This window comes from Anopheles nili, chromosome 3 (genome assembly GCF_943737925.1).
Source record: "Anopheles nili chromosome 3, idAnoNiliSN_F5_01, whole genome shotgun sequence".
NCBI lineage: Eukaryota > Metazoa > Arthropoda > Insecta > Diptera > Culicidae > Anopheles > Anopheles nili.
In genome coordinates, this window is record NC_071292.1 from 68,783,375 (window position 1) to 68,901,940 (window position 118,566).

The 118,566-nt window shown below is 45.3% G+C and overlaps 10 protein-coding genes across 10 annotated transcripts; 5 read left to right on the forward strand and 5 right to left on the reverse strand.

The window, feature by feature from the left end:
- The first annotated feature begins 18,656 nt into the window (after positions 1 to 18,656).
- On the forward strand, positions 18,657 to 77,832 carry LOC128727253 (translation initiation factor IF-2-like). The gene is made up of 5 exons (XM_053821147.1): positions 18,657 to 18,723; positions 19,548 to 19,636; positions 55,645 to 56,010; positions 72,206 to 72,364; positions 76,689 to 77,832. Exons 3-5 carry the CDS (start codon positions 55,926 to 55,928, stop codon positions 77,510 to 77,512), a joined length of 1,068 nt encoding a protein of 355 aa, XP_053677122.1. The 5' UTR covers positions 18,657 to 18,723; positions 19,548 to 19,636; positions 55,645 to 55,925; the 3' UTR covers positions 77,513 to 77,832.
- Positions 77,833 to 83,712: 5,880 nt separating this feature from the next.
- Positions 83,713 to 87,701, reverse strand: LOC128722863 (4-aminobutyrate aminotransferase, mitochondrial). Its single transcript, XM_053816545.1, has 5 exons — positions 87,558 to 87,701; positions 87,342 to 87,454; positions 86,302 to 86,473; positions 84,440 to 85,453; positions 83,713 to 84,368 (listed from the first exon to the last, which is right to left on the reverse strand). The coding sequence occupies exons 1-5, from the start codon at positions 87,628 to 87,630 to the stop codon at positions 84,247 to 84,249; spliced, it is 1,494 nt and encodes a 497-aa protein (XP_053672520.1). The 5' UTR covers positions 87,631 to 87,701; the 3' UTR covers positions 83,713 to 84,246.
- A 524-nt stretch (positions 87,702 to 88,225) lies between these two features.
- LOC128725324 (trafficking protein particle complex subunit 8) lies at positions 88,226 to 92,910 on the reverse strand. Its single transcript, XM_053819057.1, has 9 exons — positions 92,745 to 92,910; positions 92,217 to 92,673; positions 91,549 to 92,131; positions 90,504 to 91,466; positions 89,423 to 90,435; positions 89,147 to 89,364; positions 88,668 to 89,079; positions 88,454 to 88,594; positions 88,226 to 88,384 (listed from the first exon to the last, which is right to left on the reverse strand). Exons 1-9 carry the CDS (start codon positions 92,908 to 92,910, stop codon positions 88,324 to 88,326), a joined length of 4,014 nt encoding a protein of 1,337 aa, XP_053675032.1. The 3' UTR covers positions 88,226 to 88,323.
- Positions 92,911 to 95,650: 2,740 nt separating this feature from the next.
- On the forward strand, positions 95,651 to 96,459 carry LOC128724921 (pyroglutamyl-peptidase 1). Its single transcript, XM_053818642.1, is given in 3 exon segments — positions 95,651 to 95,854; positions 95,960 to 96,210; positions 96,279 to 96,459. Coding segments are annotated over 3 exon segments (636 nt in total).
- A 702-nt stretch (positions 96,460 to 97,161) lies between these two features.
- LOC128724922 (mitochondrial carrier homolog 2) lies at positions 97,162 to 98,905 on the forward strand. The gene is made up of 5 exons (XM_053818643.1): positions 97,162 to 97,275; positions 97,347 to 97,431; positions 97,525 to 98,104; positions 98,182 to 98,292; positions 98,444 to 98,905. Exons 1-5 carry the CDS (start codon positions 97,162 to 97,164, stop codon positions 98,505 to 98,507), a joined length of 954 nt encoding a protein of 317 aa, XP_053674618.1. The 3' UTR covers positions 98,508 to 98,905.
- Positions 98,906 to 99,002: 97 nt separating this feature from the next.
- Positions 99,003 to 100,800, reverse strand: LOC128723581 (multiple inositol polyphosphate phosphatase 1). The gene is given in 5 exon segments (XM_053817337.1): positions 99,003 to 99,328; positions 99,390 to 100,069; positions 100,133 to 100,369; positions 100,431 to 100,525; positions 100,605 to 100,800. Coding segments are annotated over 5 exon segments (1,464 nt in total). The 3' UTR covers positions 99,003 to 99,072.
- Positions 100,801 to 105,386: 4,586 nt separating this feature from the next.
- On the reverse strand, positions 105,387 to 108,114 carry LOC128724923 (putative inactive tyrosine-protein kinase Wsck). Its single transcript, XM_053818645.1, has 4 exons — positions 107,921 to 108,114; positions 106,884 to 107,785; positions 106,093 to 106,769; positions 105,387 to 106,026 (listed from the first exon to the last, which is right to left on the reverse strand). Exons 1-4 carry the CDS (start codon positions 108,112 to 108,114, stop codon positions 105,538 to 105,540), a joined length of 2,262 nt encoding a protein of 753 aa, XP_053674620.1. The 3' UTR covers positions 105,387 to 105,537.
- Positions 108,115 to 108,821: 707 nt separating this feature from the next.
- LOC128723033 (heat shock protein 83) lies at positions 108,822 to 112,018 on the reverse strand. Its single transcript, XM_053816737.1, has 2 exons — positions 111,874 to 112,018; positions 108,822 to 111,485 (listed from the first exon to the last, which is right to left on the reverse strand). Exon 2 carries the CDS (start codon positions 111,483 to 111,485, stop codon positions 109,332 to 109,334), a length of 2,154 nt encoding a protein of 717 aa, XP_053672712.1. The 5' UTR covers positions 111,874 to 112,018; the 3' UTR covers positions 108,822 to 109,331.
- A 922-nt stretch (positions 112,019 to 112,940) lies between these two features.
- Positions 112,941 to 115,584, forward strand: LOC128723246 (heat shock protein 83-like). The gene is made up of 2 exons (XM_053816964.1): positions 112,941 to 113,081; positions 113,283 to 115,584. The coding sequence occupies exon 2, from the start codon at positions 113,283 to 113,285 to the stop codon at positions 115,434 to 115,436; it is 2,154 nt and encodes a 717-aa protein (XP_053672939.1). The 5' UTR covers positions 112,941 to 113,081; the 3' UTR covers positions 115,437 to 115,584.
- A 509-nt stretch (positions 115,585 to 116,093) lies between these two features.
- On the forward strand, positions 116,094 to 117,557 carry LOC128726673 (uncharacterized). The gene is made up of 3 exons (XM_053820494.1): positions 116,094 to 116,848; positions 116,915 to 117,011; positions 117,096 to 117,557. Exons 1-3 carry the CDS (start codon positions 116,094 to 116,096, stop codon positions 117,555 to 117,557), a joined length of 1,314 nt encoding a protein of 437 aa, XP_053676469.1.
- The last annotated feature ends 1,009 nt before the right edge of the window (positions 117,558 to 118,566 follow it).

Consider the following 118,566-nt stretch of genomic DNA (forward strand, 5'->3'; position numbering starts at 1 on the left):
AAGAAGATAAATACGTTACAGATATCTTTCTCAATATGCAAACCTTTACGTTACGAACTGTAGTAAGCATACCAGAAGATTGAAATAATGTCCTTCCCCTCAAGATGGCTGGATTACGTTTTGTCGATTCCTAACTGGTTTTTCATGAATGGCGTTTGTTGCAATGGAAAATTTGAATTTCACACCGCAAACCATTTGGGTGCCCCTCCAATAAACATATTGCAATCGTTCCCAAGTGTGCATAGAGTTTTGCACAAACAAGAGAAATACCTATCGGCAACTGCAATGATCCACGGAACTCGCTGGCAGCGTCAAGCCGTATACACGCTGGAACGACACGACCGGTTTTTTTTCCCCAATTCCGTTTTGCATGAAGCAACTGCCACTAGCCACGTGGCGACGTTTTGGCGCTACGATATGCAAAGCCGGTTCAAACAGGTAACCAAACAAACCATTTATTATTCATAATATTTACACGGAATATTACACCCCCTCCGGGCAGCAGCTTTATGCCGTATCGTGTTGCTTGGGGCATTTTTAGATGGGTTTTTCTTGTCCTCTCTTCTTTCTCACCTTCTACGGCGTCCGACCATGGTATCTGATTGACATTGCATCTTTCCAATATCCCCAAACCAGTCGTCACCACAAGATTCTGTGCTAAGTCGTCGAAGGCAGGAAGCAGACACGATGCTTTGGTCCAAAACCCGTTTATTTTTAAACCCGCCTTTATTTTTGTGTGTTATCCCATTATCAAAGATACTACTTTTCGAGGTGTAAAACGTGTTTCTCAAACATACTATATTTTAAAGCAATTTTTGATGCCCTTTACAGTCACCAGTACCGAGACATTCCTTGGCATGTGTGTCGTTTTTGAAGGCACATTACCATTCTGAATAATCCGCTCACATACATCAGTGAATTTGGTAGAGCTCAATTCGTATGAAACTTGGAAATTTCGTTGAACATCGATAGCGGTTTTCGATTTTCCATGTGATGTAGATCAAGATAATCGTTTTTCTCGTGTACTCGAAGCGGGAAGGTTTTGAGGAATAACTAGCGTAAAAACGTGATGTTTCAATCCATCCATCTCTTCCCTTTTGGGAAGCACCAGTTGAGAATGAGTGTGATAAATGGCAATTAGTACGTGCTGAAACAATTGGTTGTTTTTTAAGGCTCCTCTTGTGGTTGCAAGGAAGGCGGGAGAGAGAATCCAGAACTCGCCCATCCAACCGGATGGCAACTGAAACGCATGGGATACCAAAACGGCACCCTTGGGATGGAGCGAAAACCGTACAAAAAAAAACTGCAAAATGGCTGAACAAAAGCTCCATCCGGGTTTGAGCAGCAAGGGTGGCACAAATCCCGGCTCAGTCACACCCGGTGCTCGTTGAGATAGAAAAATCCTCCCCATGCCGCACGTGCACAAAGCAGAGGGTGGTAAAAAGAGAGATCCCAAATCTGGCAACACTACCACGTACGGCTTTGCTTGCCACGATGATGTTGTTTGTCTGTCCTTCTTTATTTTCGTATTTGATTTCGTTTTTATTTTTGCGCTAGGAATCCTTTCATATTCCCAGGGCCTTCCTTCATCTGCTGAAGCCACGCTTTTATGCACTTTCGGTGCTTTGCGGTGCAGATCCGACCGGTTTTGATTGCACTGTGGGGTGTATTTTTTTTTCGAGCTTCCTTTTGAGCGCTTCACATGTTGCCTACTTCCGGGGGCTGAACCACAGGACGAGAAGAGGCAATCCCATTCGGACCCGAATCGTACTGACGAGATTTTCATTCGAGGATAGCATCGAAGAGCTTTAGAAGTGCTTGTTTCTAACCCATTCCAAACAATCCGTTTTCAAGTTCCCTCGTGGCCGATGCCGTTTGCAAGTGGCTTGATAATGGGCCGCACAACAGCGCCCTCGTCGACTGGAAGTTGATGGTGCTTACGACCTCTTCCGTGGCTCGCGAGGTTTCCACTTTAATTTAAGAATTACTTTTAAACCATTCCCGACCCGGATTTACGAAGACATTCCGCGTTGCTGACTGATGGAAGGAATGATTTTACTTCCGGCTGCATTCCTACAAGGACATCTTCCACGGGGGTGTTCTGATTCTCGTGCTACTTACAACTCCCCTTCGTAGCTGCTCCACGAGCCGGTCTGGTTAACTTTAACCCATGTGCCACACTGCTCACGTAATAACACTTTCAGTTAATAATTTATCACTTCATCCGGAAGTGATACTTCGCGCGCGGGCGTACTGCTGCATCATCGCGCTACGAGGTGGAGGAGGGTATTTCCGTTGGAGTGTTTTATTTCTGGATCGCACTAGCAGGCACGTGCCCGTGGAACGTTTCGAACGCTCAATGATTCATGGGCGAGTGAACACGGTACGAAATACCGATGCTGGCCCTGGAGCGGAACGAGACGAACCTGATAAGTTGCACATTTTGTGAGCACTTTATTGAACCAGCGCTAGTAGACACGTGTACCATACATGGAGAACCAGATTTATAGAACCTGTATAACGAAAAGCATTTAGACAGTATGTCGACCTTCGTACTCAATGTTTTAGAATGATCAGTTCTGACATCGATGACATGGGTTGAAATCTCTGTTGAATTGAATCTGAATTTCACTTGCTTCAAATCGTAAGGATTACGTATCCTTTTCATACCCATTTCCGAAAAAAAATCAAAATCTTATCTAACAACATCGGTAGAAAAACCATTTCGAGAGCTACACGTTTTGGGAGTAAATTTGTGGCATAAATCCTACTTGTAGTCTATAGTAGTAGAACAAGCAGACAAACATTAAACCAACCAGTTTCATACTCCTGTCTCTACATAGCTCGCCATAGGAAAACAGTGCATTTGGAGGTGATAAACAAGTCTCCTCAAAAACCCCTTCAATCCGTTTCGTTGGTTTTTAATTGAACAAATGAAGCAGAACGCAAGGATCTCGTTATATCATTTTCTCTTTTTCATTTTGCTCTCACCCTGCCATGCCTAACAAACGAAGCACATCTAAAGAAACGAAGCAAAAAAATGCTAGTGGGCAGTATAAATTACTTGCGAACGCAAAACGAGGGTTTTCCATTAAATCCTTTCATTTGGAAGGAAAGAGCAGACAAAAAAGTCCTACGCACCTCCAAACGCGAGCCGAGCACCGTTGCCTACTGTTGTCTATTTTCGTACGCTCCCGAGGCAACGGATCCGGTTGAAAATTTGGCAAAATAGGATCTTGCAATAGGCCGGATTTTTGCTCGTTTCTTTACTTTGTGTTCCGAAAATTTACCACCGGTGCTGAAGATAGGTGGGGAGGTGTTTTTTTTACCATTTTTTTCAGAAGGAAATGAAAACACTCAAGAGTAGGAAAAAAATACACCCAGAACGAAGAACGCTTGTAAAACGGTTCAACCCTGAAGTGTCGGAGTGATAAAAGTGAGCCAGTAATGGAGGCAAGTATCAAGATTAAAATCAGTTCATTTGACCGTCGCCGCTGGTGTTGGGGAACGAAGAAAAATTGGCATACACGGGTAAAGAGAAGGAAATAGATCTCAAATCGGCTCCCAGCAGCACTCAGCAGGCTATGACGAGCGGTTGCCGTGGAGACGAGGTAGATGGCAAGTATGAATAAAAAATAGTTGATTTTTTTCGACAAAAAAGTGGATGGAAAATACACAAAATGGCGCACCAGTAGCCCTACCCTGGTTGTGAGTGAGCTTTTTCTTTTTTCTGTTATGGTTCACCGTTGGCATCGATTGGTCCTTCCCGATGTTTGAATTCTGCAGGAAAAAGGGAGTGAAAAAGCACACGCCATCAAACATCGAAAGGATATGGATGATGTTGCTGCTTTCGTCCCAGTGCAATGAAGATCTGAGAAGGTCTCGGTTCTCTTTCACCCCACTCTGCGGCGAATGGAAGGGAGTGGGGTTAAGATTTAGTTCCTCATCATCGCACGGGGCACGAAAAATGCACTGGAAACTGAAAATTCCCTAGCGAAAGCGGTGGCAGCTAGACCGAAAGAAACAAACATGAGACCGATGAGTCCGATGAGAAAGCGCTCCAGCAAAATAAAGTACAGTGCAATACAAAAAAAAGCAGACACGAAAGCTGGAACGTCCGGACAGAAGAAAAGCCCGATAACGGTTGATCGAGGGAAAATCGATCCCGTCGGTTTTCGGTGGGGCATAATTTACCGTATCAGATTAGTGGACGACGCGCAGGCAAAGAAAATGGCACGGTATTTCCCGGCCATGGTTTGCACGCTCTCTCGTGGACGTGCCCCGGGGAGTTCCAGAGACCATCGTAGGCAGCCCGCGTCTTTGTTGCCCACCCGAAGGATAGTTCCTCTTCAACCGGTACCGATGCATCCCGCCTCGTCCGGGGGGTTAAAGCCCCGGACCGATAATTCCTGCTCCCATTCGGGTTTCGGGGGCTTCAGTAAAAATGGGATTTTCCTGGCGTGTAATGACGATGCCCTCCACCCGAGCAGAGGTCCTTTTTCGGAGGGCCCCTTTCGGTTTACGATTTCCATTTCGACGATAATCTAGCCTGCATCGGCTTTCGGGCATGAGGAATGTGCTGGCCATGAGCCATGGCGTGAAGAACGGTCAGATGCGAACAACAAAAAAGCCAACGACCAACGAAGAATGAACGCCACACGAGTGTGCTTGAAACTGAGGGCGAGAGAGAAAGAGAGATTGTGTGTAAGGAGCAGAGACAACAGGAAATGGAAAATCTTTCGAGCCTACCTCGAGTCGGGACGGCATGGAGCTCGCAATACCAGAGCCGGAATTTGGCGAGGATATTTGCTGCTTGTTAACAAACAGTTCGACATATGTAAAGCTAAATACCAGTTGATTTAAAGTCATCTCCCTCGGGTTGTTTGGGGTTGACCCTAGGGCGTGCGAGCTGATCCGTATTAAAGCACGATTGAATGCGTCAAATGCGGCACAATGTACGGAAGTGGCGACGGAGTAATTAGAGTGCACCGGACTATTGCAAATAAATCTTGCTAATGGATGAATTTCGCTTATAAATACGAATTCCGGTAAGCTAATTAAGGATGATTTTTTGTGTATTTTGATTTCATTCCTTCGTATGAGCTTTGTGAGGGTTAAAATTTATGCATTCAATTTGTCTGTATAATTCAGTTACATCATTTCTCATTCACCATGCTTACATTAATTTATGAGGGGATTTTAAAGGCACTTGAATATTGTCCACAATTCTTGATTGAACGCATATCACAACACTTAAATAACCATACTCCATTCCTACAATAGTTTCGCTTGGCATTCCTTTGACCTAATGAACATTCCACCGGATGCATCCCATGGACTCAACTAAAGTGCTGTTCCTCCCTAGAATAATTCGATTTGCACTACAAAGCCGTCCGCAATCATTAAACATCTTCCTTTCAACCAGGACTCGGCGCAGTGCATTAATTTGCTCATTTCACTCATCAGCCATTCCCGGGTGATGAATTATTCCCGAACCCCTGCCAGCTCCGGCGCTTCATTAGGCCTGGCAAGCCTCTAGTGCCACTGCGGCTATCCAACGGTTCCTCACTGAGGCGAAGCCTTCTTTCTTTCGAACGGAACACTCTGGGAGATCGTACTTCCTATGTTTGTGTAACGAAACGCATCCTCTAATGAATGTTTGTTTGAGTTTCACTTCCATACCACCGAAACCTCACCATCGCAGGGCATAACAAATCACCGGGCGTTGCTTTTTCTCTCACCAGAACAAACGAAACGCCGGTTCCACGGTGCTTGATCCTTCGGGGAAGCTGTGTACAGATTGGTCGATTGTTCGGGTCTGTATATTATGTTGGCTATAATCCGGTGGCGGTGGAGCTGCTGACACTCGAGGCTGCTAAATTGTTTCATCACCGACACGAAAGCCCCCGGATACGCTCGGCTAATCCTTCGAGGACACTTCCGCTGACCAACGACTTGATAAATGCCCAACAACCAGAGAGGAACAATAGAGACGGCTCCTCGGGCTTCTCAGGGTGTTGGGAAACGCGCCGCGAGATAATTGTGTTTGTCCTCGAAGGTGAGCGAGCGCGTCCTTCTAGCCAAGCGCTCGTTCCTCAATTACGCCTGATGACTGACCCGCCATGATGAAAAATGGTTCCCCGTTTTGGGTGCGATCCGTGCGTTACGATTGCCCAACCGGACACCCGGCGAGAAAGGTCAGACCGTTAAGTCACGATAATGATAAGCCATTTGGTGTTTCGCTGTCGCTTGGTTGGGGATGAAAACGCTTTTCACCAGTGGGAAAATCACTTGATAATAAACAACGACCAAATCTCGGGGTTCCATCCCGTCGCTTTTTGGGGGTTTCTTTTTCTCCACACACACACCCAAGGGAGACGAAATGTTTGTATCAGAACACGAGCCAATGTACGATTGGCGACTGAACGAGGTGAGGAGTCGCTGAAAGCAACCATAAAAATTTCGCCCCATCTTAGCTCGCCTTTCCCTGTCGGGAGAGAAAAACGACCTTCCGAATGAAAAGGAAAGTGAAAAGTTATGAGCCGCATCCCGCACGTCTCACTGGACCACTTTCGCATCCCTTCGGTCGAACGGTGTGATAAATGCCTCGGAGTGACGTGAAATTTTCCTTCACATCCCTTTGTCCCGCGATTATCATTCCCGCAGAACGAGCTGCGAAGAGGTGGTTTTTTTTGTTTTTTTTTTGTTTATAACACATCTCCTGTCTCCTTGAGCAGGACAGGTTTCGTGACTTACCGTGACACTCGTGCGGGAAGTTAGCCGGCTTTTGTCGTCGAGCAGTTCGCCCGCAAAACGTCAAGCACAGGACATCAGGGGAAAAAGAGCTTTCTCCAAAAACGGGACAGTTTGTCTTTCGGGATCGGTTTCTTTTTTTTCTGTCTCTCTCTCTCCCGTTCACCGGCAACCGACACTTCCTATACCGATGGACGCGTACGAGGGATTGGATTTGGCTGGAAGGATTTTCCGCCGTCCATCTGACAAAGGCCGGTCCCATTTTCTTGTGTCAAGTGCAGGTGGGCGTCGGAATCTGGATCGGTTCCAAGCAACGCGGACGAAGCGCGAGGTGCGACACGAAAGACAGAACCCTTCAAGCCATATCCTTGGTGAGGTATTTTCTTATTTCCGTCCACCACCAGGTGCTGTGAGAAGATTTGCTTGCGGTTCGGCACCGTGAATGCGCATTCCGGCGTCAAGCGGTAGAGCAGGGCAATGGACCGTAAATTGGATTGGATTTTATACGTTTCGTTTTGTTTCGCTTCCGTTTTTATGGAAGGATATCAGAGCTTCACTCAAGCGATCGTCGGGGAATGATCGGGCACAGGAGATAAGCGCTTCGCAACGCCAAGGCCCAGGTTTGCCATTGTTCGAATCAAATCGATTGAAAGTAATGAAGCAATGACCATGCGGAAGATGCGCACGATGAATTACGGAAGGAAGGAATTTATTTTCTGTTCCTCCGTAAGCCTCTATTCTTACGGGTTTCAGCCGAAACTAGCCGTAAATGTAATCATACGGTGTGAAAGAAATCTTTATGCTCCAAAAAGGACCGAAACGTAAAACGCCTCAAACGTGATCAAGCACAGGAGGGATTTGTGTAGGGAGTGTAGCAAAAGACGGGCAAGAGATGAATTGAATTTTGAATAATTTATGATGACGTATTGTTCGTATAAATCACAAGGCACACCATCAAACGTTTCAAAATGTACAATTTCATTTTATCGTGCAAGAGAGTTAAGTCTAAATTTGAACACAATACGGTAGCGAGACACAAACAACCATTTTGTAGCTTGTTAAAATGAGATTAGATTAACAGTGACACAGCGTTTAATTAAATTTGCTAGTCACTTTAATCGTTTAACAAAGTTGCAGTGTTCATAAAACTGTCACCAAATTGATCTAATTACAAGTAGCAGATTTTTTTTCTCTCTTTTATAATCAATCTCATTTCTCACCGGTTCACCTGGACCTACGCTACCTGTAGCAAATGGACGCTGGCATTTACAAAAAAAAGGCTCCGTTAACCTCATCAACCGTCAGCCATCGCTCTGTTCCGGCAGGCCGTGAGTCGACTCCGAATCTTGGCGTTAAATGATTTACGACGTGCGACACGACACGGTTCGCAAGCCGTTCCACCAGAGCGTACCCATTCTCGTGCCATGAATCAGCGAGGGGCCGGAAGTTTTTTGATTAATTCAATAATACCTAAGCCCACCGGATGTGCGAGCATTACGCTTTTTTGAGCGAGAGAAAATTAAAATTACTCCCACCTTGAGCTTCCACCTCCTGGTGTGGGTGGTCTCGCTGTTCGCGCTTACTTTCGCGCCGCGTCTTATCCTTCTTCTCGTGGTAAGAACCGACACCGAATCCTTTGTCTTGGGCAGGCGCCCCAAAGGGCTTTCGCCCTCCCGGTGCGTTTGCGTTCGCGTTGGCGCTAAGCCAGGGGCAAATTAAAACAAAATTAAAGCAACCGTAAACTTGCGCCCGGCGCCCGATGGGGGCATCCGGTTTGAGCTCGCAGGAGACGTTGCGAAAGCTCATCGCCGCCAGCTTGGAAAACTTGCCCAATATTTCAACGCCGTGGGGTGCTTTTCCTGCTGAGCTGGGGGTTTTTCGAGTGAGCGAGTTCGACTCGGTTGGGGTGGACCGGCCGGATTTGCCCCGTTCGGATTACGGACGATTATCTCGGGCGATACGCGATGGCTCATCTGTATGATAATTTAATCATCGTAAGAAAAGATTTTCAGTGGGGCAAAAAGGGAAGCTTTGGAAAGGAAGGACCTGCGGTACACGACTAGGTACGATGTGCAACAAAAACCACACGCTTTTCGACGCGTGAGTACGATCAGCAAAAATGCTAAGTGAAGTTGTGATTTAATGGCGCTCTGTTAAATTACGTGCAAGCCACACTATTCTGTTGCGTTGGTGAAATTACATTTTGTTGCGTTGCCTCGTGTTGGCGAACACTGTTGGAATGGGTTTATGTTCCTTCGAAAATAAAAAAAATTTTGTTCTTTTTAAGCCGCGAATCGTAAATACTTTCAACCCTAATGCGATGCAAAACATTTTTGATCAAACACAACGGAAGCAAACACATTCCACTTCGGTGTATCCTGTCAGACAGCTCTGACACGTTCTGGTTCATTTAGTTTCACCGGTCGAACGGAATAAACCCAACCCAATAAAAGCTCGGCATGCCGACAAATCCTTCCTACATGTATGTGCTTATTGGAAACCCGCCGGATCATGCCAGACAGGATCGTGGCATCTCGCACACTTGCAACACGAACCAGAAGGAAGCCAGAATGTCGCCGAAAATAGTGCACCGTAATGCCACCGTGCTCTGCGATGCCATCGTCACTCGTGCAGTGGCCTCCGGGAAGGAAGCTTTCCATCGTTCGCCCATTTCGCTGTAGAATGAAAGTCAGCTCCTCGCGTGGTGGGTTGATTTTTTTACCGACGATACGGACGGGAGAGATCCTGCTGCTAGAGAAGTGATGCGTCAGAAGTAGCTGTGATCGACCCGTTGCACCCGACCGCACTGTTGAAGTGCTGTGGTAGAGGTTAGTATCGCGATGCCGACATGGAGATACCGCAAGTATGCTTGCTCACCACAAAAAAAGGTGCAATTTGTAATGGCGGTCGGATGGCAAGTCAGATCATGGGTTTGATTCAATTTCGTTTTACGGTTGGTGTTGTGAAGATCACACCGGTATAACATACCGGGACAACATTGTCAGCATCAAAAGCATAGCTTTTATATCATTTGTCTCATCATATTGAAAAATCAGCAAATATACTAATGGATTCTTCGTGAGCTTTTGGTAACGCGAACTATTGCCAGTGATTTGTATTAGCAATAGAAATGCTATAGAAGACAGAAACTATACAAAACATTTGCACAATTTTCCGTTGCTTTCAACCTTCGTTCAAAGTTGTCTTCATTCAAGTTGACGTCGTCAGAGCTCCTTGCTTATCGCTAAATGTTTTGTCTTAACAGTGCTAAAAAATACGATTCACGTACAAAGCCGTTCCAGCTCCGATCCAAAAAAATGATAATATCCACCCCAAGGGCATGTAACGGAGCAATAATTATGCTACAACGAGAGACAACCGCCCTCTTGCGTTCGCATCTCAGCTTAAAGCTGCTCCCCCTACGCTGGTTGTTTGTTTTTATTGAATGCAATTTCATTAACACAACGGCGCTTCCTCGCAGAGTTAATAGCGATGCGAAAATAAGATGCTTCGCCCATCCTGTGCCGAGCGAGGGGACGAATTCAAGCGAACCGCTCGGCATAAAACCTGATTACCCGTTACGTTACGTTTGCAATACTTTATCCTGTTTATGGGCGAGCGATGGGCGACCCCGAAACGAAAACGCAGGCAAATGCTGGTGTCGCAAAAAAAAAAGAGAATCGCCCAACCAACCTGCCCAAGCAGCCCAAGGGTGCAGGTTCGCGTTGAGAAAGAAGTTGTAATGACGATAATACACGTGTTTATTTGAGTACGTAAGGACGCCGTAAGGTTGTTCTAAGCGCTCCGAGCCACGTTTTCCCGTCGACGAAGCGAACAGCGAAGCAACAAACGGTATCCTTGACGCGAAGGACGCTTTTCGGGACCCGAACACGGTTCTAGTAAATCTGATAAAACAATCACGTACGGATTTACGTATCCTCTCGCGGACGGGCGTTACCTCAAAACGGTGAGCGATGCGTGCTGCCAAGCGGTTTTCACAGCCCATTGTGTACCTTTCCGTTGTGTGTTTCCGGCCGTGATCCTGAAGCGGGAATAAAATATGTACACACATTCGAAAGATGTTGCACGTGAGCAAACGCTGATAAATATCGTGCGCCGGAAAATCACACGGAGGAACTCTCAGGAAACCGACAGCGGTTTTTCCACGTCGATGAAGGCGAAAAACAGGCCATCCACATCAATTATGCGATAATTATGAATTTGTCAGGGGGTGCTAAATGGGTAGCATTTCTCATTCACGGCTCAGACCGGCAGGGGTTTCATTTTGCTCTGCTCACCCTTAGCTCCCTTTGGGAACGGTTTTAATAACCGAAATACCGTGGTCCGGGATACGACGAAAATGTCCTTAATGCCGTACCCTCGGCTAGACTGAAGCAGAGTGGCACCGTTTAAGTGGTTAATGTCGATACCGGGAGGCACTTTCTTGCCGGGTTGCCGAGTGGTTGCTAATGAAAATGGAGCCTCGAGCTACGTGAGGGCTTTTAGAAATTGTTGAGTCAGCGAGAATCGATGTTTTGCTCCTTGGAGCATATTCCTAGGGCTTCGTATCGCTTGAGTAATCTGAAAATAGTATTCTGTTTGTTTGTTGTTCAGCTTATTGATTTAATGACACCACCGATGACCGATTTTGTTAATCAATGAAATTCACTTCCGAATTCACCTGAATTGAAATTAATTAAAACAAAATTGGCTTCCCATAAAATGCAGCAAATTAATTTAAATGCCGTTTGTTAACCGCACTTCAAAAAACCGAACCTTGATGGCCGGGATGAGAGAGAGAGTGGAAAAATATACAATAATCAATTAATACATTAAATTATTTATCACCTTCAGCGTCCCATTTCCGCTGCGGGCTGTTCGCTAACTCAATTAGGCGTATCCTTCTCCCCACAGCAACCCACAAGCGGCACAGTGACAAGCGTAAAAATTGTCTGCCGCATATCACCGTTCCACCGTTACCATGTATCGTTAGATCCTTTTTGTGCTAACTAACTCGAAACATTGCACCATTCGCCGTACCAACCGCCGGAACAACAATAACGCCTGGCTTTTATGTGGCTACGCGGTCACTTTTTGCGCTCCAGTAAATTCCCACCCCATCGGCGAGGGAAATGCCGCGACCCCTAGGCCGATTGAGCTTTTGTGGCTCCAAAATTTGCTCCTCCTAGCCGTTCGGCACACAACGGGCCAACGTGTCGATCCCGTGCTGAAAATTGGTATCGATTCCATAATTCAAACCCCATTCCACCCCCAGGAAGGACCTTCAAAATCTAATCCCAAAACGAACAGGGTTTGGGAAGCTTTTAAAAGCTCACCACAACGAGACGTCGCGAAACCCGTTCCATCGTATTCGCTCTTGTTTTAATGCGCTTTCAATAAATAATTGAGTCAATAATTCAGTGGCCCGTGAAATGAGTGCATTTTCGTGTTGCGCTGGATCATCAGTATTTTATCTGTCAGGTGGAACCAGGACCGTTCCAGGAAAAAAAGGAGTATCTAGTAGGCGATGACGTTACCGGGTTGCCATCGCACAGCTGGCGGAATGAATGTTTCAACATGCAATGAAAATGTTGCAAAGTGCATTCGTGAAGTCTATTTTTGGCCGAGAGCATTCGAAATTCTCGAGAATCGATCAGGCTGATCTGTGCGGTTGCAGACTGTTCATGTTTGTTGCCATTCCTCGATAAAATTCCTCGTGCTTCATACAACGATTCAAACCGCAAACGGTGTGAGATCCTTGTTATCAGTATTCAAATTCGATTCCTCCATCCCTTTCAATTGATAGGACTTCAAAATTAGATCATGATACATTTCAGAATACCTAGCAGAGTATCGATAATATTATTTGAGGGAATGTTCATGTTTAAGCAAACCACACCGCCGTATAACATCTGTGAGTGCAATAGTAGTGTTTTTTGTTTTATTTTTAGAGATTGATGTGGTTTGATAGCTATAAAATAGCTACATATATGCAAACAGAATGCTTCTCTCGGAGCAGCCGTGTATGTTCAAATCGGGAAAATTTGAGAAAAAAAAGTAAAAACTCCTTGAACAACCTACAGCCGCTGTATCGAAAACACAAACCATTCCAGAGAGCAGAACCACAACCATTGATGTTCATTGATGGTGGTTTTCACTGCAGAAGAATATTTGCCGTAGACATGAAAGATGAGAAGGAAATTTTCAATCATTACGAGACAAAAAAAAGTACAAATGGTGATGCGGAAGATTGAACGGTGGTGGAAGGCAGATGTGCTAGATAAATGTTCCCGTTACGGAAGTTTTCGTTTGATGCTAATCGAACTAGATGAATGGTAGCGGAGCCGGTGGTGTTGAATAAATGAATGGAATCTGTTAGTATACGATGTGATTTACGAACGAGGGAGGAAACAAAGAAGAAAAAATAACCTGCGTAGAAATGTTGAAAACGGATTGAAACTGGATCAATTTGCAACACGGCTCCATCATGCACAAGTAATAATTGAAGATTTAAGCATTAATTTGATACATTTTGTTGATTTATTCAATTCTTCTACTTTTTTCAATTCTAAAAATATTTGTTGTAAGACATTGGTTTTCCATATTAAACATTGTTCAAACATCAAAGTATTTTTAAGTCGCACATTTCCGTCCCGACAGATTAGCTAAGACCACCGTACTAGTGTCTTTAATTTTCTCTTTAACTTTCGTCCAGCAAGTGGATGAACTTGACATCGTTACCTGCCTTTTGTCTCGCTAGCTCTGGTGCTACACTTTTATGAAGATTAAACTTTCATCAAATTTTAATACACTCGTAAAAATACATCGCCATCCCCGGGTGGCCTCCACTGCATAACGCATCCAAATTTCTCATTTCCCCTGTGACAGTCATCGTTCCTAGCAGGGTGTACTCGCCAGGAACGCGCAGGAAACGATGGTCAACCAAATCGAATGGAAAGGTCAACCGGGACCCCTCGGACCCCATAGTGCGACTAGATATCCAATCTGTCAATCGGCGTTGCCCGTCCGCTGGCGACATAAGTTAATTATGCTCTCGATTTTAATGTTTAATTTGGCAGTTTAATTAAAATCGGTCCCACAACCGGAAGCGGTGATGATGACCGCTGCCCATGGGCCGGAATTTCTCAATTCGCGACGGTCGTTTCCGACCCCGCATCATGCTTCGCCACTGATCAGGGCGAACCTTTCGGTGGCTGCATTTTTGGGTCACGTCCAATTTTTCCCACCCTGTCATATCGTTCACCAATCGAACGGTAACGCGACTCACTTGTCACAGACAGGAAGAAATGGGGGAGAATAGAGCGAGACGGGTCGTTTGTATTTAGCCTTCTTCCTTGGTCGTTCGATGGAGGCGCCTAGTGGCGCGTGGAATTTGTCGCTTGTCGCATTTGTCGGATTTGATATCGATTTTGGGCTGGTTTCTCACTCCGGTACACAGTACGATCGTGCAGACATTTGCGAGGTGGTGCATTTGCGTATGAATGCGTAACGCTGGTAAATCGAGTTTGTCAACAGCGTAAAGCCGCGATACGGGTTTGGTGCAGCGCAACGGTCCAACCCGCCATCCCACCCAACTAACGAATGTTAATGGAATGGAACGTCATTTGAATATGAAACAATTTGAAAATTGCCTAACCGCAGGCCAGGCCACGGGTTCACCGTTTCGACGAGTACTCATTTGCAACGGCAAGTGTGCGTTCGGTATTTGCATTGACTGCATCCAATTTTGGGGTCGTATTGAAAATAGCAACCTTCACCGGTGGTTTGATGTACGCTGCAACGAAGGCGCGCGCATAATTTGTGGGAAAAGTGATATGAATCATTCAAACATCAGGAGCTTACAATGTAGAGAGAATTTTATTATCCTTTATTCTTTTTTGAGTATGAATGTTTAATTTTGAATAAATGTGTTTTCTTTTTTTTTTTGGTTTTAAAATGATGAAGCAAACCACTCACTACAGTAAAACGACTTTTGTACAACAATTTTTAAAAATCTATGTAAATTTCATCGTATCACATTTCCCAATATTTCCATTGTTATATACCAAATAATCATTATATTGAAAAAATCTGTAGCTGCAATCGTTTCCCATCACGCTTGGATTTCGCTTTCATGGCAATGCTCAGTTAAGCGGCGTTTTACAAACCAACCCCCACGTAACACAAAACGAACCCTCCATAACCGTTTTGTGATAGTTTCCGCGTACCGGCAGATCAACGCAGATTCGCCCGACCGTCCCAAAAACCACCACTGATGCTGCAGGGTGCGCAGAAAAAAATTCGTCCTTTTCCGACACCTTGCGCCAGGATGGGGTGGGCTTTATCCTCAGCTGACCGGAAAATCCCTTCCCGTTCCTAAATTGTTCGGTGCACCGCTTCCGCTTGTGGGTGAAACGTTTCCCACCCCACCCACGGGAGGAATAACCACCACCATGTGAAGGTGGCCGGCTTCAACCGGAAAAAGGTGACAACACGAGCGCCCAGCTTGGCATTCGCGTGGTGACGATGAGGGCAAAATTTGTGCTAGGAAAACTGAATCCTCGCCCTAACCGCAATCCTCCTCCCAACCACCTCTAACACCGCCAACGCTTTTGCCGTTTTAGGACCCGATGAGAGCGAAGTATCGAGATCGGCGCATTTTTTCAATCCGGATTTCCCTTGTTGAAAGAGGATATAGCGCCAATTTTGGAGATCCGCTCTTCGGAACAAGCCTTCATTTATGCAGAGGGTTTGTTTCGGAGGCGTTTTCTGGGAACCACCCGGCATGAGCCAATTGTCGCGTCGCAGTGATTTCGTGGACAGCTGCGAAACATCCTCATTGAACCACCGATCCGTTCTAGAGGGAGGTTTTTTTCTGCCTGATCCTTCTTCAGCTGGTTAGCTAGAGGGTCTTCTGCAGCAATAATCGATGGTTGGAGCCTCAGATCGGTGAGTGTCCTTTGTTTGGCAGCATGCTCGCATGGTCCGCAAGAGGAAATAAGGGTTGTTCTACAGCATGGTACACTGGTGTACGTCTGGTGTCGCGACAAGAACACCTGTGCAATAAAGCGAATGTCGACAAAGGCATTGCAGCGGTAGGATCAATCGGGAATGATTGTTTTATATCAATATCATTATTATTCCGTTGGAAAGTTGTAATATTTAGAAATTCGGATCACTCTAGTGTAAACAACTTTATTTTATTTCTACAAATCTAACAATATTAATAGGAATAAAAAAATCTCAATAATTATCGTGAAAGTTCTATCAACATTATAACATAAGAAAGTCAATTTCCAGCAAAGGAAGCACACTCAATCACACCAGCTACTAAGTTCACGTCCTTAACGCTGGATACCATTCTGTAAAAGCGCGTTCAAAAGGCTTATTCTTCGCCATGGCATCAACCCAGCTTCCTTCCGATACGAACTCAATTTTCTCGCACCCTCGCTTCGCAAAGTTCAGCCCCAAGTCAGCCGGGAGCAGGGAGGAAGCGTGCGTGGCAAAGGTTTTCGGTGTGCTGCTTCAGCGCTGGCATTAGCATAATGATCTGAGAAAATTAAAATAATTAGGCAGGAAATTTCCAACAAATCGACTCCACACCAGTATGCGGGAAAGCCGCTACGGTTGCGTAGGCAAAAAAAAACATCGAGAAGGAGCTCCCGGGACGTTCGGGGCGGATTGAAAAAGACATTGTTGCGGAACGGTGAACGCTCGAAGAACTGCGACCCTTGCCATTTGTCCTACCATCCTGTCCTGGTCCAGAGAAGTACGCGCCATGTGTCCTTTTGTGCGTAAGTTTCCACTCTGTTGGCGTTTGCGAACACCTCGGTTCATTCCGTAGGTTCTATGCGCTCGGGTAATGAGAATGCTCCAGCTTCAATTGCCATTAACGTCCCTCGGGGAGGGTGGAAAAGCGAACGATCCCTTTTAATACCCATGGGAAGCTTTTGTTGTGGCTGCTTGTGTTTGTGCGCGTGTGTGTTCCGGGGGATGATATGTTTATGTTTGTCTTTGATTTCATTTAACCCGGCAACGTGACGGAATAATTTTGCAGCTCAAAATCACTTAGAACAGGACACGGATATGGCAAGCCATTTTTAGATGTATTTCACGCTGAAACATTTCATACAAAGCACTAGAATGTATTTGTGAGCCAGATCAGTTGAAAATGTTATTCTGTTTTGAAGCAGACTCAGTGCTAGAAAAACATTAGCTTGAGCCATTTAGGGTAGTAAACAAATTACGGTTAGCTCGTGATAAATTACTCCTTGACGATAACGAAGTGCTTCACCCTCTTACGGACACATCAAATCCAAAGAGTATTCTCATTTTTCGTCACTTACCAATTTATCGTCTGTACCATGAACGTCCGATCGAAAGGATAGCCTCGGGCATACATTCGCGAAACTTCTAATGGCCAAAAGTTCGCACGGAAATGCAAAAGTAAAGACCAACGTCCATCGACCATCGAAACCACACTCCCAGGCTGGCTAATCCTCGGCCTGGTGGGAGTCAAGAGGGAGAGCGAAATGCGTCCCACAAACGACGAGCATAATGTGGAGAGCAAACTTTATTAATGATAAATCCCCATTCGGCATTAATGGGCTCGAATTGAATAAATATCATTCCGAGAAACTATCCGCGCGAGCACGCCAAAAGTTTCCGCTTCATCCGGTCCCACGCGTACCGAGGCAGTATCGAAAACCGATCGCCCGAAACACATTTGCTTTGGCCCCGTGGGTGGAAAACTTTCACCCTGATCCGCCTTCCGAGACGGATAAATAACATAAAAAGCATCCCTTACGCGCGATGGCAGATTCCATCAAGCGGACGAAGAAAAGAAAAGAAAACACATCTCCTCTAGAACTGTTTTGGCTTTCATCGTGAAGCGATTTGCATCCTTTTGGAACTTTTTTGTTCGATTTCCTCCGTCCAAACGAGGCTTACGTCGAAACTTTGATACTTCATTTACATCATTAGAGTGAATTTCTCGACTCGCGGCTCCAGCGAACTGGATCGGTTCATCCATTTACGTAGGACCCGCACGTTACAGGGATACCGATCGTGGTTACAACAACGACCCGATGCAACCCTCTATCACCGCCCGGCGAGGGACAACGTGGGGGATGAAAAATCGACTCTGTCTGCTTCACCAATCAATCATCTCAAGATGCGTTGCGAGGGCTTCCGAACGATATGAAGCTACTTAAAGTGGCATCGTTAGCGTGCCAGTCTCCGGTGTCGAGTCCGGTTCGCGCCGTTCCGTTGCCGGTGGGGAAAACTCCGATGGGGAAATCACCAAACATCTCCGGCATCGAAAGCTCTGTGGATGAAAACCGGTTTAGTGGAATGGTCGAACGCCGGAGAAATAAACAGAGAGCGAGAAAAGAGCGAGTCAACGAGAAAGAGCATAAGAGAGCATCATTAAACTCGCTCACGAAACATGAACGAAACATGAACAAAGTATGCTGTGAAGAGCGATCGGCTGGTTACGCACTAAGGGAACGTTTCATAGAAATTACCATATTTTATCGTTTCGGCGGCTTATGATATTTAGATGGTTCATCTAACTATTGAACCAACGCTTTTTTCATATTGTGTTTACTTTTCCAAAATTAATAACACCATTCAATCTAGTTTTAGATCAAATGAATAAACATTTATGATTTTTGTTATTGGATTGTCAAATACGATTTAGTCACTTTGCAGCCGACCATATATTTTCCACATCTCTTTTCTAACTTAAGTTCATTCTATAAATGAAAACACGAAACGTCCAAAATTCGTCACCATGCCATGATTCAAGTGTATAGGCAGCTAACGAACCGACCGAACACGAACACCGCCTCCGTGCTCGGTGCCGCTAGTAGCCCTTTAGTGTAGTTAGTACTCTGTGACTACTCGTTGGCGACACAGTGTTTAAGAGTGAGTGTTTCCCTACGATCCGCGTTGCCGTGAGGCCGTTCGGTACGATCTCGAATAACCCATTAACGACCATGGGTGCGTCATTGTGCCGCCAATTAGCGTGCTTCCTAAAAGGCCACAAAACGGTCCCTTTTACGGCGGTGTAGCAAACAGCAAAGCGAGTGTCGGATACTATGGCCTACTTCTCGGTTCGCGGATGAAAGTCGATAGAGGGTGACATTTTGTTCCACGCGCTTCAAAACGATACGAAAGTAACAGTGTTTGGCTGTTGTTGGTGTGGTGTATACAAGACGAAGCCATCCGACGAGGACCGTCCTTGAACGCCTTCTTCCCACGATCCAAGGAGACCACGTGCACCGGAACAAGCACCGGTATGCTTCCGGCATCTCTGCGTGGTGGCGTTTCAGAGTGTAACTTTCCGAAATAGCGTCTATGCTCCACCGGTTACGGGCATTTTTGATTTATTTGACGTGCGTTTTCGCATGGGCTGTTGTGCATCTGTCCGTGATTGAGTGGAATGAAGTGCGTACGGTCGCCTTGATTTGAAGAAATCTCACTTGTTTGTGTTGCATTTTGTCTCATGGGCAGTGTGTTCGTGCGTTCGGTTCGCAACGAAAGCGCAAATAAATTACAACAAGCGGCAGATGCCGTCATGCGAATCGGAGGCCATTTGTTGATGCGGTTTGTGTTGGCTCAGTGTTTCGTATACGAGCAGAGGAATATAATCGAGAGGAATTTACAAACAAGGAATATGTAGATTGAATGAAGACACAAAAACAGCTTCACTCTCGTGATATTCGCGGAAGCTTAAGGAGCCACAGTTGTTATTGCTCATTTTGTTTCGTTCCACTTCGTTTCTGTTGCAGTTATCGGCAGCCAGCGTTGGTATAGTGTTACTCCGAAATAAAAATCGGCAGTTGTTTTTCAGAGTTTGGAATAGCCGCAAATATATCAGGTAAGCAAAAGGATATTTTATGCTTCATCATTGGAAGTTTTTCTTTGTGCCACGAGGGCATTTTGTTTTATCTTTTCTTTGATGAATAGACACTTTTTGGTTATCAACACACTATTTCAATTCTTTTTCACACCATATAATTTAAAAGAAAAGCTCTTATTGCCTAAAGTATTATACCCTTAATGTTTGTTTTTAGGCTAATATGTTATATCATAAAAGCAAAAGCCTATTTTTACCAGTATAAGTAACGGTAAAAGGCGAACATATACTCCTAGCGATGTTCCTGTTCGCTTACCTATCGTTTCCGTTTAGCTCGCTCCATATCGAGCCTAATGTAACATTGATTCACTTTCTAGCGAGAAAAAAGCACACACTCGCATCCTGTCACTTTTCCGGCGTTCCTATCCGCTTATCGCGCGAACGGAGCACTTTACGCAGCATCTTGCGTGCGTTTGTATGAAAGGTTGTGAGAGTGCGAGGACAAAAAAAACGAAATAATAAATCGCATTCCCTTGTATCGCGACACCGTCGGTAAATCGCGAACCTCGTCGAAGGTACGACGATGCCATAATTGTCCCTGGTTGCCCGCTGGCGAGGAACGAAAAGCACTCGAGGTTATCAACGTGGAGAACGCACACCACCGTATGACGATCCAGAAAGCTCCACGAAGCGAACGCATTGCTAGCGTTGGCGCTACGCACATTATTGAATGTCGATCGGTCTGTTGATCGCGCGTAGCATAATCATGCTGCGATGTTGAAAGCCCGTGGGCAGTTAACCCCTGAGTGTGTCGAATGAGGTTTAAACTGATTTTTAAGGGCAACCAGTACGAGACTTAATAATTTCTTTTGTATTCTGACATTTTATTTAATTGCAACAATCCTTGGGATTATCGATACATTGCAAGGATAAGTGATTCATTTAGGAAACAATTTGATCAAATATTTAGCTAAAACTGCTTATAATACGTGTGAATACTGAAGGGTTGGCTAGCATTCGCGAGATTTGCAGCATTACTGTCCCCTTTTTGCCGCGAGCTTCACCGACTAAACCTTCCACGCGAATGATTCGTTCGCTCTTCCACCACACTGTGCCTGCGTGTGTAAGTGTTGAGTGCCAAAGATGGAGATGGAGTTTTATTATTGTTTTTTTTTTATGTGGCAACTCGCTTCCTCCATTCCTGCGGCTCCATTTACGGCTCTCAAAGTTGCCCTGCCTCGGCCGTGAGCCCCAGCCCGGATGCTCCACTGTTTGCCCGTACGCCATTAAATCCGCATCGGCGATCGACGCAAAAAAGCCTCGCTCATCCCTTGCGGGAGTGCGCGAAAATGGGTTTGCGGTGTTTGTTTGGGTGTTGTTTGTATCCGTCATCGGTGCCGGAACGGGTCGGTACGGGTCGTTCTCTACGTGCCGACAAAACGCAGTACTCTACCATCATCGGACCGATAGCGGTGCCACAAGCGTTCTGCCGGATTACGGCCACAGGCTCCCCCAGGCAGATTGAGCGAACGCGTAAGCTAGACAAACTGTCAAAAAGCGATTATCCGGGAGGGGCCTGGAAAAGCGGGCAACCTGAACTTACGAGAATTATTGCAAACACGATAAGCAGAAGCGTTGAAGTGGTGAATCATTCCAAAAATGGTGCATTGGGGCACGCTGATTTTTATGCATTTTTGGGGATATACGGCTGGTCCTTGAACTGTGTTTTTTAGCACAAGGTTCAAGTTTCATTATACGCTTCACGTTTGAAGATTGCTGGAATGGTGGTTAATTTATTTGTTCATAAAATCATATTCCTATTAGCTACATAAGGAAACAGAGACCAGTGGTCTTATTGTTTATTTATGAAAACGTTTCAAATATTAATCAACTCATATTTCAAAGGCTGCATCTTAATTTTATATCTCAACGTGTTCTAACTTTAATATTCTAACTTTGAATGGATTGTTCTAACGGTTTTATTCGACATCAGCTCCGTTTAATCCGCAGTTTTTTATCCGCATTTATGCTACCTATCATCGAATTAAGAGCTTATATACGAGCAATCTTCGAACGAAACGAATACCTGCGGTAAGCATCGTGGGTAACCGCAAAATTAACACTCCCCAACATGGGATATGTTTTACCCTTGTTTACCGTTGACCCACTCACGGGACCCGGTCCAATTCCTCCCACCTATCATAATTTCATAACGATCAACCGAAATGGGGGATGAAACCGTTTCTCCGTGCTGCTTAACCGGTCCGTAGCATGCTCCACGTGTTTCTAATTCGATTGGGTCTTATGAGCAAGCGTGGAAGCGGAGGCAGAGCTGGAAAAACTGTTGACCACTCACGAACGGAAGCGCAGATGCGCCGATGACGGTGATGACGGTGACGATGATGCAGAAAGGGGGATATAAAATTAGATCAACTGGGCCGGTGCTGGTTGGGATCGGAGTGGAACGTTGTTTATTCCATTGCGACAGTAAATGAACGGAATGCCGACAGTATTGCGCAATTTTCCTCCCAATCGAACTCAAACGAATCAACGGGCACATGAATGTGGATGTCATAGTTGCAACTGAATGGGCAATTTCGCGGCTTCAAAGTAAACAGATCAATACTCAATTATTCGCAAATGATTAGCGCATGATTCAGCGCTCAAAATTTGCATGTTGCAAATATACATTCGTCAGGTATCTGTTTGCCATGGCGCAAAAGCGAACCGTTGGTGTTTTTTTATGAAATTAAAGTAAAAGAAAACAGCCGTTTACCGATGATGGCAATTTTGTTCGGCCAATTCCGGAACCATCATACCAAGCACTCGGACAAATAGCATCCTTTTTAGATGACAGATACGAGTGTCTAACTTCTTTACTCCCATCCAGCATTTATTTCTCGGTTCACGCTAGCTCATGCCGACATTAAGAGCGTTTTCATCTGGCCACTAGCCTGCGCTGCCTTTCATGTGGCTGGTTGCGTTTTTGTCTTTCTTCTTCACCTGCCCAAAACCAAACGACCCGCAGAATGCCACAGGCTCACGGACATGCTAACTCTGCCCCGTGGTATACCAGCCAACACCTGCTGAAGAAACCCGGTCGCAAGGACCATATCCTGCCGGCTCCCCGGTCGTAGGCATGCATATTTGATGCACCTTTTTATGAGCAGCACGAGACCGAAGCAAATGGCGAGCTGGTCCCTTTTACCCGAGAAGCACCTATTTCGGCTACCGTCCTTTTGGCTGCGCCGTACGTGTGAGTGTCCTGTTTGCGTTGTATGTGTGCGAGCTGATGGTTGGTTGCTTAAGTGCATTATGCAGGTGTTTAAATGTTTATATTTGCCGTGTGGCGCGATCAAAGCGAGCATCTCGGCAACGCTGTCGGAGGAAGCTGCTAGCCTCCAAACATATCACTCCGTACTCCAGCCAACGGGCGGTTAACCACTCACCATAGCGGGCGTGCCTAATGTTTGCAGTTAATTAAATAACGTGGCGCGAAGTTCCATGTTTTAGCTTCGCTTCAAATCTAACCCAGTACACATGCTGAAAATAACACCCCAACGCAGCCGGCAGCAGTAACTGACGTCGTGAATCACTATCAGGATGATCGCTTGTAGGAAGATCGCGATTTTTTTTTGCTCTCTTGAGATCATTCGCTTGAATTTGCAAACAATACCTCACGTGAACGGCGACATTCCAGAGCCGTTCGATCACCTTCAAACAGTCTGTTGCTCGCTCGTGGCAGCTCCGGGCCCAACTATGCATGCCTTGGGGACGTGCTTTAGTACAGCTTACATGCGATTGAAATTAATTATACGCGAAGTCAGAGCTTGCTCACGTGGCCTCGTGTGTAGGCCATTACGCGATGACGCCTTCGCTAATAATTCAGCTCACTGGCGAGGCCGGCAGAGTCACTCAACCGCATCTGGACGCGTTAATTGGAAGCTAAATGTTGACTTATGGTGGTTTCCCAGTGGTGCTAGGTTGTACATGAGCTGGATTTAATTTGCTACATTGTCTGTTGATGGTTTAACGACACTTTAAAAATCTTTATCTACCAGGTAATCTGTCTAGTTCTGCAGTTGTGATTGTTTTGAACTTTCAATTCCAACACAACTCACCAAATGCTGGTTACAATTGAACGATCTGTGTTTGGGACGTTCAGTTTACCGACACATGATTTTCTAAAAATAATAACACGTCCGCTCTTCTGTTTCGTTCCTCGCCTTCAAAGATTTGAGATTTACTTCAAGATGGCAACGAATTCGTACCATAGCTGCGCCAAATGTGCTAATAATTAATACACGTACTGCGTCAAGGTTGTTGTGTTCTTGTTCTAGCACCGAAATGAACACATGTTTGAACTTGAAATTTATTTCTCGCTATCTCATCTTGCACGGTTTCTTTTTTACGGTTTTTGACACGAGCAAACATTGACCATTGCCAACAGACTCGACACCGTTGAAGAGAAAAAAAAAGATCGAGACGAGAGCGAAACTGCGCCTCGAGAGACTTATTGATTTTCCTTTACGGTAGGTGTAATTTTACCGGCTCCCAGCCGACCGGTTTTGCTTTCGTCCTCAGGGTCGTCCATTGAGCTATGGAGTACGAGAGCCAGTGTGTGGATTTTTTTTTCGAGGGACTGTCCCGACTAAAAGGCTTGGCAAATTTTACACATGTTGAAAATGCAAGCAGACAAATCAGAAACGAGGGTTCCCTCACGAGACGTGCGATCGATCGCTGGGGAAACGCAGCTATTTTTGGACCTCGACGACATCTGTAGCATGAACAGATGCCCGTACGAAATGCGTCATACCGCGCCATGTAACGCATGTACATCTCCCGTCGATGCTGACAGCTGTCATTACAAACGGGCCAGCAAATCGCCTGCTCTCGGTCTTAATCTCTGTGTCTAATCGCGACGCTCTGGTTCTTCTCGGTTAGAATTTACACAAGCTGCGGATTCTGTTTGTCGAACGCGATTAGCCTTCGGGTGTGTTTAATCCGAGTCCTTCTATCTCGTTGGCGTTTGTTTGCGTTTGGCATCGTGTTTTCTCAGTCCCGGGCTCTGTCGAGCGGGCGTGCGGGCCTTAGCTTATCAGCTGCTTACCAGTGCCCTTTGCGATCCTTTCATCATTGGGTAAGCTTGCCGGATTAAGTCTGATTACGAATTGATTGAAAAGTACACCAGTGGGGAGTGTTTTGTGCGTTCTGCTCGAAGTACAGCATCCCCAAAGCTGTAACATTGCAATTTATTCCACTATGAGCCGCGTGTCCTTTTGCTCTGCGTACTGCTTGCAGCATCTTTTATAGGACCCTGCGGTCCAGTTCAAGTCCGATACCGGTAAAAGCGCTGGCAAATGTGTATCTTTGGCTCAAGTTTCTTGAGTGCCATTAAGTTGCCCTACCACTCGGCCGACAGGTCGCAGCTGAGCCGCACGTGTCACATGTATCATATTTATTATACTAAAACATCCCAAAATAACCGATGCCAAAGATTGTTCGCGCCACTGGGAAGAGATTTCCAGTGAGTGGTCTTTTTGCGTTGCTCGAATGGCGAAAGAAAAAGTATGACGAAATCTGTCAAATAAAGCGTAACACCGCGGCTCAGCGTTATGAAACCGTACCGAAAACATAAGTGAATTATGGTGTAGCTTGATGTTCTCTTCTTCTTTTTCTTACACTTCTACTTCTGCTAATATCGCGCATGATGAAAGGCCACGGCTTGGGAATTAAATGAAATGCGTTTTCGAGGCAATGTTTTCAACTTCGACTTCCGTTTCGTATTTCAACGCTGCCAAGCGAACCGTCATTAGAGACAGACATACATTTTTCTCTCCCGTGAAATGACGCATCCATCATCGGTTTAATTTACGAGCGCGTTCCCTAGCGGCCCAGCATGCTGTAACGACAGTTTCTGAACAGCCGCCTCCACCAGCGACACCTGAGCGGATGGCATGGAGCGTGAAAAACTCGTCATTGTTTCAGGTTTTTCATTCCACATCGGTTCGCTTGCCGGTTCGAACCCAACCGAGGGTGACACAATTGAGCCTCGAACAGGAAGGTAGCTCAATTACAAGGCCAATCAGCTATCGCCGTGAATGGAGGAAGGTGATAAGTGCGGAAACAGATCGAGAGGCTAGCGGCGAGGTACGGCATCACGAGCGCGCGATGGTCGTTAGTGTTTATTGCTTTAATTTTATTTCCCTGTCCTTCAGCTGACTTTCTGATAAGTACGGACGGGATGTGTTTTGTAAGGTCGTTTAAATTTTTTTAACACATCTCAGCTGGACGTGGTGTAAATGTCGCTCACTTCACACGCTGTAATTTGCTACAATCATTTTTGTGTTGAGTTGTTGAATAAATAATGGAAACAGTTTCGTTCGAATGAAAAACAAAATACGCCCATCTAAGTATAGTTTTTTCAACTTCTGGCTCTGGCTTGGTAAAAAAGAAAGCCTCAATTTATGTTTGACAAGCGTATCGTTTATTTCATCAGCAAACATTCCCCCGTCGAGAATCACCCACGAGGCGTGCTGTAAGTCTCATCAAAACAGACCAAAAAAACTGGATGGATGGAGCATAAAGCCAAAAAGTTGTCCCCCATCCTACGGCTGCAAATAATTCATGTCATGCCCGGTGAAAGGTGACCACAGGCACACCAGCCATCAATTCGGAGAATGAGCGAGGAAAACTTTTCTCACAATTCCACCCCTCGGATTCAGCTTGTACTAATTTTCCGGAGGCAGCACAACGGACCAAAAAAAAAATGCTCTCCGCAAGTCAAACAAACGCAAACGCATGCTCTTGTTCATTTTGAGGTTTGGCTAAGGTTAAGCTAACAAATCGCCTCGTGCCGCCGTTCCTTTCGTCAGCGTGCCCTATCCCTGCACGCATTCTGTTTACAACAAGCGCATCTCCGGGGTGGCCACCCGCTCCCCGTTGAGGCGGAAGTGAAAAGAAAACAGAGTGATGCGGAAAATTCGGCTCACTTGAGCGATGAGGAGCGTTGGAGCGAAAAAAAATAACGGAAAAAAAACCTCACGTGCCTTAGACCGCGCTCCCTGGGAAAGTGTACATAATTTTCCGCTTTGGATAAGCACACGCACGCGTACACCCGCACACATCCGGACCACAACCGGACGCTTCGTCTCGGACCGAAAAAAGGGCCCTGTCTCTGTGGCAGGCAAAGAAAAACGCTCGATCCCAAGCTGTCTGGGTCGCAGGCAGCTGCGTGAGCGCCACCACAAACAATCAAACAGAACTAATGATGTAAACATTCCATCACTGCGGGAACGAAACGTCCCTGCGGGTGCCCCGGTATGTTGGCCCCTGGTTAAGCAAACAGTGGTCGTTCTCCTGCCGAAGGGTCTCTGGAATGGCAAGCACAAGTACCGTACACGTGGAAGACGAACAGATAAAAAAAACAGCCGCCCTTCAAACGCCACAGAATGGCGGGCGCTCGCGCGCTCGCGCCAAATGAAGAAGATCAACGTTAATTAATGGCAATTGTCGGTTGACATGCGTCACGCGCAAACGTCAGCGGGCGTGCCGGGCGTGTTTTACTGTTTGCCTCTTCCTCCTAACCAAACCGGTCTAGAGCAGCAGGAGTTCACCCCAGCTGGCCAGTGGCAACAGTTTGTCACATGATAAGCAGCGTGGACGTTGGACTTTTTTCTCGTTTGGATCATTCCAATTTTCTCGTACTTTTTTGTTGTTAAGGCTGTTGGTTTTGTAAAAAAACGCTACACAAAAAATTCACGCACATAATACAGCGTCACCGTGTAACAGGAATCTGAATTAGGTCTTTTTTTCTGTCCCCACCAGCTGTATCTGCTGGTAAAGGCACTCGTACCGGAGTGGCCCGAGACACCGGCACGCCAGTTCATGTTTTATTCAGTGTGACCGATGATAGGACGGTGGTGGGTTGCTGCCTACCCCTGATGCTTTTCTTTTTTCGCTTTATTTTCTTTTTTTTTTTTGCTTCATATTTACGGCATCCCCGTTACGGCTCGTCCACTCGCGCTAAACACATCCCGTGGAATAATGTTGATGTTAGTTGTTAAATTTAGCCTTGATTTACTCTCGGTTCGTGTGGGGAAGCCGGCGTTGGATTGGCGTTTCGTTTTTCTCTCGCTTCTCTCGCTCCATGCTGCTTGTCTCATTCCGCAGCTCACATTCCGGTAGCACAGGATGAATATCCTGACGCAACGCATCCATCGCACGGTGGGCATGATTTGAAGCGTTGCGCCATTTTCCGGTCACTCCGGGGCCCCTGGAGGTGTCCTGAGTGCCGGAACGTGTATGCATTATTTAGTGGCCGAACCATGGGGCTGGACGGGCATAATTTTGCCCTGCGAAAACAAACATCCTCCCGGAGGGAGCCCGCTTCGTCTGCTGATTCCTTTACCGGATGAAAACCCCACGGTAAAGCTCCGTTCCGTGCTGGGTCTGTTTCCGGTTCCCCGTGGCGGGTGACCGGGTGGAAGTTTATGGAATCATTTTCATCCCCAAAAACCAGGGCGATGGCGCAAAGTGATTCATTAATCTTTTCGCACCACTATCAAGAGGCGCCCTCATAATCGTACGATTCATTTTTTGACACCTGCAGGGTGAAAAGGTTGGAGATTTTTTGCTCTTTTGGAGGCCCTTGCCATTCAAACCTGGTGGAGGAAATCGCTACGATGATTCATTTCAATGCTGTCTTGATTGGAGCACAGCACGAGAAAAACACGTCCAATTTTTTCTTCTTCCATTTCCCGATCATATCAGCCTTGACCACGGCATTGATGTATTTGATTAATGACGCGCGATTTTAAGCGGCGATGAAAGGAAATGCCCTTTTCATTGCCAATAGAAAAAAAACCCTCTCTTAGCTGGCATTCAATCGAAGAAAACCATTACCATTCGTAGGAAAACGCAGTTTTCCAGGAAATCGTGAACCATTTTGTGATCGGCTATGATTGAAATCTTCTGTCGGTGATATGTGTTGTTTACGGCGATGGAGCCAGTTTCAATAAACACACGTGTTTGCATCAGTACTGGTGGAAAACAAGGTGGAGTACAAGTGTAAATATTTGATGACAAACAGAGACCACGGGAAAAGCAACTCTGAGGAACCGTACGAGAATGCATCAGAAATGTGTACAAATATTAATAACTCGTAGCAAGATAAGGGTACAATACTTCAGCTAACTCATTTTATTAGGAAGCATATTAATAAAGTATAAAATATTTACAGCTAGCAGATAAAGATCATTTTATTCACAAATCCTCGCTGGCTAGTTTTCTGATCAAAGTGAAAGGATGAAGCTGCCCGATTGAACGCAAAGGGCGATGTTGAATGTCTATTATCCAAACATTTTGCTAAGGGATAATATTTACATCCCACAACCAACACGCCGGGTGTTCTTGTACTTGAAGCTAATGGTGGTCCATCGCTTTAGCAATTCGTTTCACATTTTTCCCTAGGACTTGGCCTCTCATCCGCCTCTCAATTCGGTTTAAACGCGCTCCGCGTCCTCTCGGCCGCTAAACAAAGTGCGAAAAGCGCGAAAACAGTGTGCAACGCGCTACTCTAAGAATGAAATCCGTTGCGTTTCGCTTTTTCTGATTGCACGTTTTTTTTTCTCAAACATCTAAGTGCAGAGGGCCCCAATTTTATGGCACCACATTTACGCCACCGCGCCTCAGAACGACGTGCGAGATACATTTCTCATGGTGGCCACAAATAAATGATCGTCTCGAGCCAGCCATACAGGAAGGGCCTTAGCGCAAGGGTGGCTTGGTGGGGGAACGAGGTTAAATAAAAAATGCGGCAGAATCTTCGAACTCGATGATGACGATCGTTACGCTTGAATATCAGCAGCAAGACGTCAGTCGGTTACTGTTGGCGGCAAAACCGGAAACGAACGAAGGTTAAAAAGCAACCCCAATCCGGCGAGTGGATCCTGCAATGTAGGCTCTCACTCAAACTCATACCATCGCTTCCCCACCCGTCTCTGTTGGAGCCAGTGGAGTGTGTAAAACAAAAAGCGACAAATACTCGGCGCCCAGAAATCAGCATCGTAATAATGCATATTTGGTTTTGTTATTACGCATTCCACGCGTTGCTACCGTACGCAACAAACTGTTTTCCATACCCAAGCCTCGGCTGCCAGGCGGCTAAGGATACGGAGCGAGCAACGCCACCGAACCGTATGGTTTGAAATTTTTATCTCGATCCACATCCACCCGCGTGCAAGCCCGCGCGAAGACCCGGCCGGCGTTCGGCGAGGAAATTATGTGCCGCTCCTAAATTTACAGCGCAAACATGCAAATAAAGATGGATCGCACCCGACGTTACGTGCATGGCACACCGACTCCAACGACGACGACGACGACGACGGATGCGTAGGAAATTATTCCACGGATCACGTGGCCTGGCGACGGCTGGAGCGATGCCACTTTATTGTGGTGAATTGCCGAGGTTACGGTGCCGGTTTTGTTGCGTACCGAGAACCGGGTAGGTGCCGGCACAATAATCGTAAATACTGTGAAATTGGTTGAATGTTTCAAAATCCGTCTCCCGGCGCGCTTGGGGCGTAATTGTCAATTTTATGCTGTGGTGCCGCAGCCGATGTTTGCGATTTTTGCACCGCCTGTGGCAACGCTGCGGCCATGTGGGTGAGTCGAGGCTGGAAGATTGATTTAAGACCACATTACACTGCTCCATGTAGGAGTATCGCTAGCATTTGCAGTAATGTATAAACACACGCGGTGAAATTCGCCTTCGTTGGTTTGATTTGGCCCTTTTGGTAAACGATGGTTGTTTGAGCTTGTTCTTGTTTTATTTTTAAACGAAAACAAATGAGGATAAAATTTTCAGTTAAATTAGATTATATTGAAAAATACCATGAAGCCCAGTTTTTATTTCAATAAATCACAAATTTCTCAAGAATATAATTGAGCATCGTGGAGTGTGCATAAATTAACCAACTTTTCTCTGTTCATTGTCTTCTTTGTCTCCAGGTAACTTAGTCGTTCAATTGTAGTGATGACAGCACTGAAGCCATATACAGCCACTCTCCAGGGATATTTCAGTCCAACTTGAGCGTAAGAATTATTTCCTCTCTGTCACTAACGCTGTCAGTAGCAGCATCTGTACCGCGAAACAAACCGCCTTGAAGCTGTCACTCAACCGCTAGGAAGCGCCGTGATTGAGATTGAAATTTGTGACTTCATCACATCTGAGTTGGCTTCTCATTGGGTGTAATAAGTTTTTACCCCGTCGACAGAACGCCACCAGGCGCCTCCATCGGCAGAATTCAACCGAACGCCACCAGGCGCCTCCATCAGGAGAATTTACCCGAACGCCACCAGGCGCCTCCATTTATCCGACAAGGATCACTTCACGGCGTGGGTTTCATTTCACGATCGGAATGTTCGTTTCTCGGTTCGTCTAACATCACCGCAGTCAATTTCTGCTTCAATCGTGCCCGAAACACGCCTCCGCAATGCGTGACCATGGGAGCCAGGGCCCAGAACCTAGAGCCGCACGTCGTTATTTTCTCATAATTTCATTTATTCAAATTTGCTTCTAAATCTCGCCGCTGGCGGACGGATTTGTTCAACAGATTTTTACCGCCACGTACGATGGTAGCGGCGGGCTTGTTATTACGCTCCATGCTAGGCGTTCGGGGGCGTTCGTTTCGCGCACGGCTTTAAATTTAAACGAATCGTCCGCAATCATTGAGCTACACGTGTTCGACGGTTCAGCTTCGCGACTTGGGTCCCACAGGGCATAAATTGATAAATATGAAAATCAGCTTAAAACCATCCGACCTCCGTTGATGTGTGGTCGTGGCGAAGGCTTAAGCCGATATGTGGTGAACGCATGCAGCGACCCGAACAGTTGTGTTCGTCGGCAAGGCTTACGCCAGTGCACGGATGCGCAGTTTCTGCCTACTCGTCCACAATCATCAGCATAATCTTCTCAATTGAGGCTACTCGGTTGCGCTTTGTCGTCCAATGAACGAAAGTGTTCTGATTTTGTTCACGCCGACGTTTAACCCGGAATTTTTATACGTGTGTTGTAAAATACGTTTAATGGCAAATTTTTATTTTACATTTTATTACAGTTAGGCAACCTTTGAATAATACAATAAATTTAAACGAGTGTTAATTGCATTTAATAATTTATTTTACTCTCAACAATTAGATCAATCTGTTTTCTACTACTGTTTATACTACTGCTGTTAAAAATTATTTAATCGGTGTTCAATATACAGGCCAACCGAATATTATTAAAGTGTGGCCTTTTTCATGACGCAAGAGATTGCTTTCGGAAACACACCCTTAGCATTGGAGGTCCCATCGGAGAAAAAAAGGTCGATCACCAACCGGTTTCCCGACCTCCAAAGGCATCCCAAAACATTAAGCCCACTGCCATCAATTCCACTCGTTCCATAAACACCCTCGTTCCCTTCAAACACACACGTCACCCGTCTCAATTCCCACGCCAGGGACCAAACGGGAGCCTTAGGACGTCCCTACCCGGGGTCGGTTGTGCCCAGATTCATTAGCAAAATGGACGGGCACCCATAAAATTAGCAATAGGAATTTCGCACGCACGCTAGCAAATCCACTTTATATTTGTCTCCGGTGGTTCACGCGCCTCCACCGCGTGTCTAGGTTGGCGTTCTCGTGCTTGCCCGGGTCTCGTTAGTTTTAAAATGAACCATAAAACATAGACCGGCTCGTGTCGAGCGCTCGGCTAATAAATGTGCGCGACTCGAGCATGGAGGATCGTAAATGTTTTGACTGGATTTATTCTTTATTTTTTACTATCACATTATTCTTCGCCACCATACATCCGGTGCAAGGCTTTATTATTTTTTTCACTGACTTATGTCTCGTCCTTATGAAGCAGTGAAAAGTGTATTTATGACCCTCGTAAAGCGGACTCAAGTGTGCTTGAAATGTGAGAAATGTGAGATGGTGTTTTGAAGTATTGTCAAACTATTGACTCTTTTCAGAGCTAACGAACCAAATTACATCATTTTCACTGACCTCTAACGTTTTATTTTTAAAGGAACATACCATCAAATTCTCCTGTTAGCTAATTAAATTATCTAACGAAAACTATTCATCATCGGTGGGGACTCATTCAGACAAGTTGTCCAATTCTCTTGACCTCGGATCCCATTAGACCGTTAATTGATGCAATTATGACTCTCGTGGGACATAGTTTCGGTTCAACGAAGAAACTTTTCCTCACCCAATCAGCCAACCAGCCAGAGAAGAGTAGAAAAGTGGGCAGCTGCAACTTTTTAACCAATATGCTCGGGAACAGCATCTGCCTTCTGCCACCGTGTGGCTTATTTACGTTTTATCTTTCTTTTCTATGGCATTAGCTGGAAAGTAAGCGATTATGCTTCCTCGGTTCAACTAGCACAGGAGCTTGTGGTTCCATTGTAATTTTGTAACAACTACCGCCTGGCATGCGGTTTGATGGGTTAATTTAGTTCCCAAAGAAAGTACCTCGGTCCCAGTGCAAGCTAACCGGAGGCGACTTTCAACTTTTCAACCTTCAACCTCTCTTCAAAAACGCCACCCAGAGAGGTGCTACATTTGGTTAGCGTCGGCTTAGTCCGCTCTACACTACGCCTGTTCTGGCTGCGTGCAACACCACGGTACGACGCCTTCGGATCAATTTATGACAGCGGCGGTAACCGGCCGCGACTTCCCGCTTCCGATATTGCGGTCACTTTGACCGGCTGGCGAAAGGTGAAACTTTGGTTCGATGGAACAAACAGGCAAACTGGGTGGGAAACTTTGCGCAACATCTTACTCAACTCTGATGGAATAAAGGAAGCAAAAAGACTCCCATCTTTCATGAGCCCATCTTTCAAAAGCTGATCGATTTCTCGTGGGGCTAAGGACGAAAACATGCCTTTTGGGAACAATTGCGCGCGGAAATTGTACAAAAGTTAGACGAAGTAAGTAACGAGTTGAGAAAAGTTCAGCTTGATCGGACGCGAGAAAAACTTTCTCATAATACCTACACCAGCAGACCAATTATAATTTACTTTCAAACTTTTACATTCAAACGCCTGTAGCATTAATTTCGTAACAATTTCGTTATGTTTCAAAGGTTTACCTTTGAAAATGTCAACCAAACGAAACAAAGATATTTCAAAATCAAGCATCTCTGATCTCTTTCAATCGCTTCAGAGAATCAATTTATTTATCGATAAACATGAAATGGGTATTTAAAATCGTTTATAATGCATGTTTTTGCTTGGTATATCGAAACATACAAACAATCTGTCAATATCGCTTCACAACAGAGCTGTGATTTACACGTCCATTTTGCTTACTCGCAGGGATCGCACACTTCTCAAGTTGATCACCGTTTGTTTTAATGACGGAAAGCGTCCCACTTCGCCTTTACGATCAAGATTCATGTGATCCGAACGGGGTGGCGAAATTTATGACCCATATGGAGCTTCATTTCTGACGATATCCAAAAGGTACTCGAGATCGCACATAAATAATCCATCGAAGGTGCTGTTACTGACACCGTGTGGTGTTCCTTTTGACGTTCCGCTACGGTAAAAGGCACCCTGGTATCGCAGAGAGTACCTGAATAATTGATCGTTTCGAAAGTTTCTTCTGCCTGCTGCCAGGTGCTATGCTGTATGGTTTATGATGTGAACTTTTTGAAATATTTAGCGACTTTTCAAACGCAAGCAACCTCCTCAAATTCCTTACGGTTCTAGAAGAGGTTCGTATTGTTGTTCCAACTAATCCTTACTGCTCAAGTGATCACCCACGGGAGACACACACAACATTTCAAGTCATTCCGCCATACGAAGCGGTAGCAATCAACGGGCTTAATTCCGTACGCTTATCAGATAATGGAAAAGCGAGGCTAGGGGAAGGATATTTGAAATAACGGCACGGACCAACAAAGCCGCGTCACGACGCACACGCACTCCTTTCGTCCGGGCGCGAATAACGGCAGCACTTGGATGGTTTTAATTCGCTGCCATAAAAATGTTCCGCTGTTATTACATCCCCACCGTCCCGACCATCCGCTCTGTAGTACCCTAGCATCCCTTTAAAGCACACGCTGCATGGTGGATGTTGTAGAGAAAAAAAAAACAATGACGGCTCCTGAAAACGGCACGTTTCAACTAATAGAAACGGGAGCCAAGCTTCTTCCAGCGCCATCAAAGAACACCGGAATGAAATTAAACTTGACTGGCTCACCGTTTCGTGCAGCTTGGTGGAAGATCCTTTGACCTTCGGCCGCCCAACTCTACCACCTCGTGGGACGCCACAATCATTATTGCGGCTCCCTCTGGCGTGATTGGAGCGAACCAGAAGCGCATCTATGTTGGGGCAGTTTGGCGAACTTTGTGAAGCGTCGTTTCCAGCACGCTGGCACCTCGAGTGCTCATAATCGTCTTATCTGCTCCGAGGCGATGGCATTCGAATGAGTGGAAGCAGCTCGAGCGGGTTGGGTTCAAATCGGACCATCATCACTGGCGAGTCTCAGAAGGCCGTGGCACGTGTGTGGTGTTATTTAGCACGAACTGAAATAACACAAAATAATTAATGCAACATTCTTGCCCTTTGCCGGCCTCAACATGCATCACGAGCCTGAGAATGCACCCTAAAAGGGCGGCGCAGATTTTACACGGAAACAATAACAAAGTCGCTCTAATAACCAACCGTGCTGCCGTGAAGGAAGCGACGGAGCAGTAAATCACATTTCGGCCAACTTTGCGCAACTGGCTCGCTAGGGAAACTATTCGTGCCAGCAGGAAAGTTTCGTGGGCCTTTCGTTTATTTTGTTTCTAAAGCCCCAACTTACGCCCGGAACGGTGGTCGGTTCCAATAATTTTATTACGCCAATCGTACGGAACGAAAACCGTTTGAATTCCTCATCCTCTTTTAGGGAAGCTAGGGAAGAAAAAACTCATGTTCTTTAGGCCGAGGGCTTGACATGACCGGACACCGCAACCCCAATCGAACGACGCACAATAAAAGTTGACATTTATGGGTTCATCTTTGTATCGATACTCGATTTTTTTCCTTTCTTGACCCGAACCTTTTCCGGTCAGTTCAAATTTGGGAAAAGGACCATCCGACGCTCGCAGGAATCAGTAAGCTGACCATAGTAAATTCGGTATACGTACGTGTTCTTCCTCCTACGAGCATGTAAAGTGGCGAATAAAAGGACTCTAATTCTCTCAGCTGTAGTTATGCCGTGCTTTCAATAGATAGGACTGAAATTCTAATTTTAAGCCGCGTGGAAAACTTTTCGTGAATTTGAAAGAATATATACCCAAAGCCGTACAAGCTGGAGGACACAATGCTCTATTCACTGTCGAAGTTGTTCCCGAACAGACGCACTCAATCTGAACACTCGAAAGCGCACCGAAACGATCCGGAACCGAAGCATGTGCGTCCTTCCTGTCCCTTTGGCACGGAGTAGCCGGCTAGGATGGGGACAAAAAACTCCCTCCTACACATCCACCGGTTCGCACATTGCCACAGCCTCACTCGCCCGGGACTCGGACCGTTTCGGCATAAAATTTTATCGCTCTCGAGAATGTTTCTTGAAAGATATGTGTTTTACGACGGTCTGGGGCGTCTTCCACCGTCCGGGAAAGCCGAAAACCGTTCCCATGTTCGAGGGATGGTGGTTTCTCTTGGTCTGGCAAACAAAGCCTCCTTCTCCCATGCAGGATATATTCGGGATGGAATTTTGAAGACGGACCTACACGTCACTCTTCTGCTCCATCCGCCCAACCACCCCGTTGGAAAAGAAAACGTCGGGCGGTTGTTTATTATTTCTGTTCTCCCATGTGTTTAAAATGGGGAATAATAGCATGCGCCCTCGGGAAACAAGGGGGATGCTGCAGAGGGGAAAAATATTCAGCGCGACAACGGCCACGAGGCTGTCAGGACCACAAAAATAACCCACCCTCGGTGCCTCAAGATACTAATTTCGATAAAGAATGGGGTCCCATCGTCAGATCGTTTGTAAAGTTAAAACGCAAACTTTGACAAAACCTCAGCACTGGCAACCCTTCACCAGCGGGCCGGCTTTCTTACGAGGGTCGCACGGTTTTACGTGTCCTATTCTGCTGTCTAGTCAGGTGTGGCCTGCGGGTGCTGACAGTTGGCGACAGAACACGGCCCAGCTATTGCTCGTTTTCGGGCCTGCTTCAGAGGCATCTTATCGTAAATCAACTCTTTTTTTTCCTTCTGACTCCTTCGCATATCCGTTTTCGTTTGCCATTTTTTTGTGTCCACGCCTCGCTCTAATCAACCTGTCCCATCGGGCTCTGAAATTCACGAGCCCACGACAGGTCGCATGCTGAAGAGAATTTATTACATTCCACCCGTGCGCCGAGTGCAGGGTCAGAGACACCGGAATTGAGGCGGTCGTTGGCCTTTATGGGTCCCGGAACTGTAAAACAAGTTTCGGATAAACTTCTGTTTATGCGTGTAAACACGCCGGTAGCTGCTGGTGGATATTGCACCGGGCAGGTCCAGGATGAAGCTGACATCAAAAGTAGTAGTGGGACGGTTCTGTCAGTATGCGGAAGGTAGATTGCGAAATCGAGGCTTCGAGGTCTAATGTTTAAGTTACGTTTGTCTTCCTTCGTCAGCTGTTTACTATAAAATGAAGATGGATTTTCTTCCAAAACCAAGCAAATATGTACATCTTATGCTAGATATTTCAAAAGTTTACAATTCTCTAACTGAAATAACTCCGAATTGAAACACTGAGACCGGGACATGCTCTGGAGATGTACATGACGCTCCTCGCAAATTTACAATTCATACAGTACTTCAATACAAGATATAAAACATGTAAAAAAATCAGATAAGAAGTAATCTAAGAAAAAAATTATTTTGATTTATATGATGTGTCTTACAAAAACTGATTTGAAAAAGATCTTCAAATTTTGGTTCGGAGAGTAATCACCGCTTGCTGCAGAGTACTTTTCGATCTACTTAGTATTCGTCCTTCGAAGCACAAAGGACGCTAAGCCTTCCATCCGGCAGGTCCCGGACGTGCTGCTGTCACCCGAACAGTACCCCCAGCTGACGGATACCTTCCGGAAGCACGGACTGACAGGTCACTATAAATAAAATTCTAGCTAGTGCCACCGCTACTCGGTGCTGATTGCAATTAGCGCTAAAAGCAATCGATTATTCGGTTCAGACCTTTTCTCGTCGCCTTTCGGGTGGCTTCCTTTCGAGGGAGGTGAGAGCTTTCGTCCTGTTTCCGAAAAACTCCAGCGCCATTTTGGATTGCGTTTTTTTTTTCGCACGAGGTCGTCGATCGCAGCCATAGGTCCGCGAAGGGTTAATTTGCTGTCGTTTTGAGATACGGGGGGAAAAACTCGCGCAAAAAAGACAAGATGGAGGCATACCCGAGGGAAGCAAACGGTTTTCGGTGACCGTGACCGTCGGTGGGCAATTTCTTCATAAGAGAAATTCCTACCCCTCCAACGGGCGCTTGGAGTCGGTGCTTGGACGTCAAATGGAAAGTTTTGGGTTCGCTTTTTTCCCCAAATGTCATCGCCATTGTTCCAAAGGGTCTGCACGTGTGACGGGGGTGTCATGTGGAGCGAGGAAGGTAACAAATTTCCTGCCTTTCTTTCGGACAAAGACGGTGCTTCTTTTTGCTGCTTCCTGCCACGCGACTGAGGTTGGAAGCTCGCTTCATTACGCGCGCCAGGACCGGAAAATATGTATCCATTTTCGACCTTCAACCAACCACCCTTTGTTGCACAGTTAGATTTGGAAATTTTCAACTTTTGCACAGCATGTCCTTTTTATCGTAGTCACCATCCTTTTTGTCCGTTACCATCTTGGCATGGGTGAATTCTTTTTTGGCAAAAAATAGGCAAAAAAAAGACCACGGCTCCACATGTGAGCGAGCCACGCAGGCTTGCGTCGCACCCGGTACAGAAAGCGAAAGGAAAACCCTCGCCTTCGTTATCCAAATTTGTAGCGAGCCGGCTTGATGGATGTCGCCCGGTTCGATCGGAAACCGGTTGACAAACACATCAAGCGAATGGGTTCATTCTACCACGGCCCAGCAGGCCGCTTCAAAGGGGGGTCCTTTTTTCGTTTTTTTTTTCCTCCCCAGCACGGATCGATGCTCGTTACTTTGGCAATCATTGTCGCCCCTAACTTTTTCTTCTTCGTTGCGTGCGTTCTAGCTTTTCCTCGTTTATTCGCCGCGCACTAGTGTCATCATTCTTTTCCGGTTCCGCTTCCTTCTGCTGAGCCTTTTTCGCTCACTTTCGTTCTTCCTCGATCGTCCATTGCTACCCCATCACGTACTGAAGTATTTTATGGCATCGAAAACGACCGAACTCCGGGAATCTTCGTCTCGTGACATTTTTTGTTTGTTTGTGCATGCTTCCCCATTCGGAAGCCCTTTCGTGTTTTTCCCGCTTTGCGTTGGTTAGTTTTTTGGTTTGCCTTTCGGCCCTTCTCCGAGTCGGACGGGTTGAAGGTTGAGATTTTTCTTGTATCTGCGGGACTTGACTTCGATTCTCGCTCACCCGCCCCAAAGACCCCATTGTTGACGATCACCCTTCCAGGCAAGGGCCGACATCGAATGAGGCCATCAGGGATTCGTGCTGCGTCCGCATGCCCCCGGTGGATGGTTGGTTTGCGGTTTTTTCGAGATTTTCAAACCCGCATACGCAGCTGGTGCGCCGTGTGCATGACAGCCGTGACAACGGCCCCAATGCCCTCCACAAAGTACAATTTTATTGCCCCAGCATGGCACTGCTCCCGCTGTGCCGGAGACTCCCATTTTCGTTCGCAATTTTCCACCCCACTGCCGCGGCTTCGGAAAACAATGTATCGGTTGGCGAAACGCGTTCGGCCAACGGCGAATCGCCTAATTATGACACACTTGGTGCGAGCAGCAAAACGGACAGGGCCGCACTTTCCGCGCAATGGCCGCACCACCACCACGTGCTTCCGGTTCACACGCCACCGCAATTCATTGACCCAGTTGAGCGTTCCACCGGGTGGTTGGAAAAGCGCACCCCGGAAGGCCTTGCCCGTGACAGTTCTTTCAGTTGCCGTGCTCGTCCTCATAATCGGCGCGAAGTTTCTGATTTCGGGTTTGCTGCATCACGGGCGCTTCAAGGTGGACACGGGGCCTTCCACCCGAATTGGTGTGCTATATTTTGCACAAACACCACCCAGCCGCTCACACACCGACGTGTGCCGGGCATTTGTGTGGCCTTCCGACGATTTCCGACCGCACGAAGCCCGAGGCCTCGAGACCGCCCGGTGCAAGTAACCGCAGGGCCGGGGTGGAAAGGGCGCGCGCGTGTGTGTGTGTGTATTTCCGGAAATCGAAAATCCATCATCCACCGGGCATGACCCTCACCTAACCTTCCCCTTCACTTTGGGCCTGGTTTCCGTCGTTCAAACCTCGTCCCTGCGAATGGTTCGGAGATATACGTAAAATGAAACCACAACTAATAGCACACATCATTATTTTATCGCAACCGTCTCTACGTCATGCTCCTGTCGGGTGTTCTATACAGACGTCGAGCTCTCTCCGTTCTACCCCAGCTCGACGTTATTCTGATGAGCCGTTTCGATGATGTCATTCTGGGCCCCTATCGGGTGAAGCCTGTTTCGGAAGCGGCCCTGCGCGGGAGTCCTTTTACGGGCGGATGTCGTTGAGTTTAAGATTCCCAAACCACACGCAGGACGCGCACGATCTGAAAGCAACCCTTCGTGATTGTTTCTGTAATGTTTGCATTGTACACAAAATTGGCTCGAAGTGTGCTCCAGCTGCGAGCTGAACATATATATGCGTTCCTTGATTCGACTCGTCATCACTCGCTCCTGGGAAAAGACTCCTCTCCCACGCATCGGTTGACGTTCATTAAGTCAAGAACGTTCATCTACAAATGCGGCATCATTGCCGGTGGACGGAGCAGACCTTTTACGCTAACGTTGAACCTGAACGTCAATTTGGCGCGAGGGAAGATTTGACACATCGAAACGCGCTTTATGATCGATCTGTCGGCCGTCTCCCTCTGGCTTTACCGAACGCAAACGTGTGCGATGTAGGAAATCCAGCCCCTACACCGCCATGATGGCTAATCAGCTTACCATCGTTCTGCAACGTGCCCGAATTTCTGGGCGATCATAGCACCATGATAAAGTGGCCCCAAACCGATGTCGGTGGCAATAGGTCGGACGACCGATGCCCTCGGCCGTTGGCTCAGCACACGAGAAAGCGACCAATTCCCGATAAGAATGTTGCTCCCCTGACGGGGTTTGCGCGTTAGAGTCCTGAATGTGTGCTCCCGATTCCACCCCACGCTGTCCAATAAACATACATATGTTATCATCATCGCTAAGTGCGAGCGGACGGAAAATGGACATTTGCCACCACCGGATTCGCCCGTCCGGACCGATTCACCCGATAACGGCGCGTGCACCGTTCGGGATTCGGCTGTTCGGAGCTGAAATTGAATATCCACCCGGCCGGAACTCGCCAGACGATGATCGGATTGCGAAATTGATTAAACCATAGCGCTCCCGGGGAGGGGGGGGGGGGCATGATGGTGAGGCCGGGGCCACGGGTGGTTCGCAACCGTAGCGAATCCGAGCGGCAAAATCAACAAAGGACGAAACCGAGCGTGCACCAACCGGCCTGTCAAGCTGGCATCAGTCAAAGACACTGCCAACGCGCCACCGGGTGGTACAACGCCACCGCAGCACTACAACTATCGAGCTGGTAATGAGGCCGGTGATGTGGTTTTGCGGTTCCGGTGCACCACGGCACCGATCTGGGACCAGTTCCGGTTCGTGTAATTGGAGCTGACCACCGATGGCGAATGCGTTCCGAAACCGTTGCGCCTAAAGTTATGCGATACGCATCACATTTGGGTCACGCTAGGGCCAAGTGAGCGTGTTATCTTGATAAACGCCATTTAATTTTTCCTCATCCATCCTACATCCAGGTCGTTTGTCTCTTGATTTTTCGCGCTATCCTCCCTTCCATTTGACGGTGTCTGTCGCTCGGAGAATTTTAATTAAAGCCAGCAATCTCTGCATCACCTTCACCCTTCATAACTTGCGACTTGATTTGAGTGAGCATCCCTCGGCGTTTACCTCCCACTGAAACGTTCCCCTCTCGAAGCGACCGACGAAGCCCTCCTGGTGAAAAGGGCGTCCCGACAGAACCAGGTCATCTGGGCGGTATTGCGCTTCGGTTAGAATTCAATTTACTTAGCGCGCACTAGTAAAACTTCATGCGCCAACTCGCTTCGATTGGATTAGTTTCGCCGCGGGTTTCGAGCCGTAGCCGTTTCCTTACCTGTGTGCTTCACCTGTGTGTAGTTTCGTCGGTGTGTGCAGTTTCCATTAAGCTAAATGTATTCACCATCCACCGTTCAGGTTGAATCACGTGCCCAGGATACGGCGAAACGCTGGAATGCAGGAGGCGAACCCCTTAGTGGGTTGCATTTAGCGTGGCAGGAATTCATCGCACCTCGTGGAATCACGGCCAGCAGGTTTGTCTGCAGACAGGGCCAGCATAATGAAGAATAAGGACTCGCGCGCGAATAGAGTTCGTGCGCCCGAGCCAGCCGGTTGTCGCGTTCCCATTTCGTTGCGATCGCATGTTTACACCGGCATTAATTCGCACGGCCAACAGCACACGATGCACGCCGGAAAGGTGGCCAAGAATTTTCGGGCAATAACTCTAATTTGCCAGCACGCCACCACGACCCAACCGGTTCGATAATTTGATTGTACGGAAGGTTCGTGATTGGAAAAACGCACCAGTGTCAATGTGCCGCTCTGCTGCTGCTGATAGCAATCGAATCGAGGAAGGACAAAAATCGATTCCCTCTCGACGCGACCTGTCGTCGGCGTGTAGAGTGAACGAAGCTTTCCGGGGTCGAAAACACGAACACCCAAAAGCTATTGCCACCGCACGGTACGGTGGTGGAAAATTCATTCACAATTCCAACCGGGAAAACGATAAGAAAAGAACGGTTTGAAATGGCGCGGATCCCCATCGGAACTTCGCGTGGTTTGTTCACCTTGCTGCTGTGCATCGAGTGTTGTCCCCGTTTCCGGTGGAATGCATGCACATTGAGAAAACATGCATGATGTGACATCGCCAATTCTGAACACAAGAAAAATCTAGTCGTGCTCATGAAATCATGGAACGTTATGCACAAATATTCTGAAAACAAAAAATTTGGGATAACTGTTCTTTTGTATTTTAGTTGGCGTAGGAAAATGTGCTTCAAATATCAAAAGTTTATTCTCAATCGTTCAAATAGCAATAAAAAATTCCTTTTTTATATAAAACTATTCTCGTACAAATGTTACGCTTATTTTATAATGTAGTTAAACAGTTTCCAAACAGTTTAGTCAAAGAGTGTTACAAATTTTAATCAATCCCGCCTCAACGTCAAACCTGCTCACTGCCCTCTTCGAAAGTAATAAAGAAACGATAATACCTCAAGTATCATTGTGGAACGAACCGGCTATACTTCAGGCATTCATAACCCAAATGATACGCCTCTTTACCGTCACAAACCGCTTGCTCGTTAGCCACCATTGCTGACATTCTCATGTCACGAGTGGTTTATATTTGCCGCCACTATCTTTGCCCACTCATCAGCACACAGCTTTCCCACGCCACCCTTCTGTCTGTGTGTATGTGTGTGTGTCACCGTACTTTTTTGTCTCCTAACACCATCCCTTCATAGCCGCACACAATTTCCAGCATAAGTGGTATGCTTTTCTTTTCAACCCGCACCCGATTAACGTCTAGCGGGGAGTTTGCACCGCTTCATAAGCTGCACTTTCGTGCATTCTCTCCCTCCTTTTCAAACGGAGAGTAGGATGCAAGAGCAAAAAAATGTCCTGCCTTGGCAAAAAGAAGGTGAAAGATGTATCCTTGCGCACGCGAACCCCCAACGTCCATTCCACCGCAAACGGAGCCTTTTCTCGCTATGATTCCGATGGTTTTGCGTTGCTATAGCTGATCCGGTGGCAACAATCAGAAAGCTGCACCCACGGGAATGGGACGAAACGAACCGAAACGGAAAAAGAGCAGCCGTGGAACGCAGAAGCGAGAAGCACGAAGAAAGAGTTGCAAAATATATTTCAATATCACGAGCGTGAGCCTGAATACCCGGCCAAGTGGTGCTATCTGCTGCCACTTCAAGTCACTGCACACTTTTGCGACACAATTCATGCGACACACCGGGTGGGAGTGGGAAATGGTGGCATGCAGAAGTGCAACGTCTAAGAAAAAGCGAGAATAAGAACAAAAAAAAGCTGCATCCAACTTTGGCGGTAAAAGTGAGATAAAAGTCACGCTCACATGAGAACTACTTCATTCGAGATAAGGTTACGGTGAAACGAAGAAGAGAAAAAAAAACAGTTGAATATGCACTGCACCGTGGAAAGCAAAGGCCCAAGCTCTTGTGGAGAACGAAGGACGATGAAAGGACACCACACTGATTGTGGCCATTTTTTTTTCGTCCGAGATTAGATCCTTCACCAAGCGACACACGAAGATCGGAGTAGGGGTGATAAAAAAAATCAAACTACACACATTCACTCACACATTAAACGTTACTTCGTTACATTTACGGTGCCCTGTTTTTCACAGCAACTGCACCCAGAATTTATCGCACTCGGTATAGTTTCGCTTTTCGACCTAATTGTGGATAGAGCGAATAATTTATTCCACACGTGTACCGACCGAAGGAACCTGTGCTTTCACTACCGTAGAGAAAAAAGAAAATGCACCTTGCAGCTACGGGAGCGCATAAACAGACATCCAAAAACGGGCCACCGCAATTGACCCTGACCTTTCGCGGGCTGATTATGATGCAACCGAAGCAGGAGTAAAACGAGCCACTTATACTCAACGGAGGGACCTATTTCGCCAACCTCTCCCTGTTGTTCTCGAAAATCCTAACCAAGACACACAGCACTCGCTCCTTCATGTGGATTTGGGTGGTCGCTCCCCAAAAAGGACACCCGGAAGCAACATCAATATGCAGAACGAGCGCTCGGCTTGAGCCACAACCAAATGGAGGGCAAAATAAATCCTCATCAAGGCAGCAGGACCTTCCGGTCGTTAGCATATTGGGGTTGGAGAGAAGGTGGAGTTCGTTTCAGCACCTGCCTGACACGGGCCCTGGGTTGGCTTGGCACGATGACGAGCCTCTTCAAAAATGGTGTTTTCAACAAACGGCCCCGAGGCACAAAGGAACGAAACAGCATGAAGAGCGGACGGGTGAAATTTAAAGCCAGCGTATCCTTTCGCCTTTGGGGCTTATCGTTTCACATGGGAGGTCAAGTGTCCGTCAGGTCGGTTTCGGTTTGATAAGAGTGTAGCGTGCAGCTGAACGTATGGGGCCGAACAATGTGCTGTTGTTGCGAGAGAGGTTTTGTTTTTGTTACATGTGTTACGTTTTGTAAATGTTTCAAAATGTTTTTTTTTTCTAAATGTATAGTATGTATTTCAACACCTTTATTGAAAGGATACCAACATGATGAACTATCAAATATCGCTTAAAATATTTTTGAAAGTAAACGCTATTCTATGTTCTACTTTATTTTTGCTTTACGTTTCCAAATAGTGTGCAAAAACCATCCTTCTGAATGGAAATGCTTTAGCTTACGTTTCCCCACCGGAACGACCTTTTTTCCCGCTCCGTTTCCACCGACCAACGGTTCGGGTTTCTGCATTCGTAATACCAGCATTAACTGCATCGAGCCGCTGAAATGGAAGCGAATCGGTCCGGAACTATAAATAAGATTCCCCCCGCCAGTCACGTGGCCCCACGACCCCGTGACTGCGCAATGTAATGTCCGCTGCACCACAACCGGACCCTGTTCGGAGTGAAAGGGCGGGTGAAGGAAAATTTATGCCACCGCTACTTATCTTTCGACATGCAGAGGAACAGAGTGTGGCCACCATTTTTGCATACATTCAGGCGGTAGCGGGCGTTTCGTAACGCGGAACCCGATGTCCTTCGGACTCCGTGCCGCATTTCCCGGTCCCGTGGCGATCCGCGAGGACAAATGGTCAGGTTTTGGTTGGAAGAAATAAAAAATAAACTCCCCTTACACCCGCACACGTGCTGGACAGTGGCGAGTTACCTGAAGCGTGGCGAATGTGCCTTGGGGCTGCAGTTTTCCGGACCCGTTTGTCATCGTGAAGGTCGCTACGGTATGGGATCGCCAGGTGGAAGGTGGAAAGTGAGTGAAAGACGGTAAAGGGCATCTGGTGATATGGAGCGAAAAAGAGCCGCATCGGCAGGATAAGACAGAAGCGCATGTTCATGGTGTGGAATATTGCCACTTTTTGATTCAACAAACAAAACTCAACTTCAACAAACATAAAAACAAAAAAAGCGAACAAATAAATGAACGAATATGAAATGACTTAAAATAAAATGTAATGCAAGCACTATTTTATACTATGAAACCTAATAAAGTCTCAGGCATTGGCATTATTAATGGTATCTCATTTTGAAAAGCAAAAGTGCTTCAGAATAATTCGAATGGAATATTAGTTGCTTCTCGACTGAACGGAATCTCGCTTTTCAAGCACATTCGAGCTAATAACCGTCGTGGACAACGTTTTTGATTGAGAGCGCATTACATTTTCTCACAATTGCAGTAGAAGCACATTAAAGAAGATTAGAAATGCTTTCCCATTCTGGGTGTTTTGTTTCGCTCTTTTCGCCCGATACTTACATTGCAAGCCGTTATCCACCAGCAACCCTCACAATTTCCATGACTTTTTCCCCGTCTATGCAACCCATCAGAGCGTAACTTCGGTACGCCATTGTGCTGGGTAAAATTTGCATTTCCCCGAGCTTCGCTCCGTTAGCTGAGAAAAGGCGAAAAAAGCCCGAAACCAAACAGCAGACCGCCGTTGGGTGTTTAATTGAAACCAGACGCCGCTCACAGTACAGCTGGGACTGCTTTTTCGGTGTGATTCGCCTCAGATGAAAAGCGAGCAGCTCGGACAATCCTGTCACCATCTCAGCGTGCGCTTAAGACGCATTATGCAGATTTTCCCACGATCGTTTTTGGCAACGAAAAGAGCGAAGGGAAAATGGTCGGGTAAAGTGTTGCGAATAAAATATTCATTTCGAGCTTAATCCGACGATCACAAACGATATGATACCACGAAAACTGTGACTATGATGCCGTTTGCATGCGAACACTACGCCTCGGTGATTGTATTATTTTCATCCTCCGTAATTCGTCATGCTGCGGTTCGATTTTAATCAGTCTAGAAAGAATTTATATAGGAACCACAAAAAAAGCTCTTATCAGAAAGCGTTTGCAACGATGTGGTGATGTTTTGGAACATTCCTCGATACTATTTCGAGGACAACGGAAAATAACAAAAAATAATCACGAAAACCAAACACATTTTCCTTTTCAACTAGCCTTTACAAAATCTCCCAATGCCAGTAAAATAGTAGAATTCATTTCCCAATCGAATCGCATCGTAAATTTTATCGACCTCCCGTCGGGAGGAAACTCGGGCTTAATAGAATCCCAGACCTGCTGGCCAGACCATCTCTTCGTTCAAACGTGGATAGTAAGGCACAAACTAAAAAAACGCGATAACCCACAGCATCGGCGAAGAAACGCTGCCCAAACAAAGAACCCGAGCCGTGTAGCGTATCGATTTTGTTCTGACCCAATTATCCCATATTTTCTGCAACGCTTCTTCGGCATTTCGTTTCGCTACCAGATCCGCTAGAGACCGCCGATCGTGAGAGGCAAGATGAAATTCGTCACCCCACCGGTGACCGAGCAGACGAGTCTCCCATTTCAGTACAGTATGAAAAGCGCTTCAAGTTTTGGGAGCTCCACAGTCTTCGGGCGCAAGATGAGATGCATGGCGATGATTGATTTTCTCGTGGCTTTCCAATCGTCCTGGCCAGCCCACCGACAGCTAATGACGGCATGTTGGTGCCGTTGTAGCGATGTTCGACCCTCCCAGCTTCCACTCGGGCCGGTTTTCATTACTCATCGCTGAAGGGCGGAGAAATCGTGCCACTTTTCGTCGGGCTGCCTCGGAAGGGTGACTCGGCCAGGGTGCCACAAAAGGAGCCGGATCGAATGTCATTCAACCGACGCTCGGGAGAATGCCAACCTCGCTTCTAAGCTACGAAACGCTTTCACTTTGCCGAGGGGAACGATTTATCCGTTTCGTAAGCAGCACCGTACGCCTGTCCCGAGCGGCCAGATAACCGCCGGCAGAAATCCTGTTTCGTTTTCCCCAACCCATGGGGGGTCCGATTGTGCTTTTCTGCCTTTGTGCAGCTGATCTACCGCATTGTCGTTACCTGCGGCGTTGGCATCCGTCCGTTTGATGCTTTCTTAGCGAGCTTGAAAGCACAAAGTCGCTTCTGAACGAGTACGCCCAATCGCTGGCGCTTGACTCTTGGCCGAAGCTTCTCGTACAAGGAGTCCGACCCCACTCTCGATGGGCCGAAGATGACAAAAGGACATCTCGACGCTCACACGATATGAATTTATCGTCGTCGAAATCTTTCCCCCCAGCAACGTAGCAAACAGCACCGCCCGTCGGGAAAGCGACGGAACAAACATCAGGCGGATCAGTTACGAGAGTCCTGCCCGTGCGCCATTTCGCTGCCGGTGTCTTGGGCTACTTTCACTCACTCACAGCTCGCCTTCAACCAACACCGATTTCTTCGGCAGAATTGCTGGAAACTTTCACTCCCCGGCTCGCCGTAACAATACTGCGCATGATTGTGGTGGTGGTGTGTATGTGCACCCAAAGGAAGCGACAAAAAACCGCTCTCACTCACACACGCACATACACTCGCGAAGATGGGCACGACACGTGGAGGAAAATCGGGCGCCGGCCAACCCGGGATGGGACAAAGGAAAAGGCCGCCGGTGTCGTCTTTGCGTGCGAAGAAAAATTGGTCCACTTCCAGCGTGGGAAAGTTTTCGCGCCCGTCTTCCGGGGTTTTCCACGCCCTGATGAACCGCTCGGCCACCCGGGCCCATCGTGGGACACTATTTGTTTAGGATTTTACGCTCCGTTTGGGGTTCATTGTCGGAAGCGCCGGCGTTGCTACCCTGATCCGCCAGGGGGCGCTAACCGTCGTTGCCCGGTCTTTCGGGTAAGTTCCCCGTCCGATAAGCGGTCGCTAAGCTCGTTAGCTTCTTGGGTACACTTTGAGTTCAAACTTCTGCCACCAACTATGGAGGGTGGGAGTTTTGGGTGCCGGCGTTTTCACAAAGTTTGCCATACCGGCGAAAAATGATAGCATTTTCCCGCAGCGCACTATCGCATCACACTTCCGCGCTGTGGGCAGAGGAGCACTCGGAAGGTGGCTGCAAAGGCGGTAGTTTATTTCCCTAATTTATTTTTCGTTTCTAATTAAACGAGTCTAGCTTTTTGATTGGCACTTGATGGTTTAAACGAAAATTGCTATCCATTTTTTTTTTGTTACTAAATGCACAATCGTCCAGGGGATATAAAATTAGTCAGTTTTAAAACTTACGAGCTCGTAAAAACCAATTGAAGGCGAAAACTAGCGCGAACAAAGGACCTCTGTTAGGAATGAGTCACAATAAAACACAATCCTTCTCGTCGCCATTTTTTGCCTCCCCACAATGACTGTGACCGGCCCGGAAAAACACTCTCCATCTCTGGCCATTGTTTTGGGGCTTCCATAACGGAGCCTCTACGGACGGAAATAATGACATTAATTTTTGGAAAATGATAAAGCAAACTCCCTCTCCGTGGTGGAGTCGGCACCGAGCATTGAGCGGTAGAAAACGCAAACTAAACACGCTTTAGAGTGGGGCGCTCTTTTATACATGCATTTGTCTTTTATTGCCATCCGACCGCTTTTCCAACCAACGGCCCACGCGGAAAGTATGAATGAGAAACTGACACCGGCATCGTGACACTGCTACGAGCGAAAGCGTGCGCTTTTTCAAAATTGTCTTTGCTGGAAAATGTGTTCTTTCGATATTCCTGAATTCCACTGGCCCTAGCACGGCAAGATTCGTTTGGATTAAGGATGAGAGCGAGCACCGCTTGTGATTCGCGTCAAAACGAGCGGTTTTCCATTGACGCGTCAGTTTGGGGAAAGCAGCACACAGAGAAAAAAAATACACGCACCAAAAACCAAATCGCGTGCACGAGAAACAATGGACGGCAAGGCACCCGTGATCCCGATGATGATAATAAGCATTGAAAAAAAAGAGGCCACAACTCACCCATCGCCAGGCCCCGGCTCGATGACGAGAAGCTCCGCAAAAAAGGCCACCGACCGGAAGCAGTGTCACTTGACGTTTGACAGTTGGGAAATAAATAAACTGCATGGCAGTGTTTTTTTTTTTTTCTCCTGTTAGTTCCTTTTTGTTTCAACTTGTTTTACCCACCCTACTCGTTGGCACTGCTTTCTACCGCAATGCTTTTTGCTTTTGTTTCCTCATGGATAGATAGTTTCATTTTGTGCCGTTCTGTTGTGTTTGTGTTTGTTTTTTGTTTCTTCCAGCTCACCACCGATACGGGGTTTCCGTTTGTTGCCGGGCGTTTGATTAATTAATCAGATTCAATGAGCGCCACCGAGCATGGTGTTGGGTGAAGAAAAAGCTGAGCTTAATAAAAAAACCCATACACACAAGCAGGCCACTGCAAAATGGAATGCGAGATGCATATAACGGGGAATGAAAAATTGCTGCAGAAAATAAACGGACAGTGAGTGCCGATGTTCATTGTTTCGATCTGGCGTAAAGTTATGGGCCAGAGATGCAGCTTGGTTGCGAAAAAAGATTTTTCAAAAGAAGCAGGAGCAGAAGAAAGAGAGTAAACATTTGTTTTCAATATATTTTGATGCATGGAGAGATTTCGATTATTTCATGAAGTAATTGTTGTAAAATATGCCATTGGGATAGTTTCTTGTATTTTATTTCAAAACATTCTTATTTACGCACGAAATGTACTCATCCCTCTTGAACAGCAGCACGCAATTTGCCCCTCACATGGCATTATAACACGTTCAATTTGATTGTAAATATTCAATATAATCAAATTTTACATAACTCTGCCGATCTCACTGCGCGAAAAACGAATACCTCACTCCACCAACCGACTTCCAAAAACGTGACAAGCTACGCTACCAACTTGCGGGGATCGTTCCCGCGTTCGTCATCATTATACAAAAAAAAGTAAACCTCAAGCGGAAGCATAATTTTGCAATTTATCAACTTCATCCACCGGTCCCCGATCTAACCGATGTTACGGTCTTTATTCCGCTTCGGTCTCATTTGTCACCGACACACGGCCGCCGTGGCAGGAGTGCTCCGATTTTGGGGCTTTCTGGCTGGAGGCTGTGTGGTGTGATTTTATTTTTGCATCATTCACCTTTTTTTTGGGTGAGAATATTTCCCACTATCTCTCTCTGTCTTTCACACACGCACACACACCAACCCTGAAATTCGGGTCATCCGATCGATCATCACTTTTTGCCGCGAGTGCTGATCAATTTACAATTTTACAGTTCAATTGAAGCGGGGCAAATTGTTACTCGTCCTTGTCGCCGAAGTCACCTTACTTTTGGCTAGTTTGGCGTGGTGGCTATCTGCGGGTGCGGATGTTTCACTTGGTGAAAAAAATAGCAATGAGAGAGAGAAAAAAAAATCCACACCAAACAAGAGAACGAAGCGTAACAAATGGCGACGATGAACGAAAACAATTTTCGCCCGGGCGCAGTTAATGCTGTTTGCTCGAATTCGGACAGTTTGATTGTGGGTCGCATAAAATATGCGTGGCACGTGCTGAACGTGAGAAGTCGGAGGCTTGAGCTTGCACAAAAACATGAAATCGAAATATGTGGAAACTGACAAAAGATGCCAAAAAGATTTATTGAGCCAAATGGTGGCTGTAAAATTGCCCTTCCAAAGCCAGTGTGCAAATTAAATACATCCATGCTCTTTCATGTGAGTTAATGTGCTATTTCAAGATTCGAAAAAAAAATATCATCCTTTTAGGTTCTGCTGTTTCGGTAGCATCGAATGAAGATACCGTCACGCTTCTTCAACTACGTCAAGTGACGCTCGAGGACGCTTACCTTGAAAAACTTTTAATAAAACACAACCTCAACCAGGCACCCCGGAGCACTAGTGTTCAAGCTGCGTTAACTTCGGCACTCTGCGCTTTTCAACGCCAACCCAACATCAAACGCGCCGCTTTGTAATATTGCTTTTCATCAAATCACGAGGAGGTCTTGCGTTGGGTTTTTCTTTTTTTCGCCATCGCTGGAACAAGCAAGAATCAAGTATTTCAAAATATTCTTCCTGTTCTGGTAAAATTTCGCGATTGCAAAAAAGGTATAACGAAGGAATGCTGCTGTGCTTTTGAGCAAATTTCATGTTCTTTCCTCCTTGCTATCCTTGCTATCTACCATCGTAGCGGTTCTGGCTTTTACAGCGTATGCTGGAGGCGCTGGAACAAAGAAACCTCAACACTTTCAACTCTGTTGCACTGCAACTGAGTGCACTTCCGGTGTGGGTAAAGTGTTCCTTTTGTCGCTGCTGCTCCTTTTCGTTTCATTTTCTGGATGCTTCTTTTGGGCTATTTTGTTTCAAGGCATCCTCCGTTAAGTAATAGTTTTTGTTTTGTGATTCTTTATTTTCCGGGTTATGCTACTGTTTTGACAGTTTTTTTTTCAACTATCATTATGCTGCTTTTCTTTGATGCGCTTTGTGGTGGTCTTTCATGGTAGATGTACAAAGAATCGGTGTTTTTCCATCTCGTTTTATGTAGCCAGAATTCGTGATACAATGTCTTGCAAAAAGAACGCTTTTTATCTCGGCGTAAAATATACCATACAGATAAATCTTACGCTTGCCAGTAATCGATAAGCAACTTTGGCTTGCCGTTACATGATTAAATACGTTCACATTCCATACAGACCATTCTGCCTAACAACGAATAAAGGCCGATCCACCGTATTGATGGTGCAGATTAATTACCTCTACGAAAACTTCCCTAACGGGTAACCCTCATTTGTTGCTGTAGCTAATCGCGCCCCAAAGCCGTTCGTTGTACCCATTAAACGCTAACAAATAGACCTGCAGTCGACTTCCGGTGCGCTTAATAAAATTCCTTATCAATTTATTGCACCCATAAAACAGCTTATCAATAGACGCTACAGCTGACGGCACGCAAAATTCGTATGGGTAACATGCGAAAACGATTTCCCCGGCGTGCTCGTTGGCATCTATCATCGTAGCATGCCCCTTCTGCCTTCGAACCGAAGCTACTTGTGCTGGGTCGGTTCGAACGTGCGTTGTTCGTTCGGTGTGGCCCGAAAATATTACCACCAATTTCCGGTCGCCGTAGCACAAATCACGACCAATCGGTACCGCAAACCTACCGATCGACCGTTCGCGAGCGGAACTTGCAATTCCGGTCATTAGGCGTCGAAGGTATTGGGTGAAAAAAGAGGAAGAAATCAATTCCACCATGCGGATGGGTCAGAAAACTCGGTACATGCTCTGGAAGGGAACAAAAGGGAAATCGGTGCTCCTTAGTGAGAAAAGGACAACAAATGTGTCTCATAACGCACGCACCCCTTCACCGTAGGGAAGATATGGCAAGAGGTGCGGCGCTTGTTATACGACATTTTCTCTTCACGCACGCAGCCACACCAAAGCAGTCAAAGACCAGGCGCCTCCATGGACACGCGTGAACACAGAAAGCCCGGTCTCTGTGACTGATGAGAGACGATGCTCGCGTGGAGTTTGCGCTGCGTTTTCGAAACAACCCACTCAAGTTACTGTCGTTTGCATCGATCGATGCCGAAATCGAACCCAAAGTAATCGCTTTTTATTGCACCATTTGCTTTTCCGCTTCGCACCAACGCGAATTTCATGGTGATGACGGTAAATGCTTCAAAGACGGTAGAAGAAGATCTTCCAAGTATAATATTCCACTGACCGGTTGAGCTGGGCTTCCAGCACAGCAACCACGTAATCGATTAAATTCCTCCGCATTCGTTGATGCGACCGATGAAGCCTTCACTCCACGTCCACGAACGGGCGGTTTCGTCCGCAATTTCCGCCATCGTGGTCAACCGATGAGGCAGACGATCAGAAGACGAGCCGACGGTACAAATTATTTCTTATCAAATATCAATTATGTTCCCTTTCCAGCCACTCCAACGGGAGGTGGTTCCCAACCGCTCATCAATCTCGGTTCGCTAGCGCAACGGAACGTGACAGGCAAATGATAGGGCGTCTCCATCGGGTCGTGGCCATAATTTTATCGATTCCCTTTTGCCGTGCCACTAGGACAGAGCGATGGAAGGCATTTCGTGGGCTAGCCATAAACTTAATTTCCCCGATGCAGGCGTACCGGAACTATCCGTTATTAATGTATCGGTCCGATCTGATTGCTTAACTTGTCGTTTCATCATGCTACGGAAATATGTCAAAATAGCCACCTCCAGGAGCACCATTCTCCCTGCGTGTATCCTAGGTGACGGCACTAATCCACCACCCGTTCAATTAGTGAGCTATGAAAAGCTCGTTACGATAATTTTATACAATTGTGGCATAAAACAAAACATCACTTTCTCTTTTTATTATCCTTCCCAAGGTTCAGAGAGAATACGAAACAACGAAAAATACCACGAGCCTACTGCAAAACCATTTCTCTTGATCATAATTTCGTCACTTCTTTGTTTAGGCAACCTTCGGCTTCCTCTCACTGGCGCACATAAAAGCGCATTTCAATCGTAAACGGTTACGTTATTATGCTCCGACACTTTGGTTATACCGCCGCTCGGGAAGACAAATATTGAACGAAAAAAAAAGACGAACACAATCCGTCACTTTAACGATCCGGGTGAGTGCGAGTGCGACATGAAAAGCTCCATCGCAATCATCATCATCGCAATGATTGCGCTGTTTTGTTAGGCCAACGGCCACTGGCTTTATTATTGCCTGGGGATGGAGGATTCCTTATTGTCTTTTCCTCGATTACCTTCAATTAGCGTGGCATGTTGGACCACCTTACAACCGATGAACCCAGTGTGTTCATCGGAAAAAATGAATGACGAAGTAATTTGGACGCCATTTAATGTGAATTCGATAGAGATAAAAGAATTCATGTTTATTCAATTGCCATTAATCGTTCAACTCTTGGGTGATATTTTGTAGTTGAATTCACCATGATTAAAATGCTTTCTCTAGCAATTATGCCAGAGTGGAGTAAAACAATAACTTCATTCGACTGTTCTTCAGCAAACCATTAAAATTTTGGTTGAATTCAATAGTCCCGAAGATTACTAACAATCTAGCGCTTGAGTAAAAATATAAGATTAAATAAATCACTGTCGAATCCAATATCTATTTCATGCCCCTTGAACCGTATAATGGTACAACATTGCCGCTCCGAACCAAACTTTAAACTTTTCCCCATGCATCATTCATTGTATTGTTAACTGCCTCAGTAAATCATCGTGAATAGCTGTTTCAATTTCTCCTACCAAAGCGACTCAACGTCGCAACAGAATATCATAAAAGTAAAAAAAAAAACTACCCTAAACACTCGCTCGCGTCAGATCGATAAAAGAAATCAAGCCAATTTTTTCCTACTTTTCTCTTCAACACCACGTAAACGCAGTTATACCGACTTGTTGAAAATGTGCTCCCAAGCCACGGGCTTAAGGCGTCAAACTTTGACGCATTGAGCCAACCATTTTCCAACGGCCATGTAAGCGGCCTCCGATGCGCTCGCTGCCATGCTCGGTGCCATAAAAAGGCGAGCGGATTTCCGACGTAATTTAATTAATTATATTTTATTACTATCTCTTCTTCCATCAACCCTCAAGGATATCGTTTCTAATATATGTGTGTCGTCTTTTTCTTATTTATTTTCGGATGTTTCTTCTCGTTCCTTCACATTGTAGCTCGTTCCACTTCCGGGTGCTGATAAGAGTGGCAAAGAGTTTCCGTCACGGATCGTCATAGCGTCGTGGGGCTCGGTTCGTCTTCCGGTCCGGTCACCGATCGTTTCCACCGAGGGGTGTAGCAACATCCGGCATCAGACGGCTGTTAGTCGGAATCGCCGCTATCGTTGACTAGTACGTCAATCTTTCCGGGTCACATAGAGCCGGACAAAGGGCTAAACAAAAAAAACCCAAGCACTACAATCCGGAACAGGTGTCACGTTCCTGTGCCGTCCCGAGCAATGGAGCTGTCTCGGATAAAATCCCTTTATTGTGGGTTAATATTTCAACTTCTATTCACCCTTGCCCTACCGCTTCCGTACACAAGTAAGTATTATTAGTGTATAAAGTCCGAGTGAACCCAAATCCAAAACACAAACACGAAGCACACCCACACACATCGTTGCTTTGCCACAAAACTACTCCCGCTTCTATGCAGACTGATTGAATAGGATATAAAATATATCCGAAAACGTGTATCAAGCATCGAATACGACATGAAAATGTCGCCGTGCCCTCGGGGCACACGGAACCGCCTGAAACGTGGTCGGCTTTCTCCATCCAATTGCTATGCTGCCCCAACAAACGGATGGCAGCATATTTGGGGCGTCGGAAACTTACTTTGTAACACGGTTTACTTCGCGTGGCCTGGGAAGGTTGACAGAAATTTGCCACTTTTATTTATTGCCTTCTAATGATGCATGAAATGAGGTTCCCGTGTTACACGGGACGGCGCTGGAAGGTGGACTACTGAACATAGGGAGGGTGGAAATATTTTGTACGAGTAGGCGGGGGAAAACTTTCCACCTCCTCACGGGTAGGTGGAAAGCCAATCAACCTCACAGTTTGATCCATTTTCCGGTTCGTTGGGAGGCAAATTTTGGCGAGGCGCACGATGAGGGAAGAAGGTCCCGAAGCTCCTGGCTGGAAATCATTTACCATCTCCCAACCTCTGTTCCTCCAGGGGTGCTTCATGACGTTAAGGGAAAGTTTGTGGCATAGTTTAACTTTTTTATTGCTTTCATTGTAATAAACTTTGCAACCCATCCTATTCATTTCCTCGCTGGTGTTTGTTGTTTTTTGTTGTTGTGGAAATGATGATGGACGATTATAATTGCTGTCGGATTACATTTGTGGAAAATAACGCTTGTTATTTTTCTATTGAACAATTAGAACTATCAATTACGTCTTTTTACAACAACTTATATTGGATATTGAAATATAACTTGATAAAATACTCCGAAAATAATGTCGTATTTAAACGGTTTACTTTCTATTTAATCTAAGTGTCTTTGAGTTCAAAAGTTTCTTTCTATTCATGCCTTCCATTGCCAATGATCTTTAACACAGCTCATTCGAAACTCTTGTTCACAAAGCAACTTGTCCAGCAAACAAGAGTCATCTTAAGCCCGTTAATACAGTTGTCTCAGTAATTATGCCATAGTCAATTAGTTCCAGTACTCAAGGCAACATTCCCGAAATAGCTGACAGCTTGCCCAGCTGCTAGCCTCGACGAATGCGTCCCAAGGTCCTTGGCCTACTCGACATGTCATCAATTGACTGAATAACCCGAGCACACCTACACACATACATACACACCGACAAACGTCGGGTCGGAACTCATTTTACTCGAATTTTCCACGAAGGAAAACCCCCAACGCCATTCAGCGCCGGAGTGTCGGGGATGAAAAGCAACCGCAAAAAGGATTCCCTGCACAAAGGGAAAAGCCAACTCGAGCCCATTTGCAATCCGTCGTAACAATCGCTCACCATGCGATGCGGCAATGGTTACAAAAAGCTCCCCGCCTGTAGCTTGAGCCGTCCGAGCCTTGACGGACGGAATCCCGCCTGTGTGTGAGTGTGTATTCGCAACTCGTGTGGACTTTGCAGCATGGCTTATTTTTCTTTGCTTTGCGCCAATCCGAAACCCATAGCCCGATATCGATGCGGGTGAACCGCCGGGTACGGAGCAGACAGCGGATTCGGAATCGGGTCGTAAAAGAGCGCCAGATACGCTAGAAGCGCTTACACCAGCCGCAGTGGGAAGCAATCTCAAAAATATATGTATGTGGCCAAATTTGTATGCACATCCGTTGCATGCAACAGGGCGACATTGTGAAGCGCCACTTCCGAACCCAAATGGGAAGCCCCCGATTGGCCAATCCGATCCGGAAGGACACGCTACCAAACACACCACGAGCAAAAGGACGAATGTGAAGACCCGAGACAAACACTCGCTCACACACACACATACACATGCCCGTAACGGGATCGTTACGAATCGTTTAAGATTGAATGGGAATGCCTCCGGCGTCGGGGTGAAGCTGCACAAATGTATGCAGTGTTGCGTTTGGACGTAATTTTTGTTGAATTTTCGTCGCCACCGCCACAGGCGACACCCAAGGCACCAAACGGGTATGAGGAATGAAATGGGTTTTTATCTATTCTGCAGCCGTACTAGGATCGCTTTCAGCCACCCGGGTAGACCCGATTGCGATGGTGGATTGGTGTAGAGAAGAGAAGAAAATAACCAGAATGTAGAGAAAAGCGAGGCCGAGAAAGCGTGGGGCCACCCGACGGGCTCTGTATAATTAAGTATGGAGATATAATGGCATACATTTTGCTTTCCCTCAACCGTCCTGCGCCGGCTGGTGCTTCCGGTTCCAAAGGGCCTGCCCGGTGTCGTGGACAAGTGATAATTTATGGTTATGGCTTTTGACATGACATCTGTTTGTGCCACCGCCAAGCGGCCGTACTGTGACGATATTGGACGACTTTGTTGGGATGAGCAATTTTTTTTCTCCTTCTCGCCAGACATGGGTGGATTTGGATTCGAAATGGAATGGACTGGAGGATGAAGAAAAAAAACACGTCCAGCCACAACAAGCACTGTCCGAGTGCGGAATGCGAGCAAGAGGATCATGTCTAATCTATGGCAATGACAGTGGAAAATAGCTTTTCTCGAAGCTCCCATCACAGTAAGCTTCGTTTTTCATCACGTCCGTTAATTTGTGGGTTTTCTTATGTCACGCTACCCTGCAAAATGATATGCGAATATTTTTTTCACGTACATTTTGTGCGGAATGCTTGATCGGCCTTCCGCCAGATGACGTGCAGTAGACGATATGGAATTGTTTTAGAAATTCATTGAACTAAAAATGAAAATGAAGTTCTATAACAATTTCAGTCAATTTCAGTAGCAGAAATTTGCCTTGATATAGTTCTGAGTTCATACAATCAAATGTTTTATCAGCTCTAGATATGTGAAGCTATGTTATTACGAAGCTCTAAATACTATTACAACTCTTTACTTTATTTTTAAACCACCTCGGATGAAACGTCTCGCTTGGTCTATATAAACTTCACCCTTCATAAATGCAATTACTATGCTTTTCGACTATATAACCCATAACGATATCCACTCGGGCCTTGATAAACGTTACTGCTCTCTATTTTGCTGAGCTTTGATAAAGTGCGAAATCTGCGTCGGAAACAATCGCCCGTTCCGTTGTTCCCAACGCAACTTACAGAACCAGCACAGACACGCGTTTATCGGCCGTTCCCCTGCTGTGGATGCTACCGGATCCGACCGTCGTTGACAACGGAACACCACTCACCTAAACCACCGCAAAAGGCTCACTTCCCACCACTCGCACGGCAAAGTGCTATCGTAAGCCTTTCCAGCAGAAGGCCGTATCGCTTTAAATTTCGTTCGATGTGTCGATTCGGGTTTTGTAATCTACTCCAGTGCAGGCCAAAGCGCCCGGCCCAGCACATGGAAGGCATGGAAATTATCTATTCCATTAACACTGCTGCAGAAGAAGCGTAGTCCCAGCCGCCAGCTGGTGGAGGACGTGTCTACGAAACGGGTATTAAATCGATGCTGGTGCTGCTGCTGCTGCTAACGAACACGGCCTGCAATGTATGCTGATGACTGCCTCTCTGCTCGGGTCGCTTACACAGTCACTGGTAATTGGTGCAAGATGTTAAATTAAACCAAAAACGTCGGCCTCTCTTTTTAATCCGCCTTAATGACATGCAAACAATCGTACGAGACACGGAGCTTGAAGCAGCTTCAACGCTAGGCTGGGAGATTTGCACTTAGCCACCTTCAATCTGGTAATCTGCCTTCAGCAAATCCATCTTCAGTTCGATTGTGCCCATGAACATTTTATTATTGCACCATTTTCACGATTGAAGGCTCGAGCGGTAAACTGTCACTGCTGCAACTACCCGCATTGAAGATAAAAAAGAAAATGAAATTTTCCTCATTTCCTGGTCACCGAACAGCTCATTAACGAACAACCTGAAATAACGTTCGTCAAATATTTAAACACTGTGCCGTTCACCATTCCCGCGAGCCACATGCCAAAATGGCCTCCAACGCACAAGCGATGAACACCAAAAAAAAGAAAATTTAAATTCCCTCATCCTTGAGGATGAAAAAAATCAACAAACGAACTTCGAAGAAGCGTGAGAAAGCCGTGATGGCCAACCAAAATGTGCATGCATATTATTAATTTCTGTGTATCGCTGGCGTTGGCGAGATGGACACTTATTTTGTTTTCTCTTTTGCTTTCATCAACTCATTTCCTGCCAACAGGACCATGTATGATCCGCCCGAACGAGCGGAGTGCAATTAATACTGGATGAGTGGAAAATGTTTTCCCTCTTTCCGTTCACGCTTCATCTCCGACAAACGGCCGTTGGCAGGGCAAAGCTCAAGGGAAAATACTTGTGAAATGCACGATATTGGTGATGAAAAATATTAAAAATATACAAAAGCAAAGTGCTTTTTTGTGCATATTTCATGTTTAAAAGAAGTAGGTCAGATTTTTAATACATATTTTTTTGTAAACGAATTTCCTTAATTCATTAGAACACTGGTAACTCAATATACCGCAATTAGCTCATGCACGGAGTTCAATTTCGGCTCCATTTTTAATTGCTGTAATCATTGAGAGCGGATTAATTTTTCCTTTCGAAAAACGTGCCCTGCAAACCGAACGCTCCGTTCTCTATCGCATTGTGGCAATAATCTCGAAAAAAAAACAATTCCCGCCTAAACATCCAGCGTTCGATGGTCGAAGACAGTCCAACAGGCACGCTCGTTCGTCCGAAACCGAAAGGTACTCGAAAGCTGGTAGACGAAAAACGTGCCTCGAACCGGCAAAAACGGTGCAAAACCAAGTTCCCTCAGCAGCGCGGGTTGCCATTTTTACACGACGAAACAATGGCCCGATTGCAACAAGAAATTGGAGCACGTTTCGCTTTCTTTCGCCTCAAGCCGACGCAGCATCGCAGTCCCTGCAGTGTTCACTCTGCACCAAATACTACTGCAAAGCCAGGATAATACCAGCGGCACGATGGAGTAGGCATGGGGACAAACTTTTGCAACAGAACGACGAAGATCCGTTCGGGGAAAGCCACCATTCTCGCCCGGCTCCTGGTCGTGCAATCTTAAATCGATTTGACGAACCGGTACACCGTTTGAGTCGAAAACAAACCGTCCCGTTCGCTATCAGACTCGCCGCCTTGCGGTTGCAATTTGTAGCGTCTGGCGATAGCGTTGTGCGATCTGAACCAGCCCCGACCAGAACATTGCGGTGGCTTTTTGCCTACTCTATCTTGGATAATGATGTTCTCATTCGTGGCTTGGATAACCCTTGAAGTATCAGCATCATGCATGGCGTAACTGTCAGATACAATTCTTTTATTTATCTGTCAAAATATATGTGTACATAATTCGATTGTATTTCTATTGAAAACGAATCAAAGCAACCTAAACCCTGGTTGTGTTGCAACAACGCAAGTTTCTGTATCCTGCAAAAGTACCAATCATGCAAGGGTTTTTCACTTAGCGCTATCTTGCTCACCTTAAGAAATGTGTCCCAAATGTGGCACAAAATATCCATGAGTAGCCTAAAAAATAAAAAGAACACACACACGAACGTGTACAAATCCCTTCCCAACGAAGCTAACAGATGGTTTACCCGACCGAAGGGACGGGCGCACTCCCGGGGCGGGTTGCTTCGTTGGATGGAAAATATGTTTAATGTTCGTAAATTTAAATTTCAGCTTATCTTTACGTCGCTACCGGCACCATCCCCGGCATCACCTAGCACGTGCGCAAAGTCCTGGTTATCTTTCTCACGTGCCAGCCTGCCAACCGAGTAGTCCGTACCGGTTGGATGCATTACCTCCCGTTTGCATGTGGCCGCCTAGCATGCTGGCGCTGCTAGCGAGATAGTTTTCCAACCTTCTCGTCACCTCTCGTGCCCACCGAAATGGAGAAGTTTGCTAAAAACGGAAACTTTTCCTCTATAACCCACATCCCACACAGCGAGAGTGGCTGGGCGTGGTTTTTGCGTTGGGACACGCGGTGGCGAGAAGTGTGAAGAAGTTTTTCACGTCATTTCCCATCAGCGCGGTCTGGCTCGAGGGAAACCCCCAGTTGTGGGGCTTTTCCACGCCCGGTGTCAGCGCTTTTTCCGATGCATTCCGCTACGTGCGATACGATTGTTTCGAGCGCGAGAAAGAGCGAGCAAAAGCGTGCACTCGCGCGACTACTATATTGGCACCATTTCCGGCTACCGGTTTGAAAAACAGGCTACGTGTCTTCGCGCCTGGGACACACATTACATGTTCGTAGACGTCGTCATCGCCACCGGCACAACGTGTGCGAGGCGAGTGTTAAACGAATTCAAACGCCACTTAGTGTGCGGGTGTAGTGTGCTGTCAAACTTTCGCCCCGAATTCGGTCAAACCCCCGAGGAGAGATAGTAGCCAGTGCTACGACGGGTGTAACTACTGCTTACTCGTCCCGAAGCCACAAGGCTCCCCTTCGCACACTCTCGCGTGCTTTGGATCCTTACGTGGCTGCCTCGATTCAAATGTACTGCAAATCCAACCGGCATGAGTTGGTCCTTCGAGTCCAAACGCAGGACATGCTCGTTCGTGTGCAGTTTTCGTCATCGCTGTGCTGCTCGTTACATCGCCGTTACAATCCAAAACGCGTGCTGGGTGCAACCGTAAGCCCCATCAAGTCCCCATTTATCTACTCGTCGTTCCTTTGGGTGCATAGAAAATCTGAGTCAACCGCGCGTGTCAGGATGTCCTGTGGTTAACGAGCGACGGACAGTGGTGTTCACGAGCATGTCACTCTACTCACGTATCAGGCTGTGCATTAGAGAACGTTGAAAATAATGCTGCTTTTCTTTTTAAACCTACCACATCTTGACCTCATAATTCGGGTGTACTTCAAGCGTCATGCATAAAATTATGAACACACATAAAAATACGTACTGTAGCGTGTCTTTTGGGTGGTTTCGTGCACGTGTGCTCCTGAGTGAACGTATACATCGATGCCTCGAAGACGCCCGCTCAGAAACCTGCGTCCGGGCCTGGAGATTTATCGTCCTGCCTTATCTGATCGCCTTCTTTCCCGCTCCGAACTACGTTACCGGTACCGAATGAAGTCAACATGCCCCGCCTGGACCCGGTAGAGCCTCGAGTAGCTTCGTTATTCGAGCCCACCGGCTAGATTGATGCGGGCTGCACAGAAGCTTTTCTCGCAGATTATGGTTACGGGGTTGTTTTTTTTTTTTTTTTTGCAGCACCTCCCACCGACCGTTTTGGCGCAATTTGCCCTCTCCCTGTTCTTCAACCACCTTCGGTACCGAGTTTTTCGCCACTGATACACCGGCGTACGCGAGCGAATCATTATTACTTCGGTCGTGCATGTTTTACTTGATGTGCTGCATCACTCTCCGTTTTTCCACCGAGACGAGTTGTTGCAACCGGCGAGTGACGAGGAAGAAGGACGAAAAAGGACTAAACACACGTACACGTCCACCAACGAGCAGGGCCCGAAAATTGGGACCGACGTTTTTACCCAACCACCAACACCAACCATACCAAGCCAAGCCATCTATCTAGGATCTTTTACATAACCTCTAAACTATCGAATTATCCCATGTGCTTCATCTTCGTCTCCATGCGTCCTTCCCGCTTCCATTAGCACGGACCCCATTAGTCTAGCTTTTCCTAGCCGAAGCTTTTTCCGGGGCTTTCCCGGAGTTTTTCCGTCTCTCCCTCTCACGTGCCATATGGCCATCAAAAAGCCACCGCTGGTAGATTTCAATTTAGATAAGACCACGTACCACGACGGCCGCACGACAGCGTGTTGTACAATTATAAAATATTGGTCTTCGTCGCAACCGGGCCGTCGATCCCTTAAACTAACCGCGCTCCGCCTTCATCCTTGGGGCGATAAGGGAGAAAACGTCGACTGACCGAGCGGTGGACCGAGTCCGAGCCCATCACTTTGCACCGCGAAGCTCCATTAAGCGCTAGAGGCAAGAGAAATGGCCACGATAGGGCATATGGGCCACTGTCCTCATCAAGCGAACGCGAGGTTTTTGGGGTTTTGTTTCGAGTCCACCGAAGTTCGTATGTTATTCCTAGATTATATTTGTTTTTCCACTTCTCGTCGCGTTTCAATGATGCCTCACGCCTCACAGACGAACTCACCGCATTCGCTCTGAGGAAGCTCATTATGGCAACGGGGATGTTTAAGTGCGCTTATAGCCTGACCGCGGAAGTCCTTTTCCCCATTAGCCGACCCGAAATATCGCGTGCGGTCGCCGGAACGCCTCCAGACGTGGATTCGGAAATATCCACCAACGGTCTTTCGTCTGCAGCGGCACACTGTTATCGGATGTAGTTTCAGCTTTTTAAAAAGCGTCCCACTCACGGCTTCTACCTGACCTGGCGACTAAATGGGGTTTTGCAGGTGATGAAAAAAAAATCATCCACCACTAATGAAGGTGGTTCCTTACACGGGTCACTACCGGCCATTAGCGAGGCACAGAAAAGCACGCAACTGTTACGGGAAATGAAAAGGATATGGCGAACAGACATAGCGAGCAAACTCTTTTACTTTTGGTGGGATGTTTTTCCAGCTTTCCATCGCCGAAGCGCTTTCCACACGTTTCGGGGACTCTAAGTGAGGGGGGCGTATTTTGTTTCAATTAACTTTTACGATTCTATAACGAAGCACTGACACCCTTTAAAAAAAACGCTTCATTTGCGGAGAAAATTTGCGCGTGCTGGTGACTTGCCTATTTATTTAAGCAATAATTAACTCGAGCATACGGTGTCGACATCACCCACGGACGTGGAACAAAATGGCTCCTTCGCTAGTCGCAAACATCTGCAAAACCAAATGGCAACGGTCTTATGGCACGTACGCAAAGCCAACCACCGTTGTTTCACTCGCGAATTAGCCCTCTGGCCTTGTGTGTCCTCGCGAGGCAAATACGCAGCGGAATCGCACGATTATTCACCACCAGGCGCCAGGCTACGAGCCAGAACAGAATCATATGTTATGGCCCTGCTAGAAAACAAGCCAATGGAAGGGGCACTGCTCGAGGTTAGGTTGCTCGTTCGCAACTGATGCTGGCAACGTGTCTAAGGTGGAGCAGGTTCCTTGTCGAAGGTCCTTCTGGAGTGGAGGATTCGCAAAAAAAAAGCAAGCACACACAGGCGCGCAAATAGGCCACCGGTAGAACAACTTTCTGCTGCGAAATCACCCACCCCCGGAAAGCGTCTGTCGATAGTGGTTCTCCCACGCTGCAAACGACGTGAATTGAACCTTTCTCAAGGTTTCGGGGTATGAAATTCTTTTCCGTTTCCGCTTTTCTTACGCCGGCGCAAGGCAAACATCGTTTGCATCGGCGATGCGCGTGGTGCATTTGCGATTACGACCGGCACCTTTGTTTATACTAATTTCTGCAAGTTTCGCGAAACTCTCGGGGCTCGTTTATTTTTCCCTAGTCGGCAAGGGAGTCAGCCAAATGCATTATGCAACACCAACGGCGAGCATTAATGCCTCGAGCATTAACATACACGTGTGCGGGAGGAGTTGCTGCTGCGGCAAATGGTACCGGCGAGCATAATCATTAGGGTTAATTTGTTTCAAATTTCCGTCCAGCCATTGTGTATGCAGAAACAAACGAGAACAAAAAACCTAGTCATAACCGCACCGCTTGGTGCAAGGGAAAAGTTCTCATTATTGAGGGGAAACCTTCCGTGGTGAGCTAACTTTCTGCACTAAATTCTAATCACCATCGAGATCAAAATTTATTGTAAAACTAGACCCATTCGCCATGCAGGATCGCTAGCTAGAGGAGGCCCCCAAGAATGGAAACAAATTTGGCCCAACCACCCCACCCCCCCCCCCATTTTATTTCCCTCCCATCGTCCACGGACTCCCTGCTGCTGTCGATATTATTACTTTGATGGCCAAGGAAACACTTGTGCAACATATTGTAGCTGCCACGTCAACCGCTTCACCTTGAGCAAACGGAAACGAAAATCGAAGAACGGAGCGCGGGATTTATGGGAGGATTTTATGTTCCTGCCATTCATTGTCTTGCGGCATGCCATAAACCGTACGCAAACGGCATAAATCCACCGACCTTAAAAAGCCAGCAGCCAGCCCAGCCGAGGAATGCCATCCATCTCCGGTCCGGCCGGTTTGGTACTAAACGTTGCTGCCTTCCTAACGAGGACGCGAAGTGTGATTTTGATTGATTCAGCCAATTAACGACAAAACGAAACGCGATTATACATTGTTTTTCTTTGGTTCTCCAGTTTGCCCGACCCAGCACCACACGCCGGAGGAATGTGCTCGGGAAAAGCTGTGTATGCTGTTCGTCTGCGCCTTTGGGTGCGTGGAAACGATTTTCTTTTCGAGTAGCGCGTGTTTCGTTCGCTTTTGCTGCTGCGTTCTTAATGATGGAGCCGCCTGTGGCATGCTTTTTCTGTATTTTTTCTTCCCGAACAGATTTGCTTCCGTCTTTGAAAGGCAGCGGCTCGATTACACGCCGACTAATTCGATCCCCTTGATTGCGTTTGCCGAAGGGATTGTGTAGATTCGTCCGATTGAATTAACGCCAATTTTTCCACCCATGGGCATGGATTGCAAACACCAGCTACGGATGGAGCACGTGTCTGTTGACGAGGTTTAAAACGCGATCATTAACAATTCCATCGCCATGGACTGCTCAGTGCCGGTGAAGGCGATTAACTTGGTGATGAAATTAATTTCTAAACCAATTTCCCGACACCTTTCTCATCATGGGTGCGCTGAACCGATCTCCTCGTTGAAGCACCACCTGCTACACATTAAATCGTATTCCTTCACAAACCTGGGCCTCTTTAAGCTCACGATGCTTACGGTGAAATCTACCGAGTGGGCTGCCAAGAAAGCCGATCCTTCCTACCCACCACCTGGGAGCTGATCCAGTTTCTCGAACTTTGGAGTGTTTTTGTCTTCTTTCTCTCGATTCCTTATCCCTTATCGTCCTGCCGCATCTGCGCTTCATCCTACCACGACCCAAAAGGGCCCACCGAAAAGCCTGCCACACCATTGCCCTAACCGATCATGGCATGCTTTATGTGGTTTCCGGGGGGTGAGAAATCTCGGAAGCTGCTCTCGGAAAGTGGCTCCAGCCAAACAACATTCCCTGGATTCCATTTCTTAATCGGATCTTCAACACACAACGAAGGGCAACAGGGGCGAGAGCGAGCCATTTCCTCACCGAACCCGGTGAGGGAATATTTGGAAAAATTCCATTTATGTTGTCTCGCTGCGGTGGCCCACTTGCTTTTTCCCGGTGAGGCGAGCAAACGTCGATGAATGGAATGGCACGAATAGACGAACGACCTACAAATTGATATGCTAATGCACGCTAATAATAATAGAGGCAATCATAATCTCGAGCACTCGGAGCGTGTGCCCACAGAATGGTTCGCGCGTGGGGACTTTTTGCCTTTTTCCTTAATAAAGGTATAACAGGAAGTCAGGGAAAGCCTGCTAAGTACCTTCCAGCAAATGGACAGCGCAGCCGGCGTGCTGTTCCCAAGCGGCCGTCCCTGGTGTCGTGTGACAATCAGGGAATGAAGCCATCGAGCCGAACTGCCATCACCACGCAAAACCACTTAGGGCTTAACGAATGAAGCAATAACCATTTTCGATAAAAACGTTCTCTGGCCTCAACGTGCCAACTTCTATACCGTTTGGAAGGGCAAGACGTCCTTGTTGGCCCTCCGACCCTCCGACAGGAGCGTTTTCACTTAAAAATTAATAATGTTCGGTTAAATTACTTGCCATTTTTAACCACCACGATCCCAACGACACATGTTTCGCTGTGGAAGGAACACGCCGCACAGACGATGGCGTGGTCGACTATAATCGAATGAAAGCTGGGCTCGATTTATTTTCAATCCTACCAGAACGCCTGCCCTCCCCATTGATCGATCACAGGTGCACGATCCCTTCGAATGAAAGGAATTCCTGCATCGGTATGGGAATGGAAGAACACGGTCTCCGCAAGAAGGCATCCACGCTCGATCAACTTCTTGGCGCAAATGGATGACGCAGCGTGTTCTGCCGCCGAGCTGAGGGCAAGGGAAAATAAATATTCATCACCACTGGTGCAGCCCGCCGGTGCCTGTGCCGTGAACATAATAATTTTCGTTCGAAAGTGGAAAAGAACAAAACCAGCCAACGGCCGGACACGGTCCGGGGGATTGCTTCCCGGTCAGTGGGAACGGTGTATAAAATTCCGCTTCGCAATCGATTTCGGCGTCGGTGGCCGTTCACTTCCTTGGCCGGTGCCTTTGCTGACCTGTGTGAAGCAGGCCGGGAGGGCGAAATAAATTTCCCAACTATCATTTCCGCCGGTCGGAATAACCTTTCGCGATCCGGCAGGGATAAGCTAAATAATTGACAATCGAACTTTATTCAATTTTGTGCAAGTTCTCATTGAACGAGAGGTTTTTAGAAACATGAAAGTTTAGCGAGCTGTTGAATAAAATTAGCTTTAATATGCAAAATTTTGTTCTGTGGTAATCATTACGAAAAAAAGCACTATGCACAAAAAGCTGTCACAAACCATGCATGACAGCAGCCGTCACGTAATAGTAAATTGACAGTAGTAAAGGAAAACAAGCCACCGGCAAAGCGCTGTTCAGCAAAAGCACGATAAATAAGCACAACAACGATTTTCCTTAAACCACAGTCACCACGGTTAATGCAGATGTTGACAGACGCAATCATGCGATAGAGCCATCGAAAATGATAGCCCCGAAATGGAAGCTAAAATTCGGAATTTTCCTCCAACTTTTACAATCTTTCGCACTCATCGACACCCAGAGAGACCCAGAGGACGCATGCAACGTTATTTTGCTCGACTTTATATCCTTCCCAATGGCTCAAGGGAGATAGCGTACGAAGAGGCCGAAGCAACGCTCGGGACCCTCGGCGAACGTCATGCCGGAAAATTTGCTTCCACAGTGTACTTACCGTACGTGCCAGCACGTTGCACTCTCTCAGGCTGGCCGTACCGTGGTGTACATGTGTTCGCCACCGATGGCGGACGTGCAGGCGAGCCATTTCGTCCGATCATCCCAAGCGAATGCGAGCATTCCGGCCCGTGCCGTGGCAGCGCGAACACGAAAATCCGCTTCGGTCCGTAGCCGGCGCCATCTCCGGCCGATTTTCCGCAGTTGATTAGTAACGCAGGGCACGTACCACCGCGAGGGGATCGGGTTATAATTTGAATTCGAAAGCGACCGAAAACAGCGCGCTCTTTTGGGTCGGTCGCGCGAGAAAGGATTGCTCGTGCCACTTCATAATCACGTCACCGTTCTGCTCCGCACCCGGCGGGAGAGATTACGCCCGTCGGCCGATCTGGACGCATGCTGGTCTCTTCTAAACGCTTGCCCCGGGAAATATGCTGACGCAAGGTGGCACACCTTCGATGCGCCATTTTTGAGGTTAGAACCGAAGAGCAGGACTCGCATGTAGGTGATTGGGGGTTTTTTTATGTGTGACCCTGTTTGCTGTTGCACAAGCCGAACCGGGGGAATCGTTCGAACGATGCGTAGCTCTAAAATGTATGTCAATGGAAATTTAATCAGCCGCGTTAGGGTCATGGCTGATCGCAGCTCAAAGGACATGTGGAAAAATACAACTGTCCAGTGACCAGAACTCCTGAAAGCCGCTGCAACAAAGGAACTTCGTTGGATAGCGTCAACGGAAGAGTTTCAATCACAATAAATGCCACATAACCTGTTCAGTTGTTTTAGCAAAAAAAAGGGCTTTGTATGGTATTATTATCGGCATCTATGGAGCATGACGTACAAGCGATTTGCCGAAGCGAACGTCGAAATCTATTGGAAATCAAACGCCTCCGGTCAGCTACTCATTATTCATCACACATAGTACCAGTGCAGTGCATTCGAGCTTCAGCTCTCGATTGAAGCAACTGACCCCTGACCCCAAAACGCTCTGCACGTATGTGAGGGTTTGTTTTCTCACGTTCCAATTTTGGAGGGGCAGTTCGGTTGTTGTTTTATTTCACAAGCAACTACAAAAAAACACACACACACCCACTCCCAAATCCAGGATTCATCGGTTTCGGGTTTTGATTGATCACCGAAAGATGGCTGTTTCATCTCGGTTCTGCCGTCAGGAAATGAAACGGATGACCAAACAAGAGAAAGAGAGAAAAAATAACATGTCCCATGGCCCCCACTCGCATAACCTATAATTTCGGCTCAACTCAAACGAACCTCCGACGAGTGGGGGAGTGTGGATGGGAGGAGAGGGATTTTGTGTATTTTCGTCATCTTTTCCAACCCACCACATCCCTTCTCCTTCCCTCCCCCCCCCCACTCTTCCCCTCCAACAAGCAAATAGCATGTTCGCGTTCGGGAAAACTTTTCGGGAAACCTGTCACCGTTCCGTTATGAATTCCAGTGCTCCAGTTTCCGCCATTTTGGCGTACATTCTCCCCCACTACTCCCTGGGCACCATTCTGCCGCTTCCATCCACCCCTCTCCCAACAGCTTTTTGTCAACGAGATGCACTCGGTGGCGTGATTAAAAGCCGAACCCTTCAAAATGGCCGACAAAATGCAGGATGACATCCGGCGAGCCAGTCCCGGATCCCGGAACGTGTTCTATTTTGAGGTCAGCCGCTCGCAAGCGTGTTCGTGTTCGGTTGTCATACATCTCCTTACTACTGACGAGGCGATGCTGCTCCACATCCCCTCCCCAGTTCTCCTTCCTCCCAAACTCTATCCTTTTGGACGGGTAATTGAATTAAAATTCATCGACATTGGACAGAAACGGCGTCGCACGCAGGGTTTGACAGGTTTCCCGCTCACTCTGGTGAACGATACATTCGTACTAATTAGCTATAATCGATTGAAATCGAATGGAGCCTTGCTGCTTCAAACGAATCGTGGATCAGAAGAAGGAAAAGGAATTACGAGGCAGTGTAGAGACGAAAGCCTCCATTTTTCCTGCAATCTTCCAAAACCATTTTGGAAATGGTCAGCGAAGAAAATGCACAATCCTGCACAACTGCATCATTCTGAGGCAACGAGCGCTATTTCATTGTGCTTTCGTAGCCTGTAACGAATGGTGGTAGCAATTTATGGGGGTAATTACGCTACTCGATCGGTAATGAATAAAAGACAACGATGTCGATGGCACGTGTCTGCAATGTGATCAGGTTTTTGTATAATTTACCGTTCCAGAAAAGCCCCTGGGAGAGAGAGAGAGAGTGGGGTAAGGGAGCGAAAAATTCACATCATTATCATGATTGACAATTAATTATTAACAGTCAGCGTGTGCTTGGTCCGTTCCGCTGGGAACAGATTTAACCGTTGATTGATGTTTACTCCGTGTTTACTCCCTTGTCGTCCTGTATTATGTTGTCCGATACGAGGCTCATTTTATTATGCTCTAACATATGTACAACTCAAGTTCATTTCCAGTGGATAAATGAGCCACACAAATAAAGCATGTCTATCAGTTTCAAATGAGCTGTGATGTGATTACAAAAACATCAATAAAAGTACACAAGGTTTCGTGCAATATCCTGAAGCTGCTAATATCGTTACTCAAACCAACTAGTACAACATTAGAACAACTAATGAGCACAATAATATCTGAAAAATCTACCGATATGACACCAATAACCCTAACTCAGCAGCACCAGAACGTATACCTCAAAAGTTGTAGATTCTTCCACCGTCGTCCAGACAATGGAAGCAAACAAATTCCATTATCATAATAAACCCATTTTGGCTTCGCAAGCTAACTAACTAACCCGCACTGAAACGGCAAATGCACCGGAAGGATATTTATGCCGTTACGCCGCATTTGCCGTGCACGATTCAATTCCGTAACGTACGCTCCGACTGCAACTCAAACCCGTTTCGTCAGCGGGACTACTCTTATCAACCCACGCAACCGACAGTGGAACGTTGGTTTTAACCCCAGGATCGTCTATTTTAAGGCCGCGTTTGGTTCCTGTTACCCACAATGACACTGTAATTTAAACCACTCGACCCGCTCGATCCCAGGCTGGGCTGCTCCCTGCCTTTTGTTGCCATTTTGTTTTTCTTCTTTTCTCGTTCGCTTCTCCCTCTCTTCTTTCCAGAGTATGGACGTACCTGCAGCGACATCGGTTGCCTGTCCAGCCAGGTGTGCGTGATGGCGTACGAGTCGTGTTCCCTGGGGCAGCGCGAGGGTAACGACTGTGGCCGCTATCCGACGTGCAAAAAGAACACGGACCCCAGTGTCAGTGCCGGCCCGAGCGGTAAATGCAATTTCCCTTCATTTTCTAGCCCTTAAGCAGTCTGTCCACCCAACCCCTTTAACTGACTAGTTCGCGTAGCGCCGTCTTCTCTCAGCTCGCAAGGCTCGATACAACTCGGGGGATAGCTTTTTTATTATCTCATCGGAAGCTTTCGCAGCTTTTCCGCGATGATGCCATACAAACAGACAGCAAGTAGATGAACAGGACGGCTCAAATTGGGACTAACTCGTTGGCGACATCGCCATTTTCTTTTCGGGGGGACACGTCAACGCGTTTACATTCTAAGCTTTGGGACTCGGGCATTGTACATACGATTGAGGTGCATTTCCGGGAACGATTAACATGCGGAGGGATACAATAGCGTGCATGGCTCACGGGATCACGGGGTGCATGGACGGGCTTCCTTGTGCGTCACCTTCTCCCATTTCCCTCCCGCTCTGCAGTTGCTCCTTCTTTGCCCCCTTGCTATGGATGTGTTCTCAATCAACTCTCTTCTTCCCATTCAACGCCATCACACCGCTCACTACTGCCGGCTTTTCCAGGCGTCCTGAGTCTGAACCCGGCCCCGGAAAACACCAAGGTCGCCACCGGTAAGGACCCGGTCTACCCAAACATGCCGATCGACCCGAACTACATCTTTGGCAGCGTCCAGACGACTCGGTCACCGTTCTTCAGCAGCTACCCGCAACCGGGCGCTGGCAGCCCGGCAGTGTTCCAGCCACTCTACCCGCCACTCAACCAGCCGCCCGTCATTCCGCAGGCTCCCTTCAACTTTGGCTCGTCACCACACAACCCCTTCTATCCGCATCCGAACCCGAATCCGACCTCGACTGAGCCAAGCCTCTGGAATCAGTTTCTCTACAACAAACAGCCCGAGAAGCGGCCACGCAACAACGGATCGACCCGGGTGGGTGGTACTGCACCCAGCCCCACCACACTGCTCCTTTTGGTTGCCCTGTCCACCTATCCGTTCCTGACCCGCTGGCGGGTGGCAAGCAGCGCCACCCCCGCCACCGGTTCCTTATAATTCCCTCCACGCTCCCCATATCGATTCCCTTCCCTGGTCGATCGGTTGCGATTGTGACTTTATGTAGCCCCGTTAGCTTCCGTTTTCCCGCCATTACTAACTTCATCATTGTGAATAACCGAAGGGATCGTGTAAGAGATGAATGACGCCCAGAAAGCTCACGCAAGAGGAAGAGAGAGAGAGAGAGAGAGGGGCAGGCATAACGTTATTTTACCGTTGCATCGATTTTTGTACATTTTCTAATACGTTGGCAGGGTGGTCCTGGAACGGTGTAATCATTCGAGTGTAGCAGATAGCAGATAAACGCAGCCATTAAAGAAAACAGTCCGGTAAAAACAGAGCTAATTTCCATCGCACTAGGAATGTCAAAGTAGCGATGGAGACGGGGATGGGTAAATTCAGAAAATATCCACCGTCTTGAACGGTGCGGAACACTTAGCCCACGGTGTAATGCGATCTGAACTGCAGGCTCGAAAAAAAAGCGAAAGCGAACGACAAGACGATAACTAACGTGAAGAATGGCCAAACTATGTGGTAGCAATCAATGAACAGCATTGGGCTGGGGCAAGCTTGCAGACGTTTCAAAATTAGGCGAGCAGCCAGGAGTAGGTACCTTTGTAAAAATAAAGCTCCCACACAAACACAGTCACGCTCACCTTTACCTTTATGTCACTGCATTCATAAACCGTCAAATAGAGTTCAATGCAATCGTTATTTTGCGCTAAGCGAACCAAACCAAACCATGGTCCTAATTGGCCAGACGAGTACATCAGTAGTGCAGCACGTTTGCAGAAAACAAATGCTAAATCTAACACCAAACCGTACCACGGACGCATGTTCCAACCCGTGTACCAACAAACTCACAAACAAACAGATACCCCAGGGCTAGTAGGAAGGGATAAATAACTTTATTAACTAACAAGATAAAAAAAAACGGTGAAGGGTAACTGAACAGAAGGGTAGCAGTGTAGATTTAATGCGTAACATTTTACACTAACAACTAACAGAAAACAAAACAAAAAAATAATACGAAGCAAAGAACAAAAGACAATTAACGAATGCAAAATCATGTTGCAAACTAAGCAAAAAATAACAAAAAAAGAAAAGAAACGGCATCGAGTGCGAGATTACTTGCTAACAATCTTCCAGTAGATCATAAAGCGAATGTTCAAACTGCAGAACATATTCGGAACTGTTCGGAATCATTAGCAACAACGAAACAAAAATCTACATGCACACCATGGCCGGCCACCACAAACAAGTGACTAACGATAAAGGAATACAGGAATACTTTAAAACCAATTTACACGTAATGTTATAAGCAAACGAACAAAAATCACAGAACAAAATTGCGCCTAGACTGCAAGAGACGAGCAAAAAAAGCAATGTACTAGGGAAGGAACGAAGCACAGCTGGACGAAAGCAATAGAACAGATAGGAAAAGCGAACGTCTCAAACAAGTTGAACTGTACGTCGCGTGGAACGCACGTCAGTAGCAGCGCAGAGCGACCAGCCTTAAGCCTGATCGGTGCGTTTCGAAACGTTCTTGCGGAGGCGAAGAAAGCCAAACGTATGTGTGTAGCAAGCTGAGAAATCACTAGGTCGCTAACATACAATGTTTGGCGGCGAGTTGCAGCCTAAAGGTAAAAGATTAGTATTACACAATACGTGTCTCGTCCATCTACGAGAGAAATGATGCTAGAAAAAAGCACAGAAATACGAGAGAAAAAAACCTGCAAGTGACAAGAGGTTAGCATCATCCAATGTGTAATTGTGAGTACGGTTACGAAAACAAAATGGCATCTTATCTGCGTGAGACGTAGCAGGCGGTATTAAAGGTAGGGGCAAAGCCCAACAAAGCAGCAGGATATGTCATGAAAAAGAAAAGAGAACGATAGAGAGAGATTGAGAGAAAGAGAGAGAAATAGAAGAACACTTACACGATGCAGACAGTAAGAGAGATAAGTAAGAATGAGTCGGTGAAAACAGAAAAAAAATATGACAGAACTGAACTGATAGAAAACGGTTGGCATCGTGCAGGCGGATTCAGCTCCCTCGTGGCCTGCGGCATCGGAAGCAAAAGGAACCACGTTGCATCGCGCTAGGAGTAGGTCAAGAGCTTGCATCGACCGGGATGATGCTTTATGGCTAGAGGGGATTTTCCGAGGCACCCGAGTGGACGGGATAATCCCGCGCAGCTGTGCTTTCAGAGCCCGAATTCAGACCCCAACTCTCAAGCATGACATAATGCTCTAAGCCTGCCGTGTAAACACGTAGAATTAACTTACTACCGGCTACGGAATGGAAACCAGACCGTCCAAACCTGGCAATCTGGTTTCGTTTGTGAGCACTGATTACTACACGATTACGAGAAGGAATCGGGGACAATTTTTGCTGACTTGTTTGTGATTGGTAGTTGGATAAATCCATCCGCAGTGCTTCGAAGTTTCAGCCAAAATGGCTACCGAATGCTATTCGTGATAGCGGGATCCATTGTGTTGGAGCGGGTCCGATCCAGTTGAAGTATTATTGTTGATTTTAATTCCAGTTTTGTAACAAAGCAAGCTAACCCATTAGGTTGATTGGAACGTCAAATATACTTTACAACTGTACTAAATCGCTCTCAACGTAGCGTTCTAAAAACATTCGTAACTATAGATCCAATTTTTCAGCCAGAAGTCGCTCTTTTAATTCTACACGAAGTGCGATGCAACTGTTTCAGCTTCAGATATCGTGATGCACGCTAGCAGCCACGGTGCGCAATGCCATGATCATGTAAATAAATCCTGTAAGAGAAACACGATGTGAAAATATTAGAGAATCAAATCAAAGATGTTTCTATTTTTTCATTCCATTGTCAAACAAGCGACTGCTCAATTTTTGGTTTCATTTTTATGCAACTGATCGCCATTATTATGCAAGATATAAATGTTTTTAATTTTAATTGTTTTATCATTAAGAGCATTCAAACCAGCTCTAATTTCAACCGTTTGCATGTACTAACTACGGCGTTCTAATATGAAATGAGGCTCCATGGGTTTAAAGTCAGGGTTCTCTTGTTTTTTTAGTTCAGTACACTGCTTTCTCTATTAGTTAGTTCTTTCTGCTTTCTGTTCAATCCTTGCTTCTGTTTCGGTTTTGCGCGCGAATCCCTAGTCCTTAGCGCCTAGTCCCTTTCCCTGTGCTAACTCCCGTCCCTGTAACGCCTAATGTTTACGTTTTATTTACAACACTTCCCCACCTTCCTCGGGTGCCTACGGCCGTCCATCCATTTGTGTCCTTCCATCGCACCCACAGAGGGTGTCAGCAACGTGTTCAACAACGGTCCGCGACCTTCGGCTCCAGCTAGAAATCCCGGAAACGGTGACGATGACGTTCTCGGCACGCTTGGTCTCAACCCCAACAACCCTTACGGTCAGCGGCCCACCTCTGCTCCGGCTCGCCCACCTTCATCCGGTCCCGGTCTCTATCCATCCCTGCCGACGGATAACAACCCCGGCAATCGGTACGGTGGCAATGGAGGTAACAACTACAATGGTGGAGGTGGTGGTGCCGGAGGATACAACGGTGGAGGTGGTGGTGCCGGAGGTTACAACGGTGGAGGTGGTGGCAGCTCATACAACCGCGGTGGATCCTCGGGACATTTCGATGGAGCCGGAGGAAATATCATCGTGCCAACGACGAAACCAGCGGCGCCGTCCAATGGTGGCTTTTTCGGTGGCATCCTAAGCGGCGTCCAGAATGCGGTCTCGACCGCGGTCAAGCAACAGATCGGCACCTATATCAACCAGCGGCTGGGTATTGGACCGGCAGCAGGAGGAACAGCTGGAACCGGAGGGCTTGGTGGACTGTTCGATGCGCGTAACCTCATTGACAACAAGCGGCTCGGTGGATTATTCTCTGAGAACAAACCTGCTGGAGGAGGCACCTCGGGCAGTTCGGTCGGACCCGGTGGATATCCGGTATCGGTAGATCAGCGCACTTCTGCTAGCAGCTATAACCAACAGTATGCTCCGGCCCCTGCTCAATCTGTACCGTACCCACAAAGCTATGGCAGCTACAGCAACGCTGGACGCACTCGCTCAACGGAACGTCCTGCGTACGGCTGGAATCTGAACTAAATGGAAGAATGTCCGTTCTGGTTCTAGAACCAAGCACATCAATACTCCCCCAATGCACCCTGTGTGCAGCTTTAGCACCTTAATAACCGCCTCCTGATATTATGCCCCAACTAAGCACGACACACGGGTTTACGCTCTTCATCCCTTTGCCGATCATCGCGCCCTCTGGCGGACGCCTTCGTACTACCACCGTACCGACATCGCAGTAACATGGTAACGGACAGCATGTATGTGTAAAACGGATGAGGATAAATTTACAAACAGTGCATATTATACAAAAAATATTGTCTTTTATACCTAAACAAATTGTGACTAATAAAAGAAACAACTCAAGAGTACTCGAAAAAGACGTTTTATTTCATTTGTTATTTTTTATTAGAACTACTTTTTGTTGTCGTAGTGACGAAGAGAAATATCATTTTTAACATAAATTTTTATAGCAAAATTTCAAAGTACAAATGGCAAGTGCCAAAGTACAATACAGTAAATAATGAACAAAACATCAGTTATTCAATTTATCATGAATTTATTTAATAATATTTCCTAAGAAAAACAGTGCTACTTTTACATTTAAATACGCACTGTGCTAAACTGCTGATGGAGACGCATGGTGCTTCACTGAAAAACATGATATTTTCATGTAGCACTAACACTAGCGCTCTAGTATGAAAAATGTAGAACGTTTGGCAGATTAACACTAGCTTTTCTGCAACGGCCAAAATGTACCAAATCACAATAGCACAATATGTTTTATATTTTGCATGTAAATGTGCATTCTAGTGAACTGTCGATGGAGGCGCCTGGTGTTTCACAGATAAGTAGGATATTTGTATAACATAAATAAAACTTGCTCAGCAAACTACACTAGCCAAAATGTTCTAAATCAACATACTAACTTCTAAATGTCTTTCCCTTCCACATCCATTCAATTATGTGTTTGAAAGAAATCAATTAAAACCCGGCAATCGATTCTACGCCTGGTAGCACTTGCAAATCGAATACATCATCGTCATCGACCAGGTAATAGTATGAGCTATACGAACAAAAAGGTGGCATATCACTTGGTTGAAACTACTCGAAACTCTAGCTCGAGCAACTGGGACAAACTTTCGGCAAAACCGGACATTCTTCACTGGATGGGATTCTCTTGCATTCTGCAAAGTTCAAGCCGGTTGAACGAACATTCCTTCCCGTTCCGTGCTGGTGCATCCGGGAAAATTTGCTCCACGCTCGAGGACCCTCAGACAACCATGGTTCCGTACTTTACTTTTGAACATTTTTCCACGCTCTTCCACTTTCTCTCTCTATCTATCTCTGCTTCGTTGCATAGTCACCCGGTTGTATTTATTCTTCTGAGCACAATACTGCTTTTTTTTCGTTATTTTCCGCTAACCTAGGGAAAAAGTCAGTCGGAGCCACACCATAGCGGTTACCCTGTTCCATTTTGCTTCGCGATGAATATTTGTAGTTCCCAGTCCATTGAAAAACCTAGCGCAACCTGGCGCTAGCATACGGGTGGAAAATTTTACCCCACTCCTTCATAGTACATTCGGCACCTTCGGCCCATCACCGTAATCGAAAATTGTCTGCTGGAATTAATTAAAAGTTTTTTGATTGCAATACACATCGACCAACGGCTTGTGACTCAAAGACCTTCCCGAATGAAGAAGAGCCCTTAAGGGCTTATCCGAACCAGAACTGCCCTCGCCCACGGTTCCATTGTTTTCCCATTTCACATCTCCATGGGCAGATACGAGAAAAGGGACAGTTTTGAAGTGCTTTATGATGTTGTCCCCTACCGGCCAACAAACGCTGGTCAGCGGGCAACGAGATGGTTGGGTGGCTGTTTCGCAACAAAACTATGCCTTTCATTAAACTTTGTAATCTTAACGGTTGCCCGGAGATAGAAGTTTGTGGCATATTTCTAGCAAAAAATCTACCCACGACATTGGTTGGGCCACCAGCACCTACGTAGGCCGTTGCTTTCGCTGGAACGTAACACTGTTTCGAGTCACCTTTCACCTTCCTTCGCCTCCGAAGGGGTTGATGAAGATGGAAAGTTACATCGTGCCGCAACATCGTACACGCGAGGAAAAATGGTTTCCTGTTTTCGACAATGAAAAATGTACGCCCAAGCTTGGACACGGGCTTACCGGGTGTGGGTTTGCTTCCGTACTTTCCGCATAGAATGAAATAAGGGCATGCCGAACGGAAAACGCACCCTACGATCCACCTTTCGAGCTGTTTAGGGCGAAAGGTGAGAGCAAATGGGTGATAAATGAAGCAAATAAAGTGCTGAAATAGAACGAACTATAGAAAATCAAATCAATTAAGGCAAACATTGTACAAAACCATACAAATATTACTGAAATAAACACGTTTAAAAATCGCTCATTGATACTTGTAAGTTACACAAAATTCAAACAAATATCATCATGAAAATCATATTCCAAATCAATGTAAATGTAATCGTTTTAAATTGTTACCGATCGATTTGATTGCCGAGTTCACTTATCGTAGTTCAAAAATAACAAAACTCATAATTGAAGACTAAAAAGCCCGTCTCCACTGAATGTACAACCTGCCTCAAGGCGGAAGTGCATGCGGTGTAAAAAGTTAAACTCGAACTTTTCCTTCCCGCTACTGAAGAGTCGGCATCATATATTTGCACCGCACAGGATACGGAACTAACCGCAACAGACGAGAAGAAACGAATCGTTTGTCGATAAGTACGGTAAGGAAAAGTTTTGCCAATGGGGAGATGTTGAATGGTTCGAGTTTGTATTTCTGTTGTTTTTTGTTTTGTGTTCCGAGCTAGTCCCGCATTGGAATCCAGTCCCCATTGTTAAGCAACAACTAAAGCGGAAGTCGAGGGTCGGATGGCGAACAAATGAAGTTATATTTCAAGGATTTTTCTCTTACACACTTTTCAAGGTTTGTGTTTAGTACGTGCTGGTGGTACGTTATCAAAAATTCATTAATTCAGCAAAAGCAACTGGAATGTTAGTATCACATGAACAAATCACGTCGCGGGTATGTAAATCTAAATAAAACAATCTTACGACATGCTTTGGAAAATAGAATTACAACATGAATAAAAATGTTTCATTAACAACAGAAATCCCAGCTCTAATTAGCTGATTGAGAGGCACATAAGTATTACTTTGACAGATGCTAAATGGCAATCAATCCAATTAACTCTAACGTCGAAACTCAACCCAATGACCCAGCGGTCTAATAAGCACTTTGTTTTTAGAGGTGCAAACAAAATCTTTCATAAAGTGTAAACAACAATATGTATACCTTTGGTATCAATTTTACCATTACAATAGCCTACACTGCCGTCCCCATGTTACATGCTAATTTTATGGGATTTATTCTTCTAATAACTGCAGCATTTTGCAAGCATGAAACCATTAAACTCACACAACAATGCGGAGATACGAAGCCATAAATAATCCACAACCCCTCCACCGGTTGGATTGTGATGTTGATTTTAAAATCCTCGGCTTCGGGACCCCACACGGACACTGAAAATCTCACCCGAGGCAACATGCGTACTGGCTACGACATTCGTTTTTTTTTTGTTATCCTTCGGACCCTGCCACGTGCCCATAAACAGCGACCGGTAGGCCGGATCCGGTGGTATGGTGGTGAATAATTAGCACACATTTTTCACTCGTTTTCGTCTCCAAACGAGGAACACAATGCCTTTAAACAATGTACCTGCTTATTTTCCACCATGGGTCGGTCAACATCTAAACACCCAAAATGGGTCCTCGTGCTGGCGGCACGGTTGGAATTCGTTTCGCTTTCTTTTTATGCCGTTTTGATTCCTTCTACGGTACGGTCCGCAACGGGTCGTTAGCGCTCCTCCATGTTTGGAGCTGGAAAACCGGCCATCCGCACTTAATCATGCCGAAACAAACAAACATCCAGGATCGTCTTTTCCCACCCGAAAAAGGACAAGAAATGCCACTTAGCACTTAGCAGTTGCCTTCGATGGTGGAAGGAAATTTTAATTCTTCCACTCAGCGCGCGTTTTACTAACCTTTTTTTTTTGTATATCCACAACTCCGTAGTCCATCAACATAGCTTCCCGCGGTTTGACCTACAGTATGCTGCCCGCGACGGTATGTGCTAAAAGATTTCATCGATAGAGTGGAAAATGCGTCCATGTGTGACTCAACAATATGGCCCCTTTGCAGGGTCGAAGAGGCCTGGTAAAACATATTAACATCAACCGAGCGATACGTTCCCTTCTCGAGTCCAAATGAACTAACTCGAAGGACGTCCTGTGAAAGGACGAAACAGTTGGCAAAATTTAACCGCAATGCTGACATGCTTTTCAAATGCAAATTACCGTGTTTAAAAAAGCCAACGAACAAGTAAAAGAAGTACCCACCACCACCGATGGGCGGAAACATAATCCACCTTCTCCTTCTCTCGGCCGGCTGCCTTTTTTTCAACCTTCGGTGCCACTTCCGCTGCCTTTAACGGGTGCAAGCAAAAAGAGGGCGTATTGTAGTCAACAGACGAAGAACCGTGTGACGGAAGTTTTCCAGCATGGGGGTTTTCTAGTTTCCCGCTCAGTTCCCACTCTTTTTTCACCTCTAATGAACGATTCCATGTCTGTGGATGAGAAAGTCTCAACGAAAGGGCATTGCGTGCATTTCATAAATATGCTGATGCTGGGCGACGATAACATGCTTTATTTATGCAGGTCATAGGACCTGTAACACCATACACGCATAAATGTTAAATGCATCACAAAAACGGGGAAAAACTCATCAATACAATTGAGACCAATCAATTTTTAGTTTTCACACTGACTATTAGCATTGCGAGCTTTCGTTGGTTAGGGAATGTATTATATTTTAGTTCATTTATTTAGCTTCCCCTACTTTTTCTTCTTGCTGAAATTTTTATAAAACATTATACCCACCGCACTCCCACGTGTATTGAGACCCCCTGCAGCTGGTCCGACCCGAAACCGTGCGACAATTGCACGCAGCATGTTTCCTTCGCCTTCGAATAATCTCACGGGCACCCGAGACGACCGTTCCGGACTTCTGCGTTGCGGAACGCTTGCCAAAGTTTTCCCTCCGCATACATTAGCATACGGAAATGGCTAACAAGCCGTCCATCGTTCGCTGTTCGTTCCCTTCGGTATTCGGCTTTACTTATTTGCTTTCTAGTCGAACGAGATCTACCTTCTGTTCGGCCCTTGGTAGAGGATTCTCGGTTCCCCTTTCGAGATCCTTCCTGACGAGACCCGCCCGGAAGTTATCGTTCGCTTTCCAGGGGCACCGGGGCTGGACTCCATCGGTTTGGCGTCTCGAGCTTCGTCCCCCAACGGTGGTAGCCTTAAATTTGCATAGATCATCATCGGGCCCGTCGTTAGGGTAAATTCGTTAAGTTTTCCAGCTACGCCTCGGAACCGCCTCTGAATCCGGCCACGGTATGGGTTCGCTTGGATATTCCATTAAAAATACGCTACATGCGGTCGGAGCACGCCGAATCGCCAGAGAAGGCTTGGGCGCAGGTTAGCCGGGACAATGATTGTACAAATGAAGCAGCTGGGAAGCTGAGAAGCAAGACAAAAAATCAGTCTTGTGTAGCGGTTTGTTTGGTATTTATTTTTGTCACACTTTTCGGTGCCAAGGAAATCCACGATCGGACACGGTTCGTTACTTTCCCTCGTTAGCGGACGCGAATCCGTGCAGGATTCTTCAAGAAGCATTAGGCAGATGAATAAATAAAAAACAAAATCAGAGAACTTATCGGTTACAATCGAATACCGCAAGCAATCGATCTAAGGGAATCTTAATACAACAAATAAATATTATCTAGACCTTTTCTCATTAGAACCTTTTCTCATTTCTCTTTGGAATTATACTAGGAACAGTAACATGAAATCGAAGTAGAACAGAACTTCTAAATATGTAAACAGAATCAAATCCATTTGGAATACTCTTCCGTTTGATTTATAAAATCCGAAATAATGAACCATTGAAATTTTGGGAAAATATTTTAAAAACATTATTGAAACTTACCGTGCCTGTGATATGTTTGAGCAAACATACATAAACTTATTGTGCAATCATCAGATATTTTGTATAGAATTTCGGAACAGCCAAATATAAAGAATGGTAACCGATATCAAAAGCAACACAACGCGATACTTTCTTTATGCGACAACATTTATCTAGTTTATTTTGTAACGGATTGCCCTACTCTCGCTAGAGTGGGACTTTCCGTTGGACACCGATTGATTTTGGAATCACCTTTTAGTTCATTGGAAGACAAATGTTCTCTCATTCACGTTCTACTAACGTGTTGGTGTGTTTTTGTTTTTGTTACTTGGTTTGTAGCAATGACATTTTTACTAGCATATATTCCATAAACTTCTCTCATTGTAAACTGCAAGCGCTAAAAGCTTCCGTAACACTTGGATCTTGTGCCTTTCTCTTCAAGTGCCTCGATGCACCATGCAGTCGACGCTTCAACAATGATGCGAACTTATTGTACGTCTATTGCTATCTGGATTCTATTATAGGTAGAGTTTCCTGTAACTAGTGTGCATAATGCTGCTGTACGCTGAGGTTCGAACTACACGACAGGTTCACTTATCAATTCATCCTGCCTCGCGGCTTCATAACAATACGGCTTCGTCGAAGCTTTTGTGCAGTAAGTTAGCTGGCATGAGCGTGAAGTAGAGCATCGGAAACCGTTTACTTAACCTCCTTCAGCACCTGCCGGAATTTGTCCAAAAAGATGTCCACGTGTTTCTCCCCGAATATCAGGGCCGGGCGGAAACGAATGCTCAGCTCGCCGCATCCGCCGGACAAAACTCCTGTAACGAGAGGGAAAACGTTTTTTGTACAAAGCTCGTGCCGTCGTCATACTCTTCATGTACCATATTACCTTTCTGTTTGAGTGCCGTAACGATATCATCGCGCATCTTTGGCGTGGCGCAGTTGATCGCCAAGAATGTACCTCGTCCGCGTGTCGCACTCAGCAGATGTGGGAAGTCCTTCTGTGCCTGCATGAGCCCGTCCTTCAGTTTGTCTCCAGTCCGGCGTACATTTTCCAACAGAGCCTCCTGCTTGATGACACGCAGGATCGATTCCAGCAGCAACAGCTTGCCTGGATCACCCATCCACGTGTTGAACACGCGGTATGCCTGCGACGGCTTCATGTGAGCCCCGTGATAATAGCCTCCCAGCTGCATCTTCTTGCTGAACGTCACTACGTCCGGTGGGCTTGGCAGATTAAAGTGCTCGTGGCACCAAATCTTGCCCGTTGGCCCACCGCCAGTCTGCACTTCGTCGATCAGCAAAGCGCTTCCGCGATCCTTAGCGATCTTCTGCAGCTGTTGGAAAAACTCGGGAGATGCCTCGTTGTCACCACCTTCGCTCTGAATTGGCTCCACAATGATACCGGCCACAGGGATACCGCGCTTGCTAAAGAGCTCGATCAGCCGTTCAACCTCAGCCAGACACCGGGCGTCCTCCTGAGCGTTCTCTCGAACGTTTTCCTCCAACGGATAGCGGTACTGCGGGAATGGTGCGATCGGCCAGTCAAACGACGGCACATCTATCTTGTGAATGTACTTCGAGTGCGTCGTCGAAAGGCAACCGAGTGTGCGACCGTGGAACGCCCCGTGAAAACTCAAAATGCTGAGCTTTGGCGCACCTGGAGATTGGTTAACCATACACGATTGGATTTCCGCGTCGGAAAACGGGGTCGCATCGCCGCGCTGCTTCTTCTGGTACCAGATAAAAATGTTCTTGAACGCGTTCTCGTTCGAGCACGAGCCGCACATCATGGTCGTCACATGGTCGAGTCCGACCGGGGCCACGGACATCAGCACGTTCTGCAAACGGTTGGGCCAATCCTCGCCCGGAAATACGCCCAACGCTGGGCGGTTGATGAGAGCTAAAATTTCATGGAAAAAGGATCATCAATGTGTGAATATTCAATGTTGCTATAATGCAGCTACAATGTTGCTATAATGTTGCTATAATTAGTGCCACGTGTCTTCGTGATTAAAATAAGATTATAGTCTGCATAATTCCGGAACGGAGTTTCACATTAAACGGCAGTTGACCACCATGCTTGCTGCACTTCAATAATAACCATACTACTGGGATAACGAATTAACCAGTTCATAATACAACCGCGTTCAAGTGCATAACGTGTCTGGCCTCTACGCTCTATAGCCAGGCCAATAGGCTGTGGACCCTAACCTTGAGCAATAATTTCCATGTTGTCTCTAACCCAACCACTTATCAATCACCACGATAGCGCAAACGACCATAACGCTCATACGTTTGCCTTTCAAATCGCTAGCAGCAGGTGGTGAAGGGGAAATGCTGATAACGGACCTGCTAACAATGTGCAGTTCGAAGCATTGCTTGCGTGCATAAAATTAAATCAGCAAGATCCGCAGATGTTTCCAGGCATCCTGCCCTAATCATTGTTTTGTTATCATTCCATTCAAAACTGAGCGGTACAATTGAAAGCTAAATTAAAGGTGAAATCTTATCGTGCTGATTAGAGCACGCGCCAGTTATTTATACGCAGTCCACAATGCATGCTTACCTTTATCTATAAGTATTGCATTCCTAATCCTCACGTACCGTTTTACATTCAATGTTTTGCAGAATTTTTGCATGAAAGCATTCATATAATCCCTATTTTATCCTATCAAAACGGTTTTTTTTATTTGCCGGTGGCTTGCAGATTTTTAATTGCGAATCTGTAATTGAAGGTATCGTACTCACTTGAGAGATTGTGGTCATCCCGAAATACATTCAGCAACTCCTTATGATTGTAGCCCAGTGGTACAGAGGAAATTTGGGTGTAAATGTCCAGCAGCACGTTGCCATCGACGTCCTGCAAATAGTTTCCAAACGACTTGTCGTAGTCGACGAACATCTGCACTGAGTTGGCATTCTGTTGGCAAGGCACATTGGGAACCCGAAAATGAGAGAAATAAAATAAAAACCCAGTCATGCGGGCATTAACAGCGTACAGGGCAAACGGATACTAATCAAACTAGGAACAAACGCTGGTTTAAATTAAAGCAACGCATGCGACGGTCAACAAGTTTCAAGTTCAAGACCCCAGCGTCGGTATCAGACGAGTAGAGGCGTTCGGTGAATAATATGTGACGATTTCGTGTGATGTGCGTTCGGCGTCTTTTAAACGGCTGCTTAACCAATTTACCCCAATGTCTAGAGGTCACAGAACCAAACCAACAAAAATCTAACCGTCATTCTGTCGCATTCATGCAACGAGAAGGAAGAATACGCTGCCCAACAACAAGAATGGGCAGTGCTATATTTATACATTTTTTAAACGCCTCCAATCGAGATCGTGAACACACCCTCACGGCAAAATTGCGGCTCGTTTTTACGCTATGGCGATTTTATTTCAGGGGCATTTCATTGACGATCGTGCGACGTCATTCGACCCATCTTTGAATGCGTTATGACCGAATCCGAATCTGTATTGCCTAAGACGGAAGAAACACGTACCGGAACCACGAGCGCCAAAGAAGCTTGTTGTAGCTGTGCTCATAATTTCAAACGGCACCATCGACACATCGCCCAAGTGTCGGAGCAGGAGCAAACAACTGATTGAGGACAATTCGCTTCAATTTATACCAATTGACGGTATATGGCACGTCTAGCACGTACATCCCTACAATCTACTATGGAAACCGATCCGGATTGCTCGGGATACAATCAACGCTAGCTCGAGGTTCTCGAACTTGCCCGGTCTGGCGGATCGTACGGGTAGGAAGAAAATTCCCTCGTACCTGTAGTTGGTTCAGCTGCTGCAACAGCGCCCTTGACTTTGGTCCAGGCACCTCTGTTTTTAGCGATGGTGCAGCCGGCTCGGCCAACGGCACTGCGGCAAAGTGGCGGCTCACTGTGGAGAAAAAAGCAACGTGAAAATTGATGCCCCTGACAAGCCTATGCTTGCATACTTTTCGACGACGTAACAATTTGGACACGGAATTCACGGTACTTACACTGCAAAAGGGCACGTTGACGCCGTTGGCACTCAGAGCGCACCAGAACCGTTCCAATCTGTTTCAGCAGCATTATCTATGCCCAAAATTCAACACAAAACTTCAAATTTTAACACTCTTGACACACTTTGCGATAGTGCGCGTACCGTTCCAGCAAAAATCCCGAAACGGAGTCGTCCTTGCTAGAGAATCCCAAACAAGTTTCTCTCTGATTCTCCGAATAACTTCAAACGACCATGCGCGAACCCCGACCTGGGCTACTACCACGGACACCACACGACACTCGCTTTTATTTGTTTCAAGTAAACGATCCGGACCACCTTCCGCTACCGATGACGGACAAAACTGTTTTATATGCTGGCGGGGTTGAAAATTGTCAATTTATTATCACCGGCGCGCAGCATCAACGCAGCAAACCAGGAGCGAAAAAATAACAGAGAGGAGCAATTTTTTTCTCGCCGCCATTGAGAGAGAGAGCGCATAAGAGATTTTTTGCTAAGAGCAAGGACATCGCATACTGACAATATGACAAAAGAGAACGTCAACCGGCCCAATGTAGGGCGGTATACTTACTGAGCACGTGTTATTTGAATTTTGAGCGTCATAATTTTTAAACTTTCGTTCTGAAATTTTATTAAGTAAAAATGTGCTTGTTCTGTGTAGGATGCATGTAGATTTAAAATGACTTTTTTATTAACCAACGTACATAGTATCTATCCAACTAACAAAAGAATTTGACGAAACTATGTTTTCAAATCATTATAGCCTATGTTCGTAGCTCCACTGAGTGAAAGCTTTCCTCTAGGAAACACCTCTGTGCCACAAAACTGTAAGTAAAACAGACAAATTATTAGATTCCCGCATAGTTGCGTCTTATCGAACACTCTTTGTGATACCTTTGATTAACACCCCACCCACTGTCCACATCATGATCCTCGGGCGGTATAACTTTATCCAGGTCATCAAAAATACCATAAAAACTCGATTGTCCTACAAACGTGATTTGCTGCAATCGTTCCGAGGACGGACAAAAGGCACTAGTACATTTGGAAGATAGGAAAAAAAACACATCATAAAACTGCTCCATCTCGATTCCGAGGTGCAACTTACGAATCGTAAAGGTTTCTCAGCTGCAAAAAATGCTGCCCGTATGCCTTGCGTGATGCACCATTGTCATTGATTGTGGCCGACCAGTTGACGCACAAAGTCATGTGCTTGTCGCTCTGGTTAATGATCTGATTAAACTCTTCGTTACTGCTCGGCTCGTACACGCGGATGTACTTCGTTTCATTCTTCAGTAAAAAACTCCCCACCGCATCCACCGAGGGTAAGGTAGCCAGCGCTTCCGCTTCTGGTGTCCGAATCGAAATCGAAGACAGTTTTTGAGTTACATATCGCTCGAAATTACCATCGTAAGCAATATCCAACGGACGCCGCTGCAGGTTGCATCTCAAACTGAATGTTTCGTTCGTTTTCAATCCCTCGCCTGCCTGCAATTTCGTGTGGCCCGGCGTTTTTATATCTGCAAAGTGAATGTTACGATAAATTCAACGAACATAATGAACGAGGGTTATAATCGAGATACGCACAAACCACTCTCTTCGGTTGTAGTTCGTACACCGAACAAAAAAGAAACAGATCGTTGATCGTAATTTCTGTCATCAGTGGGTGATGTACCTGATTCAGATTTTTCACGTTAACATCAATGCCTAGCTCACGCTTAGTTGGATTGCTTAAATTGCAATTTGCATCGACCAGTAGGGAATCATTCACATTAAACTTCCACGTATGCCGTACAAGCCGATGTCTGAAATAAGAGAAAAAAAACTTAGCTCCAGTTCACATATCATTTAGATTTTGCATACTTCATCTTAGGATAGTCCTGTGGCATTGCGTAGTAGATCATCAATTTGATATCCTTCGGTCCCTTTGAGTATGGTGCTTGCAGCCACAGTGTAGTCGTTTTGGTTTCATTCGGAGCGATAAAATTCCCATCAGCTTCGCGGAACGCTCTGCAGACATACTGCTTGCGAGCTTCACGGTCTCGACCGACATTTTTATTGGCTAGGTTCTGGAAATCGCGCCTTATCGATAGTGGTATATCTGCTTCGCTTGGATTCAGCAACACGTAACGCGGATTATCGATGCAAACGTAGATGTCGTTCAACATGCTAACGCCCGCATTAGTCATGTTTACCCTGATCGGAATTACTTCTCCGGCTAACACTTCGGCAGGAGTCCTGCTAAAGCTAACATGCAATGCCGGTGCCGGTGGAAGTATTTCTATTTCAAGCTTTCGATCAAACATCGAAACCGTCGTAGGCGCTTTGCCACCGTCCTTACCGACGGAACTGGGGATCCGAATCGGTTGCGTTTCAAACATCTGCTTACCCCAAAGAGAAGGAGCCTCTCCCGGACCCGCTGGCGAGGCGGCTGATAGCTTTCCGACAATACCCAATATCCGTAGCTGTCCAGTGCTTCTTGGAGTAAGCTTTAGCACGAGTGTTTTCGTTTCATGCTCGGCGAACGTTACCAGAGCCACAAAGCTAGTGGCGACGACATTCTCAATATCCGACCGTTCCTCCAGACTGACATCGCCCAGGAACAATGGTCGGTTGGAAAATATTTCGCCTGATTCTTTGCGGAATTCCCACAGAAGGTTAATATTTTCGAACAGCACTGCTGGTTTGATAGTGTTTTCCAGGTTAAATGCAACCTCGATTGGTTCGCCATGCACGGATCGTGGATTTTCAGCAGCTGGCGATTCGGTTGAAAAAAGTGACTTTGATGGTCGGAACACCATTACCGGACGATCGGACGCGCTCAGCACCAACATTTCTTCCATCTTATTCCACACATTTTCGTTCAACGAAGCAGCCTAAAAAAACATGAACACATCAAGCAAATGCATCTATACTCGAAGTTCCCGATGATCTCCATTCTTACCGTGATGCTAATATTGGTAGCTGCTACGTGCAACGGATTAGACACGGGTGGCGGTGACGTTACAAGCACTTTCGTCATGGGCTGCACAATTTTCGGCAACGCTATTGAGGGGATGTCGCCCACTTCCTCACCACCTTTCGACTGGAGCGCTTTCTTTGTGCTGAGGTATTCCCGTAGGAAGAGCGTTTGCTGGGCTGCCGTCTGCATGCTTGAGGGACGAAGCAGATGAGCTAGACAGTTGCTTGCTTCATCCAATTTTTTTAAATTCGACGCCTGTCGACCGATCGTGTACTGGATGTGATCTTCGGCCAAACTCCAACCGCGATTCTCGAACACTTGGTACGCTTGCTTATACGTGCGGAACGAATGCTTTCGCTGGCCAACCTTTGAAAACCGATGTCCAGCCAGTACGCAATGCAGAGCGTACTTGCGATACTGAGGTGGATTTGCTAACAGGAAACAATACGATGCCTGTTCTAGCAGCAAGGCTGAACGGAGATCCGAATCTTCGCTCGTCATGCGTATAAGCTGTTTAGCAGCTTCACTGAACAGCTTAGCAGATCGCAGACATTCCATGGAAAGTAAAGTAGCACGGGTAGCAAACTGAGGCAACTTGCAGCTATTCAAATAGGTCAATATAGCTTCCTCCATATAGTCGTACGTTTTTCGACTGGCCGTGCCTTGCATATGCGCAGCCAAAGCCGCCATCTCGAGTGCACCAGCATAATACTGCCACGCCGAATCCGCGTTAAAATCTCGTTTGGCTTGATGGTACGCCTGGAATGCGAGTGAATAATGATTGAACATAAAGTACAGATCACCCAATTTTCGCGTTTGCAGCTCAGTTGATTCGTTCGTGTAAACGACGGCGTTCTGGTTGGTGTTAACACCAGGTTTGTTCGTCACGAACCATCTTTTGGTGGCACTCAACAATGACCGGCTAACCCCTTTTTTGTTGGATATCTGCAAAAAAAATAGATGTAGAATAATAGTAAATGCTAACAGAAATTCTAACTCTGACAGATTTCTATAAAAAAAACCTTACGGCATCATTTAGAACGCCCACTAATCTCTCAACGAACGGGATCAGTGCTCGTACAGCGAAATCCTGGACGAAATGTTTCAAATTGTCCAAATCTCCCGCCGTTAGAAATGATCCGTGGGCTACCTCAATATCGCTTTCTACTGGCCATACGTTAGGATTGATGGTCTGCAACGATAAGCTGTCTATGCTCGACGTAAGGCTAGACGTTTCTTGCAACTCGACCCCAGTCTCCTGCACTGGACTCAGCGGATGGGCAATAACTTCACCAACGACGATTCCGGAAGGTGGGGTGTCTGAAGACACACTACTGCTACCACTACTTGCAACACCAGCGTGCAGTAGCATATTAGAAGACTGAACCACCGTGATCGGCATTCCCGTAACGGATCCCATATCTTGCGGCGTTTTTGGAGCACTGTCAATGTCACTCGTTATAGATTGCTCCGATCGGTGATGCTTTTTCAGATAGCGCAGCCATGGATCGGGACAGTCGGCCGGTGGTCCACCGTGTGAATTTATCTGTAGAAGGAAACATTTATGCTCCCCATATGTAGATTTCAGCCCATCGAATGCTTGTTGTGCTCTAAAATCAACAGAAGCAAAATCAAACTTATAGTATGTCCAAAACTGCTACTTGTCCTAGGTCAGTTACTAGCGTATAAACCTACTTTCCAATATCACCGGAACATCCATCGTGCAGCATCACGTAGCAATTTAGAGCATCGCTAGAGAACCACTTTGGCAGACGGGGTGGTGTTATGTTTTGCATCATCTGAATTTTTTTTGTCAACTGACTTGCAGTTTCGATTGGATTTGGATCTATGCTTGAAACCACTATGAGCGAGCAGAGCAAGTGTCGCGTAAACTCATGATCCGCCGGGAACTGTACTGTTAGGAATGTCTCTCGCCATTGCTCAAACCACGGCTCAGCGGCTGGTATGTCTACGAATGCACCATCATCAAGCTTGATCGCTTTCATCTTGTCACCACCGAGCGCAGAAGTGACGGCTTCATTTAACATTTTCTTTGCCAGTATCGTTTGTGGTGGCCGCCAGTTAACGTCCACCAAGTTGATACGTAGTCCCTTGATCGATACGCTCGTTCCGCCAACATCCCTGAAGTGAGCTGAGCAAAATTACGAAAGCATCGTTTGCTTTTCGGCTTCGTGAAATCAATTTCCTGCGTTCGGTGCTTACCATCGGAAGAGAGCCTTAAAAAGGGTTGCAACATCTCCACAAACGAAAGATTATTCTTTTGGCAAAGTTCCTCCGCTTGTTGAGATACGATTGCGCCTACCATCGGTGAAAATATGTTTTGTATAGTCTCCTTGGAGGAGTAGTTCTGCCCGGTGAGATGAATCATTTTTTCAGGGTTTAGCACTCTCTGTTCAATAACATTGAAGGTAAATTTAACACAATCTACTTCAACGAGTCTCCGAAGGAACAGATTTATCGATTTCTTGTACCACATAAACAAACTTTGACATTACACTATACGACGTCTGCAAAAACCAGCTGATAGTTTTTTAACGACCCAAAAACTTCAACATTTTATTCAACGAAAAAAGTATATATTCAATTACTCCTTCAATTTAAATTTTTTCTTAAAACATTTTTATAATCAAATATATCGAAATTTTAAAAGAATTCAATACTCACACCTAACTGTATCAGCATATATAGAGCTCTTGGCATCGAGTGTATCAACAGGTAGTAATGTCAAAAAATATTCATTTATTATAAGCCAAAACAAATGTTCGCCTCATATTCAGCGTATTTTGGTATTTCACTGAACCATATTGCGATTGTTTGAACATTTTCCCGTAATCATGAACGAAATCTGTCGCCTGTGCTTAAAGAAAAACTTTATTCAAATGTCGTCGTCTATAAATGACCCGAGTTTCCGGCATCTAATCGATAGTGTGTTTTATTTCTCTGTGAGTAGTTGTGTTTTGTAGTACGATTGCATTCATTCCAAAAAAACATGTATGTTTTATTTGCAGCTACTACCATTCGACTTGCCTAGTGATATATCGTTCGATTTACCTCAATTTGTATGTTCGAAGTGCACTGAAACCATCACAGATTTTTACAATTATAGCAAATTGGTGCAAGCTAATCAAGAACAAATATTGCAAAAATGTAATGCTGGTGTTTCGCATAAAGTACTTCCGATAAGGAAGCATAATTGTGTTGAAAACAGAGAAAAGACTGTATTTCTAAACCAACAATGCATTGGAAGCGAGTTCAATAATCTGGTTAAAATCCCCCTGCAAAAGCCCGTTAAGGGTACCGATTATGAATCACAATCTCTGCAAAGCAACTCAACGATAGTCGATATTGAAAGAGAGTATTTAACAGAAGACGTCACAATATCAGAAGACTTCATAAATAGCGAATATCTCAAAGAAATTGAAAATCGAAAAAGCCCAACAGGTCATTCATTTGCAATTCAAGAAAAGTCTACTAACGACTTTTTAGACGTCCAAGTAAACGAAGACACCATCGAAGATACGTATCGTTCAGTAGATCATTCCGATGATCACTTGATAGATGATACTATCATCAAAGAATCGAATATTTTCGATTTAGTCCAAAGCAATGTGTCTTATATGCATGAAAACGATGACGATTGGTTTGATTCAGCTAAAACTGCATATGTTAAAGCAGATAGTTCACAATCAACACAATTTAATTATATCGAAAAAAATCAAAATTGTAATATTCTAATAGAAGAATCGACAGAGAAAAGAAATGAACATATTCAAAATATGTTTGTTAAAGAAAATGCTATGTATGACAAGCCAACAATTATGCCAAAGACTGAAACTTATGGCTGCAAAATTTGCAACAAATTTTTCGCCACTAAAAACGAACTAAGAGTTCATAAAGAAGAACACATAACCATACAACTGAAGGAATTTCCAACCGAGAAATGTTGCCCAATATGTCACAAAACGTTTACGCCATATTCTTGGATAAGACACACTATTCATGCACACGATATAATTGTCGATACTGGTGGTACCATCCAACATTTGAGTGAAATGAAGAAATGTTCATTATGCAACGAAAAAGTAAATTCTGGAGATCTTAAAAGGCATATTGTTGAAGTCCATCAAATAAGAAATAGGCGTAAAGTATTACGCTGTACTATTTGCGACGTTTCTTTTTCGCACGTATACGATTTAAATAGGCATAACGAAAGTGCTCATGACATAAAACCCAATCGACCTTACGCCTGTGATCAATGCAATCAACCGTTTGAGAGTTTATCGAAACTAAAAGTGCATTTAAGTTCTCATGAACATAAAGAGTGTCCAGTTTGCAATAAAACTGTGGGTACACGTTACTTTAAGTGTCACATGATGGGTCATGCAGGTGTGATAAGGTGCAAATATTGCACGAAAACGTACACCACATTAACTACTCTGAAGAATCATCTAGCTTTAAAACATTCATCTGCTGTTTTGGAAAAACATAATTGCCAACTTTGCGAACAATCATTCTTTAGCAGATCGAAACTTAACGAACATACTCTTACACATTCGAAAACCCAATGCCACCTTTGTGGAAAGCACATGTCACATAAAACATTCGCAGTTCATCGTACTTTATGCGGAGTTCCAGCGGAGCTCCTACCCAAATTCAAATGCAACCATTGTGATAGAGTGTTTCCACACATAAAAAAATTGAAAAATCATCTTCAAGGACTTAAAAAACGGCCATGCATAATCTGTAAAAGAATGGTTGCGACTAATGCAATGGGAAACCATCGGAAAGTCTGCTCCAAAAAATAAGAATTGTACAAACCGTTAAAATTATGGAAATTTAAAAATAAAATATTTCTGTAATATTAACATTGTTTGCATCTATTAATTCCCTTGATAATGTTTTAAATAAGGGTAACGAAAAAGTGTAAATATGAGGAAATATACGTAAATATAAAAAAGTGACAGATTTTTTAAAACTGCGGCTTTAGACGTACATTAATGTTTACATTACATATCCTGATTGTTGTTGGGTGACCGTTCATGACAGTAAACAGGTGATAACGAGTAGAATGTAAATTGTATTATTCGTGTGGGATCAAGCGAAGGGTCATGGCGAAAAATATTATTATAGTGACTGGCTTCGGACCATTTAAAGGACACGAGGATCGTAACGCTAGCTGGGAAGCAGTACAGCTTTTGCCCGAAACGTTTTCTTTTCGAAATAGTTCTTACGAGATAAGAAAATACGAGGTACCTGTGACGTACGAAGCAGTGGACAATGTTATTCCTCTAATCTGGGATCAAAAACCCCAAGTAAGCTCACCGTTTTAATGAATGTTTTTTCACGGATAGTACCGGGATAGATAGAATATCGTAGACTAATACGTTCTTATTCTAAATTACATTGCCTAATCATAGCTAGTCATTCATGTTGGCGTACATGGAAGTATCGATACGATAAACTTAGAACAATGTTCGTACACGTCCGGATATTTTAAGGAAGACTTCGCTCAGCGATGTTTGCCGTGCGATAAGATAAATCTAAGCGGAAAAGCGGCAAGTGATGTGGAATGTAAGATGTTACACACAAACCTGAATGTGGAACAAATAGTTCAAGAGCTAAATGTTCAAACGAATATAAAATGTCTATGCTCTACGGAAGTTGGAAAGTAATACTTAAAAAATACTACATTTTCAATTATGATGCTAAATATTACTTTTTCTTATATATTTACAGTTATTTATGTGGATACATATATCTAAAATCACTCGATATAAATCCAGACAGGTCATTATTTATACATGTACCTGTGGTGAATAAGCCATACAGCTCGGAGGAAACTAAGGCAGCAATCTATAACGTGATTGGAAAATGTTTAGAGCAACTTTACTCATAACAAAAAACATTTTTGAAATAAACTCAAAAATACGGTTTGATTATGAACGGTTTGAGTTTCTCCTGAAGCAGTACAAGACCGTTATCTAGTTTTAGTGTTTGATAAACCGTAATTTTCAATTGTATATAGTTTTGTTTCTAAAGTAATTTTTTTTTGAAAGTAATTAAAAAGTAGACGAGTGGATTTATTTCATTTGGTCGAGTATTACCTACTCTATTGAGTCACGTCAACACAAAATGGCGCCATCTAAATTTGAAGACTGGAAGTAATCGTAAAATTTGATACTCCTTAGCCAATGGATCTGAACGTGTCATAATTGCTTAAATAAGGATGCATATATCCTTTTTTGGTCTATTATAACGTTTAAAGCAGTACTGACGATTCAGTTGATATTTATACGTATGTAAACCAGTGGTATATTGATCTAATTTATATTTATGTTATGTTAATGTGTTATGTCTTCTTAATGTTAATATAAAACTTCCTAGTTCGAGCTGAAAAAATCATTCAAAACTACACTATTATAATTTTATTGATAACTGTCGAATACCGTCACCTGTCATCTCTTCTGTCACAACGAAGAATAAAAAAGGGCAAAGGCAGAAACGGCATAACATTTATGTTGTTTTCGGTGTAGGGAACGATTGATTGATATCCAAATTTCCGCTATAAGTTGGGGCATCAGTACGTTCGAGACTCTTCACAAAATTCTAGAGGCTCAACATGATAACGCAGAGTAAACCAGCTAATGATGTTGATAAAAACTTAAGGCTTGGATTTCGTGTAGTTTGCTCTACGGCACTCTATCCATTGGAGTATTCGAAAACTCTTATCCAGGTACATGATACGTGATGTTAATCTGTTGGCAAGTTTAATTCTTATCATTCATTCATTTTATCTCATTTTAGCTTGGTTATGAACCGATTGCCCCTCGCCCTGGTCGAACGTTGTTTGGTGCAAGACGTATGATGCTTCCGAACATTTTCCAGTATGGTAGGTATTGATAATCACTAATGCTATCAGCGATTTAAGAAATTTGAATCTTCATGTTGTCGTTAACGCCTCACCTTCTTGCCATTTTAATAGCCGCATACATTAAGAGTGTGGACGGATTCACAGGATGTTTCCGAGGTCTCAGTGCTAGACTTGTTGGAAACTTGCTAAGTGCACACTTCAGCGAAAAAGTTACAGTAGCGCTGTTGGGAAAGAAGAAAGCTCGTATTACGCAATCTGTGAGAGAAACTCTTCCAGATTTCAAATTTTTTGGTTTGGACGAGTTTGAAGAAATAGAGGACACAAGCCCTGACACGAAAGAAGACATGGTTTATAAAGCCGTGACGCACTTTTGTGGTGTAATTATATCGCACCCATTCCACGTGATTTCCATTCGTATGATGGCTCAATTCATTGGTCGGGAGCATATGTACGATGGTTTGTTTGGTTCGATAAAAGAAATCTGGGTGCACGAGGGCATATCCGGCTTCTTTTCTGGGCTCATCCCACGCTTGTGGATGGACTTCTGTTGTATAGCCGTCACCAGTGCGATCACGTATTTCTTAAGTAAGACGGTTCGTGGCTACGTGGATACCATCGCTCACTTTACTGTTACAAGCGTGATGTATCCGTACCATGTAGTATCCACTTGCATGGCAGTCCAGGGTTCCAGGTAATAGTTGAAAAAAAAAACAGCTGCTGACACTAATCATGGTCTCAATAACGGATTTTTTTCGGTAATGATTACAGATTAAGAGCTGGCAATCCTCCCTTAATGGATCATTTTATCAACTGGCGTTATTGTTATGCTAGCTTGCTTTTAAATGGAGAACACAAGCGAGGATCTTCTTTCTTTTTCCGGTAAGACAATAATTGATGGTCAGAGACTTATGCATTTCATGATTTTAATGTAGCAAACTATTTTTTTGCTTCGTTTTTGCTCGCATTAATTTCTTTTGAAATGGGTTTTAATCACTAAGTCAAATCGTTTTTGTTTTTTCTTTAATTATAGAAGCGTGGCTAGAGCACAGATTAAGCCAAACAACGCATTTGCTCCATATCCGGATCTTAAGTAAATCTATAACTGAAATTTTCCTCGGTCTCGGTGTCACATACTGCAGCCATAATTTTGTTGTTAGAATTCGTTGGTTTGTCTTACCCTAAGTTCCATTTGCAGATATTTGGCCTTGTATCCAAAATGTTTAAATATGTGCATTTATTCATTTATTTTATGTAGTTGTTTTTAAATAACATCAGAGTGTCTTTGTATCAATCCAAAAATTAAAAAAAATTCTTAAGTGCACTAACGGTCATATATTAGATGTGCTGGATCGAAAATTGTATAACGCAAGTTCGTAATTAGAGCAAGCAACAGAAAATTGTTATCGTGCAAAACGAATGGATGGGACAAGGTTGAATACCTCTTCTAATAGTAGTACTTGCCGCAGTCAAATACCATTTATGAGCCAATCAATTAGTCATTCACTATATTATTAAAGAGTAAAAGTCATAAAATCAGAAACGGCTATTGCGTTGTCATATTTTGTTGGGTTTATTTCGACGTACATCGATGACACATTTGGTAAAAATCTTACATAGAAGACGAAGGAGGCTAAAAATCTCCATGCTGTTATAAAAGAGCTAAAAAAATAATGGCCGCTGCGCCCAAGCTAGAAGCAAAATAATACTGAGAACCAGCATGGCCAGCGGATGATCAAATGCCACCCCAGCACCGTTTCCATGGCAGTACGATTGGTCGCAGTTGCCCTCGGCGAATCTTTGGTACTGTCGCTTAACATCCGACCAGTTGCACAGTCCTACGCTGCACCAATCGAACATGAGCGGTTTTTCGTTGAGGAAAAATATCACCTTCTCCGGTTCACGTGGTTCGGTGCACCTGCCAAAATAGAAGTGCAGTATAAGTTACAGTAAACCAACGCAAATTCCGCCTAACTTACTGATACTTCACCGCAGCTACATTTGCAGCAAATGGAATATCACTCGACGTATATTGACGGTTGCGCATAAAAGGGAAATTATCCGCCCGCAACGGCATTGAGTCTCGTTTTGCGCCAAGTGCCCTCAAAAAGAGTTGGATTTCGGAATCATGCGTAAAATACGCCACCACCGTAGGATCATCACGAGACGAAAGGTGGCGCAGCATATCAGCGACGGCGTGACACGCAAGCTCCGGACTGTTGGCGTAACCGTAGCTGTTTCGATAGTAATATGTAAGATCTTCCTTGTACTCCAGCACTCGAACCTGATCTTCGGTGAATGCGGCACAAAACGGGCTCGGTCTAGACGTTTGTCATGCCTGCTCGTACCGGCAAACGTCCCACATTGCTTCCATCTGTTCCACACTCAAATTATGCCGGAACCCGAGACGCTGCGAAACATCCCAAACCGTACCAGTGTACAAAGCAGAGCGTAAAAACTTGTTCACCTCTGAGTTTTCGTCGCGTTTGTTGCGGTTCTTGTTCATGTCGTAATCCGAACAGTATTCGTACGGTTTTAGCAGCAAATCTGGATCCGTTGCGGGAGAAGGCTTGACTCGCTTAGATTCTTCGTTGCCAAAAAGTCCCTCAACAAAAGCCTTAAAACTTGCTTCGGTACGTTGGGTCGCCGTATGACGGAACTGCAATGCAAAAACGGTACATGTCACGCGAAATTTATAAAAAATATCATATTTCGGCCCTACCATGAATTTGTTCGGTTGATAGCCGCTACCGAACACCTGCCAGTATTTTTCCTTAACACGTTGCCCAAGATACTTGAGGTCCTCCCAGCCCTGCACGGTCAGAGTAGACTCGTACTGCTCGGTTACGTTCGGATCCCAACGCCAGTTCTTCAGCATTTCCAAATCTTCATCGCACATGGCTCCATTATCAGGAGGGGTGCGGCGTGTGAAATAATTTTCCATGATTGCATCTTGCAGCTACACAAAAGATATTGCTATATGCTTTGAAAAGTTAGGCATGGCGCAGGCAAACACTTACCAATTTCAACTGCTTTGGCATCTCTATGATATCGCTCTTGCCTGGAAGCCTCGTTCCATGACGACTCAGTAGCCAAAATTTCACCGGCAAACAGTCTGCATGGAAGATGGCGGACAAATGTAATCATATGTGAAATTACTATGCATACAAATTTTTTTTTTATATTAAACCTACTTGGCACGATGTGTTGACGGTCGGTATCCGGTGCACGTGTGATTTCATACAACGTTTTTGTAGCGAAATGTTTCACCTGCTTCCGCTCGGGATCATCATTGTAACAATAGGATTCACAGCAAGAACTGCGTTGTGCAATGGCAAATTTAAACAAACAATGGAGAAACAAAATCACGTGTATCACTCGTGGTACCATTTTTGTGAGTTGTCTAGAGATGATTCACACTAAAAATTAACGCAAACGTTGAAATATTCGTCCTAAGTTGTGCGTTCGACCAGAACAGTCATTAACGGTGCGTTGAAATACTTCTGATTATTTAATTTATTAAACAAATAATTTAGACTGCTTTCATTTATTAATAAATTACATAATGCATGGGCAATAGTATATTTCAAACCTTTTATATACGAGTAATTAAGAGAGTTTGTTTGTACGGACAACGCTATTTCCATTCAATCCAACGAATAAAGTTCTATTACATTTTTTCCCACCATTTCAATGAGCTTCTATAACGTTGTAGTCAATGAACTTTTGTGACCGAAACGTCAGTCGATCATTCTATAGAACACTGAAATTGATGTTTTTTTGTGGATACTAGAACCTTTGCCCTCGCAGGCAGATCGACGGCAGTTAATTTTATAGGCCATAGAAGGTCTCTCCGTTGGATTGAATCATTTCTATTTGATCATCACCTCAAAAATCAACATTTATTTCTTCCATTACGAGTTACAAATAGTGTAACGCAGACTATGAAACGCAAAATGTAGTTTTGCGCCAGAATATACACAACAAATAGGTAACATTTTTGAGCTAATATTCTAGCATCATTTTTATCACTTCACATACCAGCTTTAGTTTCATGAAAACGAGAACTATTTCGTGTGTTTCTAGAGTGCTATGACAAGAAAATTTCACTAACGTCCACCGCTTATCGATTTGTTACTGAACATGACGACAACGATTTATTTAAAATTTGTGCACGTGTATAATGATTTTAAAAATTTGTTATCGTTAGCGATACGTCCACCAAAAGCTATGCGCACTACCGGTAAGCCAATGATGATATAATGTCGGTACAAACGAACGCGATCGCGCAGCGATGACGATCTCCCCTCCACATTCAATGCTTGTACCTGCGGGCAGGTGTTGTGAGCGATCATCGTCATCACTAAAGGGAGTGGCCAACATAAAAAAGCTCCCTAACGATGCCCAATCTACCTGTGCAGAGCAGAAGACCTTTCAATGCTAGACACATCGGTTCACATTCCATCGCTCTCTTATGCATTCCTTTAATGTTTTTTTCATTTCACCTTTAACCGGTTTCTTCTATGTGACTCTTCTTTCACTTGTCCGTATTCCACCGAGGTTGAACTATTTTTTCATGCTTTTTTGTGATTCATGTTCAATTCAATTAAAACACATCACGATGAGTCTTTTACTTTTTTGTTGTATAAAAGTGTTTTACCTTTCTATCTATCTATCTATCTATCTATCTATCTATCTATCTATCTATCTATCAATCTATCTAGTGTTTAAAATAACCTATCAGAATATTTTTATTTTACTGATAAAACACTCACAAATCAGTGTTGCAAACGGACGACGACTGGCATTATAACAAACGAAAACTATTCTGATTGTTGATAAATAATTACTGACCCCTATCACCTTAAGCTCGTAAAACACACTTCACAGCACGAGTGCACTCACAGAGTATTTTGCATTACTTACATATACTTGCGATTGTAGATTATTTAGTGCCGATCGGCCAATTTTGTACGAACTGTTATCAGCTCCGATAATAAGAGTCCCCAACGGTGGGTAACACAAAGAACGTCAGAGAAGATGAGTTGCACACGCCTTCATGATCGGTTCGCGAAACCGCTGATCATCGAATAGCGTAAACCTCCGCGGGATGTGCACCAGATGACTGCAATGATCTGGCATTGGGCAAGAAAATACTGACTGCTGTACCATCCGCGACATGTGTACACACACACACTCAGACGAACAGAGAGAGGTAATGCTGTACAATTTTCATTCGATCGTTCGCAACTGCTCCATTCAAGCGATCGTAGGACAAGTTTTGTCTCGTTTTATCACTTGCGGAGTGTGCTTGGAAATGCACATCTTTCCACTCAGTTCCACATACGTTACCGCTTTATAACGAACCGACGCTTTCAAGTCTTCAAGGATTCAAAATGTTGTATGTGCTATCTACAATGACATCAATGCTTATCCGTGTCATTGTATATTTCAGGCATGTTCATTATAATCATAAATATCGTTCTTTTCACAAAAAGCATTGATTTTAGACACAGATCTATATTTGAATTTAATAGGGTTTGTTGTGAGCACGCAGCCGACTTCAGCATCAACGCAGCCAGTTGCTCGTGTATGTCGACTGCAAGAACTGATTGACTGAGCGTCGATCATCGAACAATCGGGTCCTTCAAGAAGCTCAACTTAGCGATCTCCCGCTTTCTCACATCAGCCATCGGAGCAACACACGTGCACTGTAGTTGATCTTGTCCTTTCCTATTTTAAAGTGTAGATAGTTAGTTATATTTTAGCCTGTAATTTCAATAGCAGGTAAATCAGTCTAAGGACACAACAGGGTTTTCATTCTAATGTTTGTATTTTATTACTAACAGTTAAATAAAAAAATTGAAGATCGCGAACGGTCGTATCACGTATGGCATCCGCACGTACTGATCCGTTTAAAGGGTAAGCAACGATTTCTTGGTGTTCGTTGAGTACTAATTTTTTATTCGACATCTTTATTTTACTTCATTCGAATAGAAATTCATTCATTAATTTCATTTAGCACTTCAAAATAGGCTAAAACTTCGGATAAATTCTCTACTGGGGATAAAATGAACCTGCTCATATGCCGAACCGTACTTCATCCACCAAAATTACTCAAGATAAGCCAACCAAAAAACATCGCTGTAAATGACTAGTTGATCGTTATTCGTTAAATTAATTACTTAAGTTTGCGTAAATGATTTATACGCTAAACTTTCCTAGCTCATTAGATTTGTTAAGCATTCGATTTATTTTTCGACTAACGCTGCGTTTATTTTTCATATTCTCGGATCCGAGGCTATTTTCTCGAAGATTCGATGTATGACCGCCAATAACAAGATACATATTTTGGGAACAAAACATAGTTCATCGAGACATGTGGATTATCATATAGATTGTTAAATAAATGATGCTTTTTTACCATGAACATAGCGCATTAAATCCTTCTAGGAAAGGCCAATATTCCGCTCGTGTAATCCGTTTACCGGTATTTTTGACGCTTGCATCGATGACAGACTGATGAAAAGAGCTCGAAACATCGCATGAACGGGCGCGTCCGAAGGAGAAATTGGCGCGCTCATGCCGTTCGGCTATTTCCTCCGAATTCATCGAGTTTGTGTAGCATTTGTTCGGCGAATCGTCTAGAATCGTCTGGAACATTCTAGTAGAATATCGATGTATCCCGGTATCTGTTTCCGTTATCTGTCTCTGTTGCTCACACTTACAGTTTCCCAGGACACAGTTTATATTATTTATTCCAATTTATGTATTTGATTATTATTCTAAACAAGGCAATCAAGCCTTCTTGGAACATGACATTTTTAATCGCTTTATGCCCACTACGTATGTTTAAGACATACATGTAGGATATAAATTTTGTCATAATTATGCTTTATTCTCGTGTGAATAACATATTTTCGTAATACGCGAATTCAGGTATAACGAATATGATGTCCTGTGCCTCTTCCGATTCGCACCCAACTGAACGAACTGACACATTGATCACAATGTTTACAAACAAAACATGGAACGCTCGAACATACATTTTCGTCATTCGCTCTTATTTCTGTTTGATTCTAAAAAATCCGCCGCCGATGCTTATCAACATCTCGTGGAAGTGTACGGTAAAAAAGCTCCATCATATCCCAACTGTCGGTTTTGGTTTCAACGATTTAAAAAGGGTAATTTTGATGTTAATGATAAAGAACGATCGGGTCAGCCAAAAAAATTCAACGATCATGAATTGCAAGCACTGTTGGATTCCAATCCCGCACAAACATTGAAGGAGCTTGCAGGACAACTAAATGTAACCGAAATGACTGTTTCCAACCGTCTGCGAAAGATGGGAAAGGTCCGCAACAATAGCAAATGGGTACCGAGAGAAAGAGTAATTGGAAAGCGAAACTTCTTTTCAAATGGTATTACAAAAACTAAAACAAAACAAAATCACGGTAAGTTATAACTATGATTTTGATCAACGGTGAATTTAAATAATATTTATGCCAAAAATAGTTTCACAAGATTTATGTTTGTTTTCCTTTACAGACTACATTATACCCAAACATCAAATCATTCATCAATTAGATCTTGATCAGGATAAAGAAACTACGGAGGTGAAACAACACTTGACTGACAAATAGGAGTAAATGAATTTGTTTTATTTGGTCATTTTATGGTGCTACAATCGTCGAGCCGTAATGGCCTGCTGCAAAAGAAATAAGAATTGTTTTATATAACTCCGCCTTTGATTGTCATCATAATTATATTGAATGGACACTTTTCCTTATGCTATAGTTTGACCTGTTATCCTCCATAGGTGCTCTTTACGTATCCTTCTGCTATGCAGGAGAATTGCATGCTGTCCATGGCATGACCTTTTCATGTTATTTCGTACCCTGCTAAACGAATGCATTTGAAACATAAGTCAAACGATTTTTGTATAAAAAAGCTTACAAAAATGTACTTTATTCAGATAAACAATTGTAAATATATTAAAATATAAAGTTTTTTTATTAAATAAGAATGAAACACATCAAGCACTTCATTGTGATCTTAAGCGCTTGCATTTTCAATCGGGACGGAATTATGTTGCTCTAAATACTGGTCAATTTTCACACATTTTTACTAACCTATCGCCTCCAGGTGAGGTAAATACGGTGGCAGTTGGATGCCCTGCTTACGTTCGAATGAAAGTAAGTACCGGAGCATTGGTAGCGTCTGTCGCAAATAGCGACGCATGTCATCAAAACTGGGCCTGTCGTTTGCATCCAGATCCCAGCAGTTCAGGCAGAGTTGATACAAATCCTCATACATGAACGCGGGTCGCTCTGGCTTTTGACCGGCGCGAATCACCGGGAAAAGATTGTCCGTCGTCGTCGTCCCGTAAGGAGTGGCACCAAGGCAGCAGCATTCCCAGATCAGCAAGCCAAACGACCAAACGTCACTTTTCGCAGAGTGATTTTGGAATTTGATTACCTCCGGCGCGTGCCAGCGTGTGATCGCAATCGCCGCTCCAGTATCCTCGGCATACAGCGGTGGTCCGAATGCGCTCACCTTCACCTCAAATTTGGTGTTCACGTATACGGTACGGGCACACAGTTTTTTACTGACGATCTAAAAAAAGACACAACTGAGCATTAGGTATGCTAGGGCGAATGTGGATTCATCATATACACTTACGTTGCTATCGGCCAAAAATTGCATGCCATCGCACACCAGACATAGGATGTTCACCACGATCTCCTCAGAAATGGTCGAAAACTTTGCACCGTTAGCGTTGATCGGAACTCGTGCGTTTAGCAGCGTCTGCTTCAGGGTAGTTTGCATTTGTTCAAACAGCACGTAGCACCAGTCGGGCGTTACGCACACACCGTAGAAAAGGATAACGTTTGCATGCTCTTCTAGCGCTGTTATTCGCCGAAATTCGTTTAAAAACGCGATTTGATCCACGCTCTCCATGTCGTCCGTGATGACGTGTACTTGTGCCGGCATGTCTTGCTCTTGCCATTGCAGCGCGCCGAGCAAAACGTCCCCGTACTTTCCGCTACCCAGTATCCGGTTGATGTCCAGACTCAGGAATTTCCGAGCGTGATTCTTCGACGGATCTAAACCGTCAATGATGTCGCGCAGTTCCGCTTCGAATCCACGCTGCTCGTAGATGTCCGGCATGTAGCCGCTGTTCTCTACCTCCAGAATAGGGCCCTGCAGCGTCAGCTCGTGGTGGTCCCCAAAGGGCCGCGTGTTGGCTGTTGGCGTTTTAAAATGCAGATACACGTACAGAATAATGGCTGCCGTGAGAACAATGCCAAACAAAATGCAGGCAACAGTCAGGATAGTGATGAGGGTTTCGTTTCGTTCTACAAAATCAAACGAAAACGTACATGGACGATTAATTCAACGGTTTACAATGGATGGTTGCGGTAACGTTGGAACGCATGTCCAAGGGAAGACTGCACCGATTCTTTACTTACCAAGTTCGACCGTTTTCAAGTTCACATGATGATGATCTGGGTACTGATGCTGCTCATGCGTTGTCGTGGCATACCGAACCTTCACAACGTGATTGAGAATGCTGACTACACCGATGGAAATGTGCACATGCGTGCGCGCCGTAATGGGCGGGTTGAAATAACTCCGATACTCCCTCCCATCGCCCACGGTAAATAGCAACGAATCTTCATCTTTCATCTCAAGCTCAGCCGCTATATAGTACGGCACCTTGTTTTCTTTCGATTTTTGGAACGTGTTCAACTGTGTTTCGTCGATCTGTTGAATCAGCTCACTGTTAACATAATGTACCACCACGCGGTAGTAATTAACTGGCCCGTTGTTGTTCGTCGCCCGCGGAATCTGTATTTGAATGGTGGACTCGAACCGACGCAAAATGATCGGCTCTTCTGGTTCCGGATCGGGACGTCCGATTTCCGTACTACCGACAATGCTAGCCCGTCCACCGTCACCTTTGGCTGAGACTGACACCACCGTTACGTTATACTCGGTTCCGGGGTTCAGGTTGGAAAGCTCAAACCCAGTCGAGATGTTGTGCACCGACCAACGGGCCACGTGTATCCGGTAGCTGGCGTAGGTGCGCGATACTTCGGCAATGATTTCAAACTCTTCCACCATCACGCCGTCGCTGGGCGGCAGATCCCACAGGATCGAAATAGTATCCTCCCTCTGCTCACCGTTGATGCGAAGGTTCTGCACAGGTCCGGCAACTTCGATGCCCGTTTCGTACACTGCCTGCGCGTTTACGCCACCGCAATTATTTTCCGGTTGCTCACTGCATGGCAGATCACATTCGCGATCCTGCAGAACACGCGTTTGTATCGTATTGATGCAACTGCACCGTGACCCGGAAAGTACCGCATACCTGAGAAAAGCAATGGAATTGTGAAATAAAGCAAACCATTAGATTACCATTTGGATTGCTATTTCAGGGGAGGGGGACCATTACCCAGCGATGTATCTATACGAGGGGTTAATTGATATCCGTTTGTTATTTTACCTATGGTACGTGTTCTCGCAGTTGTCGACGCATACGTCCAGGTTTTCCGTCGTTAGAGCCAATCGTGCGAAACGATCGCGTTCGTAACATCCAAAATACGATCGTTTTTCTGCCGCTAACACACCGACCAAGAGCAATATTGAACTGAGCACAGCTAAAACGCCCCACTTATGACAGAAAGCTAAATGCTTCATTATTAACAGAGATGGCATCTTATTCTTGTATACGTTGACACACTTTTAGGATTCCATTCTAATAGAAGAATTTCTTTGAAACAACGATTTCACACGCGGCTAATACAACTCCCAATAACGTTGTAAATGCTTCACTCCACAATATCACATAAACGCTCGAGTACACATGATCATACCTATGCCCAAGTTGAGCAAAATATTGAGAGAAGCGCTTTGTTTACAGCTGAACAACGAGATACATCAAGATCACGGCGAGAAAGATCGGGCGAGGTACACGACGCACACCTGACGGATGAAACCGTTTTACCGTTTGACAACTATGGCAACGATTGCCACCCTTTGCTACACACCCTTGTTAGCATTCTACCTGGAAATCTAGCCAAAGAACATGAGGAAAAACAAAAGCCCGTTCGATACAACCATCAAGCATGTGTATGTATGCCAAGATCGCTATAGATCACAGTGAGGTATCCTAAGTGTTCTAGTTCAGGCAACGGTATGTTTTTTTTTATATTTCATAACACATTAATACTTACCAAAAAAAACAATTTGATATGATAATCGTCATAAAGAAGAACATAAATTGGCTTGTACCAAGATGAGGTTTAACTTGTGATCTTCAATATCGTACTTCAACCTCAATGCGGCTTATTCAGTTTTTCCCAACGAAGAGTCCAATGGTTAAACATTGCCTAATACACATTCAATTTTTACAATATATTAGGAAACCTTTATTCGTTATTCCGCTATAACGCGGTAAATTTTATGTCTCAGTAGCTAGAAGAAACAAATACAAGATATCGAGACAACGCTACATGCCTGCAACGCTAAACGTTTTCTAACCCTTTTAGTGCCATATGGGATAGTGGAATCTGTTCTTTGGATGCTGGATGCAAATTATACGCATTGCGTACTGAACACATGTTGTGTCAGTCTACCATGTAAGTAAAGATTCAAGTTTCACCTACAACCTGCGTAAAGATCCCTTGAACGGCATGTAAAGAATCTGCTCGACGTCTGCATGCACAATCATAAGCTAAAATTCATATCTCTTTTATATCGTATGCTCCTCTTCCATCAAAACCTAACTTCCATATATGCATCAGATCAGCCCTTGGAATCGTTTTATATAAATAACCTAGCGAATGGCTTCTAGCATACAAACAATATGGTAAAGACTGCTTAAAGTTATGAATCTTATCTTTAAAACATTCATTTTAATCGACTTCCTCCATGTGCGAAAGGTCCTCGGAGTCGTCCACCAGTGGCGGAGCATCGCCTCCTGGCGCTGCAGTTGTACTACCGGTAGTCTCTGCTGCCATTGGCTCATCCTCGTCAATTCCAAGACCAAGCTTGATCATGCGATAGATGCGAGATGCGTGCGTTCCGGGTTCGTCCAGCGAGAAGCCCGACGACAACAGGGCCGTCTCATACAGGAGGATCACCAGATCCTTCACGGCCTTATCGTTCTTGTCCGCGTCGGCGCGCTGACGGAGCGTCTCGACGATCGCGTGGTCGGGATTGATTTCCAAATGCTTCTTACCGGCCATGTAGCCCATAGCAGACGAGTCACGCAGCGCTTGCGCTTTCATGATACGCTCCATGTTGGCCGACCAGCCAAACTGGGAAGTAACGATACAGCAAGGAGAGTCCACCAATCGATTTGACACGACTACCTTCTCCACTTTGCTCTCTAGCACTGACTTCATCACCTTACATAGGTTCTCGAACTTGGTCTTGTCTTCCTCACGTTTCTTCTTCTCAGCCTCATCTTCCGGCAGATCCAGACCTTCCTTCGTCACGCACACCAGCTGCTTGCCCTTGTACTCCTTCAACTGTTGGATGACATACTCGTCGATGGGCTCCGTCATGTAGATGACCTCGAAACCACGCTTCTTTACACGCTCTACGAAAGCCGAGTTCTTCACCTGCTCGATGCTTTCACCAGTGATGAAGTAGATCTGCGATTGGTTCTCCTTCATTCGGCCAACGTAATCGGCCAGCGAGCAGTTCTCATCCCCAGAAGCAGAGGTATTGAAGCGCAACAAATCGGCCAGCTTCTGACGGTTCTGGCTGTCCTCATGCACGCCCAGCTTCAAGTTCTTGCTGAACTGGTCGTAGAACTTCTTGTACGTCTCCTTATCTTCAGCTAGTTCCTCGAACAACTCCAGGCACTTCTTCACCAAGTTCTTACGGATCACCTTCAGGATCTTATTCTGTTGTAACATCTCGCGGGAAATGTTCAGCGGCAAATCCTCGGAGTCTACCACTCCCTTAATAAAGTTCAGGTAGTCCGGAATCAAATCATCACAGTTGTCCATGATGAACACACGTCGCACGTACAGCTTGATGTTATTCTTCTTTTTCTTGTTCTCGAACAAATCGAAGGGCATGCGACGGGGCACGAATAATAGCGCACGGAAGTCCAACTGACCCTCTACCGAGAAGTGCTTCACGGCCAGGTGGTCCTCCCAGTCGTTCGTCAGGGACTTGTAGAACTCGCCATACTCTTCCTGCGAGATATCGTCCGCATTACGCGTCCAGATAGGCTTCGTCTTGTTCAGCTCCTCGTCCTCGGTATACTTGACCTTCACAGTCTTCTTCTTCTTGTCCTTCTTGTCATCGTCCTCCTCGGCGTCCTCCAGCTTTGGTTCTTCGTCCTTCTTTTCCTTCTCTTCTTCCTTCTTTTCTTCTTCGGCCTCGTCGTCGCTCACCTCCTTCTCGCGTTCCTTCTCCACCAGCAGCTTGATTGGATAGCCAATAAACTGGGAGTGCTTGTTCACGATCTGCTTGATCTTGCTTTCCTCCAGATACTCCAGCTGGTCTTCTTTGATGTGCAGCACGATCTTGGTACCGCGGCCCATCGGCTCACCACTGTCCGACCGCACTGTGAACGAGCCACCAGCCGACGATTCCCACACGTACTGTTCGTCGTCGTTGTTCTTCGACGTAACAACCACCTTGTCGGCGACCAAATATGCCGAGTAGAAGCCCACACCGAACTGACCAATCATGCTGATGTCCGCGCCCGCCTGCAGCGCTTCCATGAACGCCTTGGTGCCGGATTTTGCAATCGTACCGAGGTTGTTCACCAGATCGGCCTTCGTCATGCCGATACCGGTATCGATAAGGGTCAGTGTGCCGGCCTCCTTGTTCGGGATGAGCTTGATGTACAGCTCTTTGCCCGATTCCAGCTTCGAAGGATCCGTCAGCGACTCATAGCGGATCTTGTCTAGGGCATCCGACGAGTTCGAGATCAATTCACGCAGGAAGATTTCCTTGTTCGAGTAGAACGTGTTAATGATCAACGACATCAGCTGAGCAATCTCAGCCTGGAATGCGAAGGTCTCGGTTTCTGGTGCTTCCGGCATCTGCAATAAAACAATGATTTTGATTACACAAGTTTAATCATCACCAGCAAACACATAGCTGAATACGAATTTGCCACCCTTATAATATGTAAAATAATATGTTTTTCTGTTTATCCAAACGGGAACTTTTAAAATAAAATTTCATCCATTAAATTGAACTTTGTGTTTATTACCACTACGACTTTAATTATCACTGAACAGCAAATATTTAAATGGTAGATATATGGAGATTATGGCCGATTATGTTGGCAAACTCAATGAAAATTTAACGATTCAGAAAAACTTGCACATAACATGCATGGTAATATCCATCATAAATTAGGAAACCATTCCCTTGTTCTGAATATTTAATCGTTTACACGTTTAGTAACAATAATACAATATTTACCTTGAATTGTAAATTAGAAGTTTGTATTATTAAATTAACTAGCACGGAATGTGATTCGCTTTAGCTCAAAAGTTAAAAACTTTCTTAGCTCGATTAGCTTTACACGCACTTCACACTGGCACTTCGATTTACGAGTGAACGATCCGCACTCATCAACGATTCAGAGTAAAATAAATGCTAGGCTTGGATTTGTCTGGTTTTAAAATACTGCTGTATTCTCTGGCAATTGCAAGACGTTTCTCGAAAGCGGAAAAGCATACTGCGGTGACGTTCATATAACGAGCACGTTCAGTCATAGCAACTGACAGCGTGAGCAACAGAGACAGATAACGGAAACAGATACCGCGATACATCGAGATCCTTCTAGAATGTTCCAGACGATTCTAGACGATTCGCCGAACAAATGCTACACAAACTCGATGAATACGGAGGAAATAGCCGAACGGCATGAGCGCGCCAATTTCTCCTTCGGACGCGCCCGTTCATGCGATGTTTCGAGCTCTTTTCATCAGTCTGTCATCGATGCAAGCGTCAAAAATACCGGTAAACGGATTACACGAGCGGAATATTGGCCTTTCCTAGAAGGATTTAATGCGCTATATTCATGGTAAAAAAGCATCATTTATTTAACAATCTATATGATAATCCACATGTCTCGATGAACTATGTTTTGTTCCCAAAATATGTATCTTGTTATTGGCGGTCATACATCAAATTTTCGAGAAAATAGCCTCGGATCTGAGTATATGAAAAATAAACGCAGTGCTAATCGATAAATAAATCGAATGCTTAACATATCCAATGGTCTTAGCGAGTTCGGCGTATAATTATTTGATGAAAATCAAGTGAAAAACTGGTGAGGTGAGAACAATTCAAGGAAAAATGATTCACAGCGATGTTTTTGTTGCCTCACCCTGTGTGAATTCGAGCAGATTAATTGGAGCTCGGCTTTCTAGCAGGTTCATTCTACCCCTTCTTCGATTTATAGAATTCGTACCAGCATTTTACAAAACGGTGAACCGGCATTAGCACTCGTGCGGTTGAAACTTCCGGAAGCAGTCCAGAAATTCTCTTAACTGAAAGCACGTGTGTAAAAGTGCACAGTAATAGCGACGCTGAACGTGAAGCTACTTCGTCAGAGGACAGCGTTTGAATAGCGTTTTATCGCGTGAAATAGAAGCACCGTAAAACTAACTAACTTTTCAAAGGTAGGTTACAAACACATATCAGCCTTGAAGATAGATTTGGTTGTAAAATACGGTAAAAATGTATTGCCTCGATATACGGGAAGAAAAGACCGAATGGTGTAATCTTGTCTGTATCCTGTACAAGATATCATTCTTCAGGAAAGAATTGTTCTTGTTCTTACTGTTCTTGCAATATGATTCCACTATGCTCTTTTGTTTCAGATGCCGGAAGCACCAGAAGCCGAGACCTTCGCATTCCAGGCTGAGATTGCTCAGCTGATGTCGTTGATCATTAACACGTTCTACTCGAACAAGGAAATCTTCCTGCGTGAATTGATCTCGAACTCGTCGGATGCCCTAGACAAGATCCGCTATGAGTCGCTGACGGATCCTTCGAAGCTGGAATCGGGCAAAGAGCTGTACATCAAGCTCATCCCGAACAAGGAGGCCGGCACACTGACCCTTATCGATACCGGTATCGGCATGACGAAGGCCGATCTGGTGAACAACCTCGGTACGATTGCAAAATCCGGCACCAAGGCGTTCATGGAAGCGCTGCAGGCGGGCGCGGACATCAGCATGATTGGTCAGTTCGGTGTGGGCTTCTACTCGGCATATTTGGTCGCCGACAAGGTGGTTGTTACGTCGAAGAACAACGACGACGAACAGTACGTGTGGGAATCGTCGGCTGGTGGCTCGTTCACAGTGCGGTCGGACAGTGGTGAGCCGATGGGCCGCGGTACCAAGATCGTGCTGCACATCAAAGAGGACCAGCTGGAGTATCTGGAGGAAAGCAAGATCAAGCAGATCGTGAACAAGCACTCCCAGTTTATTGGCTATCCAATCAAGCTGCTGGTGGAGAAGGAACGCGAGAAGGAGGTGAGCGACGACGAGGCCGAAGAAGAAAAGAAGGAAGAAGAGAAGGAAAAGAAGGACGAAGAACCAAAGCTGGAGGACGCCGAGGAGGACGATGACAAGAAGGACAAGAAGAAGAAGACTGTGAAGGTCAAGTATACCGAGGACGAGGAGCTGAACAAGACGAAGCCTATCTGGACGCGCAATGCGGACGATATCTCGCAGGAAGAGTATGGCGAGTTCTACAAGTCCCTGACGAACGACTGGGAGGACCACCTGGCCGTGAAGCACTTCTCGGTAGAGGGTCAGTTGGACTTCCGTGCGCTATTGTTCGTGCCCCGTCGCATGCCCTTCGATATGTTTGAGAACAAGAAAAAGAAGAATAACATCAAACTGTACGTGCGACGTGTGTTCATCATGGACAACTGTGATGATTTGATTCCGGACTACCTGAACTTTATTAAGGGAGTGGTAGACTCCGAGGATTTGCCGCTGAACATTTCCCGCGAGATGTTACAACAGAATAAGATCCTGAAGGTGATCCGTAAGAACTTGGTGAAGAAGTGTGTGGAGTTGTTCGAGGAACTAGCTGAAGATAAGGAGACGTACAAGAAGTTCTACGACCAGTTCAGCAAGAACTTGAAGCTGGGCGTGCATGAAGACACCCAGAACCGTCAGAAGCTGGCCGATTTGTTGCGCTTCAATACCTCTGCTTCTGGGGATGAGAACTGCTCGCTGGCCGATTACGTTGGCCGCATGAAGGAGAACCAATCGCAGATCTACTTCATCACTGGTGAAAGCATCGAGCAGGTGAAGAACTCGGCTTTCGTAGAGCGTGTAAAGAAGCGTGGTTTCGAGGTCATCTACATGACGGAGCCCATCGACGAGTATGTCATCCAACAGCTGAAGGAGTACAAGGGCAAGCAGCTGGTGTGCGTGACAAAGGAAGGTCTGGATCTGCCGGAAGATGAGGCTGAGAAGAAGAAACGCGAGGAAGACAAGACCAAGTTCGAGAACCTATGTAAGGTGATGAAGTCAGTGCTAGAGAGCAAAGTGGAGAAGGTAGTCGTGTCAAATCGATTGGTGGACTCTCCTTGCTGTATCGTTACTTCCCAGTTTGGCTGGTCGGCCAACATGGAGCGTATCATGAAAGCGCAAGCGCTGCGTGACTCGTCTGCTATGGGCTACATGGCCGGTAAGAAGCATCTGGAAATCAATCCCGACCATGCGATCGTCGAGACGCTCCGTCAGCGCGCCGACGCGGACAAGAACGATAAGGCCGTGAAGGATCTGGTGATCCTCCTGTATGAGACGGCCCTGTTGTCGTCGGGCTTCTCGCTGGACGAACCCGGAACGCACGCATCTCGCATCTATCGCATGATCAAGCTTGGTCTTGGAATTGACGAGGATGAGCCAATGGCAGCAGAGACTACCGGTAGTACAACTGCAGCGCCAGGAGGCGATGCTCCGCCACTGGTGGACGACTCCGAGGACCTTTCGCACATGGAGGAAGTCGATTAAATCTAATATTTTAGGGATATTGTATTTAATTTTAAGCAATTCGTTTACCTTCATCGAACATGCCAGTCTCTTCGTAATCTATGTAAAGATCAAATTAAGGTTGAAATACATCAAGTTCATTTTAATACTTGAAGAATGAATATATTTACTTTTGCGTGGTGGCTATGATCGAAATAGTTCGAGTTGCGTGGCGCTCAACTAGCAACGGCTGATCATTACTTATATTGTCTCGCTAATGCCATTAAAAATAACCGAAGACATTAACAATAGCCGTGTCGTGTTAGTTATTTTGAATTGTTTATGAATGAACCACCTATAATCGAAATGTACACTTTAATAACTGATTTAACTTTAATGTTAAACCATTTGCACGCATCTGATGTACATGGAAATGATTCGTATCTCATTCTACAACTATCTTGGTTTTGAGAAAAACATTTGTCAAGAATGTTTTGCTAGGTGCTAAACGTCATTGGATCGTCTAATAAACAAATCGATTTAAAACTAAGCGGTATGATGCTACAGATAATTTATACCCAATAACGTGCTATTTTAAAGTATTTTTTTTAATTGACTTGGGTTAGTGAATCACATGTTAGATAGTAATACCAGGTTAATCTAATAGTTAGACAACTAGTCAATTCAAAACTAGCAAGAATGGAAACCAACAGCGTTATTGCAAAGATAATTTTTGACTACCGTTCGATGTTACTGCAGCAGGTAACATTGCACATGAAACGGCAGCGAGATCGCATCTCTAGAATGAGGCAACGATTTATATCGAAGCTTTCACATCGTCTGCATAGAAACTACGACCTTTACCGACGCAAAAGGCGGCAGTTACTGTTGGATGTTGCCTCAAGGATATCTATTCGGAAACGAGCCCAACCGAAAGAATACAATCGTGACTGGTGGCACGCTTTCATTAACCGTGAAGAATCTGAATTTAATGATGAGGAACTCGAGCAGCTTCGAATGGATTATGGAATGTTTAATTTTATTTTGTGTCAGATAAAGGATGAGTTGGCGAACAAATTATTCAAGGGTGTACCGATAGCTGCGGAGATCAAATTTTCCATCGCCATTTATTTCCTTGGCTCCGGAAAGGATTATCGTTCGGTGGGAAATAAGTTTGGAGTTCATTTTAGTACAGTCCACAAATGTTTGCGCGCGTTTTGTCGTGCAGTCATAAGGGCGTTCCGAGGAGACGTAATTCGAATGCCAATGAATATTAAAGATATTGAAAATGCTACCGAAGAGTTTGCAGAACTTGCCGGTATTCCACAAGTCATTGGGGCAATCGATTGTTTACATATTGCCGTTAACCAACCGGGCAATGAGCCGACGCATTATGTTAACAGTAAAGGATGGACTTCCGTCATAATGCAAGCAGTGGTGGATTGTAATGGCAGGTAAGATAATATAACTAAGAGCGTAATACACACGAATAGAAAAGGTGACGTACTATTTTAAATTAGATTTTTGGACGTATCCTGTAAACACACTGGTCACACAAAAGATGCAGCTGTTCTTCTAGAGTCCAGCCTCTATCAGTCGATGGAACAACTTGAACAGGTAGAATAAATCTGCTACATGATATTAACCCAAACTCATAAAAATGTATGTATATAAATATATATATCTACTTTTTTCTTAAAGCCTTCCTGCAACATCGATGGAGTTGATGTAATACCATGTTTGTTAGGAGATCATGGATATCCTTTGTTGCCATGGTTGATAACTCCATACCCCCCAGGTAATGAAGCATTGACTGATCCACAACGTTCTTTTAATGTATATATCGCAAAAGCAAGGAGCGGTATCAGCAAAGCGTTTGAGCGGCTGGTTGGACGTTGGAAGGTGTTGAATCGAGGGTTAAACCTAGACATTAATTTTGTATCCGAGGTTATAATTACATGTTGCATTTTACACAATATCGCTGAAAGACTGGGATCCCCATATCTAGACCGTTGGAGCGAATGTCATAATGAGTATGATATTGCTCCAGACCAGCCTCGCTGGGAATGTCAAATTGTTTCCAATGAAGGCGAGGTAGTTAGAAACCAATTGTGCAAATACATGTTTGAACATTTTCCTCTAATCGTGGATGATGACGATTAAGCAAATCATTCAACTTTATTTAATTACTTTATAATTCTTTGCTATTATTATAATTCGAAATCGTATCATACTTTATTATCACGTGGAACGTTCAGCATCCGTATGATCTACGTAAGATTCGATTACTTCCACATGGTGACCGGAATGACTCTCAATCACATCTTTGAGCCGTGTGAAAAATCGTGTCATATTTTCCTCCAGCATAGCTTTTGTTGATTCTTGTATACGGTGCATAAATTCTTCTTCTTTACGAATATAAAGCTGGAACTCATAATCAATTAATTGCTTCTGAGCACGGTAAAATTCGTCATTTAGTTCCTCTTTGGATGTAGCTATCGCCATTTCCAATTTGTTTGTACGATTTCTTCTTTTACGTGGATCGCGACTAAATATAGACGCTGGATTTGACTTATTGAAGACTCCGTTTTTCGTATCCATGATCTGTTCACATTTGCGTTGAATTTGATTGGCTAAAGGATTTACAGGTAGTGGCGTTCCTTTTGCATACAACATGGTTGTGGGTTGGCTGTCGTCTATACTTTTGTCATCAAGTCCGGTTACGTTGATTACGCTGATAGACTGTGCAGGGATGTTACTGAGTAGCTGATCCATCTCTTCGTAGTATGGGAATAGTTGCTGTTCGTTTTTGCTGCTGCTTCGCTTGGCTTTCATATATAAATTTTTTAAATTCTTCCATCGCACTCCGATTTGTTCATAATTTTTGTAACGGTATCCGCTTTGAACCATTTCTTTTTCAATTTTTCGGTATATTCCCACATTTTGATTATGCTTGGTGCCAAACGATTGTGCATAATTGTTGTCGTACATTATTTGAAGCATTTCTTTCGTTTCTTCATACTTCCAAACGTTACGTCTACTCATTTTTGCTGCTTTGTCTTTTGTAAAACTATTCTGCAGACCTACAACAGTGTAGGAAGATGCACCTTTGTTGAGATTTGTTAGCTAGTAGCTTTTGTACTGAAAATATATAAACAACTTACAGAATTGT

Bases quoted from the DNA above. Each gene is read 5' to 3' on its own strand.
- LOC128727253 (XM_053821147.1), top strand. From the start codon at position 55,926: ATGGAGCTGTCTCGGATAAAATCCCTTTATTGTGGGTTAATATTTCAA. The intron at 56,011-72,205 runs GTAAGTATTATT...TCTTCTTTCCAG, and splicing joins CCTACCGCTTCCGTACACAA to AGTATGGACGTACCTGCAGC. The intron at 72,365-76,688 runs GTAAATGCAATT...TCGCACCCACAG, and splicing joins TGTCAGTGCCGGCCCGAGCG to AGGGTGTCAGCAACGTGTTC.
- LOC128722863 (XM_053816545.1), bottom strand. From the start codon at position 87,630: ATGCTGCTGAAACAGATTGGAACGGTTCTGGTGCGCTCTGAGTGCCAA. The intron at 87,455-87,557 runs GTAAGTACCGTG...TTTTCTCCACAG, and splicing joins TCAACGTGCCCTTTTGCAGT to TGAGCCGCCACTTTGCCGCA. The intron at 84,369-84,439 runs GTAATATGGTAC...CTCTCGTTACAG, and splicing joins TACGGCACTCAAACAGAAAG to GAGTTTTGTCCGGCGGATGC.
- LOC128725324 (XM_053819057.1), bottom strand. From the start codon at position 92,910: ATGATTCATCTCACCGGGCAGAACTACTCCTCCAAGGAGACTATACAA. The intron at 91,467-91,548 runs GTAAGGTTTTTT...TTTTTTTTGCAG, and splicing joins TGGGCGTTCTAAATGATGCC to ATATCCAACAAAAAAGGGGT. The intron at 88,595-88,667 runs GTAAGTTGCACC...CAAATGTACTAG, and splicing joins CTGAGAAACCTTTACGATTC to TGCCTTTTGTCCGTCCTCGG.
- LOC128724922 (XM_053818643.1), top strand. From the start codon at position 97,162: ATGATAACGCAGAGTAAACCAGCTAATGATGTTGATAAAAACTTAAGG. The intron at 98,105-98,181 runs GTAATAGTTGAA...TAATGATTACAG, and splicing joins ATGGCAGTCCAGGGTTCCAG to ATTAAGAGCTGGCAATCCTC. The intron at 98,293-98,443 runs GTAAGACAATAA...CTTTAATTATAG, and splicing joins GGATCTTCTTTCTTTTTCCG to AAGCGTGGCTAGAGCACAGA.
- LOC128724923 (XM_053818645.1), bottom strand. From the start codon at position 108,114: ATGAAGCATTTAGCTTTCTGTCATAAGTGGGGCGTTTTAGCTGTGCTC. The intron at 107,786-107,920 runs GTAAAATAACAA...TGCTTTTCTCAG, and splicing joins TGCGAGAACACGTACCATAG to GTATGCGGTACTTTCCGGGT. The intron at 106,770-106,883 runs GTAAGTAAAGAA...TTGATTTTGTAG, and splicing joins CTTGAAAACGGTCGAACTTG to AACGAAACGAAACCCTCATC.
- LOC128723033 (XM_053816737.1), bottom strand. From the start codon at position 111,485: ATGCCGGAAGCACCAGAAACCGAGACCTTCGCATTCCAGGCTGAGATT.
- LOC128723246 (XM_053816964.1), top strand. From the start codon at position 113,283: ATGCCGGAAGCACCAGAAGCCGAGACCTTCGCATTCCAGGCTGAGATT.
- LOC128726673 (XM_053820494.1), top strand. From the start codon at position 116,094: ATGGAAACCAACAGCGTTATTGCAAAGATAATTTTTGACTACCGTTCG. The intron at 116,849-116,914 runs GTAAGATAATAT...ATTTTAAATTAG, and splicing joins GTGGTGGATTGTAATGGCAG to ATTTTTGGACGTATCCTGTA. The intron at 117,012-117,095 runs GTAGAATAAATC...TTTTTCTTAAAG, and splicing joins CGATGGAACAACTTGAACAG to CCTTCCTGCAACATCGATGG.